The sequence below is a fragment of the Chelmon rostratus genome, chromosome 18, assembly GCF_017976325.1.
Source record: "Chelmon rostratus isolate fCheRos1 chromosome 18, fCheRos1.pri, whole genome shotgun sequence".
In the NCBI taxonomy this organism is placed as follows: domain Eukaryota; kingdom Metazoa; phylum Chordata; class Actinopteri; order Chaetodontiformes; family Chaetodontidae; genus Chelmon; species Chelmon rostratus.
The window spans coordinates 9,385,283-9,497,304 of NC_055675.1; the positions used below are offsets into that span (position 1 = coordinate 9,385,283).

At 42.5% G+C, this 112,022-nt stretch overlaps 5 protein-coding genes across 5 annotated transcripts; 2 read left to right on the forward strand and 3 right to left on the reverse strand.

Moving 5' to 3' along the window:
* Window positions 1–22,819: 22,819 nt before the first annotated feature.
* Window positions 22,820–47,407, forward strand: syndig1l (synapse differentiation inducing 1-like). Its single transcript, XM_041959231.1, has 3 exons — window positions 22,820–23,329; window positions 38,901–39,038; window positions 47,249–47,407. Exons 1-3 carry the CDS (start codon window positions 22,820–22,822, stop codon window positions 47,405–47,407), a joined length of 807 nt encoding a protein of 268 aa, XP_041815165.1.
* Window positions 47,408–85,301: 37,894 nt separating this feature from the next.
* vrtn (vertebrae development associated) lies at window positions 85,302–88,384 on the reverse strand. The gene is made up of 3 exons (XM_041959289.1): window positions 88,274–88,384; window positions 87,173–87,516; window positions 85,302–87,065 (listed from the first exon to the last, which is right to left on the reverse strand). Exons 2-3 carry the CDS (start codon window positions 87,482–87,484, stop codon window positions 85,302–85,304), a joined length of 2,076 nt encoding a protein of 691 aa, XP_041815223.1. The 5' UTR covers window positions 87,485–87,516; window positions 88,274–88,384.
* Window positions 88,385–91,139: 2,755 nt separating this feature from the next.
* On the reverse strand, window positions 91,140–93,774 carry LOC121622408. The gene is made up of 7 exons (XM_041959368.1): window positions 93,717–93,774; window positions 93,368–93,637; window positions 92,948–93,250; window positions 92,811–92,864; window positions 92,051–92,149; window positions 91,633–91,679; window positions 91,140–91,534 (listed from the first exon to the last, which is right to left on the reverse strand). The coding sequence occupies exons 1-7, from the start codon at window positions 93,772–93,774 to the stop codon at window positions 91,427–91,429; spliced, it is 939 nt and encodes a 312-aa protein (XP_041815302.1). The 3' UTR covers window positions 91,140–91,426.
* A 1,323-nt stretch (window positions 93,775–95,097) lies between these two features.
* Window positions 95,098–102,710, reverse strand: slc25a29 (solute carrier family 25 member 29). Its single transcript, XM_041958538.1, has 4 exons — window positions 102,426–102,710; window positions 99,898–99,941; window positions 99,509–99,592; window positions 95,098–98,284 (listed from the first exon to the last, which is right to left on the reverse strand). Exons 1-4 carry the CDS (start codon window positions 102,451–102,453, stop codon window positions 97,520–97,522), a joined length of 921 nt encoding a protein of 306 aa, XP_041814472.1. The 5' UTR covers window positions 102,454–102,710; the 3' UTR covers window positions 95,098–97,519.
* A 773-nt stretch (window positions 102,711–103,483) lies between these two features.
* slc25a47a (solute carrier family 25 member 47a) lies at window positions 103,484–107,225 on the forward strand. Its single transcript, XM_041958883.1, has 6 exons — window positions 103,484–103,609; window positions 104,053–104,096; window positions 104,190–104,261; window positions 104,552–104,731; window positions 104,839–105,103; window positions 105,575–107,225. Exons 1-6 carry the CDS (start codon window positions 103,573–103,575, stop codon window positions 105,886–105,888), a joined length of 912 nt encoding a protein of 303 aa, XP_041814817.1. The 5' UTR covers window positions 103,484–103,572; the 3' UTR covers window positions 105,889–107,225.
* The last annotated feature ends 4,797 nt before the right edge of the window (window positions 107,226–112,022 follow it).

A 112,022-nucleotide genomic window follows, 5' to 3' on the forward strand; every position in this document is an offset into this window, starting at 1 on the left:
AGATCTCAGCCAGAATGTGTGATGTGATGAACAACATTAGGTCCTGCAGAGCAGAACGTTCAAACTTTTTATAGTCTCACATTCCTGTTCCTTCCCTCATCTGACAGATTTAAGCCTGTTTCACATCTGCTCTCCTTCGCCTCGCTCTGATGGAGAAATAATGAAGGCATTACTCCTGCGGAGCCCTTCAAACTGAGCCGCACGCAAAAAAGAGCACCAGAGCTGGATAGTACATTCACTCAACGACTTCTGCTTTACTTTTCTGAAAACCTACGATGAGCATAGAAATCAATGCAGAATTTAAACCAGCCAATGGTATACAAACTGAGTGAAAGTTGCTCTGCTGCAGCCATCTGGAACATTAAAATGCAGCATCAATAATGCTAATCCACACAGGAGAGTGTGGTAAGTAAGATTTTGGATGCAGGACATACTTGTAACAGACTATTTTTAAATTGATGAATAACAAGTAGAAGATCTTAATATTTTCACCACTGAACAGCACCAAAAAGTCCTCACGTCGATCTTCAGCGCAGTTTTTCTGTGTGCCAACCTCGATCAACACTTACAACCTGCAGCTGCTTCCACTGCTGTGTTTGCTGCCTTTCTTTTGATTTCCAGCGTTGTGAGAAATGGCCGCCTCCTTAATGATTGCTCAACGCTGAAGAAAATTAATGAATGAAAATGAAAGGCTAGTTCGTCTCGGAGTCCAAACATGCTCTCAGATGGCGGACATTTCTCTGCTGTCATCTCTGTTACAGCTACAAAGAGTATTGATCAGATGCTGCATCATTAGTTTGTGCACTGTAAAAAACAATGTTGACAAAACTCATTTCAGAGTAAAATTTTTGAGTTTTGAGCTTTTTTATAAAAGTGTTACCAACCTGTAATCTTTTCCTGAATTAATTTCTTCTCAAGATTTTTGGGTGCTTGAAAATTAAATGGTTGCAGCTGAAAATTATTATTAGTTGGATTTCTCAACAATTTTAGAAACACAGAATTTTTTTATTCTAGAACTCAAAGTTTTTCTAAAGAAGAAAAGTGAATTATTACCGCATAAGATTACAGGTTGGCCAAACTTTACTACTTTATTTCAAAACCAAAAAAAAGGAAAGAAATCTAGTTAATGTGAAAAACGTTAAGAATTTAATATTTTCAAATGCGACCATGTAAACCCAAAAATTTTTCATTTTTCTTTTTTGAAAGTTGATTTTTTTGTTTCTACAACTCAAAGATTCAAGTTCAAAGTTCAACAGCATATTACAGGCTGGCAAAACTTTTTGTAATTTGTTTCAAAACTTAAAAATTTGACTTTGACTTGAAACTCAAAAATTTGGTGGAGTTTTCTCAACCTTTTTTAGTACGATGTCAGAATCATCCATTAGAATAAGAAATATATTCAAACCAACATGAGAGACCAAGAAATACAAAGTGCATAGCCAATACCTGCGCTAAATGGTGTTTCTCTTCTTTCCTGTGAACAGGCCTCACAGCCTGAATAATAATGAACCAGAAATAAAACAAGAGAAAACAAAACGTTAACAAAGCACGAGTGAGCATGCCACGAGGAGCAGATAAGTTCTGAACAGTCACACTGACCCTGGATCGATGAAGTGCTTCTTGCACTGCATCTAAAAACCAATCCTACTTACAGTAAGTAACAAGCCTGATATCGCTCCCTCTCTAAAACATCACTCCAGAGCAAAAATATACCGTCCACTCATGTGGCTGATGATAATGTACTGGTGCTTAACAGTTTTATGTCAGAGTGCATGTCTATCCAAACCTATTAGTGGAGCAGCATACAGACATGAGGTGAAGACAGTTCAGATCCCTCACCTGGAGCGCTCCAATGACCGTAGGAGTGGATGGCCGGTCTCTCTGCGACTATAAAAAGATTTTCAGCGAGGCTACACTTGTTTGGCTGAGATAGTAGCAGGAGGGGAGTCGCAGCTGTGAGCCCTGACTCTGCATGCTCCGCCAAGGAGGTCAGGCAGCAGCCGCAGAGCCCATTAGCACATTACACGGCCCTCTCAGCCAGGAAACGAGAAAAAGCCATTGAACATCCCATTCCGCCCCGCCATACAGATTAGAGTGGTCCTAATGCAGCCACAGTAAGGTATGCTGCTCATGAGAGGGAGAGGAGAAAGCGACAGAGAGCGAGGGGGAGAGGGAGGCAAAGAGAATATAAGAAAGAGAAATGAGGAAGCAAATGAGGTGTGCACTGCTGATGATCATTCTCTTTGATGGTGTATCGGTGTAGCATCCAATAGAGCGCGCGCTCATTAGAGGCAGAGAACAGAGCAGCTTCCCTCCACATGCCTGGTGAAAGCAGGCCAAAAGTTAAGAAAGCAAAACCAAAGCACATCACCTGCTTTATCAGCACAATAACGCAATTCTAGTGGTGCCGATCTTTTATTTATGGTCCTCCTGGTAGCAAGTCTGCGCAACACAAAGCATGTTCCGCATTCCCACGGGAAGACCGTGTGGAGCGCGTCCTGCGTGTGCTCGAGTTGACTGGTGGGCACATACGCTCTCCTTTGGATACTTTTTGTCTGTGGGTTTCTGGGCCACTGCAAGCGCGCCGAGCATGTGTCAATGCATTTGTTGTGTATGATGAATCGTCCAACTCCCCTGGTTGTAGGAGTGTGGAGTGAGGATGAAAAAAAAAAAACCTGCTAAAGGGGAGCCTTCGAAATGACTCTAAAGTGCTTTTTTCACTTGTTGTGTAGCACATATCACTGCGACCACTTATTCTCCTCTTCCTCTTTCATTCTCAGGGTTTAGTCCGTCCTTTGATCTGTTTTCCTTTCACACGCTGTGATGAACATTTGTGAGAATACATAAAAGGGTGGCTGCGTACTTTTATCTCCAAGGCAGTCTAATATCAGCCAGAGGCTTGGTATTATCATGCCAGCGATAATGCAAACTGCCTCAGAGGCAAATGAAACCAATCTATTTAATAAAGTTTTTCAGAGTTTCAGAGCGTGTGCCGCCTTTATAATTTGCTTGAAATCATTAAACAAATATCACACTTGTTCGTCTTGCCTCTCATATCAGACGGTGCTGACGGAGGCGGTGGTTGGGGCAGACTTAAACGGTAATGAAAGCACGCAGACGTCTCTCTCGCGTTTGTTTTTGAAAAGCATTAGAAGAGGAGGAGAGTGAAAAATCTGAAAGCGGCAGAAAGGAGGGGTCTGGGTGCACAGCGATTCATTAAAGCTGATTTGTAAGCTTGGTCGAATTTCTTCCTATCTGGGCTTGCAGACATGAAATGCCCTCGGGTGTATTACAGACACAGTGGGGGCATGCGATGTATTGGATTGCCTGTCCAATGGACCCACAGATGGACAAGCAGATAGAAGGGGAGCACCAACAATCTATAATCACTTTTAATATACCCCTGCCTGTCCATGATATGAAAGCCTGGAGTATATGGAGAGAATCTATGAAACTGGCCATTCTTGGGAGATGTGCCGACGACCGTCAGAGGGGGCTGTATTCCTTGACCTTTCGCCCTGCCGCTCATAAAGAATTCTTTCTGTGATATGCTGGACTTCACCGTTTAATAACCCAGGACAACATATTTGACCACCGTGTCACGCCATTAAATCCATCGAGGGACGCTGCCACTGTCTATATGCTAATATTCCATTAAACTAATCAGTGCTGTATTATATGCAAGCGGACTGTTGGTTTGAAAATACCTCCTGTCACAATATGTTGCTATGGTGACTAGCTTGTCTCACCTAATTTGTGGCCAGTATAAATATTTTTTTAATATGTTAAATGTAATTCTTGTCCTATGACAATCAGCTAATTGATTAATTAGCTAATTAATATCTCTCATCATTTAGATTTAATTAAGCCTATTAGTGGTCACTGCACAGTGCAGGAAAATACCTTTGCACTGCAAGTAGCTTGAGAGTTTGTTTGCAAATGTACAATTCTGCGCAAACAATTAAAACAACAGGCCACATCTCTTAAAAAATGATTACAGAATGCATAAGATTCAGATTTAAATGTGCAAAAAATGGGTTGTTTCTTGGGTGGGTTTGCGTGTGTGCATGCTAAACCAAAACATGCAGCACCAGCCTCACCTTCACATCTCCAGTGCATCAAATCTAGCACACAACAGAAGTTGACATTTTCTCTCCTAAATTTATCTCTCTGCACAGAGACTCCCGCCTCTTGTTCCAGACGCAGAACACTGAAGGCTCATTCGGTTCTGCAGAAGTCTGTCAGTTCCCATAACATGCCCCCTATGACTTAACTGAAATGCCAAAGGTGCCGCAGAAACGCCGCCTTTGTTTTAATCACAGACTTGTCAGATGGAAATGAAAGCGAAACTTTAAGGCTCTCTCAGTTATCGTACGTGCAGCTGGACCTTACTGGGACTTTAAAGGAAAATTTTTGCCTTGGAGAGCAAAAATATGTTGGCAGCTTTAGCGTACGAGGCTCATGCAAATGAATCTGCTGTGAAAGATGCTTCCCTGAGTCGCACTCAAATTAAACAGAACATATGTTTAATAGGAAAATACATGTGCAAACATAAGATGACACCCAGCATCAAATTTGAATCTTTGGACAACTGTAAAGCACCTGCAGTGAAATAGAGGTTTTATTCCTGTAACAATCTTTTGATTTATTGCTAGAATTACATCATGAAATGTCCCCGATTGCTCTGCATTCAGCTGAACACTCGTGTCATGCTAGCAAGTCTGTAATGTCTAATATTTAATCAGTGTTGGAATATTCTGAATCGACAGGAACACAAAACATGAGAACAGCTCGTCGGTTGATTCATTGATTCCACTGTTCATTTACTTGCGTTGCATCATAAAAATGCGTACGCACGACGTGCATCGAGCAGCAGAGATGATTGTGAAGAACACGGCAGAGACAAAGAGGACATGTGACACCGCTGTCAGGTGAATGACTGTGAATAGCTTGCATCAGTCACAGTTCCTCTGAGAAATGTCTGTTTGTAATGAAAAAGCGTCTCTTGGAAAAAAAAAAAGAAAAAAGGCAGGCTCTGTAAAGACACAAAGACCCAGACGGGAGAGATAGACAAGAAAACAAAACATGTCAAACCCTGATGCCAAGAATGCCGCCTCTCATAACATCCTATTCTAACCGGATTCTAACAGACGCTGTCAATCTCTATCTGTCACTCAGAGCAGCCTGCATTTATGTGCCCTTTGCTGGCTGTTATTTATCATTGTTTTGGGGAGGGAGCGTGAGAAAGCGCAGCGTTCGAGGCGGAGGCACGGTGTGCTTATGCCCTCGTGTATTTCTGTAGCCTACATAAACACCGGTGAAATACAGCGTGACAGGACAACAAGCCGATTTAAACAGCCAATTTGGTCAACAATGTTGCGCTGCTTTAAAAATAGCCTTACATGTGAAGCCATTTAAATGGCTTGGCTTGTTTCTGAGCTTGTTCATTTAGCCCGTTCAGCTTTTCACAGCATAATGGAGCGAAAATTGCCTCTGCCTGCTCAGGGACGAGGATTTTGGAAGGCAGGAGCAGAGCGAGACGGTGTTGACATAAGCAAACCCACATCATACTATTTTTGGCCAGATTTCTCAATATCCATATTGCTATTGTATTGTATGTGTATGTATACCTGCTGTACATATACCTGCTGTCCTCTGTGAGTGACACAAACCAGTGCTATTTCAATACCTTCATGCTGAATACAGACTTTTGATTAGTGAAAATGTTGTCACTGAATTACAACAAAAAAAAAAATCACACAAAACTACAAAGCCATGTTATTGATTAAGAGTTGTTAATGTTATTAATTTATGTTATTGACCATTTCTCCACAGGGATCATTCCCCTTACCTTCCCTCCCATCTTTGTTGAGTGTTGCACATGTACAAACAGAGTGCATACCATCATATCGTCCTAGTTCATGGTCCCCAGATGACGTGTCTCAGTTACCCATGACTCCCACCACTCATAATGTGTCTAATTATCCTGTAAGTCGCTTTGAATCGCTAACGTGATGTCACGTACACTACGACAGTCTACCTGAGGCCACCCTGAGGTCAAAACGTCTGCTGTGCACGCTTGATGATGTACCGTGCTGACTTGTTTAGCACCTTCATGTCCCCAGGATGATAAACCACACTAATTTAAATGACCCCAAGCTTTTCTCTAGCGTCGCACACAGGAGAAATTTGACTCGTCATCCTCAGTACGCTCAGAAAACCATCAATATTCTGTTTGTAACAAAACATAACACGGTGGAGATTTGGATTTCTTGTATGTATGCACATCCTGCTCTCTTGCGCAGTAAATTAGCCAGTGAGTCACTCCCTGTATGTGTTGTCAGGCATAATGTTGGAGCACTCAGCATCATTTCAGTGATTATCTACGACAAACCTGGAGCAGGGTGGTGCAGGAATACTTAAAACCTCTGACTAACAAAAAAACAAAAAACAAAACAAAGACCAACTAGGATGAATAAGTCTCCCCTGTGACAGGACTAATGGTTTGGCAGCTGTATTAATCAATCCTCATCTGTAAGAAATGGCAGATTTACAACACTCACAAAGAGCTGCGCTTTGTCTCTGTCTGTCTGCTGAACCAAAGATGATATGGAAGAAATTGCAATTGATTTGGTTTTGTGCACAGCACACAGGCTTCCTTATTATTTTTCTATTTAATTAATTACGTTGACCTACCAAGAGGCAATGTGAAAAGAACTAAAGCAAGCAGGTATGTAAACATGTTGTAAGAGAGCAGCTATTTGTCTGTCTGGATGCTTTTATGTGCCATTTCTCGTATAGTGGAGTTTTGTAAATGACAAATTAAAAAAAAAAATGGAATAACCTAAGAAATAATAACTCATTAGCTCAAAGTGCTCACACTACTTTACTCCAAATACATGTTAATCAAATTAGGTTCTTTTTTGAGTACACTTCACCACAGAAATTCTCTATGGAAACAGTCCAGCATGATGTGAGAACTCAAGCAAATGTTTGCTCAGCGTCCTCGCTGCTATTCCATATTACCCAGGACCTTATTACAAGCTGCTGTATAGAAAAACTAATTCACTTACAAGGCAGCCACTTGAATCTCCAACCTCCCCACCCGCCCGCTCTGTCTCCGAAAATATATAATACACCCCAGCGTTATGCATGGGGCAACACAAAGTCTGACATTTTAATTGAATTTACAGAGAAAAGGCCTTGACAGCCAGATTCTCTGAGCATGGTATAGTAACTCCAAGTTAAGTTTTATTTCCAATACCCTCCTCCGACTGAGTCATTCAGTCATAATCTGAGGAGCTGGAGGGTGTCATCACTTTCTGCAAAGTGAGAGGGAATTTATTGCTCCACGCATATCCCCCCTTTTAGTTGTCAGTATCTTTTGTGAAGAGATTAGGCTGTATGAGACATGCTAAATGAGGCTTTAATTGGGGCATTAACAAGAAGCATATGTCCACAAACCTATCCGCTCCTATCAACCCCGTATTTGGTTTCACTCAGCAGCGAGTACGTGCTGTTATAATTGTGCCCATTCCGTGGACCACAAAATCACAGTGCAGTGAAGGGACGTAAATGTGCCACTATATCAATAAATAGGTCCACATATTTGAGTGAAAATTAGGCTGATAATTTTGCAGTACTTTACAAATTCGTTTCCACCAGAGCAATTCATTATTAACAAGCCATTTTTTATTAAGGAAAACAGAGAGGGAAAATTAATTACTGTAATATGTTATGATCTGCTTTATGTCAGCACAACATCACTGTAATCATAGCAGTTTGTACTCACATGAGTTAATAATTGCAGACATGCCTTTAAAATTAAACTATAATGGAAATATATGTGGGACTGTTTGTGCCAAATACATGTTTATAAAGACGTATGTTTCTACATGTGGACTTATAGATCTGACTTGGCCTGTGGTGGCTGAAATAAATGGATAGTTTATAGCGCAAAGTAAAGCTCACGTACGTTTTGTATTAATGTCAAAATGAGCTGAGTGCCAGAGCCAGTCTGAGCTCGAGACCAGTGAAGCGTGGTCCTGATTCTGCGCCTTGTTTTGTAGTAATTCTGGTCTCTCCAGGTGTGTGTGTGTGTGTGTGTGTGCGTGCGTGTGTGCTTGTGTGTGTGCGTGTGCGTTTCTGAACTCAGTCTTGGCTGCTGATTAGATTCCTTTGCCTCCTTTAGCACTCAGCTGTGAATATTCCTCCTGCAGCCCCTCATTGCGCATTCTGACTCATCTAGAGGTTTCTTCAGATGTCTGCCCACAATGAAGGTGACTCCATCAACCACCTCTCTGCACAAATAAGGCTGGTTTACACTGGTTGTCAGAGAGCTCTCATTCTTCTCTGACAATGCGAAAAATATGCAGGCGTGTTTCAGTCCCCTTCAATCTGACATTTGTGTTGATCTCAGCTAAATAATTAAGTCTTGTTACTGTTCATCTCAATATCATGAACAATTCAGAGTCATCGCTCCCTAGAATATACTCTAATGTCATTTTATGCCTTCCTGTTTTTGTTTCTTACTGCAAGAGGAGTCTTTACACTATAGTTTTCAGCAATCAAATGCTGACAGCCCAAGAATGCCTGTGTGAAAGACAGGGGAGAGAACAATGGGGAAAGACATGCAAATGAGTCAGTGGTTGTGCAGAGTGCCGCGAAGTAAATAAACGAATTCAAGGACAAATAGTAATGCTGGTTAACCTACAGGGTGTCTGCGCTGCAAAGGGCGTTAAGATCTGGAAAATCAAAACGTGAGCTCGGAAGCGCAAGAAAGAAGCAGAGAAGTTACGACCCCTGTGAGGAGGAAACCGGCAGATCACACAGCTCTGAGCGCTAATTAGGACCAATGGCGACATACAGTCTCAGCGTCATCTGCACATGAGAGGAAATTTATGCCAACAATGTAAATGCAATTTCCTTGAATTTAGATGAGCATTGAGGGAAAGTGAATTCAACAACCCAGGTCAAACTGTAGTGGACTTTAGTGTATTAGAAATATAATTTAAGTATAGAAAAGCCATTGCAAGCACACTTTTACTTTGTGTGCTTAGTTTAAAGTATGTTTGACACACATTTTTAAAAAGTGCGCTTCTAGCTAGATGTCATTAGATTCTACTTAAATCTATTAAAAATGAATATACCAATTCTGTAATACTTAAAGTGGTACTTTATTGTAAGTGCATTATAAAGTGTACAAAATTACAAATACTTTCAATAGTAGAAAAGTGTACTCATTTTCAAGTCCTTTATGAAACACTGTTAGAGTGCTGAATTTAAAGTGTACTTTAATTTCACCTCATCTTAAGTATATTTAAATATACAGTATATTTCCAACACACTGGTGAAATAATGCAGTTGTACTGTATTTAAGTGTATTTTGAATGCTCATGAATCATGACCTTCACTGGTATACTCAAGTATTACTCAAGTGGTACTCAAGGACTGCTCGAGTTCACTTCAGTGAACTTGAAGGCGACAGAAATATCACAATATCTAATATTTTTTTTCACCTGTGAGTATGAAGAGACCAACATACCTTTAGTCGGTAATTAATATCTTTTTTTAGGCACTGAAAAAAGTTGCTGACACTTAATTTCAAGTTGATCGAGTAAACTATCGTGACTGTTGGTATGAAAAATGCTTAGTTCACTTCACAAACTGCAGTTTCAGGGGAGTAGTGGTTCAGTCTATTTCAGGTAGTTTCAGACTATTTTAGAGCCTAATCTGCCTGAAAATGCTCAAAAAGCAGCAGCTCATCAGTTACTAATCATTACAGCACGTGTAGGAATGGTGAAAGATCATTCAGTCTGATGTTATTTGTCTGGAGTTGGATCTTTAAAAGAAAGGTTTAATAACAGTTTCAGAGGCAGAGAGCGCTCCAAATTGAATAATACTCGCTAAACTCCAGAAGATTAATGAGCATTACTGTGATTTTGACAAACAGATATCCAGACTACTCAGACTACTGTCCCTCATGACTCCTAGTTTGGAAACGATGCCCCAATTTCTGCCAGAGCCGCAGTTTTCCTACCTGAAAATACCTCTGTATGTCAGTCCTGATCAAACAAAAGAAGAGAAAAGAAAAGAAAAAAACAAAGTCAGCAAGGTTTTTTCTGTGCAAGTGTGCGCTAAATACTGGAATACAAATATACTATCACAGTTGGAGCCACTTCCAAAGAACAGATATCATCAACCCAGAGAAATAATATCTGAAAGTTTGAACTGATGATTAAAAATTTCCACAGGGAGCTGCATGAAATATCAATTGTGCCCTTTGACTGACATTTGGACACGGTGCTCTACTGATTACCCAGGGTAGCCAGGACTGTATTCTCCACTAATAGGGCAAAACTGACATGCTGTTCATTAGTGAGGCTGGGTAATCAAAGGTACACAAGTCCTCATTAAACAGTTGCCAATCATGTATCCTGGATCAAGTCAGAGACAGCCACAGAGGGCTTGGCTGAGCTCTAAGGGACGGTGAAATTAGGTCTGGTAGTCCGACAGGCCCATATTTCATGATACCGTCCCAGCTGAAGGATGCAAATGTAGCTGAGTTTGAGCTGATTTCTGCTTCCATTATTGATTGTTAACCCACAAAGCAGCAGGTTTTCCTTCCCTTGAAAGAAATTGATAGTTAATCTATCACTTATCTCCTCTAGATGACAGGGAAATAAAAAATGGCAGACTTTTAAAAATAATAAGACACATTCTACGCAGCTGCACAACTGTTTCAGCAATGTATTCCCATTCAGTCTAATCCACACCGGAGCATTTGTTGGTGATATTGTTTTTCAAACATCAGCGGCTCCGTTTGTTGTCCGGCGCTCACCGGTGGCCAGGTTGTGTGATTGCAAAGCAGTCTTCAGGGGTTAGCCGCGGTCGCACAAGCAGTGTGACTGGTTGGTGGCTGAAACGGTCGTGGGCGCAGGCAGGTGGTGGAATCAAAGAACCAGAGAGAGATGCTTGATAGGACACCCAAAGGCTGGCAGTGATGCAGCAGCGATGGAGAGGGTCCTGAGCCAAGAGGAGGAGGGGCTGAGAGCAGAGCCGCCGTGGCGTGTTGTACTCTGTCTGGCACATGGCTTAATATTAATGCAAATGCAGGCAAAATACCATTCAGATTGATTTGTACAGTGTGTTGGCCTTTTCAGCACTCTGGAAGAGACTATGGGCTTAATGCTCAGCGAATTGCATTCACAGACATTCAGACCCACATCAGGGGAAACCTTGAACCGCGCCGGGAGCTTCATAAGTTCACCTTCAGGCCAACCCTGCCCTAATTTTCCTCTTTTCCTATTAAAGGAATGTTCCGCCATGCAGACACTTTATTGTATGTTCACAAGCAGCATAGAAGCTGTAATTTTAAATGACTTACCCTCATCAGTCAAAACACCCGTCAAAGCGAGTTACACACTGGAAATGTTTATTTATAATATGACTGAGCAAATCAAAGAAATTACTTATCTTGAAAAGTATTCATTAAAACAAATGGCAGTGAAAAACGATCAGCTGAACCGACTGATTCATGCTGCCTTTGCTCTGACAGGTGACTTAGTGGGAGAGGATTAATCTGAGTGTAAGCGGGTCTGCATGCCTGGATTAACTCCCCGCTTTTTATGTCTGCTCCCACTTTTATGCACCAGACTTACTTATGTGCTCTATGTGCGGCTATATGGAGGGAGATATTTCCTCCACATGGGACAATTTTAGAGGTGAAATTAATGCACAATATGAAAACTGTGTCATGATTAGCAATTAAAAACTCAACTCTTTAATGCACAAGTGAGTCTTTGTGCTTCTTTTATGAGACTGAACGGTGAGGGTTTTTCTTTTTTTTTGCCATATTATAGAGAAAGAACAAATGGATCTCTGGTGGAAAATGAAACATCGCTGCATGATTTTTAAAGGCAAAAATGTCAATCTCATCAAGGGAACGAGAGACTATTAAAATGAAAGGCTTGATAGATTTCAAGTGAGGCTTATTAGCAAAAGGCCAGTTACCATAAACAGAAGGGTGCTTACAAGCGTAAAAACAATTAATGTTTGACACGAGGGGTGGGCAGGAAAGAAGGCGTTATTGTAGCCAAGCCTCTGAATCATGGCTGTGAATGTACATTAAAGACATACAGTAGCTGGAGTGGAGAGATATGTCTCGACAGCGCCTGTTTTGACAGTCTCAGTGCTTCCCCCAGTAATCTCCTCTGACTGCTCTCTTCATATTCAAACGAGAACAAAATTCATGAAAGACCTTCAAAGCCCTTTTTCGGCGGTGTGTGTTCAGCGCCGCGGATGGGTCCACTCCTCGCTTGATTATTTTCAGACCCCTTTTTGTTCTCTATTCCGTTTGGCGCAGGGAACACAAAGCTTTGTTTGAAAAACAACTGTGATCTGCTCTCGCTCTGGTTGTGAAGTCCCGTGAATGTGTAAACAAAGTTAGAGCAACCTCTAAAAATGAATGGGATTTCATTTAAGTCGCTGAGGCAAGTGCCTCGCCTGTGAACGGACTTGAAGTCAAAGGATGATACAACAATTAAGAACCTTTGAGTTTTCCTTGTGTGCTGAGTTCAGAGGGATGGCGGTGGCGTGTTGATAGCATGCAGCTATCAGAAGCTGCAGCACTGGGGGGTTGCGCTCTATGCTATAGGTTAGTGTACGTGACTGACAGTGGTGGAGGAAATATTCACATTCTCCACTTAATACCACTCTGAAAATACTCCACCACAAGTAAAAGTCTGTTCAAAACCTTAATTAAGTAGAAGTACGTAAATATTATAAACAAGATGTACTTAAAGTTTTGAAGGCAAAAGGTCTCATTGTGCAGTAAAATGCTGCCTGTCAGTGTTTTACTATTATATCTGATGTTTTAGATTAATATTACTGCTGCGTTCATGTGTTAGTTGCCTGTTTTCAGCCTTGTGATGGTGCGTTTTACAGCTAGTCTGAAAGGGGTTTTAAATGGCTTATTTAGCTTATCTTACTGCAGAATTACCTCAGCGAATAAAGGAACTCTTAATCCTTCAGTTTACATTCACATTTAAAATCGACACATTTGGAGGTACATGGTTTTCACTGGACAGGAGGGGTATGAAAACGTGAAAAGTAAGTAGTAACTGAAGATGTCAGACAAACGTAGTGGAGCAGAAAATACAGTATTTTCCTCTGAGGTGCAGTGGAGCAGAAGGATAACGTTGCATAAAATTGCATCAAATTTGCTCTTACGTACCTCTTCCTCTAAAGCTAGCAGAGCTAACAGAGCAACAGCCCTACAACAGTTTTCAGCACAAGCACATTATGCTAAGAACCATAATCAATGTTTAGGTTGGAGAACAGATGGCGGGCCTCACCAGTATTGCCAGCAGCACATTTCTCCAGTTGTCACAATAGAGGAAATTAACTAAATTATGACATCTATGATTAAATGAGATTTATGTAGTCTGTGTTAACACAAATGTTTCACACCGAGGAAATGAGGAAAACACACACCGCACACGTTAAACACTTCATACATACATTATAAACCCTGCATAATCTATGATGATATAAACCAATGATTACAAACCAACCTCTGGCTCTGAGAACTTTATTCCCACATTATTGCTCATTTGCATTCCCTCCCGCTCCTCCCTGTGAGTGTCTGCTGAGAGGTAAGAGTGACTGCAGATGTTGTAACTCTGAGCACGACGCTGTGGATGAGCCCTCCGCCCTCTAAACTCTTTCGGGAGAAGGTCTCTAAAGGTGACAGACGAAGCCATGAGGGAAAAGCAGGAGGAGAGGCGGGAGGGGAGGGCAAGGATTTTTTAAAGAAAAGGGAGCTCGGGTACTGAAGAATTCTCTCCGTGTGTCTGCCATTATCCTAGCACGCCTGTCTCCGGCCTCGAGGCGGACCTGTGAGCCGCTGAGCCCAGGGATATTAATTTGCAGCCCTAATGTTCTGTGGCAAAGGAATTGGAGTCATCTCAACACAAACAAATTGGATCTCGCAGCCCATCTGTAATGCGAGGCATGCCCGCAGGTGCGGCGGCGAGCCGAGTGACCCTCTCCAACCAAGTGGAGGAGGACGCGGCCAAGCTGTCTGTTCAGCGGTCAAGTTGCGTTAAAAAGGAGCGCAGGAAGGGAGAAAAGCTGCGCGTGATGTCTGTGATTGACGGGGCTCTGACGAGGTCCTGAGTGCAGCCGGCCGCAGGATCTGGATGGGTCTGTCAGACGTGATTGCGGCGGTACAGAGTGAGGGAGGGGAAGGAAAAGACAGTGTATGAAAACAGAGCGAGAAGGAGAAATAACAGGAAACACTGCAGGGGGAGGACAGACAGTGGTTTGGGGAAAATGTTGAAATGGAGGTGTGACCAGTGTTTCAGAACACTCAGGCTATTACACAGCCTGTCACAGACGCCTCCCTTTGTGCTTGCCCTCTTTTCCGCCCCTCCCCTGGTCATCCTCAGCAAACATCAGCCCAGCTACAACACTATTTTTGATCCTCTCACTTTCTGGCTATTTGTTGACCCCCCCCTCCTGTGTTGCTCCCATGTTCAAATGCCAAACGCACAATATATTGTAGATGAAAGGAAGGAAGTGTCAATACTACAGATCCCTCGCTGGAAACGCAGGAGCTTTTTCTTGAGAGATCAAACTGACAAGACCGTGGTCCGGACTCCACTTGCGTGCTGCTGAAGAAGATTTAGATCCCAGATAATGATATGGGATTTCAGACCTGGTGCCTGGCTACCTTTGAAGTTCATTCCCTTAAATGAGCTACTTAAACTATGCATTAACCCCATGGAGGCTGTCTTGAACTTTAAATAATGACCTTCATTTAACAGCAGGAGCATAAACCACACCTGTTTAACAGTTATAGCCTATAAATCAGAACGTATTTGGATTCCTTCATATATATTAACACTCAACGTTGGCTCGATGTGATTCGTCGACTGTAAATCAGAACACTGCAGCGATGCCCGGCCCAGCTTTTTATAATCACAAAGTGCTTCTAAATATAAAAACACCAGTAAGGTTGCACCAGTTACAATGACGCTACATTTACGGAGCACAGTCCTTCAGCACGACAGTAGGAGACTTTCAGTTTTCATTTCCACACAGCGTTAATAGAATTCCCTATCTGTCTAAATTCTTCTGGAGATATCGGTGGAATTTTATTCCCTTCACTCGCACTCTTGAGCAGTGCTGCTTTGCCTTATTTGAACTCCAAAACCTGGTATAGATATGTGCACACAGAGCGTGGCTTCAGCAGAATAATAAGCAGTCCTTTTCTTCACATCCTATAGTGTGTGTTAATGTGTGCCCAAGCTCAGCAACAGGAACACAACTAGCCATGCACAGAGATTATGCATGTGCGAGTGCGTGTGTGCATGAAATCTGCAGCACGGAGGCTCAAACACAATAATCTTACGATATCTGTTTGAAAGGGGTAGGAGGAGATTTATAGTGAATGATCAGGCATCGGTGCCACCTACAGGGAGGTTGCATGGCTCCAGAGTCCAGAGTCTTGCACGCTGTGTGGTGTTGATTAGTCTTCATCGATCTTTCCAACAGAAAATGATCAAATAATAGCGAAGTCATGGTGCAACACAGATCGCTGTGTCGTTTTTTTCACTGTCCAGTCACTGACATGATTGATTGACTAGTTTTACTAGTTTGTAAAATTGGTTTACTAGCATGTGTATTGCTCTGAATGATTTTGAGTTGTGTTTGTCGATACTGGTGGTAGACATTTCATCATCATCATCGTCTTCATCATCATTCTGATATATTTGGTTTCATATCTTTTATCTCATTCATCAATGCACATTCATCACTCACTGTCAGTGTCAGCATCAATACCTGCACATTGTAAATTTCATTGTATATTATGTTTATTGCCTCATCGTTCTTTGTTTACGTTGTTTATTGTTGATTTTATGTTTTTGCAAAACTTCACTTATAATTCAGCTTTTTTGTCTTGTCGTCCATGTCGAGCTGTGCACCGATGTTTAAACCGGAGTCACATTCCTTGTATGTGCACACGTGCTTGGCCAATGCAGCCGATTCTGGTTCTGATATGAATTTTCTTCACAACAATAATGTATACAAGACTAAATGAGAAACAATCAAAGTTAATGCTTCTAAAATAAAACATTCTTAGTTAATATTTAATCAGAATTTTACTCTCACAACTCCGCTAATCTGCATCATGAGGTGTGTGTGTGTGTTGGTGTGGTCTGATTGACTCACTCTGAGGCGGCTCACTTCAGACCAGTGACAGCACACACACACAAACACAGAGCCCTGCTCTGACTGTGGAAGGGGGCTGCTGTGATCACGCAGGAGCCCATCGCTCCTCATAAGCGGCTGATTGAGAGCACGGTGGCGGGGTCCGCCACTCATTAGTGTGTGGCTCTCCGGCTCTATTTTAAAACGGAGGAAAACGACTAATTTGAGTCAGCCGGTGCTTTCCCTGACATTACTGTCGTCCACTTGAACTAATGAAATCAGCGGGCAGCCACAGGTCCTCTCAGAGTAATTGCAGTGGCTGTTAAAGAAAAGGCACTTTAGATGCTGCTATCTGCCCTCAGAGAAACTCATGACACATGACGGTCCACCCCTCCCGGCCATGATCCTCCTCGCTTCGCCAGCTATGTGGTGTTTGTTCGCGCTTCACTGGCACGCGCTTCATTAGCTGACAGGTGCCATCCAAACAGTGCCGCCCCCCGCTGAAGCCGTTCACTCATCAGTGTCTTGATTTTGTCCAGCTATTCCCCTCTTTGGATGCTGCTGCCTGGCGATGAAATGCAGGGGGAAACATCCGGTCTAAGAGAAGATTAACCTCGTTTATTGGAGGGAGTAGTCAGTGGAAGTGAACGCGTGCGTGCGGGGAGGGTGGACGCTGTTTTCTCCCTTTGCGCGCATTGCGAAGCGCATCGGACTGCTCTCCTCCTCCTCCTCTCTCCGTCCGCACCTCTCTCTCTCTCTCTCTCTCTCACTGAAGGTGTTTTAACTTTCCGAAGGCGACAACATCTCAGTGCATCTCAAGGTAAACGCTTTATGGGGAGGGGAGACCTTCGCGTTTATAGAGGAGAGAGATTACGAGAGTGTGACGGCGGTGTTTTTGTCGAGCGGCGAACTGTTCGCCCGAAATGATTGGCTCTTTCTTCACGTGAGAAAGTCTAAAGAAATGTCTTTTCCCCCCTCTGGCCGACACCTTCAGCATAACAGCCACAATGTTCAGGCGGAAACAAGCGAGTGTCCGCGTCTTCCAAACAGTATTTGGATTGCCAAAGGTAGGCGATGAATCCATCCATTAAAGCTAAAACAGCATCTTTCCTGCTTTTCCTTTTGTTTAGTGCACTTTGCTTTCCATAGCGCGCGCGTTTGAAAGCTGTGAAGCGTGTTCGGAATGGTTTAATGATGGGTCCGGATTGCCTTTACGCAAAAATGTGTTTTTACGTTTACGCACGCGTTCGTGTGTCGGTGTTTAATGGAAAGAAGTGAAGTGTCGCAATGCTATGGGGCTGTTGTCGCGGAGGATGTTGTTGGTGAAGAACTCCACGCGCAGTTCCCACCTGCGGCCGCCCGAGCATCCATCCCGTCCTCTCGCCTTTGTGTGTGTGTTGTGACTGAGATGTGCTGCTGGCATGAAGTCATCAAGTCACTCTGTGGGCTCTGCTGCGCCTCTGCCTTTTCTCTGTGTGCAGAATATTATTCACCCTGTAAACAAAGAAAGCCAAGAAAAAAAAAAAAAAAAAAAAACAGAGCAGGAAAAGGAGTGGTTCAGGGTCTGCATCCAGGCTACTTCATCAGAGTGTCTTTATTTCTGTGCATGCAGGAAGTCGTTGTAAGGTGATGGCAGGGATAATTGTTGCAGCTTTGGGCAAAATTAGGAGGCATGCAGCAAGGAGGTGAATTCCTCTCTTTCTAACACACACACACACACACACACACACACACACACACACTCAGACAGAGCAAGCTATCAATCCCCACCTCTTCCCTCTGATCTACCTCTGGTGCCTGCAACAATTGGGAAGGCACAAGTGATGTCAGGTCTGATCGCTGCTTGAACTGCAGTGCTAATAGATTGAAAAACCTTGGGCAGAAAGTGGCTGGTTTTCAACTCACAGCTTCAGCAGAGTCACTGTGCCGTCACTGTGGAACTCTATCTATCTATCTATCTATCTATCTATCTATCTATCTATCTATCTATCTATCTATCTATCTATCTAAATTATGGTGCCTTGCCATCCATCACCTACTGGAGACCATGATCAATAGGCAAGAGCCTGACTCTCACCAACAACAAACCACTGTAGCAACAGTGTACATGGCGGCTATTGACAGCAGCGTCCCGTTGAATTATTCAAACACATGTGGCTGAGATTTTCAATGGAGGATTTAATCAAGCAACGCCTTGAATCATCTGACGGAGGTGTGGACGACACTAAGCCAAGTGATAAGAGTGTCGCGGTGCGGCGGGGAAGACAAGGGTCCGGAGGAGGAGGGGGGGGGTCCTCTGTGGAAGGCTCCTTGCTGAGGGTTTAATGTTTTATCAGCTCCGCAGATAGACATGCAGACGGAGGGGACAGACTATCAGCGCTGGCTGCTGACACAGGAGTAGGATTCAGATTAACTTCAAGTGGATTATGACATTCTACACAGTCTCCTTTGATGATAATAGTTCATAAAAGGATCAGTCAACAGGGTTTTAAGCCCATTACTCTCTTCATCCTTTTCTGTTGCTTAATCTGTCAGCGGACTTTCATGTGCTGGTGCCAGGGGGTAAGGTTCACCCACAAATGTGGTTTTTGGACTAGTTTGCATTTTTCTGCAGCGAGCTCTCATGCATTATCCTGATCTGTACTCATCAATAACTACCTGGCGTTACCTTATTATGCATATGGCACGCCGGCGCCTGCCTCCAAAATGAAATTACAGGAAGCTGTCGAGCGCTGTTAGCAGCTCTCCACATGAGGTATCCAGGAAAAGCTGCGACACAGGCTGGATGAAATGGGAGGGTAAACATGGCCGACAGATAAGGCACATTGGTATTCAGCAGCATCTCGCCGCGGCGGCCTCCAGGCCCGGCTAATAATACCCGCTCTCGGCTTCAGGGTCAGAGGTCTGGGGTTGATTGGCAACGGGCTGACACAGGGAAATAGAGTGTGCTGACTGGAGTCTAATGGGGTTGAGGAACACAGACGTATCAGTGTGGCTGGCGTGTTAGCCGCCTCGCTCTTAGTCGCGCGCACCTGGACGCTTACAGGTTGTTCGCTAATCTATTAGCCCCTCGTCAGACACCCCGGGGCCCTCCCACACAGCAGCACTGCAGCCTGCGCTTGTGCCGTCTCTGTCATGCTGGATTGTTTTCCTCGCAACGGCGTCCGCTCTGCCTCATTCGCTTTCAGCTGTACCTCCCAGCTCCTCATGCCCCCGAGGCGCTTCTGTCTACCAACACGCTGAACGCGCTCAACCAGAGAATCGCATATAAGTGCGATCTCTCTTTCTTTCCCCTCCCCTCTGTCTCTCCTTTGCTTTTTCACAAACACATCCACCCACTCGCACACACAAACGGATATTTACTCACAGCACGTGCACGAAACATAAACGCCCACAAACACGCGTGCACACGCATGAACATGCAGGACGGTGGTTGTTTCTTCGCCGTTTCTTCATCCTCACTGATTCCGAGGTGTCCCACATTGCTCAGTTTGCACAGAAACGGCTTTTTCACACTTTAATTCCCATTAAGTGGGGGAAAAAGAGCTCGTCTCTGCACCAACAACACAGCAGCAACGTATCTGGAAGCATGACAACACCAAAAAGATTTCTCCGAGCATCCCTAAGTAATGACACGAAAAGTAATCCGCTGTCAGCTTGTAGCGTTTGTGCAGAGTCGGAGTGTTACAGTGGCAGTAACAGGGAAGTACTCAGACGAATACTTGTTATGGCTCTATGCATGACAGCCACTGTACCTGCTTTAATGTCAGCAGGGCTCAGTTCATTGGCATTGGTCTGTTTGGGAAACCATACTGAAGGCGTTTTTGGCCTTCTGCCACCGTGGAAAACTCTCTTTGGAGGAGCGACATCCTGTTTTCTGTCGTCAAGGCCGCGTCTCTCAGAGCTGCAAGATCTGACCGTTAAATCTAAAACTGGGGTTCAGAAACCAGCAGATGCAGCTTGTCCTCCTGCAAACTGTCTCATGTGGTTATGCTAATCACAGCTGCGTTTCAGTATTAATGCAGCAATGATTTATTGATGTTAAAATGCTATTTGGAGCTCCTCTAACTTAAGTGGCTATCCTTTGATTTGAAAAAAAAAGAAGCTTTCTGGCATTTTGGAAGCTCTGGGACACGAGGGTCTGTTACGTAAAAGCCGTCTTTGACGCCCAGTTGGAACCGATGAATAGATGCAGCTCATGTCCAAAAAAAAATCAGTTTAGATTATTCATCAGCGACGCCCAGGAGGTCGCAACTGATTATCGGCAACAAATCTCCCCTGGAGTTGGCACTGGTGCAGTATTTTAAGGACACTTCAGCAAGGCAGATGCCAGAGACCATCGTGCCCCAGAAAAGCAGCAGTGCAATGCAGCAGTAGCATCCAAAGTAGACTGCAACCTCAGCACCTGCTCATCTTTAGTTTTTTATGAGAATTTGTAAGTGCTCAAACTTCCAGTCTACTGACTCAAGAACTGCATGAGCGTGCGACCCCCCCCCACCCCCCGGCCCCCTCGAGCCACACGTAGACCATAGGGCGCGCTGGTGTGGAACAACAATGTCAGCACATTCAGACGCAGGAGGTCCAGCGGGGAGGAACCACAAAAACTTTGTTGGCTGTCCGGTGCTTTCTGAGCTTCAGGAAGCCTGGGAGCGTGGGGCTTGTATTTTATTCATGGGGCAGAAAACATGAAAAGTAAAGCAAACAAAAACCTACGTTGGGGGGAAAAATGAGAGAATCAAAGAACTGCAGCTTAAAAGGAGAAAGGGAATGTAAGACACATGTGGTGATAGCGCTGTAAATGAAGAGTAGAGGATGAAGAATGGCAGCAGACAGCAGGTTATGGGCCAGTCAGTCTCTTCCTCAGGACACTGATGTAGTGGGACCCTGTCCAGTCCGATGGGGGACCATTCTACAGTAGAGCTCCATAACATCCTATAGTATGGAGTCTATGAAGCTGTAATGTTGAGATCTTTATATTTTCTGCTGAACCTGTTTTGATGAATGAACATATGACTCAGAATGTGAAAGTAAAGCAAAATAAAGATACAACTGCGGCTGCGACTGAATATGAATCAGAGGATCTTTCTGACTATGATTAACCCGAAGGATCAAGAAAATACACAAATCATCTATGAAACGATTAGTGTACACGTTATTAAACTGTGTACCAACAAGCCATTATCCGTATCCCATCACCACAATGCTATTTTGTATTACGTGTAATCTTGTTGTCTTCAATTGGAAATACCTTTAAGCATTTGGAAATAGAGCAGTAAGCCAGCCATACACGATTGGGATCAGGACCCCATGAAATAATCTGCTTTTGGCATTTCTATTTTAAACGCAGATTAATCAGACAAAGGTTAAGGGTGGAGATGAGAATCAGAGAACTCCGGGTTGTTTTTTGCAGCGTTCAAATAGTTGGGAGGGAAAGAAGTTTATCATTTGGTTTTGATACTTTTGAGAGTTAAGCGTATTTAGAAATATTTTGTTTTGAAAGCAGTTTATCTGAACTCGTGGTCTGAATTTCCTCTTTGAATATTTCAATAGTCAATTTCAAGTTCAATGACTGAGCCTTCATACTGTTTTTGGAGCGTTCCACAACTTTCTCAGTCTTTAGTTGCTCCTGTCCCGACTTGTTTGAAACGTGTTACTGCATTAAATTCATAATAAGCAGTCACACACAGTAGTAATTCAATTTCACAATTATCTTTAAAACAATCTTTGCTTTGTACAGACCCTTGGTTCAGTCTTTCTGGCCTTTAGTGATGCCATAGACATGTGGCAGACTTCAACATCTTAAATAACTCGATCAAAATAATTACAATATAGTTACAGGTTATTGGCAAAGAATGTTTTTTTTTATGCTCAGCCAACTTTGTTTTTAATGCTTGTCTTTAACCTGCCTTTTAATTTCCATCATATTCTCACATCGTAAAGACAATTTGCAACCAGCGTCAAACTACTTTCAGCATAAGTGTCAGATATAAATTTACACAGAGGTGGCAGATTCCAGCCGGCTGAGCTTTATAGGTGGAAGAGGGATTGAATGAGCCTGATCAGGAAGTGAGCCTGATGACCCGAGAAGAGCCAAACAAAGGAGCAATAACTATGAAGTTATAGCAGATGGCAATGCTTTGACGTATTGCTGTCACTGCTCTGGTGTGTGTGTGTGTGTGTGTGTGTGTGTTACTTGAAGTGTCAAGACTGAGGAAGCAAATGAAACTTAATTGAATCATCTGCAGGTGCAGCTCTTGACAAGCGGGATGCTGTAAAAAGTTGTTGCTGCTGAGGGAACGACAGCTGAACTTTGATCTGACACGAGCAAGTGTTCGGTAAACTGTTCCCTGCTGGAAGACGTCAGATAAAATGTTCCTTCCAGATTTCATGTTGAGTCTAAAAACTCTCCCTCTCTCTGTGTCTGTTCGTTTCCTCTCTAGATCTCTGAGCGCCGAATGCTGAATGCCACTAACACCTTTACTCACATCAGCGCACGCCATTGAGGGGCACATCCTGCCTTATTTCACGCGTCATTTTCCCATCTCTTTGCAAGAGCTAACAACACTGAGAAGCTCCACCCACTCACCTTTCCCCCCCTGTTGCCATGGAGAATCTCAGTGAGCTTCAGAACCCATTGTTGGACAAAAACAGTAAGCACATGGTCAATGGTTACGGGGGCGACTTCCCTAATAACCAGTACCAGGAGAACATTATTAATTACTTTGCTGGAGGAGGAGGTGGAGGTGAGGGAGGAGGAGGAGGAAAGGTGAATAACGGCAACGTAGTGAGCGGAGGTAGTTACAACGCCAACGGGAAGATGAAATCTCAGCAGCTTTTGGACGCCACCTCGCTGCATCTGGCGGTGGAGGCCTTCTACAGGCCCAACTTCATCCTGTACAAGGAGGACAGCGGCAGCATCAAGGCAAAGGAATACAAAAGCGAGTGCTGTGAGACCACCTTCACGGAGAAGAAGGCGAAGGAGGCGTCCAACGCGGCGGGGGCGGACACGCCTGGCACGGAGGATCCCCAGGCGAAGCTGCTGGAAGACGGCGAGCACATCAAGATCCAGACTGTGTCCTATGAGGTTGAGGAGGAGGAGTACGTGGAGTATGAGGTAAGAGAGAGAATGGATTTTTCAGGCTGATAATATCAGCTGAGAATATTTGTGATATTCAGAGTCAGATTTGATGCTTTCATTTGATGCTTGAACCCTCCGAAGAGACAGATGCACATGAAAGATTTTAAGGCAGCTGAGGTCCATTTCTTTGGGGGTAGGGGAGAAACTTGTGCAACCGTTGTATTTCCAATGAAAGGCCCACATCAGGTCGACAGGCTCAGATACCTGCACTGTGTTTGTGTTGCGCGAGGGAAAGAGCGAGGACGCCTGCATCCCTTTTGGGTTTGTACACTTGCGTCATCACGTGCTCCACGTCTGGATCAGACTGGCAATTTACTAACCACAAATCCCATTTGATCCACTGACCTTGGCCTCAATTCCCAACTCAAAAAATCATCATGAGATAATAATAAATCACCCATGCCTGCCTCACCCAGGGATATTAGGTGCTACAGTAGTCCAGCATTAGCCACAGTATTTTCACCCTCAACTGGCACGGCCAATAGGAAAAAGCACTCCAGAGGATTTAGGGGATTGGACAGCCCGAACGGGGTGTTGAGTTTGACCAGTGTCTTGCAAGAGCTAATGGACTGACTGCCACATGCCCCAGAGTCCGCTCGAATTAACCTGGATTGCTGTGATAAACATGTAGCTGCTGAAATGCAACATGACATGGGTGCATATGTGTAGCTTGGGGGCTAGGAAGACCGTGCATTTCTCATTATGAATAAAGAATTAGGCAAAAAATAAATAAATAAATATACTAGAGAGAGAGATAAGAAAAACAGGAATCTACAGATGCCAAAGAGCAAATAACCTGCAAATCCTCCTTTTATTTCCTCTGTGCTGTTTCACGGTAAACTCAGGTGGATGCTCGCAAGAAGAGAGCAGACGAATTCGACGCATGCACCGAGGTTCCTCTTAGCCGTTCAAAGGTTAAGTGAACCCATTACCGTATTGTTCATATTTTTCCACTTGTTTCCTGCTCGCAAATGAACAAGCGCATGAAAAAGGCATCACCAGGCCCCACAGCCGTGCCGTGAGATGTAAAGAGAAATAGGCACAGTGGGACTTATTATGCAGCCTCCCAGCAGCAGACCATTGACACCACAAAGTGCAGGGCGTCTCCACTGCCCTGCCCACAGCCTGACACAATGTGAAGACTGACACCAAAGCCCTCCCGCTGAGATGCAATAAACTAGTTGGCATTCTTAGTGTTCGCTTAATGAGGTGCCATTGTACAAGATGTATTTATTATGTAACCTGAGTCTGAGTTGCAACAGTTAAACTCCCAACTATTTTTATTATTCATTATTTATTTCCATTTTTGGAGTTTCTCTTCTAAGGGTGTGTATCTACAAGTTCAGGGCAAAATCCATTTTTGTGGGTTGGTTTGGAAATAATGTTAATTAGCCCAAAGGTGCCCTGTGGGGTTTTCTTGTAAACAAACAAAGTTTATGTTTACAAATGCATCCTGTGTATCCTGCTCTAATAGTCCTCTTCGATGAATTTTCTTCTTCACTAAACCATTAGAAAGCTGGCTTTCTGAATGTTTTAGTTTGTGCAACATTTCCACACGTTTGCAGCGCTACGCTTCTTTGCACATTACTGCCACCCTCTGTTGATGAGTGGAATAGCGTCATAGCGGCTGGAGTGTGTTGAGTTGCCCACATGCTCGCGCTTTTGATATAAAGACATTAGGTGACAGCTAAATGTGAGATTTACATTCATTGTAAAGCTGTTTTTGAGGCAAGATTTTCTTAAGGTGCTCTCCTTACTTTGCCTGCAGTCATATAAGTCCTATAAAATAAAATTCTAAACTATACACAGTATAGTTTAATGGTGTAGTTTCACGCTACACTATACTCTATAACTGTATAAAAATATTATTATTTTTTTCAGGACAACATGACAACCCATTGATATTGCACTACCACAATGTGGCAAGAGCATTCCTGTAATCCGTACAGCGGCCATAATCCTTGCATGACATTTGTACACAAAACACACATTTGTAGTAAACATCAATAGATGTTGATTAAAAATTGCCGACAGACCATAAATCAGAGGTCTCAGCAATATCCTCGAGGCACACACACATTAATCACACACAGGCTCACGAGCAATGCAGTACAAAAGCAGCACAAAATGAATAAACATGTGTGACACACACACACACACACACACACACACACACACACACACACACACACAGAAACACAGTATTTTGTGTGACTGGATGTAATAACCACACTAAAATGGAAGCAGGGTCAGTACAGGGTCAGAGTAGAGTACAGTAACTGCAATGTACTCCTTTGTTACCAGGGGAGAAAGTACCAGACTCCCTTGAAAACTAGCTTTGTGAAATACTATAATATAATATAATATAATATAATATAATATAATATAAAATAATATTATATAATACAATATAATGTAATATAGTGTAGTGTAGTAGTGTAATGAGAAGGTTCAGTTCTATGTGCTTTATGTGTTTAATTCCATTATTATAACTGTTAACACATACCGCACTGTCACCATAGTAGTTCACCTGCAGTGTTTCAAATTAATCAATGCAGAATTCTCCATTTATCGCCTAAAAACCTTCACTTGAAACCTCCGGATTCTGTTTCAGTTCAGCTGTACTTGAGTCTCTCTTCCTTATTCTGAGGCAGGAACAAAGAAGAAGAAAGGTGGAGGTAGTGGAGGGTTGCTCTGAGGAGGCAGGGATTGGGAGTGTGACAAAAGGATGGAACATGACAGCTTTATATCCAGGCAATTTTCTGCTTCTGTCTAAACTGCTCAGGTCCTGCAGGCTCGTTACACGGCGGTCGTGTGTTGTCTGTATAGCTGGATGGAGGAATTTTAGGATGCGATTTCTCGTGGTTTTATTTTGATGGCGGGTAAAGAATGACAATGATGTGTCTTAACATTAAAGGCAGCGTCAGCAGTGATCCATGGGACGGCAAAGTTTGCAACTGATGGCGACGTATCACAAAATAAGCAGAATAAGAGCATCTTCAAAGGTGTTGCTGATCATAATATCCTTCGACAGTGCACGTACTTTGAGCTCTGCACACGCTTTAGGCTTTGCACGTGTGCTGCTTAAAAACACAAAATATTCAGGCCTGTGCACACCAGCATTTAAAACAGCAAAATCATTTCATAAAATCTGAATCATGAGAGTATTCTGCAAACATTTTTCATGTCAAGTTCAGTTTTGGTGAACTTTGGCCTGTGATTTTGCACCATCGACTGGGAGCTTTCTAGGGAGCAGAGGACGCCAGTGCAGCTTATTAGCTGTGTTGCCCCTCAGCTGAAGCATGAACTGCTCCACGAAAATGGCACAAAGTTATGAGACAAGAGTCAGCGGTAGAAATACCTGCCACCTTTTCAACTAACTGTGTGAACTTATTGTCCCAATAGCAGCCAAAGCTAATTGCTCGGTAACTGACATTTAGCCGCAGCACTTTTTGGAGTGACCGGGCCTTTAGGGACATCTTTTAGGCATCGAACAGCTCAACTGCATCTTTGATTTTTTCCAAATCGTGTCTGTTTCCCCTTGCATGCAGCTCCTACTTGGAAAGCTGTATTGATTTCATAAAGGAACCACTAAGATGTAATGGCTTTTGCCTGATTCAGCAAAATAATGCTTCTCACCGAACACGGTGCTTAACTGAATCTTGTATGGCGTCGAATCCATAATCGTTACAATCCTGAGATGTGGAATGATTACAAATGCTTGTTATACATGTCATCTGAAAAGTTCAACAAGATATGACAAAAATAGTGACAGTAGTGACAACAGTTCCTGTGAACCAGAGCATGTCCCTCACAGGTTTATACAGCAGCAAATATGTCAGTACAGTGCAAAATATATTCTGCAATACTAGGATGGTTACTGTGATCAATTATTGTTGTGAACTTCACTAAGATGTGGCTTGAGGAAGGATTTTAGAGGTGCAGACTAGCATGGAAGAATGCCACTGCTCACCTGGTGTTGCATCCAGCACAGGAAACAGTGTAAAATAATAAGCTTTAAATCCTCACCAATTTATAAAAGGTCATTAACTCCAGGCGGTACAGGATGTACTCGTTTTTCTTTCCCTTTAACTTGCAGATATTAAAACCCTGGTGTTTTCAGAACTCATTGCCAAAAATTCAAGAAGGGGAAGTGCTGGAGTGGAATAAAGAGTTCTGTATTCAGTGTTTTTAAAAGGATTTCTTAAGCACCACACTCATTCTCCAGATATCAAAGTGCATAAGTGAATTACAGATAGCCTCGGAGGAGGATCAGTCAAGTAGAGGAGACATTTCCTCAAGGAGATTTAAATGACGCGTCTTTTTGTTGTAACGTCCCTACCTGTCAGACTTGAAATGCATTGGCAGCTGTTGATGGTATTAATTGAGAAATTTGCGATCCTCGTGTGAATTCAGCCTCTTCCTTTCGCTAGAGTTCGGTAATAGCTGCAGACGACAAATCTTTTTGTTCAAGCATCAAAGACGTCCAATTTTGGTGAGATTCATTAAAAGTGTTTGCGCAAAACTCTCCTTGTCAAGAGCCTTTTCATGCCTTCCATCTCCACATAACAATTCCCTTTATTAGCTGCTTGCTCTATTACTTTTAAATCATACAGGACTTATCTGTTTGTATATCCTGACAAGAAACACCACTTTCTCTCTAATTTTTCATCAACTTCTTGTTATTTTTGAGCAGAGTATTGGAACAGAAAGTGGAGTTTCTTAGCAGAACTTCTATTAAATAGAGGGTCCATGATAATAAGCCCAACCCTTTGCCTTCAGAGAATGACAAGCTTAACACAGAGCTCAAGTCTTCCCATGTTAGAGGCTTCTGTGCCAGACAGCCAAGAAAATCTTATCTGTCTCCCCTCACCAGCTCCAGCACTTAACAAGTATACAGCAAGCACTGGAGGTCTGCCAAGTGATCCCCCCTCTGTCTCTGCCTACCTCCCAGTCTGACTGCTCACTGGCAGGTGAGATCATGACCACACTCAGCAAGCTCCATCTGAAAAAGTTCCCCATACCCCAAAAACTACCTTGAACGGACTCCATGCAGTACGTCTGCTCACATCCCGGCCCGAACACTCATTTTGAAAACCGACACGCGAGATAGAGCAAGCAAACCTGTATTTGTACGCATGCCGTGCAGAGATTCCTCCAGCATGAAACAGCGCTTTGTTGTGAGCGCTGCAATGCCCAAATTACTGATGGTTAACAGGTAGCATTTTTTGAGGCCGAGGACAAATTACTGCTTTACTCTACACTCATTCAGTTGTCTCACAACAGAATCAGAAAAATGTCAACAAGGATAACTTAATTATGTGCATTGCTTTGCAGCGAGAGTGATCACAGAGAGCAGGAGGTTATGCAACTGAGGTTTTCTTTCTCAATACAGGAAGGAAGAAAAATGAATTTTGTGTGTCAGTGCTGAAGAGAACTTCCAGTAAATGACCTGTTTTCTGATGTACTGTGTCTGCCTTAGATGGACATTGATAGATACAGTAACATAGTCCTGGCTGAGTGGAGACTCTGCTGCTCCCTTCTAAACCATAATAAGCTGGGAGGTTCTTCACTGTGGACCTGTGGGTCTGTGACAGGAGCTGTGTCAGGCAGGTCTTCTCTTTTCTATATGTGGACACATCTGGCAAAGTTAATGTGTCTCCCAACAGAGTATAGTTCCAGGAAGAATAAAGTGGTTGAGCAAGACAGGCCAGGGTCTAGGCATTAGTTTAAAGGCCTCATTGCTGTGAATAGTGGCGGTAGCCTCAGATTGAGGAGTTAAATGGAGTTAATGAACCAGCAGGATTCATTTACCTTGATTTTAACAAGATTCTATCGGTGCACTCCTTCCTCACTGATGCCTGGGTTTGCAGACCACAGATACTGAGAAAGTTTTGTTGGTAACTTTGTAAAGTTATAATCCTCAAGACTTCAGTTCTGGTTGATTTGGCAACACCTGTGATTGATGGTGACGGATATCTTAAGTCCCAGGATTCCATTTGAAATGACACATCTATCAACCGCTCGGGCTGCTACTTCATCCAAAACAGAACCGAAGAAGATGAGAAACTCATGCAACCTGTGTTATTTATACTGGAAGTCTCTGTAGCTCCCATGCACTTAGCAGCCGAGTGTGAAGCTGCCGGCAGAGTCAAATCTGCAGCCATGGTTCCCTGGTGGAAAAGGATGTGTGGCTCCCCCCGGGTTGGGAGTGAGTTGCTGTCCCACGCGAAGCATCTGAAGCATCTTGTTGTTTCTGTTTAAGGAGTGACTCTGTTGCCTGGCAACTTTCAGCCAAAAGCATCTGTGGTTGTAGTGGTTACAGCATCTGTTGAAAACGCGGATTAGTGGCTCTTTGTTTCATTTTCAACATCCTATCTGATTGGCTCTTTAAACTACGCCACCTGAGCGTCTAGTGTTGCCGTGGATGACTTTACTCAGAGTCAGGGGAAAGCCTGGAGCATCTCATACAGACACGTCGGGCAATCGGGAATGAGAACGGTCTGAATGGCAGATTCACTGACAATGCAAGCTACTAGTGCAACTAACAAGTGGAAGTTCGTTTAATGGCTTTAAGGATCCAGTGTTCCTGGCTATCTTTGATCTCAGGGCCGTGCATTGGGTCCAATAAAATTTTCCTCTATTTTCACCTGCAAAAAAAATAGTACTTGAACTAGGGATTAGACCCACCGCTTCTATTTGTCTGCCATCTGTTACACCATCTCCAGTGCATGAAATTTGCATTTATCAGTACATTTCATATTCACATAATAATTTGAACATGTGGTAGTCCTGCCCCCGTGCCACATTTCAATAAAAATGGCCTCTTCTCAGCTTTTCTGATTGAACCTTTCTTTCTTTTCTTTTCTTTTTTTTTTATGCGCAGGCATTGGAGCGCTAAAATCATGGCTGTGGGTGTGATGATGAGATGACTTTTAAAATAAGTATATCTCCAACTGCCCTCTGCAGCATTTTAGATCAGACCAGGTTTGATTAGTCAGCTTGTTCATTCTCATTGAGTCTGAGGGGACATGGGCACTTATGTCTTCATTTAATCTAAAACATAGTCACGTTGCAGCTCAGCGCACACATATTGTTCCTCTCCTGATGGGCCAACACCCTATATGAGAAATCTTTCAGAGATATCCCTTTTCTCATTCAGCATTAATTGACAAACCGATCTCTTCAAATCACTTAAATTCAGCAGAAGCGGGTCTCCTCTCTGCTAACTGGAGATATTTATCCCGTGGTTTGCTGCGTCTTTCTGAGCTATAGAAGTCATAAGCTGCACTCCGTGGCTCCAGAACAGTAATGGAAATTGTGACATGTCAAAGAATGTAACTTTATTCCTGAATAACCTCTTTAAACAGACCAGGAAGTAAAACATTGTAATAACTTTCTTCAGGTCGTCATTGTACCCAGAGTATAAGACAAAGGTGGAAAGCCACCTTACTCTGGTAAGCATTACTCTATCACATAACACAAGAAGCCATATAAGGCCTGTAGTATACTTGATCAGAACTGAGTCATATGACGTGTTGTCCCACCTCGTTTGGAATCAAAAGTGTTTATAATTATTCCCGACGGCTGGATAGAGGTGGAGTGAAAAGCTGGTTGTCATAGGGAGAGGGAAGATGCAATACTGTGTAAACACGGGGATACCGGCGTACATTTTCAGACGGCCTCTCCTGGAAGACATTCTTAGTGTTGCACTCGGCTGTACGTATAAAAAGTGCCAGAAATCATTGTGTCAAGAATGAAAAAAGGCAGGCTGAGAGAGGACTTCAAACCCTGGCTCCTCTCTCGACTCATGAAGTGGGTGTGAATGTCGGACTGTCGGTTTTCAGACAGTTACAAAAATGGTCAGATGAGGCCCCCTCTAGTCCGATGACGGGGAGCTGTGGGGGGGGGGTTGTGCTTGGTTTGGTTTAAAACTGAAGATACAGGATCGGAATGACTCTCCAAGTGAGTGACCGGTGTTAATACAGGGAGTCATGTTCAATGATGACTCAGTCTAAGTCATTAAACTGTTCTCGTGCTGCTAAAGGTTTATTTGCATCAGTAAAACATTGTTCTTTACAAGCATCTTAAAAGTGGAGGATATTAATTTGTACAAGAGGAGAGGCTCTTGTATTGTTTTAGATGCAAGAAATGATCTGTCAAATGTATTCAGCCAGTAGTATGTTTTCACTGATGTTACGTACAATGTAAAATTTCAAATTGCAGATAAAAACAAGCTTTTAATTAGAGTGTTTTTGAGCGGCCGTGCCATGCTGGGGCCCCGCGGGGTACTTGGCTCTGCTATTCCCTTCGCCAAGCATGGAAAAATGCCCCCATTTACACCATTGTTTATACTGTCTGTTTATATTGGTCACTGGGGGTACATAATTGTACTTTTAAATATACAAATAGGAGGGGTATGAAAATAGATTTGCACTGTAATATCCCATAAAGTTTTTCTGTGCTCCATGATGTACAGCTCTTCGGTTGGTTGTCTCAGCTTCTCAAGTGGGACACAGCTTATATGTTGCGCTTCATAAAGAAATGCTGCCCCACGTACAATATTGCACAGTTTTAGCATATCCTAAAATTCAGTTCTGAAAAAGATGACGCTAAAATAGTCTGGGACTGGTCTAACAGTTTCAGCAAAGAAAATGATATGTGAGACATGTGGTGGCATCAGTCAAATAGAAAATTAGAAATAAAAGATTCCCCTCATTCTTGGTTTTGAAAGAAGTTCCTGAAAAAGAAATAAAGAAGCACAGTAGTGTCTCTCTGCCAATCTTCACTGGTGCTTCCTTAATCCTCGCCTGAATGGCAGCTCAGAGTATTAAAAAGTGAATAATGAGAGAGATGCCACCGTCATGCAATGAGTTTTGAGTAATATCAGCCCTTCGGGGATGATTATATGTTACAAATCTGAGCAGTTTTTTTTTTCGGGGACAGTCATGTCATGATTGTCTATCCAGTCCATCCAATCCATCCAAATCCAGACTGGATTTAGATGGATTTAGATTTTCTTTATTCAAAAACAAACTAAAGGGAGATAAGGGTCTTTTTGCCATGTACGTGTAATCAGTGGGCAGTTACCCAGGGACTTGTCAGCCTTATATCCACTCTGTTGCTCTCCATTAGTCTGGCAGGTCACCTTCTCCCTGGGTGTGAATATGTAACACAGCCTTGTCATATCCCATATTAAATGGCTATAGGCGCAGGCTAATCGATTATCTGCTAAATTATAGATGCTAGCTGCTTCGCTCCGATGCAGCTGCAGTCTCAGTCGGAGTGGCTCTTATCTCAGCGTGTAGGAAGATGTTGGTTTTTGATTAAACTGTGGCTGAAATCTTCAGAGTTTGGATCTTTGGATCTGGTTTTTGTTGTGTGGAAAGATGATTGCATGAGTACGTGCATACAGGCCTAAAGATGTTATTTAGACGTAGTCCCACGTGCAGCTTTCGGTTCATGAGTCAGGTTTCTTTCATTTGTTTAATGCAGGAACATATTGTACCCCTTCTTGTTCCTGTGTACCATCATAGTGTTCATGTAGGATTTATATGCATTTGCCTTCTGGTACCAGTTGTTTAAGGATATTATTCATACTATATTACTATATTATATTACTATATTATTACTATACACCTGACACAATGTTATGCTTTTATAGGAGACAAACAGTAGATTTATGATAGGAAATTAGGTAAGACAGAGGTGGGGAGTGACATGCAGGGAAGGCCCTAGGCCAGACTCAAACCAGGCACGTTGCAGCACCTTAATCTGCAAGCAACAAAGGGCCTCCAAACATCTGTTTTTCTAGAGGTAGAGCTAGTCATAGGACATGAGTGTATTATTATTTTTGTCGGTTTTAATCGCTGATTTCTTTTGCTTGTGCATTTCAACCTGTTTACAGAGCGTGATGTGAATACTAAACAGGATGTGTAGTGTTGTTGCCTCATTACACCATCCTAAATTGCACACCTGTCAACCAGAGGCCACTGGGGCAATGGAAAGAAAAAACAACGAATATTATGTTCATTAATTCCCCGCAGGCAGTACATCCCCCCAACGACTGCAATACACATTTGAGAGGACTGCATCATGACAAGGCTCTTATCATTTCGATCACAGGCTCTGTGACTGAACACCCCTCTGAGGGTGCTTAGGGTAGTGGACCTCATAGGGCTGCTGACCTCAGGCACTTTGTAAATCACAAGGTCTTATTAGCCATGTGGTAAAGCTTGTGTTTCTCTCCCCCCTTTGGTAGCACTCTATCACACTGCTTGATAAATTGCAAACCCTTAAGATAACACCCTGGTCACATCTGGGGCCACGGGCTCCTAACCCGGAATAACTTAACATGACCATCTGGATACAGCACGGATACAGAGCGAGTGCAACCGAATGTTGTCATGGCTCCAAGGGCCTCGCGACAGACAGGGAGGCCAGATGACCTGCAGATGACTCTCATGCAAAGAGAATATTTGCTGTAGTTTGTAGAAATATAATTAAATGAGAGGGGACTATGAAGAGGGCACAGATCCTGATGGCTTCTGCCCGCTCCCTTTCCATTGGCACGTTTTCTCGAGGCTGTGGGACACTGTTTGGAAAGCAATCATGAGATAACATCATACATAGTTTTTCCCATGAATACCTGCTGCAGTTTAGATCTCATGTATGTATCTGCAATGTAAATGTGCTGAAAATGTATTATTATATGTATTGCATCTTTAATGGCATCTGCCCATTAACTTTTCTTATGCATTCAGCCAAATAATTGAATTCCCTTTGGTCTTTTCCTGCATCCAGACCTCCATCTATACATCACCTTCATGCATGTGCACAGTAAAGCTATTAATTTATGTAATCACAACCGCTGGCTTTTGCTTTATAAAATTGAAAAGGCAACATTCATCCCAGTGGGTGCTTGAATTTTATTCAGGCATGGCTTTTAATTTTTGATGTGTTTGTAGTGTGTAGTCTCCTCTCTTATACATTCAGGCAAGCAGCTGCTGTTGCTCAGATCCTAAAGCTAAAGCTCCCTGCTCCACCATACAAAACCTGCAGTTGTTATGGATTCACACTGCTTATGTTGGATGCACTGTATAGCATGGCAATGGGAGATAATATATTCATTTTTCCCTATAGAGGCTTGAGACATCCAAATGAAGAAGTCAGCTCTCATAACATGAATCTGCATTCATAAGCATATCAAAGAAATGTATGTAAAGAAAAGTGTGACTGACATCATCAAGGACATCAAGCATCAGACACATTTTCAGGATTTTTTTATTAAAAGGGGAGGAGAAAAATTATGATGACAGAATAGGCAGCATTATTTTAGTAAAATATCCAAAATATACATTGAAAATGTAACAAATGCGCTGTAACAGGGCTTTTAAAGTGCTCGAGCCAGATTCACGGTGTCTTTTTGCAGTCACAACATGTGGCCTGAGAGTTCTGAGCACAAAGCCTGTGTTTGATTATTTATTTTACTGTCTTCAACAAATCATGAACAGGGCTCCTCTCTGCAGGTCTCAGTTTGAATGAACAGGCATGTTAGTGCGTCACAAACAAAAACAACATCGAATAAACGTGACAACCTGCGAGACACTTCGTACGCAGCGGAGCAGCTCAATTCAAAGACACATTACAATTCGTGCCAACCCTCATGCCATCTTCATATGATCTGCCTTCCAGGTACACCCAGGAGTTATGGTACAAGATATTCACTGAAATCAGGACAAAAATAAAAATAAAGGCACAAAGATAAATCTCCAGGGGGAGGAGGATGGAGAGCAGGGGGTAAAAAAAAAAAAAAAAAAGTGGACAGGGGCACACTTCCTGCATGTTGTGGAGGCAATTTGGCAGCAAATAAATTACACAAGCCCTCCTCTTGGTTATGCTGTCATGGCAGAGTGGTGAAACCATCCATTAGCTCTTCATTACCTGTCAGCCTGTTGCCACATGTTGACAGGAATTACGCCCCACAAGACATATCTGAGCATAGCTAGCAGCAGCAGCATGCATAGTCATTAGGAGCAGGGGAGGTGGTGAAAGAATGACAGACTCACACGCACACACACACACTCGTTAAAAATCAGGTAGAAAATTGGTAAACAAAATTCTGTTTACTTTAAACCAAATACAGCCTCTTAAATCCAAAGCCGGTTCTTCAGGGCGTGATTTGAATTCATGGATGACACGGACTCGAGGAAGAAGAAAAGATAATGGTGTGATCACGCTCTAATTATTGCTCCGTGAGACAGCTTTGCAGAGGAATCAGTGGTCTGTTGTCATCTGCTTTGGATCTCCTGCAGCCATTTGAAAGGTTTATGATTAATGACCTTCCTGTACATCCAGGCAGGTCGGCGTGCACAGGAAGCTACATGCAGGCCCGTCTGGATGTCCAACTCCGGCCGACCCCATTGTTGCCGTGTTTGAATGACTTCCTCTGCTTCTTTAACTTCTCTCTCCGTCTTCCCTGGTAACCTAAGCCAGCCAAGCAGCCATGATCCCTGGATGATGTGTGTTTTCATTCTCCAAACAGCCAGAAGGCTGTGCAGATATTGTCAGTGAGCTCTAAGGCACAGAGCAGAGCAGGGCTGGCTCTGCAGAGATTGCACCGTAGCGCTTGCTTAAGGCCATGAAGACAGAATGACATTATGCAGAATGTAGGCTGCATTGTGCTCGTGTTATGACCTTTTTTCCCTTCAGCATTGCATTCTGAAGAGAATGAAAATATATCGATCATCTCGGCAGGGTCCTGTGCTCACAGCTTGTAACATATTCATAAGCAGAGTCTGACAACAGAGTGGCGTTTTGTCGTGACTTTAATATACTTGTTTTGTCTTGTAGAGGTCTATTTTTGGATTAAAATAATCCAGTGTTGCCCCTGCCATTAGTGGGCACACCCCCCACACATTTCAACCTCCCACCCACTAATCCCCACCATCAATCAGGGAACATGACTACAAGGGCTGCACGTTATTAAAACTAATTGAAAACTGTTTCACCCCTCAAAGCAAATGCAAGCCCAACACTCTCACCCAGTTCCAGTAATTTAACTTTTAATACAAAGCAAACACCACAGTACTGCACTCTTGCTTATTGAAATAAAACACTGTACACAATAAAATTACATGCTTTTGAAAGAGTACTGTGTAGTACCCTTATTTATTCAAATCATGCATCCACTAAAATGTACCTTTCTGTGAAACTAACCTTAATATAATTTTTGGAGTGTTTTTTTAATGTATCTTTAGATTTAGCAAGATAAAGGCATCACTTAAAATCCTGCAACATCCGGATGCCGTGGTGGCCGACTGTGAGCTGCAGCATCTCCACTTCTTTTACTGTCATCTCTTTACACCCACTGTGTAGTAAAGGAATAAAATGCCCCCAAAAGTACAAATTAAAACGGTAAAAACAATTCCTGTGTCCTGCGCCGCTGGGATTTTACAGCACACAGCTGACCCAGAGAAGTCAGGACTAAAGGGAGTCTGATGTAAGTCAGGCAAAAATGTTTCTGGAGCAGCAACGCTCGCCCTAGAAAAACCATCAACCCTATGTAACATTGACACAGGCAACCCCAATCCAGGTCTACTACTGCAAGGAGTGTCTCTGTATCCACCTTGGTAAGGTATGAATTTGTGGGCGAGGAGGAAACACTGTAATCGTAGCGTTAGAAATAAAAGTCCACATTCACAAAACCACATGCAGGGATTAAGAAAATCCTCAGAAAACGCATACAAAAATAAGGATTATATAATGACAAGATGTCCGATTGGTCCATGAACATGAAGGAAAAGCATTTCTTTTGTCAGATTACCATCTCAAGTGTGATGATGAGAGCAGCTCTCGACACATAGTTCCCATGTCTTGCCCAATTTCTCCCATCTCTGATTGAAACATTCAGCTCAATATTAAACCAAATTCCTTCGAAACAACAGTATATTGTTAGCCTTGATTTCTCTCATTTATTTTTCATCCTCCACCCTCGTGCTGGATCATCCTTCAAACAGGATGATGTGTGAAGGATGCAGCTTAATGGCTCATATAGAAACCGTGGCCTCAATCTGCAATTTCTTTTCATTCCAGGCACAGTGGAAAATAAACCTCTGTTCTTAGGCCTGCCTTTGTTGTGGTATATCTGCATATCTGATATACGCATGTGTGTTAAAGGTTGTTTGGCCAAATGTGGTCATGACAACTTGACGCACACTGATATTTTCTGCTGTGGATCAGGACTAAGAATCTGTTATCTCCCTAACAGTATGCAGATGTATGAACGGTTATTCTCTTTTGCTGAAAGGCGTTTCAGTTCTGTGTGAGGAATGTTGCGTGGAGCGTGAAATAGTTTCATAAAGCTTGAGGGAAGAGGTGTGTTTGATTCATAACTATTTCACGTCTGAAATGAAGTGTACTTTCAACCGTAGCTTCTTTTTTTTTTATTCCATCTGTTGTTTAGATGCCAAAATGTAGGAATCTGCATATCTCAAAACTAATGAGAAACTAATGGGCCATCACAAAAAGTCTGTGAATGCGAGCTGTGATATTACGTAGAAGTAAACGATGGTGCGTGCAGTGAGTCGTCTATGTTTTGTTTTCCATTACGAAAATGCCTTTTTTTTTTCATTGAATGCAGATTCGTTCTCCACCCAGTCGGCTAAAAATCACCTCTACCTGTACACAGATTGTTGCACTGTGCAAAGAAAATTTCCTTTTTTCATCTTTTACTGCGAAATCTGCCTCAATCCATCTGTCTGTCTTCCTCGCTAATAATTACAGCTTTCCAAACGTTTCAGGAAATAGATGCACTGGACAGTCAAAAGACGACACTACAACTTTTCATTACTTAATATGACGGGTCCAAAGGGGTGCTGCAAATATTTATATTAGGGATGCAGCGAAGAATAAAGCTGCCAAGCTGTGTAGGCAAGAGTAGGATGAGAGTATTTGTTATGCAAGACTCTTTTCTGAAGTTGCAATTTACTGTATATTGTATAAACACTTTGACATTTGAGAAAACATGCCTATACACTTTCTCACCAAGAGCTGCTTCAGCCAGTTAGCTTAGCTTAGCATAAAGTCCAGAAACAGGGAGCTAGCTTGACTAACACAATATAAGAAATATAAAAAAACGTGCTAGGCTATTTCTTGGCTGTGAGGTTGCACATAACCCTGCTGTTGTCACTGTCACACTTTTGTTCAGACTAAACAAACAAGAACTTTACAGGTGCTGATAGGTGGATGTTGTTACCTTTGGAGACAGCTTGGCTAGCCATTTCCCCCTGTTTCCAGTCTTTATGCTAAGCTAAGATAACCGGCTGATAGGCAGCTTCAACTTATATAGCCATGAGAGAGATATTGATCTTCTCATCTACCTTGCAAGAAAGCGAATAAGCATGTTTCCCAAACACCCTAGCTAAATATTTAACACAGTTGCTTGAATTAATCTTCTAGTTACCTGCACACCACCTGTTTGCATGCTGCTACATCACCACTCATTAACTGTACACATGCGTGCCTTGATGTGCTGTTCTCTGTGCAGACGGACTGCTCCAGCGACAGTGAGAGCGAGGACAACTTCATAGTCGTCCCTCCACGAGACCACCTGGGCCTGGCCATCTTCTCCATGCTCTGCTGTTTCTGGCCTCTGGGGATTGCAGCATTTTACTTCTCACAGGGGGTGAGGACACACACACACACAAACACGTGCGCACCTCCAGAGTTGTGGTCCGTCGCATATGCTGCTGAATGATGCTGCATCTGTTGTGTGCACAAACACACATTTTTCATGAAATTTGGACATGCAAGCATAAAGAAACCCACATGCGGATACGCAGCTCTATGTATGACTCATCGCCAAAATGTTAAGGGCTATCACGCATAAAAAGGACTGACAGCTGACTCTCTTACTGCCAACGCAAGGCCACTTTTTACTGAGCTCCCCATCAATAACTCAAGGCCAATCTGTAATGGCTTCTTGATGCTCTGTAAACAGGTTGAAAGCCGCTTTTAGGAAGAGTACATAAATCACTCTCAAGGCACCATCTATAAACTCTAAGAAAGGAGGTGTTCAAAATACTAAGATGAGAGAGGGCCCTTTGAACTAGTGGCAGTTTCAAGAGGATTGAAGATGAACCCAATTACAGGTGTGCTGACATATTAAAGGTGATTATCCCTCAGACACATGTTTGAGCTGCGGTTTGGAAAGCACAATTTGTTGGAAGACATGCATGAAAACACTAAACACACTGTTAAGTCCTCCTTTCTGGATTTGTTTATCTTTCTGGCTTCATGCACAGATATACTGTCTTTAAATTTGGCCGACTTGAACCGAAGGAGTGTCTTTTTGGTTAAAGCACGCTATCAGATCTTATATACAGAGCCTGACTGTGCAATCCCTTAATCGTCCCATTCAACATTACACATTTACAAAGTCAAGGCTTTTGAAAACGATATTGCCTTGCCAGAGATATAGATGAAGCCACATTAATATGAACTGCAGAGACAGCAGTTACTTTCAAAGCCTGTGTGATTTTAGACTGCGATCTGTCAAGGTAGGACGAGGCAACTCTGTTTATTTTGAAGCTTTGCCAATATGTCCTTAGCTGAAGACATTGGCAGCCTGCACATAATGGCCGACTAATTGATTCCAACTGCACTCGCTCCCTCTTTTCAATTCCGTAGGAAACAGCTCCGATGATGGCGTGTCAGTCAAACAAAGAGCAAAGGGATCGCTACTTGTCTTGCCACTAATCAATTCTGTCTCTCTTGCTGCACCGTCAATCTGAAAAGCCAAACATGTTAAAAGGCCATCAGTAGCACACACACACAAATATGCACTGTATGCTTAAACATCTAAACAAAGACATGCTGGAGACAGACAGGTTTCTCAGTAAATTGTTCTGCCGTTGACTATAAATCCTTATCAAACACTCGAGCATTTAGCTGTCTTATCTGTGGCCGAGAGTAGTCCGAGGCAGATTAAGGCAGTCAGTGAATTATCTTGTCAGGAGCTAATTTGATTCTTCCTGGGTAATTATGGGGAAGTGATGGCTGTGTTTAGGGATGGATGGCTCTTCTGCCAGTCTCCCTCCTTGAGAAGGTGCCGTCCAGAAGAGCTGCCAGGAAAAGATACGGCAGGAGTCTCGCTTCGTTTTATAGCTCAATAACCCACTTCACTGGGCTTCGTTTTATTCAATCGTTCAGGGAGCCCCATACCTAAATGAATTAATTTTGTAGGGGTTAGTGTGAGGATATTGTAAGTTTTTAGCTGAACACCATCTGGAATTTGATTACCTATGTGAACCTCCATGCTTTATACTGAGAGAAGAGTGCAGCCATCTGTGCTGACCTACACAGCCCAAATAAACTCAAAAACCCAAATAAAGCCAACATGGAAGAAAGATAAGTACCTTTCACTTGTTTCACAGCGTAAAATGATTATTAGAGCCTACTTTCGGAATGTTTACATTCTGAAAAACTGCATTTAAAAGTTGCAGGAACTGCTGTTAAAGCAAGAGAGTTCTGTTAAGCTAAAGGTAGCATGTAAGCTAGCCACAGATAAACAACAGCTAAATTTACCAACCTTTGCTCTGTAAACAACCGACTTTTTATCTGATATGGTACTAATTCAGTTTGTCACCCAACATAACAAAAGGCAGCAGGCAAATCCTGTCATGTTGGAAGACCAGTTAAAGTAGCTCTGCTGTGCTAACATTTCTAGCTTAGCAGAGTAGCAGTCACTGTCACTTTAGCGTGCATTCACGATCAGGAGATCATTATTCTGATTTGATTTGTTCCAAAATGGTTGCCCTAACTGCTAACCTTGTAGCCACACCACATAAATAGCCTAAAGTGGATAGCTTCTTTGTCGTGTGCTTAATCATGGAGGCTTGTGAAAGCCGATACAAACAGGCAAGTGTATAGCTTCTTATCGCATCACCTGAATTGATTCTTTTAGCGTTGATATTGGCTATTATTTAGATGTAACTGTCAGCAGCCGTGGCTCCGAATTATAACTCAGAGCCTCAGTGGTATAAACCATATGATCAAATGCAGTACGTACATTTTTCAAGGTCATATGCAAGGTCTGTGACAGTGGTTTTTGCATAGAAGTCTGCCTAAAACACATAATTAATGTAATAATAGTTATACAGTTCAGCTAGCCTCAAAACTTCAGTTTTGTTTGTTTTGTTTTGTTTGTTTTTTTGGTCACTGCCTTCGTGGGGCAGATGCATTATGGGATTAGACAAGGGCAGCAAAATGAGCCAAGGAGAAAAGTTTAGAAATGATAGCGCATCAGCTTCGTCACTTACTCCGAGGACATACACAAACAAACAGGTTAGCGACTGTAATGGAGTCTGTGGACGGCAGATCAATAGTGTTTTTGTCCCGCTGGAAGGTCAGGCCTAGTCAGACAGAGCGAGCCACTGCATGGCTTCACAAACAGAGGAGCTGAGCGCCGCCATCAATAAACACTCACACAGAAACAGACACATGCATTCATCTGCTGCTTTAAATTGCTCATATCTTATTTGCAGAAGACTGCGTCGTTAATTCTGTGTAAGGTCTTTATGGTAAATAGTGCTTTACAGTTTTAGGATTCGGCGTTAACCGCCCACACACAGAACTGATAATGACTAAAATACCATGAATATCTGTGGGAAATTAACTTGGAGCATTTGATTGGGAAGCGGAATTGAGTTTCAATTATTGCCACTAATAGGGTGAGTGTTTTGTTTGCAGATGCTGATAAATGTTTCTCTCAGCTCGGAGACATCTGCGCCGCAAAGTGCAGAGTTGAGGAGCCGCAGCGATTCCTTTCACGATTATGCAAATAAGACTCCCCTGAAGTTATCTTACGGCGTACAAGTCATCATAATGGATGAAAATGAATGAGCTAATTATTGTGGAACGGTTTCTGTATTTGCATTTGTATCTGTGTGGGGGAGGTCGGGAGACAGACACAGACAGTGGGAGAGATTTGAAGCTTTGTGTTTTGTTTATTTGGAAGAAAAACCTGTTAAGGGCGCTGAATTGACTTCCTAGAGCACACTGCAACATAAGTCTCCATGCAGCTACGTCTGAGATGTTATCTTTTTTTCTATGACACCACATTTCAATCATTTTGTCAAGGTTGTGGAGATAAACCCTTAATGCTTTTAACCATTTTCCTCTCAAGGGGGTTCAAGGAAAAATCCTCACATTGACATATATACGGTATGGCATGTACAGAGAGAAGAGAGCACAAGCTCTTTATGTTTTTTTGTTAATGCTATGTCATTATATTCAGTCTTTCAATGTCATGTTCCTCAGGGAGACACACAACGTGCTTTGATTCAATTATTTGTTGTGAAGTGGAGAAAAAGACTGATAAATCAATTACGGTGTTTAACGAACGCTTTCACGCGAGAAATGAAATAACAGCCACGTGCCCTTCAACTGTTCTCGCCGCCAGTGATGGAAAAAACGAAAACCGTCCGCTGTCACATTATGACTGTCTTCAGCATTTCTCTCTTCTCGAAGGTCTCGCTGGGGGGGATCGGGGGGGGGGGCGTAATACATCCTCAAAAAGACAAGCTCTGTCTCGTTTTGTAGGCAAACTCAAGCTTGATTTCCCACAAGGCCTTCATAACAATCCTTTTGTTTCAGTAATTACGGTATTGACATGGAAGCTGCCTTGAATACATGTCCTTTGTCTTGATTTGCCTCTTGACCTTTCCAGGCATTTGTCTGAGGAGTCTTTCTCTCTGGCTTTCATCTGACTCTCTTTGCCTTGGACTATCAGGCATTGTGCTCTGAAACAGTCTTGGCACTAATGAAACACATGGTGCGCAGTGGAAAGTGTGTTTTTTTCCGCGGTAACAACCACCACTGACAAATGGGAGTCTTTTCTATTTATTATTTATTTAGCGTTCGGTAGATAAAGGTGCTGTGAGATGGAGAGCTGGCTGCTTTGTGAGGAGAAACAATTCAACGGCGGAGATCATTGTGTCCATAACGCAGTGCAAGATGTACATGCGCTGGGGACGGCCTCATCTCACAACCCTAACGTGCAACGTTAGAATCAGGAACTTGCATCTTATTCCACGACAATAACATAACAAACCACTTGGAATGAGTAAGTAGCCACTGTGCAGTTCTGCTTCTTGAACAAAAGCAGGAAGGTATCTATCCTGTCTGTGTTTGCCTTGCTTTGCAGTATTTTTGCAGTGATATATATATATGAGACATCTCTGTCTTATTATTCTAATATTACAGGCAAAAACGAGGCTTAACACAGCACACCGTGTCAAGTGCAATTTGCATCTGTCTTATCCTGAATTGACTTAATGAGAAACTGCAGACGGAACGATGCAGAAAGTCGAGCCGGGCAGGGAATAGTCGAGTCTAGATGGGAGTTCTCTGTCTTGGGCGGCTGCTCTGGCTCTGTTTGCATGACTGTAGTGCAAATGGGGACAGGCTATGAATAATACAGTATTTTCCATAATTCTAGGTAGATTGATGAAAAGACGGCAGTTAATATTAAACATTCATAAAAAACATCTGTTTAGACAATGGCACATCAGTTAATGTGTGAGCTGTTTGTGATTATCATTCTACTAGCTGTGTTATTTATGTTAGAATTTAATTGTCATTTGATTTGTTTAAGTTCCAAACTTGACACTGAAAGATTCACTCACTGTTAAACTCCTGCGTGATTATTGTGTTGATTTTGTTGTGACTTCCGAATACATTTAAAAACAATCCATCAGTCTTTTAGCTGCTTATCGGATCGGGATCATCCCTTGGCTTCTCCGGGGGAATGTCGATGTGCTCCAGAAAGGAGTTTTAGACTCTCCGCTGTGTGCTACATTTAGATACCTCAGGCCCTCGCCACAGTACAGTGAGCTATGCAGAGCACACCTAAAAAGAAAGGAGCCCCGGGGCCAGGTACCTGAACCAGCTGGCTGCTCTCAAGGAGGAAAAGCAGTGGCTGGATTCCAAAGAGCCCCTTATTCTGCTGTGATGAGTAAGGTTAGGCATCCTGAAAAGAAACTTTATTAGAGCCACTTTTATCCACGGTGTGAGAGCTTGTGGGCAAAGTTGAAGGTCAAAACTAGGATTTGTGTAGAGCCTTGTTTTGGTGTTTAGTTTTCTTTTCATCACCACGGTCAGATACAAAATCAGCGCAGACGCCATCTCTATAGCAGCCACAGTCAGTCTCAGCCTTCGTCGTGAATAAGAAACGTAACCTCGTCTGCGTGGAGCTACGGCTCACTTCCAAAATGACTGGGTTTTGTAAGAGATGACCGTGGCCTCCCATCGGCAATAGAGACCCAGCGAAACCAGCTTCATCACATTCACACGCGTCACACATCAGGTCCATTATCATTAGAATAATGACAGAAGGTCATTTCACACACCACATTTCTAACTGCGCTGGCATACATTCAGCACATCAGCGTACACGATGTATTGTGGTTTAATAAATTATGGTTGTGAACATGCTGGACTAATTGCACCAGTGAATCTCATTAACTGGAATACAAATTAATAGATTAAGATGTGACGGCATTTGGAATGAAAGTGAAGAGAAAATTAGTTTAGGGGAAGCTTATTGCTTATTCTGAATTTGATGCAGCAACATGTTTCAAACAAGTTGGGACAGGAGCAACAAAAGACTGAAAGTTGTGGAACGCTCCAAAAACACCTGTTTGGATCATTCCACAGGTAAACAGGTTGATTGGTAACAGGTGATAGTATCATGATTGAGCCACAGGTTCATCACTTTATGAACATGTGATTGGATAAAGGATGTTACTACATGGGCTCATGAGCACTTCGTAAAACCTTGTTTGCGAATGACTGCTTTCCATTTTTATTTAGGTTTATTTTCCAACTTTTTTGGAATCAGGGTTGTAATAGAGAAATTATTGAATTACTTCTCCTGGCTGTATTTTTAAGAAAAGTGTTTATATCTATGATCCAGATAGTATAGAGTGACTCAGGTAGCAAGAAGCCCTTTTAGCATGAGTTTCATAGCTGATGTTACCTGGTGGCTGATTAATAAATGTTGGTCCAGCAGTGGTCCAGTTTACTTCCTCTCCATTATAAACAAGGACTCCTGGTGATGCTGTTTAGTTCTGATAGTATTGACTTTTCAATATGGACCAAGCGTCTCTTATTTCTGTTTGAACTCATTAGTTATTAAGAAATATAAACATCAAGTCCAACTTGATAATTAGTATTTAAAAAATGTATATTCGTGAATATTTAAACACACGCATACAGCACATGTTGGTGGTAAACGCTGAATTTAATCATAACTTTTGTTTGTTTACAAGAAAAACTTCACAGGGCACCTTTAAATTTTTACCTTGAACAAATTATTTAAAGCTGCTGTAATTAATATTTTTTTAAATTAGCAATGGATCAAAATACTGCATGTAATGTGAAGCAGTAAGCGAAGAGAGAATTAACGCCCTGCTACAGAGCAGTTTTCAGTTGATTGTTTAGGTTTTATGACCCACGTCTTTAGTGTTTTGGTTAACTGTCAGTGCCCTCATCAGTGTACACGCTACTTGCCGAGCATCAAACAGCTAGCAACTAGCTGGTGGACATAGAGGAGCATTTAGCTACCAGAGCCAGGTTTCCCTCAGTTGGTGGTGAGCAAAACCAGAGCAAAAAGGAGATTGAGTATTGGACTCTCGGATGAGTAAACAGTAGTTTGCTATCATAAAAGCCACATCAGGTTTACAGATCCATTATGACAGACGAGTTATTCTTATGCCAAAAATATGTTTATTATTCACGAATACTTATTAACAAAACTAGTTTTATTATTTCAAAATCACACTATATGCAAAGTTGAAGACTAATAAAGTTGTCATTAAATAAACCATCTAAACGCTGTACATTTTATTGATCGTATCAAACAAGGATATTAACAATTCATTCATTAACTATAAATGAACGCTGAAATTATACCATAAAGTACTAGATGAGTACCTAATCATTTAGTAGTGGCTGTTATCCAGCATGCTGATTGATTCTTCTGTTGTGAGTGTGTGAACCAGAGGAGGGAGACAGTCAGGCAAAGGGCCTCTAACATAATGAGCTGAGAAAGAAAGTGCACTATTGTTGACGAGCATGATTTTATTGTCATGGTTTTTGGTTCAGATAGCCGAGACGATTATAAAAACAGCGAGTTTTGTTTTTGTAGGTTTTTATAGAGCCAAAAGCGATTGTAACATAAGTGCATTTCATGCATAGATGTGTAATAATCCGTAATATTTACTGCCTTCGGCTGCAGCAGCATTCAAAGGCGACTATTATTTAAGCAGGCTGGTTAACACAACACCACACAGAGGATCCATATGTGCCTATAGTGGGTTGTTAAAATGCACTATAGCCTTAAATCCAACGCAACTGGGTCATGCTGATGGGGGTTGTTGTCCGGGATAAATAAGAAGAAGCAGCTCTTTAATGAATATAGATGATCCTTTTGTTTTCTTAACAGTTCTAACACTGTCAAATTTTACCCTTCACTTCTTGGGTTTGCCTGAGTCTTGAAACAGTAGTAATGAATATTTTGATAAATCTGTGTTTCCTATGTGTCATTTATCATTCAGTGCTTGCTGCTGATTTGACCATAACCTCTGGTTCTTGACATTTTCACACTAATTGCCTTTTTTAGTCCTGCCATGCATGATGAGCTCTCCTGGGTTACGCTCGGTCAATGGCTCCCACGTCCAACTGCATTCCTATTTTTATTTTATTTTATTTTTTTCACCACCACTAGACAGCTTCTGTAATTATGGTTCTTTAGAAAAATGGGTCAGTCTTTCTCTTAAAGTCCCTCCAAAGTGTACCTGACTTTCTTCTTCTCTTGTATTTTCTCCGTTCCAGACCACCAAGGCAGTGAACAAAGGTGACTTCCCACTGGCCAACATCGCCTCCCGACGGGCTTTGTTCCTCGCCGCCCTCTCCATCACTATAGGCACCGGTGTGTACGTGGGGGTGGTGGTAGCTCTCATTGCCTACCTTTCTAAACCAGGACACATATAGCAACCGCACCCTCCCTCCCTCCCTCCACACACCTCCGGGGAGCCCAGGAGGAGAACAACCCCCCCTCTTGGGAACGGCATTGCTCCTGCAGACTTCGAGGAAAGTTTTTTGGGGATGTACAGTTTTTCCCTCCTCCTTCCTTTCTTCCCAGCTTTCTCTCCCCACAGGCCCTCTGTCAGCCAAGATTAGCCACAGTGACTGGAGAGAGGTCAAGCTGGAGGGTGAGAACAGAGGGATTTGGGGATTGAGAAAGGTTTTTTGGTGAGACAAGGAGAGGGTTTGAGTAATGGAACTATTCCACGTTGGAGTCCCGTTTGCATCGCATTGACTTAAACCCGTGTTGGCTTCATCCTCTTTTGGCTGGATTTTTAACTTCCAAGGCCCCAACAGAAACACGAAGGAGACGAGACTGAGACGATAACTCCTGAATTTAAGCAACTATAGCAGAGGTTGAGGAGGATTAGACGTCAACACAAAATCACTCTTAAACCCACTCCATGTTGTTGCCATTTGAGCTGCATTGAAAGTGTAGCCTCTGCGTGGAGTCCTGTCTCCTATCATTGCAGTTTGCCACCCAGGACTGTCTTTAATAGGCCATGAGCATCCCTCATCCACTCCAAATACCAAGGCTGCGTTTGTCTCCGGGCTGCCTGCCTCACAGTAGATGACACACACACATCACCACAAAGGACGGCTTCCATTCCCAGAGAAAAAAAAAAACAGGACTGTTGATAGCAATTTTGATCAATGAAGAACAAAGCTCTGAGAAAAAAAGAAGATTAAAACAATCTTTCTCATTGAACAATATGCACTGGCATGAATCGAAAGCATCTGAATGGAGCCTCGGGCCTGTATTTTACCTGTGTGAAGGTGTCCATCCATCAAACACCTGCCCTGAAATCCAACAAAAACCTGTTCATGCCAGATATAGTTTGCCCACATACACGCAAACGTGCTTTGTTTTCATGTTCGTCTTTTCTTGCGTTCCCTGCTGTCTAAAGGCACCTTGATTAATCTGGCTTTAAGGAATGTTCATTTATAGCCTTTGAAGTAAAGCACAGAAGTGAGGTGGCCAGATGGTCAGAAATTCAGGGGGAAGCGGCGTCCCAAAAACGCTGCACCTGGCAACATGATGCGAAATGAAACATCAGCCGCTCACAGCGGGCAAGGAAGTTTTGAATCAGGTAGATAGTGTCATTAAAAGGCAGGCCTTACATGTCCTCTGGGCTGCACGTATAAACAAAGCGTTGCAGTCTGACAGCTTTGAATTTAGCTGTGATCAATTATTCTTTGCATGACTGTTGCTATGCCAGCGGTATACAGCTACGCATGATTGATTGGATTTAGAACTTGTTTCTGTCAGATCATAAAAAAGCTCAAATTAAAATTGATCAGGCTGTGAAGGGGCTCATATTTTGTGCAACACTTTAACCCACATTCCCCAGTTCAGCTATTAAAACAGAAGGCATTTTGGAGGAATAAAGCAGTGAGATATTTCAATTCGCTCCTTCTCAGTTTCAAGAACTCTTACTCAAGCCGAAAAGCGGACAGAGGAATTCACTGATTGTTTTTGTATGAAGGGCTTATTAATTACTCAGATTTTACTTTCCAATATATAGTATACAGGTAGATGCTAGTTCAAGCAGTGAAGCCTCAAGAGGTGACATTATACACTTAGTTTCCCTGCACAGGTGCTGCATTAGTCATACCTGACATTTATGGTGCGCAATTAGCTCCCTGTAATGGCTTTTTCTGAAGGAATGTCTACTCTCTGGAGCATAGCACTAAAATAGCACAACCACATTAATTTCACTAATAAGCCACTTTTGCTGTCGCTGGTTGCTGTCGGAGCCGGCAAGTAAACAATCCATTCACACATCCCCGGCTCTCTGAACATTTTAAAATAAACATGTAAGTCAGCTCCGTTGCGCTGATGAAGAATGAGGATGGCCCATATTCTCCAGTGTGCTTTTGCTGAAGCATAACTGCGGCTGAGCTTTTTTCTGGATTTATTTTGGGCTGCTGTTATGATTAAACACCCACTTGTGTTTTGATTAAAGGCTGGACGCTGATTGATTTCTAGGTATTCGTTTATGGCGCTAAGATTTGCTTCATCGGGTTTCTGGCCGTCTGACTAGCTGGTCTTTAAACTGTATATGTTTGGCCTTATAACCTCTGACCCCTCCTTAACACACGTTCCAGTGATAACTCATGAGCTACTGATTCCAGGTCAGTGTCCGCACACATCATGACCATCACTGTAACTATACTGAAAGACTGTACGTTTGCTTTCACCTCTCGGAGAAAGATTTATTGCTGATAATGATGAACATGCTTTGTGTTATGTCAAATGATGTGTTTCTATCTGGCTTCTTTGGCAACCCGGTACTGTGCAGTGTGTTCCAACAGTATGCGGGTTGCAGTGCTGTTGTTGTTTTTTTTTTTCTCTTTGTGATGAGCTGATGTACACGTCCAAGCAACAAAGACGTTTGCTGAATGCGTTCCTCAACGCCGGGGTGATAGTGCTCTCTGTGTGTCGTGCTCTTAAGCCGAATTAAAGAAGATTACTCTTTTTTTAATCACATTTTATGTTTTGGGATCTTGTGTGAAGGCAATATGTACATAGTGCAAATAAAAAAATGTTCAAATGTAATGACAAATAAATTAGAAAGGAAGAATGGCCTTTCTCAAAAGCTAAAAAAAAAAGGCTTTCCTCTGTGGTTTATGTAACGTGAAGCTCCACAGTCCGATTCATATCGGAAAAACCTTCCACAACCCGAGAGAACTGGCTGAGTAATTGAGATGCTCGAGTTGTCCTTAAAGCAAAAGCAAACACACACTGAGTCATGGAGTGTAGGTGGTTATTCCAGAGAGAGATGGAGGAGCAGCTCTGAAATTTGTAGCGGCAGTGTTCTCATGGCGGCGTTCGGGAGAGAACACCTTTCTTCGGCTGTCACCGTCATGGTTATTGAGCATAAATGCACAGCTGCACTCAGCTCAATGCGTCACACACTAAACAACACATGTGCAGGACAACCTGACATTTAACAGCTGTATATTATTCTGTGAGGTCCATGTCGCCTATGCAGAGCAGCGATCACGTTTCAGTGGTTTGGATTGTCAGGTAGGCTGTAGGTAGGTAGGTTATTATCTACGACAGTCCATTATTACTTCTAGCTAACAAATTCAAATGCTTATTTATTACTTTTAGTTAACAATGTCAAGTGCGAATCCGTTACTTTTATCTGTTTTAACCCATTAACTATTTCAACCATTACTTTTAGTAGACTATTCAAACTGTTTCATTACTTTTAGGTCATTTCAACTGTTTCACTTATGGTAGCTATTTAAACTGTTTATTTAGGCTATTCCTTTATATTATAGCTTACTATTTCAACTACTTATCCATTAGTTTAATTATGTCACAGATGAACTTTTAACAACTTATGTAACATATTATTATGTTTAGCTAGCCAATTCTAAACAGTTTATCCATTAATTTAGCTATTTCAACCCGCTTTTATCTATGTATTTCAAATATTAATCCATTAGGTACTTTTAGCTGACTGTTTTAACTGTTTAAAATGTATTAAAAGTGTTCATTACTTTTAACTATTTCAGCTGTTTATTCATTAGGCTACTGTTAGCTTTCTAATTCAACTCTTTGTTTTTCCACCATTTATTACTTTTAGCAAACTAGTTCAACACTTAGGCTACTTCATTACTTTTAACATTTCAACAGTTTATCACTTGTAGCTAACTATTTCAACTCTTTATCGCTTTTAGCTAATTAACGCAACTGTTTATCACTTTCAGCTAATTATCTCAAATGTTTATTATTTCTAGCTAATTATTTCAATTGTTAATTGCTTTTAGCTAATTATTTCAACTGTCTGTCACTTCTTAGCTAACAATTTCAACTGTTTGTTGCTTTTAGCTAACTTTTCTGTTTATCACTTTTAGCTAAGTATTTGAACTGTTTGTCGCTTCTAGCTAACTTTTCCAACTGTTTATCACTTCTTAGCTAACTATTTCAACTGTTTATCACTTCTTAGCTAACTAGAACAACTGTTTATCGCGTCTAGCTAACTTTTCCAACCGTTTATCACTTTTAGCTAAGTATTTCAACTGTTTATCGCTTCTAGCTAAATATTTCAATTGTGTATTGTTTTTTGTTCTCTATCTCAACAGTTAGATCTGCATCATTACTTTTAGCTATTTCATTTCTGTATTTATGTTTCATCCATTGCTTTAAATATTTCAACTCTTCCACTACTTTTAAATATTTGAGCCATTTTTTCCATTACGTCCATTAATGAGCAGTTAACTGCTTATGGCAAATCTACTTGAGATCAGGATTAAATCAATTTGTTTTCCCATTTAGCAGCTTTATTTCCCCCCTTAACCCAAATATATATATATATTAATCAAATCCCAAATTCAGTTGTTTTTAGTTGAGTTAGTAGAGTTTCAGTTAAATAAAAACAAAATCATCCCATTTAAGTATGTACTAAACCATACATGCATCAGTGTCAGAGCTGATTGTGAGGCATGATAGGTTTAACATGGCTGTGTTGTGGCGGTGTACATGCAACAACAGTGGGTGTGACTGCAGCACCAGCTGGGGAAGAGCTCTCATTACAGGAGTGAGAGCGGAGTGAGTCACAAGCTGATGTCTTTGTCAGCGAACATGCTGCACCACATCAGACAGTGTTGAGATGCTTGCCTAGTCATCAGGGGTAGAAAATGCTCGAATAAAACAAAACAAAGAGCACGCTCCATTATTTCTTTTTCACCAGAATATGCTAAGCAGGCCATGCTCAACACTAGACACACGGGCAGATTGAATTAATAAGCACTATAGATCAAAAGAAGACTGCTGTGTTTCTCAGCATTCAGTGAGCTGGCCTGAGCAAACAAGACAGCGAACAGGAAAATATTTTGCTCATCCTCTTGCGTTCTGTGTGATTTGTGCAAGAGGGATTTCATGCGCTCCCTCGAAAAATAATTTGCGAAGTTGCAGGTTCTGGAGGGAATGGGGTTACTGTTATTATAATGTTACAAATAGAAAATGATCACAAGATTTCAGTCATTACAGAAGAGTTTTTTTTCAGATTTGACTCAAAAAAAAGCTGTGCCTGACTCCTCCAGTTCCTCTCAAACGAGGATGAGTCAGTTTTCATCATTCCAACAACCATTTCTTGCCTGCGTTAGAGGATCGTGCCAAAGATTATCGTGGGAGAGCAGCGCGCCTGGTTTCATTCTCCTCCTGTTTCTCACTGGAAGCTGCTAAAATACAGCCTTTTTCTGCAAGTGCAGTTCTTGAGATTGGTTATTGTATTTCACTCAAGGATAGTGCAATATCCTGGAAACCTCCACCTCATGAGCTCTCACTCTTGCCCACACATGACAAAAACTGCAAGTTAGTGGAGTTACACAGCTTAAGTTATATTGTTCACAGGTGGATTAGGCAAAGAAGAGCTGTGGTGCAGCTTCAGCACACGTACAATTTGTGGTTTAATTATAGCTTGCATGGCACATGTCCCTCACTGATTGTTTTCTCAATCTGATTCTTTTTTAGCTTCTGTTGCTTTCACTGCAATAAACATTCACTCAGTTTTTTTTTTCCAACAGAGTTGGAGACAGCTTTTTTTAATCAGAAGACAGAGACAGGAATGGAAAGAGAGTGAATATTATTGCAGAATTTACATTTTTTGCTGGCAATCATATTGTTTTCCCAACCTGCCAGAAGACTGGATGTTGTACTTGTACTCCAGTGGTTCCAAACACCTCTTAAATCTTTCTGAGGTTTGTTTGGGGAGATACAGTGCCTTTGAGGCACCCTATAGAGGAATTTCATACCAGGGAGGAAGCTTAGAATAACAGAAAATGAAAAGCAGGCGGGTAGCCTCCTCCCACTGAGGTCATCCCCCTACAGCTGTTAAAAAAAATGCAAATTATTTTTCAAATATCCATACTTAGCTAACCTATTGGATGTGGGCTGGTTTGTGGTGCTGCTTTACTTTTCCATTGATTTGTTACAAAGAAAGAAAATCGAAAAGATATGCTAATTTTTAATTTAATGGAACTGCTTGGGGCATGAAAAAGGTTTTTGGACAGATTGCAACCTCAGATAAAGAGGCTCATTTAGCTTATGTGACTCAGGCACTTTGTAAAAATAGCTCTATGAACAGTTGCTGGTTTTGAACAGACCTTGCGAGTCTGTGATGCAAGACTGCTCAGAAAAATGGAGCCTTTTCCACTGCGAGGCACCTGGATGTCTCAAAAGCTCCAAACCGTAAAAAACAAGAAGGCACACAGATGTTACGTTCTCTAAATGTTCTCATCTTGGATGACAGCACTAGCCGGGCCCCAGGCTGTTTCGGCTCCATTTCCATAGCGGTCCCTAAGGCCACGGTTATAGATCACAAAAGCGTTCTGGTCGTGAAATAACCCTTTGGTACAAACTTATTCCCATCTCCAAACTGAACGCTGCAGTAGAGCTGTACCTATCCCTCCACATCCACTCTCTATATTTAGACTGGATATTCGCTGTGGGGGTAGCTGCTTGTACTCATCTCTGTCAATAAGGAAATCTCAGTGGACAAAAGAAAATTGTGTCCCTGCTGAATAACACTGATTAGAAATTCTGTGCTGTATTTTGTCTGCTGAGATGGAAATATCCACACTCGATGGAGAGACGTGCATCAGAATGCTCACTATTTCGTTTGGCAGCCGGTAACAGTGATGTTTTTAGTTTTCTTTTCATTTCAACTACAGTACACACACAAATATGAATCTAATCATCATTTCAGGCGTCATAATAAATGATGCGAAAGCTGGTCCATCGTAGGACTGTACCTTTCTGTTATATCATGCCTGCACAGTAATGAACTTGTGATGCACGGGGAGATGTATGAAAGAGCTGTTGAATGAAAGTGTGCAATCTCTTGCACGTGTACTGTACTTCTCTTGATGCGGCGTCAGGATCGTTTACCTCGCAGCAGCAGCCGTTTCTTTATGCAGGCGGATATCCAGGCTGCTACAGCTGCTGAAAAGCCAGTGAATAATGCAGGTCTAGTTAAGAACCTCTCATACCGGGAAAAAAACTCTCATCCGTGACTGCACACCCCTCGGAGAGTATAGGCGGCGCGTTTCCAGGAAAGCCCGTTCAGACGCGGCAAAAGTGTTTTCACATGATAATGTTTTCACGTAACTCCGGCTTTTATCTTGCTTCTGCACTTGTCGGTTTGTCTGTAAGCACGGGGAAACGGGAGGGAGGGGGCAGATGGAACTAATTTTATGGATTTTGAAGCCCTCAGGAGAGAGCCAGATAAATCTGTAAAGATTATTTATCAACTCAACAGCAAGGGAGAGCGGAGTCAGAGAGGGGGAAACATGAGATCGTACAGAGGAATCTGTGTACAGCGACTGAAAGTTGGTCAGAGGCAGCAGCTGGGTGGCTGAGGGGAACATATCCTTTTTGGAAGATAAGACCAAGTGAAAAGCAGACAAAGCAGATATCAGTGCGGATAACAGATTCATGCTACAAGTTCAATTATTCATCTTTACAGGCGTGTACACTGCTAACATGGAGTATCAGAGAAGCCTTTATAGGAATGGTTGAACATTCTGGGAAATGCAGTATACATATCTCACTGAAGCTGCTGCCAGCAGCCGGTTATCTTATTCACGTTTTATTCGCAGAGAGTTAGATGAGTGTTGTCATTTTCATGCCAACTGTACTACTACAGCCAGCAGCTGGTTAGCTTAGCTTAGCATAGAAACTGAAAACAAGGGGAAATGGCCTCTCTCTGTCCAGGTAACAAAATCCACCTACTAGCACCCCACACCATTAGGGACTGACTGACAAGCCCGGAGGCACGAGGTTTCTGGACTCAAATGCAGAACTCAGACACCACAGCAAGGTTTCAAAATCAATGAGGAATTTATTTAACAAAAGGCGCTCAGGATAACAACAGCTCATACAAAGTATGGCAGAAAAGTTCAACAAAAGACGCCTAAGGAATAATTTGGAAGAATAATCTTAACTCAAAAAGGGCTCAATCGGCTAGAATAAAGTATCAAATGAAAATCAAGAACAAAGCTAGAAAAATACTATGAATAAACTAGAACTTACTTTCAAAAACAGACTAAGCACAACAAGGAGACAGGATCAAGGAATGCTGGATAAATCACGGCTTGGCACAAGGACATGGCACGAGACAATCTGGCACAGGACAAAGGGAGACGCGGACTATAAATACACGAGGCAACAATGAACAGGTGGAGACAATTAGGGCGAGGAAGACAATCAGACAGGCGGGAAACACACCGGGAAGTCAAGGGCCTGAAACGAGAGGAGAGTTAGGTTTCACAATAAAACAGGAAGTGTAAGACAAGACATGACGCTCGTGAACAAAAACACTTAACAGATCTGACTAGACATGACACTGACAGTCAATTTCTTTACGTGAGCAAAAGTGAGGAAATGAGGAAAAAGTTCCTTCCCTGTGCCGACCTGCCAGATTTAAAGCTTAACATTTTTAGTAAGCTAAAAGGTTCTTGTGATACTTCTTAATACTTACTGGCTTATGTTGTCTGTGAAATATGAATGTATACAGCCAGTAGCTGGTTAGCTCAGCTTAGACTGAAGAGTGGAAGGAGGCAAACAGCAGCACCTTTGAAGCTTGCTAATTAGCACGTTATAGCTTGTTTATTTTAAAGTCTCCGCTGTGGCTTTCGGAGAAAAAAAAAAAAAACAATGTCTAGCATGTTAATTAGTCATTTTTAAAAGGCTACTGGTTTCCCCTGTTTCCAGTCTTTGTACCAAGCTAGGCTAGTACAAAGCTAGGCTAACCTAGCTAGGCTAAACCTGAGAGTGGTATTGATGTTCTTATCTAACTCTCCATGTTGAATATGCATATTTCCCAAAATGGCAAACTAGTCCTTCACAAAGGACTGATTCAGCCATTAACTGAACGACGTCCTCAGTCAACAAAACACACAGAATCAGTAAGAAACACGTTGCATGAATTTGCGCCCTTGTGTAGACTTTGCCTTCCTTGACAACAGTAAGTCTAAAGATGCTATAAGACATGAGAACAGACTTAAACATCTTTAGATAATTCACATCTCAAATACAACTGATTAACATTCTGTCACTGCTCTGCACACAAAACCAAGAATAACACGCACGGCCATTTAAATCTGTTGCCTGTGGCAAAAGCACATCAGTCCATGTTTCATCTTTTTTTCCTCCATACTGGCTTTTGTGTGTTTTCAGGGCCGTCTGCCTAATAAACATTTCCAAGCAGCCACGTCTGTCTATGAAATTCAAAAGCTATCTTCGCCAGGACAAAGCGGAGCCGGATGTGAATGAAACGTAATAAAATGAACAGCTCAAAGCGACCTGCTCAGAGTAGTGCTGTGGGGGTCTGGTGACAGATGCCGATCCTGAGGAACCACCTTCAAAAGCAACTATTTTTCTTCCACACTGGTGATAAAAAGGACCGAATTTAGACTCTTTCTTCCATCCACAAAATGAATGCTTTTCATGCATGGGCGACAGACGCACCTGTCTCGGTGTGTCACACGTTGAATTCAAATGCTATTTCATTAACTGAGACATTAAAAAGGAGTCGGCGCAGCAGTTAAAGGGGCTTAGACCTTTCACACCGGCAGAGGTATGGCAGAGCTGCTGCTAATCAAAACCAACGTGTAATACCGTACAGTGATACACTGCAGGGGAAATACGGGCATCTATTGCTTTTACGACCATATAGCGGGAATTTGCACATGTTAATTGAGAGCAATTGAATGTCTACAAGGCAAATCTGACTTTCGAATGTCAAGGTTGCAAGAATATGACTCCCAACTGAGTGAAGACAAGTCCATTACTCCTTTTCTCACGACTTTCACAGGTCTGCACATATATGCGGTCATTAAATGCCACCGTGGTGTGTGAGCCAATTAGATTAGAGATCATGCTAGATAGTCTCATCTGTCCAATAAAACAAGTCACTAAATGGTAATAATGACGACATGCAAAGCTGTTAAGTGATAATCTGTCCTTCCCTTTAACTCCTTTAACAGCCAGACAACTGTCACATTAATGATTCCTGAAAGATTACAGCATTTCACATGAACAACATCCGGACTTCAGCGCGCCAGTGCTTGATTGAGTCAACAGCATCACGGCCTTTCACGACAGTCTGCAGGCTGGATGAGTTTTACAGTGGTGTGCAGCGATAGGCAACATGAAATTGAAATAACACCCACACACACACTGGCCACTGTCATTATCTTTAACAATAAGCGCGGCTCTGCAGGAACGTCGCCTGCAGCTGCCACTCACGACTCCTCCTGCTCCTCGTGGTCTCGTCTTTCATACATGAGTCTCCCTGCAGCGTTGGTGAGTTTCAGATGTCCACTGAGATAAGTTTCAGGTGAGATTTGTTCCTTTGATTAGCGTGGATCATTCTCCCAGCTTATAATTCAAAAACCAAGAGATTGTGTGCAGGAGGCTGCACTTACAAATCTCAATTTTTCCAGCTGGCATCAACAGTCTGGCTAATTGCTTTAGTGCTAGATCCTCTTTGATTAGCAGCAGTGCTCCATCCTAAACGAATGAGGACTCCAGCACCACACAAAACTGAGGTATCTGCTGCCGTGTACGCAAAAGCAAACTGAATTTGTGGCAGCCTTGATTTCTGGGAGACACACTGGACTGTGGGTTTGTTGCAGCTGAAGCCCGTGGACTGGTCCATTTGAATAGCTCTTAAATGTATTGACTGCCTCACAGCATTGTGTTTGTGCTTGTAAGCACAGACAAAAGCCGGCAACTCAATAGAGCTTACCAGGATAAATGCCGCTTCAGCGCCATGAGCGCACTCGGATCTCACAATGACGAGATAAAAGGTGTACACGAGTCAACGTGTGTAACCTGGGGAATGTTACTGAGACGATCTGGCCTTCAAGCAAAGCAAGAAATGAGTGGCAACAATCAGCTGGTGGCAGGGGGAGACCTTTAAAACGGGGACCACTCACTCGGATGTCTTGACGCGGTGAATGGAGCGATCGCTCTTCGGAAAGGTCGCGAGGGGAAGCAAAATGCTGGCGTACGTACAGTAAATACCATCAGGGCAGCATGAGACAGGACGGGAGAAAGTGAGAGAGCAGGATACTTCAGAGTGAACCATGTACAGGAGAAAAATAGAGATAGAGAGTGAAGGGAATGAAGACCGGGTGTAGCCAAGGCCGTTTGACCGACAGGTAGTGATTTACTGCCTTCCTGCTGACTCTCACGTTGTTGTCTCTGTCCCTAATTGACAGTCAATTATCTCCCGGTGACAGCCCCATCCAATGGCGAGCCAGCCCGCGTGAAGGCTTTGTCGACATCCGCGGGGCACGGCCAAGTTTACGAGGCTGGACTCCGGTGACAAATCAATCCCGCCTGTCGACGCTCTTCCCTTCCCCTCGAAGATCAGGGAAAAGGCCCATTGTCGTCGTCTGTGACGGATGTCCGGGAGACCATGCACACCTACACCACAGGAAGAAGAGGAGACGGCGCTTTTCAATGAGTAAAAAGAGGCTGATTACAGGGTGGATGATTGTGCTTGATTGCTATGTTTTACAAGAACGGATAGTGATGACAATGAGGCAGAGAGTGTGCTCTTTAAAAACTGTTCGGTCACGATGGTTCCACTCCGGGTTGGTAATAAGGGACGCTAACATAGGCGCAGAGTCTCCAGATAAAAATGTATCCACTTTCAGACACTGCAGGCTCAGAGAGAGGCAGATGGAGATCCGCTGAACGCTCCAGACCCCTCTGGTTTTGAGCGTGATGCATTAGCAGAGCAGTCGGCTTCTAATCAATCCTTTAATTATGCTGTGGGCAGAGGAATCCAGCTGTTAGGGTCATTGTAGAAAAACTCCTGGGTCAAAGGCTGCGTGGTGAAGCACGGAGGCAGCAGAATCAATCTATTGATGATGTTGCAGCAGCAGGATCACAGCAGTATAAAACAAGAAAAAGTGCTCTTACACAACCAGATATTAGAGAAAAACGTTGCTATGCTGTGTGTGTGTGTGTGTGCATGTGTGCGTGTGTGTGTGTTTTTATGCGCGCCGCATCTTTTGGAGGTCCTTGAGAAACAGCTCAGGTCCCAAGGTTCCCTTCAATCACAGCTGTTGTTGTGGATGGCTTTTTTATGTGAGGTCTCATCTCCCATCATCGATGAAAACAGCTTGATACGGGTGTGTGCTCGGTTTGGTAATGAAACGACGCGTCGTGTGCTGCCAGGCAAAGAGAGCGGTTGCAAACAACCTCCAACACCTGTCCAGTCAGCCCGCAAGCCTTAAATGTTTTTCATCAGTGCTGCTGGTGTTCAGGAGCTCTGGGCTCACAGGGAAACGCTAGTAATTGGCTTCTGTTTGTTCCTGGCCTTATCAGTGTATTACTTTCATGGATAACGTGGAACTAATTAATCAGGGTATAGAGGGAAGGATGGGATTTGCCTTTCTGTCTCACTCGCTTTCATTTTCTTTCAAACGCCAACTCTTCTCGCAGTGCGAGTCGTTTTGGAACAGCCAGACGAGGACCCGGATAGAGGAAAAAAAAAAAAAAAAAAACGCTTTGACTATTTCACAACTTAAGAGGCTTTGTTTCTACATGCCTAATCCCATGTTTTTGTCTCACGGTGCCGCCGCTGTTTTGTTTTAATGTTTATAATATGTGTCTGCCGGCCGCCCCGCAGCCTCTCCCACTAATTTGAATGCAAAATAACTCAGTTTCATTTTTTGAAAACATCACACTGTGTTCAAATAATTGCTTTGATACAATCTAGGAATTTCATCTATTAAAGCCCCAGGAAGTTCTTTTAATGGGAAGTGACTGAGTGTTGCTGAACAATGATGCTGGAATCGGCTCACATTGGTGCACGTAGCTAATAAAGAGCGAAATTATGACATGAGAAATATACATAGTTAGCATGGATACAATGAACTATGGCACATTATTATAATTCTACAAATATCAACAAGCAGATGGGACTCTCATTACTCGTTTATTTACTGTGATGACTTAATAAATCAAGGGAATGTTCTTTTTTTCAGCCATCCAGCCCTTAGAAATTACATTTATATACATCGAATTAGTAACAGTAAATATGCTTTGAAGGAAGCGTAATGTCGACTGAATTACGTTTGTATTAACATAATGAGGAAATGCTGTTAATTTACATACCTGGCATGTAGCAAAAATGCTAATACTGAATGTATGTTTACTGACAAAGTTTTCCATTTGTTTTCTGCTGGTTGGACGTGAACCCTGAAATCTGGTCTCGCAGGCCTGCACTTTGTACCAACCACCCCAATCACCTCTGGCTGACTCCAGCGAGATACATAAAATCAATCTAGCAAAATGGGTAAAACTTAATTCTATAGTAAACAGGCGCTCCCTATATGCACAGCTCTTGAAATCAATATGGATCCAATGTGACCTCATCTCCTCTCAGGGATAAACCACCGCGTCTGACTCTCTACCCGCAGCTAATTGCAGTAACGCTGGGCAATCTGGCTGCTTAGACATATCCTCTTAATGTCTGCAGCGCCGCAACTTATCATGGACCTCAGAAGGATTCATTAAATTTCAGCAGATAGCAAGAGATTACAGAGCAAGACAAAGACCAAGACACGACCACACAGATGTCTACTATCTGCCGCTGTGGCTGCTGCATTGAACAGAGCCCCTAAAGTTGCCAAACTCTTGGCAGAAAGCCCTCCCTGCCGGCTGAAGCCTTCGCGTAGCCAACGTGTTGTTTGTATAGATGAACAGCTGCTGCGAGCTTCCCAGGGATGCTGTGTGTTCTACTTAACATGCCAAAGTACACACAACACAAAAATGATGCATTTCTTCCAGCTCGGGTTGGAGAGAAAAAGGTGCAGCGGGGCACAATCCTATCGCCAGACAACAACGTCGATATTGGACAATTCTGCACAACCCTGAATTATATTGAATGCCAAGGTTTTTTAAAACTCCAATGCCAAACTTTTGCCAGTTTTCACAGCATGGCCACTGAGGTATACTGAAGGTTAGAGGACTGATAAACTATGAAATGGTTAAGGTCAGGAAAAGAGTGAAGTTACGGGTAATACAAATGCAAAGTTTCATTTAAGATCCGTGATAGAGTGAAAACTCTGCTCTCCTGCATTAAAGTTGGACCTCCACCCTTCATCCATTAAGGATACATAACTTTTTACTTTGCACTGAGCAATGCTGGACGTAAAACTGCAGAATCAACCAATAAAAAACATCTGAAGCTCTTATTTGACCCGTTTGTTTGTCTACTCTATTAACAAGCAACTTGGGAAAAGCAACAAGGCTCATATATTGTGAGCCAGTTTCCCTGAGGTCAGAATGAACTTCTACCTGTGAGAGGGCCACTGGTAACTTGAATGGGAAACATACGTCAGCTGGGTCAGCCCTCATCGGCAGGCTGATGACCTCAGATGCTGGTATATGTGTGGAGTGGAGGGGTTCTGGCAAAAGGGCTCTGACAGCCTGCTTCTTATTGCAGCTGCAGAAAGCACAAAGCACACACAAGCAGGTTTACTGCTCAAGTGGCGAACCTGTTACTGCCCGGCAGGGAAGCTTGCAGATGACCCATTAACTGGAGGGAACAGAGGGAAAATGCACCATTAAGCACGAAAAACATGTGAGCGGACTTTCAATATTTCAGCACTTGGAAATTCAGCTAACAGGCACATCATTTGCATTTGGCTTCATGCTGGTCTTTGTGGTGCGGTTTGTCGCACCGTGCCATTCTGAGCTTCGAGGAAAAAAAAATGTTTTCCAAAGGAAGCCGTCTCTCCTCTCCATTTGGCGAGCCATTTTCGTCTTGTGCTGCCATGCTCGACACCTCAAGCGGCTCTTTTGGGCATAGCCTGCTGCAGCAGAGAAAGGAGGCAGCTTGCAGGCGGTGTGACAAGACTAATTCATTTTTACCTGCGCTTTGGGCTGGCAGGTGGTCATTTCAAACATGCAGTATATGGAAAGGTACATTTTACATGAAGCAGTATAGGCCAAATAATGTAAATGCTAAATACAACGGTGCTGGATGGTAATGGGGATAAAAAAAAAAGTTTAAAAAGCTATTTTTCTGGTTCCAGTCGCTGTGGATCTAATGCCATTTCCAAATAATTGCATTTGAGTATTCTTTCATGCTTCATTATCAAGAGGGAATTCAAACCTTACGGAGGTCTTCTATTATTTAAGAAACAGCAGGGATCATATTTTGGGGTATAAAGCACTTTGACACATTTCTTTGGTGATGAAATGTATCCTTATGCTTCTGCCTGGCATGAAGCGCTTTCTCTACAAATCTATCATTTGAGTAGCAGCCCATGGGAGTTCTGCCTTGTCATTTTTTTCCCCTTCTCTCCCGTCAGCCTCAGAGTGTGGGAGGAGTGCAGAGGGGGCCTCGCTTTAATGCCTCCTGCTTTCAAACGGAAGCCCATCGACTGGGGATGTGTGTTCATTTCATTTGCTTGATATCTAACTCGGAAGGAGGGATGGGAAGTGTGAGGATTAGCGGGCGGACAGACACACGGCATAGAGGTCTGTCTGGCTCTGTTGACTCTGTGGGATCCCAATAGACTCTGTGCACACATGCAGGGGCCAGAGGGTAGCGGCCAGGCGGCTGTTGGTGTTTGAAAGCATACACGTGCTGATATGTGGACACGATGGGCCTACGGGCTCGCACACAGACAAATGTTAATATGAACTTGTATATAGTAACGCCTGTATGCACACACACACACACATAATAAGCTTTTTTCGAAGAAGCACAATGTCACATTTTTCACGGCCTTCCTGAAAAACACATTGACTCCCACCGACATGAAGCTCAGCGAAAACTGTCAGAATTAAACACACTATATCAGCACTTGTACGTGTGCTTTCAATCACATTTGCTTATGCTGATGTGTGCATTTCTTTTTTTCATCAGTCAGCTCTTGGTGTGCTTGCCTTTATTCAAAATATTCTATAGTTTGAGCTCCTCGTTTGTGAGGACATCTCATGAAAGAGGACACTGATGATCTCTGGGTTTTAGACTGTTGATCAGACAAAGACCCCAACAGATTTTTGATACCTGGATTTTTATTATAATCCAGTGTATCAATGATAGCACCTAATGGAGCGCCCTCTGCACTGTTACCATGTTGGCAGGTCCCTTTTATCTGTAGCTTTATCATCTATGCTCTCTAAATTAATTTGCATTGAGTCTTTTTATGGGAATTGTGCCCCTTAAAATTCTGGGGCGAAACAGAGAAGATTTAGCTCTTTGTGAAGAAAAGTGGCGGCAGTGGAAGCTGGCATAGAAGTGAATGAAGTGTCATTTTCAGCACAAATAATTGACATGAAAATCTCTCAATAAATACATTTGACCTAATGTAATCTCCCTAAAGTGGGAGATTACTGAGCTACAAAAAGTGATTTAGTGAAATCTTAAACTAATTCCCTCAAAATCTTGGAACATATTGCAGGAATTTGCATCATTATTTATTTTTTTCCTGGGGAAGGACCCCCATGTCCTCCGTTCTGATTGTGCGCCCCAGAATGCACGATGCCCCTGCTGACCTCCGCAGCCTTTCAGCATAAACACGCACCGTGTTTTTAAGCTCCTGAGTTCCTCGTTCAACAGTCACGCTGTGAATCAAATCCAGAGAAAGTAGAGGATGGAATGCAATTTCACCGCTGATTTCAAAGTCCACCTTAATTTACATAAACGCCTGTGTTTGTGTGCGAGCGCAGCCACGTGTCAACTGTGCACGTGCGGGCTTGTGCGTGTGAAGGGTGCAGCTGTGATGTTGTGTGGTCCGTGATGCGGGTGCAGGTGGCACATATTGGCGAGAGTTTGGGTGGGTGTGTGTGTGTGTGTGTGTGTGTGTGTTCCCCAGCACAGCTGCGATATGGCTGTATACTCAGCACCAAGTTCAGCTCGGGCTGTTCATACATCATCCCCACAGTTGGAGGATCCTGCAGTCATTTGTGAGGACGTGCTTTGGTAACCAGCTCATCCTCGCAGCCGCTTGTCATCTGTGCACTCCACAACACTGAAACGACGCCTCTGGGGCCCTTTAGAGAAGCGTGACAACTCTCTCCAACACCTTAAGAAAAAAGTCATACATTTTTAATCTCTTCGTGGATGTGTAGTTAGGTTTACTTGTCCACTCGCCATCTTTTCTTCAGTATACTGCAATTTTTTAAAAGTTCAATCGATATCTCTCTTTTGAGCAGTGTGTACACGTGCGACTGCAGGTGTGTCTGCGTGGTGCTTGTTTCCGCGTGTGTGTGTGTGTCGCTGCAGCTGTGTGATTGTGTGGGTGTTTTTCAGGGCTGAGATGAAAAGCTTTGAGATGAGAGGAACAAGCCCTTTATTATTTTCTCACAGAGATTTATGTGCAATCTTCCACTGAGGGCTCAGCATGGCCTGATATCGGAAGCCAGTAATCTCGGCCATGGATTTAGTGCCAGAGTCGAAGGGTCAACAACCTCTCCATCCACACAGAACTCTCAACATGTGATGGATAACCTGGACCTCAGCAGGACACCAGCCATGTTGTTCATGTCCGTCATAGTGACAGGCGCCGTTTGAGCACCTGAAATGTCAACTTATTATATCCATTTCCTCTGCGATGAAGACATACTGCGGCGTCACAGCTGCTAACCGCTTTCTCTGAGGAGCTTGGATGCTCTTACCTTCGGAGTCAGCTGGACTCACAGAAGATTACACGATGAGAGAATCCGTCTCGCCAGGCTTCAAGTCATGCACCTGTGGCTGAGCCAGTCATTTGGACCAATCGGCAATCAATGAGAACAACTTTGTGAGAAGCAGCTCTTCCTGCAGATGTTAGCGTAGATGCTGCTAAAGCATCAACACTGGAGGTTATTTCCTCATTGAAAGAAGAGCAAAGAGTGGCGCTGAAGGCTTTTCTTGCTGGAAAAGATGTTTTACTCTTCTTCAAGCTGCTACTCCTGCTACGTCACATGGTTCGTTCATCTGACTGGTTGAAGTCAGCTGTGATAAACGGCAACGGACAGATGGTTCATCCAATCATCCGCCAAGGATTTTTTTGGAAGCGCCCGCCCTTTTCCAAACAATTTCCATCGACGACTTCCCGGACGGTTCAGTGTAACAAACCATCTGGCGCGTCAGGTTATGCATGTTCCTCACTTTCCGCCCACTTTCCAAAAGACATACAGTATTTGTTGACCCAAATGGACGAGTTTTACAAAAAGCTTTCAGACTGACTTTAAAAAGTATAATATGATTGTCTGCAATCGACAAAGATTATTTCAGAATGGAAGCACGTCTCGCATAATTAGTGGTGAACAAATACTAACTTCAGGTACACACTTTAATAGAGCCAAGATGCAGATTTCCTCAGATAATCCCCGTACACAAACAACAGATTGTTCGTAGAAGGAAATTTAATTGTTTGCCACCTATTCAAACTTTGCGAGAGCTCCTCTTCAGCTGATAAAAACAAAAAGAGTCTTTTTTTTAATTTTAGTTTAAATGAAGGTTACCAGCAGTAAATAACTTTCTGTATTCAATTTCTCTACTCACTCACTCTAATCCTGATTATTCAGTGCGTCTCTCTATTCGTCTCTCTGAATGCTCTTTCAGCCATATAGTTTGAAAGCCACAGGGACAATTACTGAGACACATTGACACGGAAATGTAATTATAATGTCATTAAATGATAATCAAAAATGCAGCCATCATAATCCCAGCAGAGCTGTTACCTCCACATTCGCCATGAGCATAGCCGGCTCAGCGGTGTTCAGAGCCTGTAAGACACATGCAGGCTTGGAGAACTGTAGGCAGCTCTGGCATCATTTCTAAGGAAGTAAATTCGTTCACAGGACACAGATACACACATGCAAACCCGTACATTCAACATGGCATTTAACCCTTCACTGCTGGAACAACTGTTCCCATGCACAGCCCATTCTATACACATATCTCTGCTAAATGACAGCATTATGCTTTAAATGCATGTATGAAGTCACCATGATTTACTTCATTACAAGTGCCCAAAGCATTACTCAAATTTACAGTACTTCATTTGCTTGAAAGTCACGTACATAAATACATCGGAATAAATATCTGCACCACAAATCTAACATGTGATCCAGGCAAAGTGTACAGAGACACATTAAAGGCCCAGAAAGCCTATTAGCATAGTGCTATGAGACATGGCTTCTAGCATGTATACAGATTATTCTGACAAAGTTTTGGTAATTACAGATAAGTGTATTCATGTGTGCTCTTCTCACTGGTTTGAGGTGGGCAGCTGGAAGACATGTGACCTCACACGCAGCTTCCAACGACAGTTCAAAACATCACACACTGATGCCGATTCACCAGGTTTAAAAGGTTTAATAGCAGCGTGGTTATGTACAGTGCAGCTGGCCAAGACGGGAAAATAAGGTAAACGTTACACCTGCCAGACAACAGCATGCTAGCATTTAGCTCAAAGCTGTGCCACTACCATGGCTGCAGACTCTCTGTAGAATGTAAAACTTTCAATAAAAAATATTTAATGATTTTTTTCAGATTTTGGCTTTATTTTACAATCTTTCTTGATACAAATGTTATCAAAAATTTTTTAGATCTAACACTTCAGGTGCACACTTTAACACTCTCATGTTCCAAGAAAATGTTGATGGATTTCAGCAATTGAATACAATCCAATTTATGCTTGTCAGGACTGAGAATTGGTGCCAATTTCCACTACAGGGTTGTCGCAGTCCCGGAATCAGCCTGTCATGAGCAGAAAATAATCTTTATTAAAGAAAGCCATTTCTATCAAGGGACAGAATAAGCAGAGCTGCAGAGCTAGACTGGATATTGTTTGTTGACCCAACAAACAGTTGGTGGCAATGAAATTCTTAGATCTCAGGCTTCTCCAACAGTGCTCTTACAGATATGCAGATATACAGAAATGATTATGCGTACTTAGATGTAAACAGGTTGTGAACAGTAAATAAAGTGAAAGTAAGCAAGTGGAACCAGTGCAGTGGAATACAGACAGGATCAGTAAGTATAGTATGAATATGGCAGTAACATAAAGTAGCGTGAAGTTTTAAGTGGCATCAGCATCAGTCGCTACAAAAGTGACAAAGTGGCGAGCCCGAGATCTCAAGAGTTCAACAGTCTTATGGCCTGCAGGATGAAGCTGTCCCTGAGCCTGGTGCAGGTCTGCTGGATGGCAGCATGGCAGAACAGTTTGCAGCTATGGTGGTGGAGGTCTCTGATGATCTTGTTTACCTTCTTCCTGCATGGGCTGCTGGATGTAGAGGTCCTCCATGGATGGTTGGTCGGTTGATCCGTCCTGCTGATGTGCTGAGCAGTTTTCACCACCCTCTGTAGAGCCTCATGGTTGAGAGCGATGCAACTGCCATACTCTCAGTGGGGCACCTGTAGGAGGAGCAGCGTACTCTGGTTTTTATTTCAATGTTTATTATCAAGCAATCTTTTTTTTTTTTTTTTGGTTACTGAAGCAAATTTAGTTAAATTCCTGTAATTTATAAATATGGCATGGCTTTAGAAGCAGCTTCACACCTTTTCTGTCTCTTCTGGAGGTGGGGTCTGAACCTCCAGCCAAGCAGCCAACAGAAGTATAGCACACTGTCCATGCACTGCAGCAGACGGTGACCCTGCTCTAAAGCCCAAACCCTTTCTCCAAACACTGTGCTAGCAGGCATTTTTATGTGCGGAGGGTCCATTTGGATTGCTGCACCTTACATATAACCTTAGATGTGCTTCTCCTTTGATGAAGATGAGAGAAAACCAATTCAGCCAAGGAGTGGGTTATTCTCTCTCAATGCTCCTCTCACACTGACTCTCCAGCAGCAGTCTGAAAGCTCGCCTAACAACAGGGTTGGTGGAGGTGTGGAAGCACAGAGCAGTGGAGGTTTTTCCTGAGTGAAAGTATATGAAACACTTGGTTTGCATGACTCACACCTCAGACAGATCAACCCAGACAGTGGCTGATAACATTATAAAGTCTGCGCTTATGGGACGAAGGCAGCAGGTGCCTGTGACTGCCCCAGCTGCGAGAGGAATATGAATTAGACTTTTTCATTCCATCATAGAAAAGCTGTAGTATTAAAATCCTTCCTTGTTGTCTGTCTTCCTCTCTGACCACCTACAGTCCTTCATCTCTCCAAAGACAGGTCTATTAACGAACAAATCCCAAGTGTTCTATTTAGCCAGAAGCCACCAGCAACATATCTCATTAATGCATTATGTTTTACAGTATAATAAAAGTGTTACGGACGGACAATTTCTTCTCCATGGCTCAATTATGGACTTTTCTTTGACTCTGCAGGTTGATGTCTGAAGCCAAACCTTGAGTTACTGTAGAAAGTAATCCTTTCAACTCAGTTGTGAGCACATTTTTTATCTGGGTAATTGCCATAAGAGTGTGCCACACATGTGGGCCCAAGCTCAGCGAAAAGAGAAGTGTGTGGAGGACATTGGCCGTTGTATAGCTCAGCTGGGATTGTGAGTAGCTCGTGCCACAACATCAAGTCACTGCCACTTACCTGCTCTATTGACTGTTAAACAACACACTGCAATGATGGTGGACCTTGGAGTGGGGAACAGCTCCTGGTCTGCCCACTTTGGTAAACAGTATCTGGCTCATTTCACACCCTTCACATCATCCTCCTGGCTCCTATAGCTGCTAGAGACAGGAGACACCATTTAAAACAACACAAAAACAACATTGTTGTGAATCAATCTGTCGATTTTTTCTTAAAAACAATTAATATATTGTTAAATCTATGAAAAAATTGTGAATTATAATGTCTCACAACTTACTGTGATGTCTTTATACTGTTTGTTTTATTGGACCAACATTTCAAATGACCAAATATGTTTAATTTACTGTGACACAAGAGAAAAGCACCAAATCTTCAGTTTTGAGAAGCAGCGAATGTTTGCCGTTCTGCTTGATAAATGACTGAAATGATTGAGAGGTTGTGAAAATTGTTGCCAGTTATTGTGTGAAGGACAGCTAATTGATATTTGCCACTCTGAAAACAAGCTGGAAAATAAAAACTGACAGAACGACTGTGTCCGATGGTCAATTCCAATATTCGCTCTCCTTTTAGTTCTGTTTTTGGTCTCCACCAGCTTCTGAAGGAAACTTTTAGCTCTTCAGCTGCAGAATGTTCTGCTATGTTCAAGGACAGATTTCTTTTCAAATTGGAAGTTGATTCATCCAGGCATTGTATACACCCAATGTGGAAGCATACAGTAAACAATAGGCAAACATGCACCCAAGCTTCTCAAATATGACATTGGAAGCAACTTCACCACACCTGTTAGACTGTGCAACTGTTAGCAAGGAAGCTAAATGTAACTTTGCACACATCTCCAAAAGTTTGGTGTGTTACACAAACTATTTGACACAATGGCCCCTGAAAAACCCACTTGAGGCCACTCTTCTGATGGAGGTTTAGAAAACACAGTTCATCAACCTCTTGGAGAAGACGAGGCTCCAAATTCAAGACACACTTGAATATTTCACCCTCTCAATTTGTCCAGTCAGTAGAAATTGACTGACATTGGGTAGTTGCAGCACCTTTTCCCTAAACTGTTTGAACTCCAGCTGTGGAGCACTTAAAGATATGATGAAGCCATTTGTTTAATGTAGATTGCCAACAGCTGGAAACACTTTGAGTGGAGGAAATAGCAGTAATGTTGGTCCAGGCTTTCACTGCAGAGGAGCAACGATGCAATTTGGAATATAAAAATACTTGGAAAATGTAAATGCTGCAAGTTTCTAATTAACTGATCACTTAACAGACCACTAGAAACTGTCGTTTGCATCCATTTGTCAGTTATATCACTTGCTTGATTAACATTTCAAGACAGAAAAGATGGTTGGACCTACATCATCATACATTATATGTATAATCCGTACATTGTCGGCAGTTGATTTGATGTGAACACACTGCAAACTTCCCACAGCTTATCGAAATGGATGTTTGTATATTCATTAACTTGAGATATCTCTGTATTTACAGGACTGTTTTTATTTGGACATATCTATATTTCCTTTTGCAATGTACATGGATGATGGTTTAATAGGGGATCCTACAGAAAGAGATCTCAGCGTCTTCATACATTCTAAATAGACCATCTCTGGCCTTTACAGGACTGAACAAAAGTAAACATTTGAAAAGTCTGGATCCTGATCTGAAATTAGGTCTGTGTTTTCACTTTCAGGTGGTGGAACCTGGGTGGGGCACTGAGGTAAATTGATCCCAGATTTGATGGAAAAGTCCTCTGTTGCTCAAGGGGATCAATCCAATGTCGCCTTTTGAAGATATAGCAACACTGTTTAGCATTCAAAAAGCAGCTCCCTCTGAGAGAACAGAGGAGTGCAAATAAGAAAACGGTTCATTTCTATGCCCCCATGGTAACACAAATGCACCCTATCAAAAAAAAAAAAAAAAAAAAAAACCCAGACAAAGGCACAGCAAGAGGGCCTGGGGCATCAATACCTGTCCCAAAACCTGAACCAAGAGAGTGCTGTCTGCCTGTCTAATTGGCAATCAATCTACACACACAGAAATCTTGAAAATCGAAGACCTTCCTTTGCTTCGTTCCTCACTCCTCCATGTAATTGTATTTGGATGGCAGTGGAAAATCGAGGCACAGCGTAAGCAATGACGGCATCATTAAATGTGACTCGTGCTAAATAATTAGCATATCATTGCTTTGACTTAAACAAGCCAATATCACAAGCAATAGCAATGCACTCACCCCAAAAGAATGGCACAGACTGTAAAACGCTGTTGCAAATGCTTATGTGACATTTGGCCTTCATCTGAAACCACGATGCTATGCCAGAATTCAAGCTCAGGGTTGAGGACAGGCTGCTGAAAGCTCAGTTGGCCCCAAATTTCAAGATACTTTACAAGCGTCAACAGTGTGTATTACCCTGCAGGGACACATGATGAAAAGGGAGATAAACACACAACTTCACTTTCACCATCTTGGTGCCGCACAAACAACCCCCCATTTCCAGCATTAAAAAGTGGGGTGCTAAGCCTCAATCACCCCTCGCTGGAGGTAGGCGAGCTTAGCGGAGGCAAACACCTGGAGTGGAGTGAGGGGCCCCAGAAGCGGGGCTTAGCAGCCACATGTCGCCTCTGCTCCAAAGCCAGGACGGTATTGATGCTAATAGGGCTGGGGCAGCCCCGCAGCCTGCCACCTGTATAATCTGCTCTAATACCCTCACCACCCGCGGCTGTTTACTTTTCCATTTTCCTGAGGTATGCCTCCGCACATTCATCATGTTTGTGAGATGATGCTCTCTGCAGCCACTTGTAGAGTCTAGAAATTCCAGCTACTGACACAAGAAGTGATTACATTTCATGAGAGAGAAAGAGAGAGGGAGGTTAAGCTTAGAGTCATCCATGAATGATTATGCTTTTCTATGAACGTGTGCCTATCAGTGTGGCCATGTGTCAAAAACCAAATAATCGTACAAAGACTCGTACTGCTTTTGAAGCTGAGCTATTTTGCTTTCAAATCCAGTCGTGGTGCAGCCAGAACTGAATACCTTAATAGTCTGAGCTACAAGCTGTGCCGCTGTTCACAACACATCCTCAAGTTCACCAAGTTGACTACAATGGGCTTTAACAAGAGACCAGGGTTTTTAAGGCAGGCTACAGGACACACTATTCATCCTGATGTCAGGTGGAGCAGTTTTGTAAAACTTGAGGAGAACAATTTACAAAATAAAACGGTTTTAACCAAAGAAATAGTCTGGAACACAGTCAGAAAAGGTTCAATGGAGCTTGTGACTGGATGCGACATCTCAGCAATACGACTGCATCATTTCCAGCAGTTCTGGGTTCAGTTTTTCAGTGGATCGCCCACTGATACTGATGAACCCACAGAGAAACATCCCCTGACTTTAGAGACAGCCTCAGCTCTTCAGAGCTTTAAATATGATCTGTATACACATGAATTTTGCGGGCCAGCATATTTGGCTATTCTGGCTCTGCACATCGTGATCATCACATAGATCATTCCTTATGCGACCCACGTATTTTATTTTCGCACCACATCTAGCACTTGGTCAGCCATGAGGAATGTAGGGAAATTTATTTCTGATCCTCCTTGATTTTAGCAATCATGGCAACACTCTTCCTAAAGTTTAATGTCATACTGGATGTTGTATCATGATGTATTGTATCATAACGTGTCATATTTTATCACAATGTATCGTATTGTATTGCATTGTAATGTATCGTCTCATGTTTTATATTGTGTTGTGTTATGTTCAGCCCAACTCGTCATCCTGGAATAGCAGAAAGCATCACTTTTACTGAGGGAAGATGGGAAAATTTCCAAACTCTTCCCTTTTTCGACTCTTCCTCATTTTTAATGAGGCGGATGAAGCAAGGCTTTGTGGGATGGATTCTCCTGCTTATCTTTCACACATTCTTCTATTCCTTTTGGTTGTTTGGTTTACTCATGAGGAGACATCGTGACAGCCTGTATTGTGGCTCAGATTGTAACAATAGACTCCTTTACCATTCAAGTGCTCTCTTCTGATGCTCTCTGCAGCTTTGTACTGTATGCATGTGTCTCCCCACCCTCCTCAGTGACACATGGAGGATGCTATTCACAGTGACTTCGCATCTTGTAGTGCAGAGACGCCGGAATCTGGTAATTCTTTGAAGTTCAGACTTTGAGATGCTAAAGAAATATTTTAAGACTCATGTGACAGCCAAAGTAATTACTGTTTTCCCCCTTTTTTATTTGTGTGTCTCGCAAGCCATTTCTTTGTTCTTCCTCGCTGTTGTTTAGAAGACGATGATGCCTTGGTGGATACGCAGCACAAATAAATCGTACTTTCTCAGTGTAAACAAAGTCACTAGATAGACGTAGACATAAATGGATGAAAGAAAACTTTACCCTGTTTCTGTGTTTGTGAAAACCCTGAGAGCGCTTCATGGCAAGCTTCCCAGACGTTGAGTGTTTATTTAGTTCAACAGGTAAAAAGATGAGACAAGACAAGGTAAATGTTCCATGATTTCTGTGGGGAAATCAGGTTATAAATACAGGCAACAGATGTATTACATCCCATTAAGGTTCTGATTCTAAATTTGTTGTGTCTTTATTAAAAGCTGAGCAAAGGGATTTCAGGAAAGACTTTTGAAAGGCAGAGAAAAGTTTACAACACCGGCCTGAGTTTAAAGGTATTCTGACTAACATCCCAGGCACGCTGGGAAGACAGTCAACCCCACCAAATAGAATAAAAAAGGACAGCATAGCAGCCAGTTAGCTTAGCTTCGCACAAAGACTGGAAATCGAAAGAAAAAGCTAACTTGGCTCTGTCCACCTACATGCCGTGTATGAAAATGCTACATCTCTCTCTGGGCAGAGCCACACCTAAGCTAAGCTAACCTGCTGCTAGCTGTAGCATTAAAGTTAACATATATACAAGAGTGGAATCAATCATCTCATCAAACTGAATCAAATAAGCATGTTTCCCAAAATGTCAGTCTATTCCTTTAAGGTTGTCTTTGCTCAAAGCATAGTTTTATTGAGTGCGGCCTATTAGCTCCTGACATGTCAATACTAAGTCATTTCTTCCTTACATATAAAAACTTGCCTCGAGCGTGTATTATTTCTCTTCCTTATAGTTACCTTTATTGGAATGGAGTGGTAACTTGGTTTCTGAAGGCTGTGCCGTTGATGTGCTCATCTTGTTTCCTCTCACCTTCAGCGGTGGGAAGAGTTGATTAAAAAGCTATAAAGCCACAGATGGAGAGACAGACAGAGAGCGACAGAGACAGATTAGTTAAGACAGGCGAAGAGAGACAGAGAGAGATGTATGATTGCGCTGGGATCATCTCCTTGTGGCCAGACATCCTCTTGAGTATCGCTTTTGATGGCTGACTTCATTGAGTGTGAGTTTGCTAGCAGAGACACTCTTGGCTGATAATGAGTAATGCAGTCAATATTCTCCTGACAGATAAGACCCGTTTGGATTGGGCACATAGCGGCGCTGCTACAGCTGCTTGCTTCAAATGAAGGACCTGGCCCAGGGGGTCCCTTGGTCATCTGTTGCATGGCTCCTAGAGTTTGTTTGCAGAACTAATAAATCAGGACAGATTGAAGATCCAACCTGCAGGGGAAATGCCATTTAATTTACAATTAATGAAAACAAAGCAGCGCTCTCCTCCTCAATGTTCTCTCCTCTTCACCTGGAGCTGTAGCGACTGTATTTATGCAGGAAACTTGATTGATTTTAAGCCCAAAGGAAGGCCGACATGATTGCTTTTGATATAGCTGTGAATGCTGGTATGCTGTAGATCATTAAACTACAACTGTGGCGCAAATTCAACAGGTTCAACTGAATGAATTATTGGTCCTTCTGACAAAGAGCTAAGCAACCATCAGATAAAACTCTCAATTGAAAGGAATTCGTCCACATTGTGGTTTTCTCCATAATAATTCACTTGATTTATGTTTGGCCTCAATTATCAAGCGCCCATTTTTGTGCACAAAAGCAGAAAGATGGACTGAAAAACAGAGGAGTCCTTGGCTGTGACTTCACTGGTTGGTTCAGGTTGTTTCAGATCTGTTTCACGATCAATTCAATAAGTCTATTTGCCCATCCCGCCCTTTGAGCTGCCTGCTATCATTCTGCATCCTGCATTAAATCCACCTCACTGTGTATGTTTGTACACGAGCCTACAATCTGTGCAGCATTTGGGATGGAAAATTACAATTTCCTTGTTTACTGTTTATAACAAGGCCAAATTTCTCATCAAGAATACCAGACCTCACTAACAGGTGGCACATTATCACAGAAACCTGCTGAATGCATCCTGAACGACCTGCACACAGACCGGGTTAGTTTTAGCTGTCGCACACTGCACTAGCCACAGTGTTTTTGGGTGGCGCTGAGCTGAAAGTGAACGATTCATGAAATAAAAGTTAACAGCTTGCACACTGCAGGGCTCCAGGGTCCACTTATTTATCCCACCAAGGTGACGTTTCGAGCACAACTGTTCTTCATCAGGCTGAAGTGACAACACATCCATCCTCAAGATAAGCTAGTGTTCCGCATTATCATCACCTTGGTGCGACAGATAAACGAACACTGGAGCCCTGCAGTGTGTGAGTTGTTTAATGTTTATTTCATTAAAAAAAATGCACCACCCTCCTGCTTTTCTTACATATCCACTTCGATGAGGCAAAGCAGTAAATGGGTCCTCATTCCACAGCATCCTTGGGCAGACGTGTAGCATGAGGCAAAGTGGTTTGCTGAGGAAAAGGAGAATAACAACAGTTGTGAGTTGAGTGACCATGAGTTTTAATCGCTGTGTGTGGCGTGTAGTACAGGAATTTAATGGAACTCTGCACAGATGCTGATGCAGCAAACCCAGGGCAGCCCCACTGTCTTTATCAGCGACACGCACCATCTTTCCTCTCTCTTATTCACTCTCTTTGCACCCATTACAGACCACGATGAATTCACATTACCTTGATCTCTGTGTAGACAAGAACTTCACGTCCTAACCAACAGGAATCCTGACTTTTATCTTTTAATATTTTGAGTTGTCAGCCCACCTTCCAGCACCTACTTATTCTGCCCAAACCTGCTCGGAGTGAGTTCAACATCCCAAAGCACATTTCTAATACATCAGAAGCATCAGAGGCTCTCCTAGGGGTGGAATTATATCCATATCTACCTTTACTACATAAAAAAAAAAAAGTTTAAGTCTTTTTTCCTCCTTAGTGATTTTAAGAAACAATATGTTCCAATTCTCCAGGCACAATCAAGAGATCTGCTTTTAAAACGGGCGGATGAACAAATGCACTCAGACAGAGGGATTTGGGACTCCTCTGCCTTTGTGTGAAATATTACAGACCTGATTGGGAGTGACACAGCTATAATTCAGCATGGTGAGAGGGACCAGCCTTTGCTCCAGGACACTCATGCTCACTCACACACAGACCATATGGGCACTTGCAAGGTACAACTAATTTTCTCACATTTTCATCAGTATATCTCAATGCTAATTAGAGCTGCAAAATCATATCATTTATAATCTTACAGCCTGCTGGCATGGTGACAGTGCATGAAAATAGCAACTGACCTAGAGCTAATGTTTTAGACAAGCAAAAGCACAAGGTGATGTTTCTAAAGATGCTTAGACAAAGCTCAGCGCTGAATTAAAATGAGAACATGAGTTGGATGGGAGTAGACTTGCAGTGGATGAGTCTATGTTTTAGTCTTTTAGCTTCATTTGTCTTTGCTGGTCCTATAAAAAGGTCTATTGCAAAATGCATCACGCCATCTAATATTTTGTGGTGCACAAATTCTACATTACCTAATGTCAATGCTGAGTTTTACTTGATTTAGCAAATGCATCCATTAAAAAGTAATGTTTTTAGATTAAATGAGGATGTCTTAATTGAAAAAAACCTAATTACATGCACTTAATGAGGCATAGATTCTCTTTTTGCTCTGTTTGAGAGCAAAATGTGCTGACCTTTATGGTGAGATCAGCGCAATAAATGTGCTTTGCAGAAGAATATATCCGTTTATTTTCATTAGTTGCAATGCAGAAAAAGACTCAGACTTCATGTTAATGTTCTTCTAATGGACTGGTTACTGCTTTGTTATGAATTATGTTCTAAGGAATCATCATTTTTAGTGAATATAAATAATCCATAACCATGTATGTGTGCAAGCCATAGTAGAGACCCCCTGTTCACGCAGCCTCAAACACCTCACTTTAGGAATAATGCTCGCACAAGGCCAGCTGTTTCGAATGCTTGGCTTGTAGGCAAAGTGCATTTCCCCAAGCACACGTCTAAGATCTTCTTAGTTCTCTAAATTTCTTTAATTATTACAATCCCGAAGCGGCCTGACTGAAGCTTGAACGGTGGTGCGATTAAAACAGCTGCAATGATTCAGCCTAATATACACGGCGAGGAACTTAACTTGACACAAGGGATGATTTAATTCATCTGACTCAACTCAGATATACAAAAAGTTGCTGCAGAATTTCAGCACTGTCATTGTTGAAGCTTTTAATTTTACTGCAGTCTGGTGAAATAGGCCACACAACAGTCTTTGTACTCTCCAAGAACATTGTGCTGGGTCATGTGAGGACAGTAGGAGGTACAGCAAGGGCAGACTCACCTGACATGTCATCTCCTGTCGCAGACTAAAGGAATCTGTATTATTTCACATTTTCTACTTTCCATTAAAAGGACACAGCGGAGGTAATATTAAGTATGAAGCTGTGTAGACACTGGCAATCAAAAGCTCTCATTTAGAGTGTTTGCCAGGAGTTACTAATGCAGACAGTCACTTATTACCCAAAGTCTAATTTCCAGCCCTTACTTCAGAGCTATTCCCCCGTATGTCGCTCCTCTTTTCTTGTGCTGAAACAAAATCTAGCAATTAGCTCTTATCTTCTCGTTCTGCAGACAATAGCTGTAGCTGAAATGAGTTCATGGTTCATGGTCACAGCGCTTTTAATCACAACCCCGGACATTAGCCATTAGGGGAACCAACAGCTGTGCTTATACCCACCCAGCTCACAATAGAGCCCACAGGGCCATTATAGGAGGTTCATTTGGCGAGGTTGAGGTTACTAATAAGGCTGTCTTATTAACATGGGGAATCAAAAGAGGGCATTAGCAGAGGATATGGGGGCATAGTTTTCCCAGCATTTTGACAAGCCGGGTTATTCAGCCTTCAGAATTTAGGACGTTGTAACATAGAGCCCTGCAGGGAGGGTAAGTGCATGTCACGTCGTGGGCATGCTTGTATCTGCTCTGCAGGATGTTTAACCATGAAAGCTAGTTCAGGTATGAGTAAAAAGCTGGAATTCAGTTCAAATTTAAGGAACTTGACATTTTGACAAATCTGCTTATTCGCTGTCTTGGCAAGAGTTAATACTAAATAATAAATATGAAGCTACACCCAGGAGATTGTTAGCTTAGCTTAGCATTAAATACTGGAAACAAGGCGAAGCAGCTAGCCTGGCCCGGACTCTCAGTGCCAAGCTGAGCTAAAAGGCTGCCGGCTGTAGCTTCTCATTATATTTGTTGTCTGCCCCTGCAGCCTGGAACCACTTGTGGATGGCTCTGCAGCTACACAGGCTGATCCCAAGTAGACCTTTTACAGATGAAGTCAAGGGTTTGGTGACAAATTCAGCTGGAAATTGTAATTGCTTCCTCAGCTGGAGCCTCCTCCTCCTGTCTCTTACACACTTGTTTGTATGTGTTTAATGTTGGCGTGATTGTGGGTCGAAACACTCTATTGCAGCGATCTTGGCCAGGGCCGCCTGGAAGAAGACATTTGGTTATCTCAATGGGGCTTACCTGGTTAAATAAAGGTTTAATAATAAGAACAAATAATGAACCGACAGATAGGGAAGTGGCATCAATCTTCTTATCTAACTCTTGTCACACAAGCAAATGTCAGACCATTCCTTGAAGACTGAACATACATACATTCACACACACACACACACACAGAGAGGCACGGTTGATGTAAAACCATGTCACGTTTCAGTGAAAACACATATAGTCGGAATGAAAACTGTAGCAATTAATTTTTTCAACAAAATGCTGTTGGACAAATACAAAATTGTCTCTGTCTCGTCTTAACTTCACTCAAAACTGTGAATTCCCAAGAGTTCCTGTGGGTAAGACTTGAGATGGACGGATGGATGGACGGATGCATCCATCAGCAGGTTTTTCATTCTTCTTCAGATCCAATATTGAACTTCAGTCTGGCTGTTCTGCTCTCTGACTCGCCGTTTGGGTGTCCAATTGAGGGATCAAGCTTTTGGTTTTGACTGTCTCGTGTTGAATCAAAACTTAACAAGTGGTGCCATGTACTGCACAAGACCGCAAAACGAACACACGCAAAGGATTATGTTACCGCAAACATGGATTACCAATCAGGTCCTTTAGTTACCTGACCTTTAGCCCTGATTATCATCTGTTGACATGTGGTCTGGTGCTCAGGCAGCAGCTGGGATCCCAGTTGCAATAACTGCTCTTGTTAATACACTAACAATCCCTCATGTTTCTCTCTCACACACACACACACACACACTTTCATCAGCGAAAAGGCATCACAGGATTATTGATTCTGCGCAAACAAATTTGAAACAATTGATGCAGGAAAGTCAGGGGCTGTCACTCATTGATTTACTTGTCAGTGCAGGCCTCTGATCAGCAGCTGTTGTACATGTGCGTTTGTGTGTGTTTGTTTACTTGCTGAGAGATGAAATGGGAGGCGCTGGACACAACAACAGCGGCAAACCTACAGTAAATCGCTTCAGAATAAATGTGAGAGGAAATTGATCGGAGCAGTGCGAGGCAGCAGTAAGTAACAGTTTCTTATTGAATTAACTAACACTTTCTTCCCCACTTTTTTCAGCGCGTGTTAAAAAAAACTCCCCCTTGCCATGCGTTCAAGGTGCATGCCCGCGGGCACAACATTATGCATAATTAAACATACAAATTGCACATTACTCATGGAAAATTTATAAAAAGCGTCTCGTCTCCTCCACTGACATGAACAATTCAGAACCCCATTTCACAAGCGGAGACACACCTTGAGAGAAAAGAACTCACAACAACCTCGGTTTTAAGTCAAAGTTAAAGTCATATTGTCCCTCTGTTACTGTCCTGGCCTTTGCTTTTTTTTATTTCACCATAAAATCCTGAAAGAATCTGCATCTGATTATGCTCACTAAACCCTAGATGCACTGCGTTCTGTTTTTGCCAGCTAATGTGACATGATGCTGAATCACATTAAGCTGTGGCAGCTGGCAGTGACGAAAATATGGATATTATTTGTGATAATTGAAACTCGAGTGTGTTTTTAGGAATTGGGGGCCGTGAGCAATCCGAATTCAGCAGGTTAAGAGAAAAATGAAAATGTGCCATTACATGAAAGGCCTTGCCCCTCGAACATCCTCTGCCCTGCATAGATTTATATGGTTATGAATCATTTTACATGCTTGTTACTTGTAGGTGGAATAGTACTGTGTTTATACATTGCTGCTGAATTAGCAAAAGTAAAGATAATAACTATGACAGCGTAGAAAGTGAGTTTGCTCTGTGTGTGAAACATGCAGTTTGTTTCTCAACCCTATGAGACAGGTGAGTCCTCCTGGTGGCTTGATGGGCTGGTGCACAAGGCATGAAAAGCTTTGTTTCTAAAGCCTTACGTCGAGCTTTCTGTGAAATCCTGGCATGTCTTGGAAATATGCTACTAAAAATATTAAGTTTTGGAGTTATTTGCATGTAATAACCATGAAAATAACAACAGCTAGGAGTGTTCTGTCACAAAATACTCTGTAAGTAGAGCTCATATATGATCTCATCTCTTCTTTTTTAGCCTTTTTTCTGCGCTGTTTAATCTGTCATTAAGCAATTTGTCTCCCAGACGTTATCTGGTTCATGCATTACTGGCTGCAGTGTTGGATTATGTTTATTAATGGAGTTATCACCAGAGAATATCTGCACTACACACCCTCAGCTATGCAGTAACACATTGATTTTCTGTCCAAACCAAAGCGTGCGTGCCTGAAGTGAGCCTCTTTATAAAGGCAACCAAAGCCATGGAAACTGTCTTCTGAAGCAAACCACTGCCACCTAGTGGACAAACTGCTACATGCCTGGATATACTGTGTGCTTGTATGTGTTACTGGGTGTCTCATATGAGATATGCTTAAACTATTGTTCTGAAATATATGCACGATTGGTGCATGTCTGGTAAATGCATGAAACATATTCCTCTTGGAGTGAGGAGCTGCAGTCATTATGAGTGCATGTATCGATTTGAAAACATCACCTGATTTCAACCTTTTCAGTCAGAACCTGCTTTGCTTTTTCACTTCTCTTCTTCATCAGTTTACTCACACTAAGGTCAGATTTCAGGGTTGTTCTGGGTTCATACGGCTGCCCCTATCAGAGGGTAATTGGCAGCAAACCATCAGCCTAAAGGGTCCCACAGGTCTGTTTTGTTTACTGAGGAAATTTGGCATCCTTGAGACGCCTCTCTGCTTTATCACTCTGTCTTTCTGAACCAACTGCAGTATGCTAATCCTTGAAGATTTCCGCTCCCACCTGCCAGCCCTCATTATTTTCATGCTATTTTTGAGATAAACAATGTAAAGTAGCTCTGTGCCGGTGAGATTTCCTCCTATCATACAGTAATGAAGATGGAGATGGCAAGGCAACACACAGGTAAGGAAGCAGACTCCATCAAATATTTGCTTATGCCAGGGTCAGTTATCTCTGTGAATCTTAGACGTTTATTTACTCTTTAAAATTAAACTTAACTTTTTTAAAGTCTGAATTGTTGTTTACTGGCTGCCAAATGTTCATGTTCAGTCAAGTGGAATAACAGACATACCTGCAGCAAACATAAGGCTATTAAATATTCCACTGTAATGACAGTGTGGGGCAGGTCTCTCTCCATATGTTAGCTCCAAATTTCACATCATTTAAAGGATAGGTTCACAACACTCACATGCCCACATGTACATTAAAAGAGTCACTGACGGCTGGAATTATCCATCCTCTCCATGCTGGCTGTGAGGTCCAAACATGACCACGCTGTATTGACACCTTCAGGCCGACTTTAGCCCCGTATGAAACAACACAGCCATCTCATTCATTTGAATGGAGCCGGTCTGATGACGCAGCAAGAGTCCAACACAAATAGTTGAACAAGGCTCAACTTTTGTAGCAATACATCATCCAGCAAGCTGCATGGGCCAATTAAATACGTGCAAGAAGACATTCCTGGTGGATTACTTTGTACTGTGAACGCTGTGTTTCTACTGTTCACCTCGTTGCAGTGCAGGATACAGTGCACTCCGAAGTTCAGCTGAAGCTAATGTGAGGCTTCAGCAGACAGAGTCACACAAATTGTGTGGGAATCTTCCAAATCTTCCAGTCTTTTTAGTGCAAAAATGCTCATTGGTGCAAATGAGAAAATTTCACATTAATAAGACTTTGGACTAACTTGGACTGCTGAAGGGCTGCGCTTTGTACAGAACAATGACTGGAATCACTTAAGAAAGGGATCTCTTCATGGCCAGTATGAACAGGAGGAATGATTGCGACCAGTAACTCTTTCAATGCACATTTGGCCACTTGAGTGCTGTTTTAAGACTAACATGAAAAATGGCTTCATATGTCTTAAATCAGCTCAGGACAAAACACCCAAATTTTGATTTGATCAGAATGAGAGAAAACGGTGTTAATCTACTTATTTGCTCATTCTCATCACATAAATTCCCTTTTATTGATTTGCGGTCAGAGTTCCATTAAAAAATCAGAGCATTAAACTGTGATTGCGGCTAATGTGAGGCTAAAATATCAGTTGAGTTCAGTGCAGGCTGAACTTCGCTGCATGATGTAAAATGCACTGCGGTATAGACTGGTGTTGGGATTTTGCACATGCTCCACAACTTTCACCTTAAAAACATCCACTCACACTGAAAAATGCACTGCTTTGGTGGATCCTTAAACCTGATGCACCGGGAAAACGTTTGAGAATCCTCAGTTATTCACAATCATTGCTGCTGTCTGTTAAATACATCGATAATCACACATATTTCTGTTGTCCCTAGACATAGCCAGCTGCAGCACAATAGATACAGAACAAATGAAAGAAGACTGAAAGAAAAGTTACCGGAATATCCTGGTCACAATACAAAACAGTCACTTGTTTCACCTGATGGAAACAACTGTTTCAGTCCTGATTTTTAAGACACTAAAGTCCATATCACAGATCCCCCCTCTTCCTTCCACACCACCAGCCCTCCCCCAAACTCTTGGATGTTCTTCACCTTATCTCAAACACCTCTATCCCCATGCATACAATTAACCCCTTCCCCCTCTCTCTGTACTTCATTCCACCCTCTTGACCATTACCCAAATTAGCATAAGCACAATAGTTACATAGAGAAAAGGCAGTGAACAAAAAACACAAAAACAGTCTCACAGCTCATTTCTATTCTTTAGCCACTGGCTTGGTTTGACCTGCTCGTTTGCACGTGTGGACATGGTTAGACCAGGTGATTTTGCTCCTTTTTTCTTTTGCGCTAGCGTTTGTACAGCACACTGGTTGTCAGTGTGAATTAACTTAGCTAGGCCCAGCATGTCTTGGCTCATAACGTACTGCGGACCTCTGCCACTAATATGTGATGTGTGTTCATCTGTCCAGTTTATCCCACCAGAGAATCAAATCAAGATGCAGCTGATTGGGCGGAACATTAGAAGTGCTTAAAAAGGGGTTATTGGTATCACTTCAGCCAGAACAATGGCTCACTGACGTGGATAGAAGACCAGTTGATTCAGATTACAAAGGTTTTACAGTTGCCTTACTTATTGCAATGACTGCTTGTAGGTATTGTGGTACATCTATGTGGCTCAATCCTACGGTCAAGTACAATATCTAACATTAAAATGGCTACAGCCCATGATATGAAAACTTTTCAAGCAAGAATGAAGCAAAGGGTTGATGCTGGTCGATAGTTTATTGATGCACAGCCTAATGGCACAGATTCCCTCACCTACTGAATGGCTGTAATGCAGGCTGCCAGTATCTACAGTACCAATTTCAGACATTTCAGTCATGTAATGAATAAGGAAAATAAATACACTACGTACAAATGTAAACTGATATATATTATTCAGTGTTATAACAGCGGCAGTTCTGCAAAACACGTTCTTGTTTGCCTGTGTGGAAAAAATGAACTGCAATTTTTTTTAATGAAAAATAACCAAGATTTAATGAAAAAAAAATAACAGCAGACAAACGTAGCTTATAAAGGCAAAATTCCCCAATATAACAAGGAAATAGGTAGTTTTGAAATGAAAGATCGTGTGGAAAATAAAATATCTTCATTTATATTCAGTTTTCAAGTAAAGAAACCAGGTAAACATTTTTCAAAAATAGAATTGCTGCAAAATCCAGACTCCCACAGGTGCACGATGGTTCAGACAATACATTCAACAGTGTGATGGGAACTATTTTAGTGCAAATAACAAAAGCTCACGTTTTATATACCTTTCACAGAAAATTAGGCATTTAAAAGTTGGTAATTTAAATGGAGAAAACTTCAGACAACCGCATAAAACTTGGGTGCACAAAGTGAATCCCTGAAGTGTTTACATTCAATGATCGAAAGTGGAACTATGAGAAAGGACTGACAGAGCACGTCTGATCAAGAAGGCGTAAACTCATCTCTGAAAACAAATACTGGCTGCTCTTTACTTTCAAAGAATCAAAAAAACAACAAACCACCAGGAATCTCCCAGATCAATATACATGCATCAACAAAAAAAACATACATTTACGCATTAACAATCTTACTACAATGAAAAGTGAAAAAATAAAAAGGACCCCAAGTACAGCGCCTAGCGAGGATTTAAAGGGAATGGAGGAGAAATGGCTTCAAGCAAAATGCCACTTAACAACAGCTTTGAACTGCCTGATGCCTGGAGGGCAACATGCAGGGTTTAAACAGCCCAACGACTCAGTTTCTTTTCACACACGTGCAAATGTCCAGGAGGGAGGAATGAGCTGTGGTGGTGGGGCAGAGGAAAGACACATTGCATTTAGATGCTAAGCCAGTGTACTTTCAGAACATGAAGTCAACACGGTGAAGGTAGCATGTTTACAAAAAAAAAAGGCAAATGCAGGGAAATGAGTGTGAAGTTTTTGGGTTTAAGAAGTTCTTCAACAGAGCTTTCATTTGCTCCTGAAAGATAGAAGCTTTGCACAGTTACCCATGCACCAGTGACACCCCATGATGCAAAGCTCGCTTCCACATGTAGTACGTTGAGCGTGGGGTGAATGGGAAGTAAGACCTGAACTCTTTAAATGTGGGGAAGGATTTCTCCTCAAAACGTTTCTGCAGGAACAGCTTGGCCTTGGCCTTGAAGTTAGCCAGAGCAATAACATCCATCGCAAACATCTGCTCATCTATCGGTGCCTTGCCGTGAAGGGTGAGCTTTGAATTTGGGGCATCAAAGGGGGGCATGGGGGAACTCTGTAGATATTTAGGACTCTCAACAAACGGGAGGGCATGCTGACTCTCCACCATCCTCTCCAAAACCTTGCTTTCTGCGGCAGTGTTGTCAAGACTTTCAGGAAGGTGGGCGCCTGCACTCTGTGTGACCGCCTTCTTCTTGCGGTTCTGACTGCTGCGCCAAAGCCAGTAGAAACAAGGGGACATGGACGGGAACTTGAGCTTGAACTTTGTCAGGGACCATTTGGACTTCTGGACATGCAGTTTTGCAGCATCTCGGAGCTGCTTTTTACTCATGTACGCCAGCCTGAAGCTTTTGTGTCTTCGCCTGCAGATCCTCGTTCTGGGAAAGACGGGATGGTTGGTGTTAGGCATGACTGGCGACAGACTTTTTGGACTTTGGCTCTTGTCAGCATCCGAGCTGTCCTCGCTGCTGCCAGCGCTGCCTTTGTAACCTCTGTTGAACCGCATGGCTTCTCTCCTCCAATTGTAGTAGGTTGATCTGGAGATCCCTGGGAAATTTCTTTTGAAGACCCTGAAGGGGAGGGAGGTGTTCATGGCGATGCAATTCTGCAGACATCGCTTAGCTTCCTGCATATGAGCGACATTATGGGCCCGCTCCAGGTCCAACTTGCCGAGGCTGAGCCCAAACATGGTGGCCACACTGTCATGGTGGTCCGGCTCGTCCTGCTTTGCTTCAGGTGAAGACCAGGCCTCCTGTTCCGTGCTCTCTCCAGGACTGATCTCTCCGGTCGACGATCCGGTGGAGAAGATTCCTCCAGTCTTCAGGAGCTCTTGCTTCCAGTTATAGTAGGACGACCTTGATATTTCTGGGAAAAACTCTTTAAACTGGTGTAGAGGGATGAGCTTGCCCGCCAAGTAGCATGCTTGCAGGAAATACTTTGCCTCGTACCTCGCTGCTGACTTTTTGCAGTGCTCCTGTGTCTGCCTCTTCCAGCGGTAGAAAGTCCTCTTAGTGATGTTGTACTTGTCCTTCAGGCTCGGGTATGAAAGCTGCGAGTCCTGGCTCAGCATCTCCTCGCTCTGGGTCGGCGACTCCCTCTGCTCGCTATCAGGGCTTCCAGCTGTTAGGTCACTCATCTGGACTAGTGCCACAAAATGATCTGGCCTGAACAACGCCTCGGACTGCAGCTGGCCAGACCACATGACGTGAAGGGTCAGTGGCTCGGCATCACTAGGCCGGGTCCTTGGACGTATGACACGGTTGAAATAGGGTCGGATCTTGAGGTTGAACATGGGGTAGATGGAGTAGATGTTAAACTGCAGGACTGAAGACAGAGCGTACACATGCCACATGTTGGCATAGGAGCCAGGGAAGCAGGACGCTTTGACGTCCGCATCGAAGATGGCCTCCAAGACTGTCACAGGCAGGTTGAGCATGTCCTCGGACTCTTCTGCACAGAGGCTGAAGCGAACAGCCTGAAGCATCATTTTTGAATCAATCATCCCAGACAGGTAGTATCTCTTCCACAGCACCATTTCCACCACTGTCCGTACCTGTGGGGGACAGAATTAATGCAGTTATTCATTGAGTTCACATTTAAACTGGTAGGGAAGGTCTGTAAGTTGTATAAATTAAGATCATAGAGACCATCACTGCTTACCTGTAGCTCCAAGCTAAGTTCAGTGTTGCCCACTAACAGCATGCTAACTGCATCAAACAGTAGGTTGCCCTCTCCCTTGCAGTTTAGAGGCAGGAGGCCCAGGGGTGCATCGGTTGGGTACAGGCCATGAGCAGCGTCATCCACGCCTGCCCACTCAGGGAAATCCTGACAGGGGGTCGTGGGGAGCTGGAAAGGAGCCAGGACCTGGTCCACCTCCAGGGCCACTCGGGTCAGAGCGTCCAGGCCGGAGCTCTCCGTGGCCTCCTGGAGCTCCCCCAGAACAGACAGCACAACCTCCTTCCTTTGAATCATACCTGAGGATCTGATGAGACCTGGGGGCAAGACTGGGGAGGAAGAGATGGTGAGAAAAGGTTAATGAAGGAGGAGAGGGAAGCTCCAGATAATCAGTGAAAACAGATGACTCCCTGAAGTTTGGTAAGACCGAACTCTCCATCCACTTAGGACATGTGTTTGTGCCTTTGTAGGCAGTAAACTAGATTATGTAGATTAGATGGCTGTGGTCTAGCCACTGGCAAACAACAGCTGCATCTTAATTAAATACTGCTGGTGCAGTTTTGACTCAGAACAACATAAACACATCTCAGCCACTTATCGCACTGGATTCATTTCCTGCATAATGGAGAATTAACTGATCTATGCAAGTTTTAGTTTAGAACAAATCCAACACCACAGCTGAGTTTAAGGTCAGGGTTTACACAAATTCTACTTCTAAAAGTTAGTAAAATCCGATGCTTTCAAGTGATTTTTTTCTTGTTGTAGTTTCAAACCAGCTGCAAAAAGTGACAAATTGAGCCAATACGGCGTGTTGTTTTAATGAAAATTAAAACTCATTCAGATCAGCTTCAAAGTCATTAGCTCTAGTAGGAAGGCCTCCACTTTCTGCTGCGCTTGAGCTCTCTGTGATTTATTCGCCCGTTTCTGTGACTTCAAACACTTAATTGGAAGTTTAAACCACTTTCAGTGAAGTTACTCTCAGTTCGCTCGTGCACGTAAACGCAACACAAGACGCGTATCAGGTGAAAACGCAACAAATGACTCCTTGTTAGCGCAAAGCAGCGCTGGGAAGCACAGTTTTCCTACCTGGACGTCCAGAGGCTAGCAGAAAGGATGATTGGAGGGTCGCTCGGTAGTAGCTGAGGGTTTCACAGCTGATCGTGTTGATGTCTCTCTGGGAGTTTCAGTCCATTGTGTGCGTCCGGCTCCGGAGCGTCCTCTCCTCCGCTGAGCGCAGCAGATTTGGGGAGTGATAACCAGCACCTCCCTTCAGGAAATTGTTAATCGTCGATTCGCTTTTTCTCTGCGTCAGGGAACACCTCCTCCCCCTCCTCCCTCCTCCCTCCCCCTCCGTTAGACTACAACCAGGGTCAATTTCAATGTGAAGTGTTAACAAAAGCCAACGTGTCACTGCCTGTAAGAACACAGAGGCAGCCTTGTGGGCTAACAGGTATCGGTGCATTTAGGTTTTTTTTTATCATCTTTGTTATCTATCTGTGGGCTTTTCCTTTTCCTCCCAACTCCAGATGTCAACAGTTCACTTTCAAGGTTATTTGCCACATGCTCTTGGCCTCAATGAACTCTAGGAGCTATTTTTCCTCATAAATAAATTTCCCCTCTCTCATGTGGTTGCACAAAAAGATATTTTGCCTAAATTGTCGTTTTAGTGCTTGTTGAACTTCATCAAATCATCCCTCAATGCAAAACGTGTACAAAATCAGAACTTTTGCAGCATTGAACTTGCTTCTTTCACATGACCATGAGTTGGTTTTGTGTTTGTGCTTCAGCGCCTGCTCCAGATTCAGTGCAAACGCGAGTTTGTGGATTAGGCGTGCAGACTGGGTGTGGACACGGGCCGCATGAGAGGAGAGGAGGGCTGCTGAGCTCCAGGTCGGCCCGCTTCTCCACTGTATCGCTTTTAACACCTCCTCTCCTGCCTTTTGCAGGATTTCAGTAATCAAGGCCTTTTGTTCCACACACGCACAACAATCCCAGCCACCATCCCCCAACCCCCGCCTCCCCTACTGTAGACCCCGATGGCTTTTTACCCACACGTCACACACCAGGGGACAGCGGCATTTGGCCCCCACTGATCTGTCCACTCCAAGCACTTGGCAGACAAACTGGTGCCTGAGTTCACTGGGGTTCAAGACTTTGACCTAAAGCTTATCAGCTATTTGGACAATGTGTGAGTGTGTGGGGGTTTGCAAAGGAATGGGCACATTTTTAGCACGTTGGTTTGTGTTTCTGACATTGCGAGCTGAGATAATGTAGACACCCACTTGTTAAAAGGGATGGTGATATGCGTGCGATAAAGAGCTTCCTTCACTTGCCGCCTTTGACCTAAAATCTCTTAGAAGCCACAGTCAGTTGATTTTTTTCTTTCTCTCTTACAAGCAGTCAGATTACAGCCACCTTAAATTTGCTGTTTAATTCAAAATGATGATGATGGCACGTTTTGTGGGGAAGGTCAAAGAAAGTGTGTGGAAAAAAAGGAGCGGAGTGTAAGAGAGGTCACTCTGAAACCATCGGTGCACCTTTTCATTTTAAAAGCCACTTTTTAAACAGTCCATTATTCCATTAAGGAGGCTCAACGACAGCCTGGAGCAGAGCCTTTTGTACAATTTATTATCAGTCCAGAGATGATTCAGTACAACTTCATGACATTGACCTTGTAGAAGGGCCTCATTGCTGAAATATGCAGTAGTGTCCCTGTTGTACAAATATGCTGAATCCCCACATCCTCTGATTAGAGTGTGAGTTCAGGGACATTTTATGTACTTTGATATCCTTTATAGCGTTTTAAATCTTACTCTTGGCTGTTTCTCTCTTACATTGCCTCTCTGGCTTCGTCTTCTGTTCACTGGAATGCCTCAAACAAATTGCTGACGAACATGATCTACTTTCATCCTGTTTTTGAAAGATGAAATCAGGAATGGGAACATATTCAGAGTGGGATTAGCATATCTGTTTCCATTTCATGTGATATGTAACGAGGACCTCTAACTTATCCAAGTACGGCCTCTTGACTTTATTCATTCTCCCCCTTTCTTGTCAATGTTTGTATCTTCACCATCTCTTCAACCCCCTCAGACTCTTGGCTGTAGCCAATCACACACCTTAGGTGTGTAGATTAGCTGTGCTGCGCTGCACTGTGAACACAGTAGTGGGCTGGCTGCAAGCATTTAAAATGCAAATGGGGCAACACTGGGACCGGCTCCGGCAGTCTCTCACCTGCTGTGGAGTGTATCTGTGTGTGTGTGTGTGTGTGTGTGTGCAGGTGAGACCATGTGTCTGCAGGCAGGAGGAAGACTGAAAGGACTGAAGCCAGCTCCAAACAAAGTTTAACTCGTGTTTGCACAGGCGAAATAGCAGGTTTGCATCCAAAACGAAGAGCCGTGACCTGCAGTTTCTGCACTGAACGGCAAACCGCCATTACCTGCAAAAATACCACACCACCAAACAGTGCCATTCAAAAAAGCTCTGCGGCTGCTTGAGGATTTACACGACAAACGTGTTCTTTGGTGTTTAAGCCATGTTGCCTGCTGCCACATCCTGTAAATTCCTCTAGTTACAGTCAGAATAATATCATTTGCTGCTTTCAGCCTTTTCAAATAGCCCAAATTGGATTCTCTTTGCAGAGTTACTGCTGGCCTGAATTTAGTGAGAGGGAAATGTTCTTGACCTTGATATTCTCCAGTCAAATGATTCACACAGTCTGTGATAGAGATGTGACTCCAAAGGGAACACAAATTATCTTTAAATGTAACACAAGGTTATACTAAATTCAGCTTATTGGAATATCTTTCTCACTACCCCTGCTGTTAAGGTTTGTTTTATAAGATTACTGCAGACAAGCAGCCAAGTGTGTCATCTTTTGATTTATTACAGACCTGAACACAGTTCTGCAAAGAAAGAATTAGAAACACCATGAATCACAATGAATGCCGATTTCAATGAATTCACCCTCTGTATGATTCTACATCTGATAGAAATACGTTAAGTCAAATGTATTGAGGTAGACTGTTCAAACTCATGGCACATTTGTCTAAATTTAAAATGCAAAATGGCCGAGTCAAAGAGCAAAAGGTTCCCGATGACTTCAAGTGCCAACTACAGTTACAGTACAGGTATTTGGTGTGGAGCAATTCACAGTATTACCATGCATGATAGTATCACAGTTGCAGCTCAAACAAACAAACAAAGAACAGATATACAGCCATTTATATTTTGCACAGACTAGTATCGGACACAGGCGTATTCAGTGGACTCATGCTCGTGGACCCGCAGGTCAGAGCCGACAGGTAGAACAACCTCAGCGTAGATCACATCGTCTGCATTTGTGACCTAAACACACACACACAACAAACTCTCTCATTAACTTCCCAAGTAGAAAAAGCACAAAAGATTTTGCTGTGTACGTTCTCGAATGAGATTTGACTTACGTTGTTGATGCCGGTCACAGAACAAGACTCATCCTGCTGCTGGTTTCCTATAGTAAAGATACAAATGCACAAATTCATATTTTACTACACAATGGTTTTTACATAACCACTACGTATAATGACGTGTTCAGAGCTGTGCAGATGGGTGTAGATTTCTCAAACTTTTACTTTAAGTTATGTGATGAGATGTATCTGAGACTGATGAGTATCTGATGAGTATCGTGTTGGGAACAGTCAAAACAGAACTTGTGGGACATTAGCACATCAGTAGGTGATTTCCTCAAAGACCACACAGTACAGTTGCGCAAGGTGACCTGTGTACATGTGGACATGCGTTTGCATGTATGGGCTAGTCTTTTCCATTGTGGTGATTTCAACAGACCCTTTTTATATGCTCAGGAAGCTCAGAGGAACTTACTTGTTCTTCTTCTGTTCACAGCAAACGCCGCAACCAGCGCTGTCAAAACCACACATGCCAGCACCCCCACAGCCACGCTAACAGCGTCGCGGTTGCCGCCTGAAAATGAGGATTATTGTCACTTGCATGTAAAATTAGGATTTGTATGGTGAAAACAGTTCAAATGCATGTCCGACCTGTAAGGAATAGTCTGAGAGTTAGATGACACCACTGTTAAGTCTGTATGCTAAATATGAATCTACAGCCAGCAGCCATTTTAGCTTAGTTTAGCTAACCCTGTAAACAAGGGCGCAAGCTAGGTTCTGTCAAAAGCTAATGAAGCCACCTAGCAACAGATTTACATGGAATATTCAATCATTTGTTTAATCTGCACTGACAGCAGAGTGTAAAATCAGCAGGGTGTAGTTTTATGGTTGGTTGTAAGGTTATGGGTTATGTTCAGGAGTATTGGAGTAGTGAAATCCCTGAGTTCAGGCTAGTTTATGCTAAGCTAAGTTAACCATCTCCTGGCCCCAGCTTCATCTTTAGCAGACAGATGTGAGAGTGGTAGCGGTCTTCTCATAATTCTTTTAATATTTAAATAGAAATAAACTGAACTAAGCTCAGCTCCAGAAACTATTCAGTGCCCCTCAGTATCTTGACATCACAATACACAAAAGTGCTTTCTACATTTTTCTGCAAAAAAAGGAACAAAAAAGTCAACAATTTGTGTATGAGCAACAATACTAGCTGCTTCCTAAGAGTAGTACTGAAGGCCTACCTTTATTTTCAGGTTCCAGCTCTATGACGAACCCTCGTCCCCTCCCTTTGAGAGCTACAGAAAAAATAGCATTCGTTATTATTACATCTTTGCATTCATCACCTGGGGGTGTACTGGTAAGAATCAGTCCTACAGACCTGAAGCTCTGACCCACAGCTCCACTGACATCCACACTTGTTCGTCCACAGTCGCCTGGCATCTAAACTTCCTGTTTTCAGGCCTTTGAAAAGTGATAGTCAGAGTTACATCACAAGACGACTCTTGTTTTATCTGATGTTGTGCATCCTCTTGAATCTCGGTGCCGGCTTCATCCACCCACGTCAGGCTGACCTGTTGTAGCTGCGTGTTGCAGTGTCCCCGCTCTACGTAGGTGAGGAGAATACACTGCAGTGACACCGTTTTGCCTGGCATGAGGTTTAACTCTGGGGCGGCAGAAGGGGCTGACAGATGAAAAAAAAGATGTTTCATTTATCCCTGTGTTTATAGCACATGTTTCTTCTTCTGTGATCAGGTGTCAACCCACGCAGCAATGGAACTAAAATCCTGTCAGTACTCACCACTGCGAGGAGAGAAGACATCTGGCCTTTGTTGGCAGCGATGATGTCCGACATCCTCCGCTGTGAGACCTTTGATTGTCAGAGTGCATTTTGAGTCGTCATCCTCTGATTGGACTGTCTGGATTTCTCCATTACTGACTATGGCTACATAATCACTTGTTTCACTTGTGCTGAAGTGCCATATATGAAAGCAGACTGAATCTTCTTCACATGGAAATGTAATATCATAGCCCCCTTCAGCAAATATCAGACCATCTTCTCCTTTTACACCTGAAGAAAGAAGACATATGTTAAAGATGAGACTATAAAACTAAGATCTCGGGATGAGATGTGTCGGTGTTTCCCTTACCTGCTCTGATCACAGACAACAACAGCAGCCTCATCACACCGTGAGCGCTTCCAGCCATCCTGTCTGCAAATCTGAAAAGGTACACTGCTGTTACCCTTAACGTTAGTCAACAGAAATGTCATTTCCTGCATTTGCCAACATCCTCAGCCTCCTCTGGAAAACCTGAACAGCTGCTGGTCTGACTGTGACTCTAAGTGCAAGAACAGTTCACTACAAACACCACAGCTGTTGAAAAGCCAGGGTTTAGTGTTAGACATCAGAAACTACATTTTTCCACATGATAATGATGAGAAGAAGAAGCACAAGATAAATAGGTATTTGGGCTCTGCAAAATGAAATTTTATATTAGAATTGTTCTCTCACCCATTATACCCCACAGATGATGTGCAGTCTTGTGTGAGAGTGTAATTGTTGATTTTGTTGAGGGCTGTATTTATATTACAAATTGCTTTTATTGGGAACAATTTTTGTAAATGCTGAGAACAATTTTTGTAAATGCTGAAAACTATCTACTAGAAGAGTACAGGAAGTCTTTCTGTCTCTCTTTCTATTTGGATGAACTGGATGACCCTTAAAGACGTTGCATTTACCACTGCCCACCAGCAGATGTCGCTTTTATTCACTTAAGAAAAACTACAGCGTCTCCTCCTTTTGCGAGAAGCTACACTGAAGGTTGCTTTCAATTTTTCCACTCCACTGTATTTGGACTTTAAAATTTACATTAAATCTTGTGCAGAGTTCATAAAGACTAAAAAGAGACCAGCTTTAGATGCCACATTTGGCAGCATAAGGGCTGTCTGGTGTCCTGAGGTGCCGGCTGATTCAGCCCTGATGATCAACACTTTAGTCAAACGAATAGTTTATGATACAATGATTTCATCTCTCTGTTTCACTCAACAGATCTGCACTGAGAGCAGTGCTGTGTTTCCTCTTCAGCACCTCCGAATGCTTTGTAAGGCACCCATTGGGTGTAAACAGACGGAAAACACAGCGCCCGCTTGTGTCAAGTAATCAGGTTTATTCATAAATCTGTGTGGGACACCTGAGCCTCACACTCCCTGTAATATGAATGTGAGGGCTTGCTGACCTGAAATACACAAGAGACCAAATGCATTATTGTGCTTTATAATGAACAAATATGTGATAAACAAAAAAAGTTTTTTTTTCCGCTTAATGGTGCATTGGTCCCATGTGTAGCAGTAAACAATAAAACCTCATTAGGCCTTATTAGCTGATGATTGGTATCTCTTTTTTTCCACAGGGAGCGGCCTGTGAATGTCATCATTTGTTAATTATAGCAACTATTGTCATAATCCACAAGAACAATTCATTCTGCGTTTCACAAAGAATCAGTGCAAGTGTAAAAGACAAAACAAACAGCTGCTGAATTTATTTTTATTTACCCATTTGTACAGATCCTCAGTGACAAATCTAGACAAATAGGTTATGTATGACTATGTTACAAAAATATCATGTCTCAGTTTTTCAGTTAATATCTCTTCAGTGTAACAGCGAACTCAAACTGGTCAAATAGAGACTTTAAAAACTGCTCAAACTCAGACATTCATGGAACCACACAACAACTTCAGACTGAAAAATATATGTTATATATGTATATATATACACACACATTAACGCTTCAAAACAATTTCACATTAATGCAGTTGCATCCTGTACATATTGCATCTTTCACGTCAGCTGGACTAAATATTAGTAGTCAAATGGCAATGAACACGTTTCAGACGAAATCTACAGAGATAACAGTCACTGTTAAAGAGGTGGAATTATTGATTAAACACATGCAGCGTCCACAGACGTACCAAATATCCCTTTGCACTCTTTCCACTTTTTTCATTTCTCATCGTCACTCACGACCAAACCAGAATACAAAACCGTTCAAGTTTCTCTCAGCAGCTTTGAACAATTCAAACGAGTGACATTTAAATTTCAATAAGACCCCAAGACATCACTTTGTCTTTCAACTCTGCCTGAACACCTGTGAGTGAACACAGGTGTGATACATTCAAGACACCGAAGGCTTTAGTGCATCTGTGACTTGCTGCTCTCAAAAAAACCTTTCACAGATATTCTTCTTACACAAATGAAAACAGTAGTTTGATGTGTTGCTAGCTTTTACAACTTCAGAAAGAGCTCAGGAAAGCATTCAAAGGAACAGATTATCATTTGTGCTGACGATTTACTGCTTCGACGGGTACTGACACGTTAGCATTTGTACGGGAGAATCTTTGCTTGCTTTACAGCAGGAAATTCAACATTCAGGCATAAAATAGTCAATGGTCATATCATCTGATACTGACCAGACACATGCAGAAAGCACACAAATCCCACTCGTTAACAATACCTGTACATTATCAATATAATATAGTAACTTGAAAAATAAATATAGTCTAATTAAAGCCCCAATCCAGATTAGGTACAGTATATGGTGCACATAAATACACATTTGTCAAGTTAATACCTTAAGAACCCTCCACAGGAACACAGTAACCAAAAGTAAGAAATCATTTTTTCTGCTCCCTTTAAGGGGCATTTTAGATCCTCTCTAGGAGACTCTATTCTCATCAAATACTAGTTTTAAAACATTGCTTTTGTTGGTGAAGCAGTAGCTGGCATTTTCTCATACTGCTGGCTGTCCAAATACCAAAAAGCTCTAGTGCTTCTGGGTACAAATGTGGTTATTGTTGAATCTATTTGATTCAATTTTCCCCAACCAAATGAGACAATCTCAGAGTGCCACAATCAACCGCAATGAGCCCTGGGGAAACATTATGGGTTACACATTTAGATTTGAAGAGACATGTGTACAAAATTAAATCAATGAGGGCCATCCTAAATATTGCCCCCCAAAATGTACAAAAAAAACAAAACAAACAAACAAGTACAGTGTCACATGTAGTGCCACGTTCCACCTCTGGATCAGGCCTTTAATACAGCATTAAAAGTGACGATGATAAAACCTCACATTACTTGGTAAAACACAACAAACAAGACATAAAACATAATACCAACGACACTGACACTTTGCATTCGGTCCCTGAAGAGCCTCTCAGAGCAGAGTGTTTTACGTGCTGCCATGTGCTGTGTGGACTAACAGTACCTTAGTGATGCCTAAATTATAGCTGCAATGTGGGGTGTTTTTTGGTTTGAAAGCATACGCAAGTGATAAGTCCTGGACAGTTATCAGATGCTACATTCCTTCTCTCATGTTTGCTTGGCTCTTCAGGGGATACAGTCCAGGTACAAACAGATGCTTCTTTTCCTTACACAAATATCATATCATATCATAAGGCAGGAAAGGTCGTTCCAACATACATAAAAAAGAAATGAATCAAAATAATTGATATATACAGGTACAGTTAAACACTGCACATTTCAAGATATACAGTATGTAATCAAGAGAGAATTTCCAGTGTCTACAGTGTACACCCTGCCTAGCCGCACCACATGTTTTGTAACAAGATCAGTGTGATACAAGAGGTTTCTCACAGATAATAGCTGCTGCTTAAATCTTTCATGAATCTCATAGCTCCAATTTTCCACTATTATTATTAGAGGTAACACCATCCCCCTTTACACGTCTGCATCGTCAGAGGCAAACCTGAAACTTAAATTATTGCTAAAAAAAAAATATAGGTCTTTACATGAAAGTTTATACAAACCAGGCATTGTCTGACTCAAAAGTGGGAATGACTGGTCTGACAGTAACAAAAGGTTTGTATGTATATTTTGTCTCCCCATGCTCTTGTAAAGTGCCCAGGTTGAGGGTAAGACCCTCTGTGCTGTCACAGGCTGGAGGGCTGGGCCTGTATCTGTGCATGGTGACTTGGCTGAGCTGGCTCACAGTCCTTAGGTCCTTCCTCCACCCCCCGTGCGTACATGAGGACAAGGGTGACAGTGGCAAAGGTAGCTGCATTCACAGGGAAGGCTCGTAGCAGCGTGGAGGTGAGGCCTCGCGTGAACACCATGTAGCCCTCCCTCCTGACGCTCTGTCGCACGCAGTCAGCAATGCTGCTGTACTGGTTGACCCCACCCACCCCGTCTGCCTGCAGCCGCGATTTGATCACGTCCACAGGATAGGTGGAAAGCCAGGAAGCGATACCGGCCATGCCCCCGGCAAACAGCAGTTTGGGGATCATGTAGCGGTCGTCTGGCTCACAGCCGAGGCTGCGCGTCAGCACATCGTAGGCCAAGAAGTACACTCCAAAGCCAGGCGTCTCGCGGATCAGTGTGGTCACCATGCCTCTGTTTACACCCCACACACCCTCCCGTTTGTAGATGCGTGCCAAGCAGTCCAGGGAATTCTTGTACAGCTTCCTGGAAGACTTCTTCTCTCCGGTACCCTGCATTTGCATGCGGGTTTTCGCCAGCTCCATAGGGCAGCAGATGACACACTGGATGGCACCTGCTGCCGCACCAGCAAGGAACTGGTTCATGGGAGTGTCATGTCCCAGCAGCCGCATGGTGTTTCCCTGAACGCCAAACACTATAGCATTGATGAATGTAAGGCCCATCATGGGGGATCCAATGCCTTTATACAAACCCATTACCTGTGTACAGGGTCAGAGACATCGCATTAGACAAGGTGTGTTAACACATCACTATAAATAGAAATCACCAGCACCTCAGGGCTCATTTTTCTTTTCAATAAACAAAACACAGAGGGTCTTACTCGGAAACTTCAGATTAAATTTACTGTCTGTTTAAACCACTTCATCTTTTTACCTCAAACACATAAACTTGTGCTAAAATAACATACGGTAATTATATCAAAGAATTTGAAAAATTACACATAGAACTTAAGTACAACTCTTGCATGTCCCCAACTCTCACATCATGGTTCACTTATGTTCCCATCGACTTCACATCACATAAGAAACTCCTTTCCCATCATGACCTCCATTTTATTTCTGTTGCTGTTCCATCTTTTCAGGACAGCCATTTAAGTCCTCTTGGCACTCTCTATAACACGTCCTGTAATAAAGCCTGCACAATTCAAACTAGTTATATAGTGTGCAGTATGAGTGAAAAAAATGTGTACACCCTGAGGCTACTTAAATAATGATCCTGGAAACCAGTGCTCCTTCAGTTTGCTTCTGTACAAAAATGATGTGCTGCAGGGAATCAATCAGGAGCTTTAAATAACAAATCCTATGACGTAAATGAGATTTTTAAAAACATTTCTCTGGCTGGAAATAGTTTTCCAAGTCACTTGGGAGAAAATATGATAATAAAGGAAAAACAAATCACAATGATTACACCAAGTAAAAACCAAAAACAATATCAATCTTGTCAGCAGGGGAAAACAAAACTCTACGGAGCTTGAACACAACCAAGGAACTATAGTCATCCCCCTGTGTTGCCCAGTTTGGCCTCACAACTGAAGGTTCCCCATTCAGTCATAAGACCCGTGAGGGACATAACTCTGCTATCAGGTCACCCTGACCTTGCAGACGATAACAGCTGTCCAGTTGCGGCTACGATTGCTGGACCTCACTAAAGATAGATTCTGTCCAACAGAACAAGTACTGAATAGGTGTCCTCGTGAGTAGCCACCTTGCAGCTTTACAGCCCATAAAAATAGATATCACGCAGAAACAAACTATGTAAACACTTCTTTTATTCAACTCAACAACTGGAAAACCTTCATGTGTGTCAGAGCCAGGCTTATCAAGCACATATACAGTACTTCACTTCACCATAATCATGTATCAGTAATGTTGTTGGCTGCATATATTAGCATTAGATGTGTATGGGAGATAAAAGACACGTACCGACTCTTGCCGTATGATTGACTGGAAACAGTGAAAGGTCCCACGGTACAGAGGCTTATCAACGCTCTGGACCTGCAGTCTGACCTGGAAAAGAGGACACTCTTCAGTGATCAGTTAAACCCTCGACAACAAGTCTGTTTCCCCACTGACATTCAATCCATTGTAACAGTGGTTATAGGAGCAGAAAATTCGCAATGTTTAAGTCAGTTAGCTGTATACAATGTACAGTGATGATTAGGCAACTCATGAAAAAACATTTAGCATGAAGCGTTAAATTAATTTGCTGGAAACATACTGATGATAAAATACATGTTTTTAAAAAGAGAATTACCGAAAAAGGCTTATAAAGTAAACTCTGTAATTATGTTGTTCCTAAAACCATTGCCCACCTTAACTGTGTCAAATGGGTGTCCAACCAAGACTCCAGCAGCACCTGGTGACAAAGGAAAGAACAGTGAGCAAAATACAACAGACAGTGATAATCTCAGCCTTGATGAACAGTTGCAAATGCAAAAGCTGGGCCAGCACTTGTCTTTGTTCTGTATAATTACGACCAATAAAGTCAGTATCCTGAAGGCACTGAACACATGCCACCTTTTCTAGTTATTTTAAGAAATCTTGACCCTCTGACATATCAGGCCTATTTAACCAGCACTTGGCCAATTTGACCAGTCTTTGAAGGACAAAGTACTTGCTGCTAGCACTGTTGTGTAATTTTAGAGAATGCTGCCATCTCCTCCAGGGTAACACTGCCTTACTGAGCCAGGGCCAACTCACTGGGCATCATCACCCTCTAAAACTTTCTTTAGCGCACCTCTGAAAGTTACGTAACCTCGGCTTGTGCAGCACATGCCCATGTTCTAAAATCAGTTTGGGTCTTTGCTGAAACTTACTAATAGTTCCCAGCCTGATCATAACATTTTAAGTTAACACAGAAAGGAAGGGAAAACCTATACAATCCAATGAATGGCTGCAAATGTGTTGTAAATTAGTCTATTAGCACACATTTTGACATACCGTTTATACTGTAATAGCTATGTCCAGGTACCTGTGAGTGTGATAGATCATTGTGGGCAGTTGCTTATCAGTGAGTAACACTGCTTGATGACAGGTTTGTATTTTATATTACTTATGCCTCAATGTAATGTAATCTTCATTTGTCAGATATTAATTTTCCACAAACTGAAAAACAGACGTTTCTGCTCGGTTATGTATTCGATAAACAGTTTAAATAAAACTAGCAATTAACTTGCAACTATTTTCATTAAGTCAAATATAAATGCCCATCACAAGTTGGCAAACATCGTTATTATTTTCCTGTTTTGAATTGATCTTGACTGTTGTTGTTTTTTTAGCAAAAAATATTCCAAATGTCAATTAAAGAATTACACTGTTTTGATGTTGTAAACATACTGATAATAGCCCTAACAAAAATAAGAAAAAATACCAAATAACATAGACTCGAATGTACTGGCCCACCACTGTAAACAAACCACAGCGAGCTAATCCTACATAAGTACCTGCTTTGTCACCTGACCCATTTGTAAAAAGAGCCAATCAGGAATGAGTTCCAGCTGTAAGCCAGGAAAAGAACACACGCAGGCATGTGTTTGATACAATGACAAGCCAGGTCATTGACCTCAATGCCCTCGATGAAAAACAAGCAGAGGGGAGTGTTGCATCACAGTCGGAGAAATATTTCTCATCAGTGTGACACCACCCATCTTTTAACGTCTGAAGATGCAGGCTTAAAGGTAAACTTCACCGGTTTCAAAAATGATGACACAGCTAAGCACAAACTAGGCCGCACGTAAACAGCAGTGACCAGCTTCCCATTTCACTGTACATGGTTCCCTGAACTCAACCACACCGAGAGAGGGTGGGAAGTGGGCGTCTCTCACTGTCAAGTAAAGAACGCATGGGATTGGTCTGTGAAGGGGTGTGTAGTGATTCGTAACAACCGCTTCTGGTGTGTGTGGAGACTTAAAAAAAGTCAAGCCGTCCTAGCTTGAATGGTCAGGCTGCGCTTGTTTAGTATTTGCATGCTTTAAATTCTCAGCAGGGTCAAAAAGTGACACAAAGGAGAAATGCCGAAGGTGCCCCGGCCATCGACATTTCTCCATTTCTTCCTGTGTGGAAGCACTTCTCTGACACAGACACTAACATTTTTTACCATGTAAACCTTGTAACATGCTGTACTATTGACATATTAGAGACCTGGTGGATTCAATCAAACTCTTCAAACTCTGTCTTTGAAGGTCAACATATTAAACCTAACCTTCTGTTATGACATTTTTTTTTTAGGAAAAAATGTAACTGTCTTATATTTTCATTCTGGTATTTTTTAATTGCATTCATGAATATTTTTATTGCATGTTGGTTTATTTTATTCTAGTTATCTTACTTTTATTCTTTCTAATCTTTCTTATCTTTCTTATTTTCTTGTTTCTAACATGGGGGTTGCAATGCAAATTTCATTGACATGTGAATGTCATGCTCAATGACAATAAAGAATCTTGAATCTTTTGAATCTTATACATATCTTATCTTATAATTTTGCTGGTGACCCTGCACCTTAAAGGCAGAATAGGCCACTCAAAACTTAACACTCTGTCAACCTCAAAATCTACAACTTGGTGAACTGCAATCAGTGGTATTCAGATCATTTCCAGTATGGGCTTTATTTAGTGTGCCCACGTGTGGCGGAATTTCGAAAATACACTTGCAATCTTGTGATAGAGTTGCATCACATCAGTAAGGGTGATGCTGGGCAGGTTTGTGGTTCATAATTACTGTTGAAAGAGCAACACAGGGCGCATATCACCCCAGCTAAACAATGTCTCAAATCAACGTGGCTCTTTGGCAACTATACCTTATTTATCTCACAAATGTGCAAGTGCAGCTGCCACTGACTTACCTCCGACGCATCCAGCAATGAAGTCCATCACCGCTCCGGCACGTCACCTAGCTGAAGGACTTAATATTACCAAACACTAGCTGGAGAGGCTCACAACAATTCAATGAAACGTTGTCTTGTCCAAAAAACCGTTTACTCCTTTGTACACCTGTCACTGTCCCTCGCTGTTTAATCTAGCTAATGGTCTAACTGACACTTTTGGTTAGCGTTAATGTTAGCTAGCACAGGGTTGCTGAGTCCGCCTCACAGACCTGACAATGCACAAATGCTGACAGTTTCTCTGACCGGCTATTTATCTTTCTCTCTGTTAATATAACAAAACGCTCCTGCTGACCTACACGACCTCCATAAACCAGTGTGGCGTTTACAGTCAATGTGGACACCCTGCCCGTAACCTGTATAAAGGAGGTTTATTTCTGTAGCGAGCAAGCTAGCGTCGCAGGAAGTAACTAATAGGGGGCGGGAAATACCGGCGTCGGCTAGAGTTTCTATCCAATCCCAACGAAGAGACGACGCCTACAACCCCCCCTCCCTCAGACGTAACTCTTGTCCTTCATTGGCTGCATACCGTAGGGGTGCCCAGTGTTGAAATACGTCATTTGTGCCGTGTGATGTTTTGCTTTTGCCCGGGACCAGACCACTGAATCCCTCGCCGTTTAACGAGTTGTCAATTCAGTTTGACATAAAGCAGATATTGTTTATGAGTGGACTATCCACGAAGCCTCTGTCAACGTATGGACTATGGAGGCAGTTTCATTATCAACCAACTTTGTGTTTGATAAGTTCACTAACAGCAATTGTTATTAGTAATTAATTCGCAACTTCTTGAAATGATATTATATGACATGTGGGATTAAGTGTACGTTCCCTTAAAATATTTCTTTAACTGATGTTTTTTTTATTTGTAGCGCATACTATAAAGCATTTCAAAATTCTAACCTGTTTATAAATAGTAAATCTTTCGGCTCTCTTCGGGTAAAGTCGGGGCCACCGCTTTCCGCCGACGCTGTTTGGCTAGCAGTGAGACACGCCTCTGCTAGGTGATGTAACACCAACACGCTGAAGGTTATGGCTCATGCAGCGTATGCGAGAGGGAGAATGGACTCGCATCTGACGAGTGTCTGCCGGTCAGTCACCGTTTGACAGGATGCATATCGCTGATTTTGTGTCTGGATCCATCGCAGGTAACAGCTAACTCTCGTCTAGCTACTCTGCCATTTAACGTTAGCATGAGTTGGCAGCAATGTTAGCTACATAGCTCGCGAATGTATGTGCGATAACAACATGACAGCATAGCTACAACATATGGCAAGATAGAGTTGTGTGTGTGTTGCCAAACTGTTTTTGCTTGTCCTGTTTTATATCTGTAACCTCAAGTAAAGTAAGTTTTAGTTAGCAGTCAGCTAAACTGAATCTGCACACATAACAGCCTTCAAGACTCAAAATACTTACAGTTGCACCTCACATAACTCACCTCACACACCTCAAGTGTGTTCATTTTAAAGGTGTGAAGCAGATCCTGTTAGCTGCACACTAATAGAAAAAGTTGCAGTTAAAGCTCATAACCTTGAGCATTGTTGTGTGTCAGTTGTGTCCTTGATGCTCTCTTTTCTCTGGAAACACACAGGGGCTTGTGGAGTGGCGGTGGGCTACCCTCTGGACACCGTGAAGGTACAGTTAGTGTGGCAGGTGTAGCTGAAGCAGTCAAGGTGACTATATAACAAATGGACACCCTTTTTATACATGTTTTTTTTATCTTTCTAGGTCCGGATCCAAACCCAGAAACAGTTTACTGGAATATGGCAGTGTGCAGCGGCCACGTTTTCAAAAGAAGGGGTGAGAGGAACTGGTGTGGTGTGTTTAGATCACCAGCTACAGTCCAGACTGTGGCCTGGTCCCCCACACTCAACAAGTGGAGCTAGAATAATGTTGGAAACGTAGCCTACATGTGGTAAATGTGTCACTTTTGGTTAGTTAATAATGTCTGAGGTGTAAACTTTCTTGGATAAAAATTAATTAGGGAAGGCATCATTTGGATGCGAATTACATCAGAATATAAAGACAATTTAATTGCTGCATAAAGTGATAGACGTTTATCCCCTGGTTTCTCCCCCTTGTGTCATCAGGTGCATGGCTTCTTCAAAGGCATGTCCTTACCCGTGACCACAATCTCCATGACTTCCTCAGTGGTGTTTGGCACATACAGGAACTGCCTGCAATGTTTGAGCCAGGCACGAGGCGCTGGTTGCGGCCCAAACACCAAACTAGAAATCCTCCTGTCTGGTTTGGCGGGGGGTATAGCTCAGGTAACAGATGCAATTTTACAAACCCTCTGAAAGCTGTTGAGTCCTGTGCTTCAATCATTTGCTTCATTTCACGTGCAACTGAACTTGTCCCCGTCTGCCGCCAACAGGTATCAGTGATGTCTCCAGGTGACATAGTGAAAGTACGTCTGCAGTGTCAGACAGAGTCCAAGCGAGGAGGAACAAGCATGCCCAAACCCAGGTACCGTGGCCCAGTTCACTGTCTGCTGAGCATTATTAAAGAGGAGGGGATCATGGGGCTCTACAGAGGGATGCTCCCGCTCATGCTAAGAGACGGGCCATCATATGCCATATACTTCTTGACTTACACAACTATCTGTGAGTGGCTGACAGACAGCGGCAAGAAAAGACCAGGTGAGTGAAGCCAACAGCGCACTTTCCTTAAAGAAAAGGCTTCTGTTTTGTGTGTGTGTGCGTGCGTGCGTGCGTGCGTGTGCGTGTGTGTGTGAGACTCATCTTGTATGTGTGAGCAGTGCAAATGTATCTTTGTGCGTGTTTTCATATTTTCAATTACAGCTCATGTGATGTTTTTTGCTGTTAAATTAAATCAACATCACATTTGTAGTTATAAAATATTGGATAAATGTGTGACATTATCCCCTTTAATTGAATTATTCAATCACTGCGCCTCTTATCAGCCTCAGACTATATTTTGTATTCCAGGAAGTCCGAATTTAAAGTCTTGCATAAGGTGTAAATTAGCTTGTATCCTTGAGGTTAGCATAACCGTTGCCGCCAATGAGTAACACTACCAAGGCCAACAAGCCCTTCATAGGGATTTTAAAATTTTAAATGTCAGTGCATCCCTCGTTTCCGATTCCCCAGATTGGAGTGGCGTGATGCTTGCGGGGGGAATAGCAGGAATGGCAGGTTGGACATTAGGAACACCCATGGACGTGATCAAAGCCCGTCTGCAGATGGACGGAGCTCAGGAGACGAAGCGGTACAAGGGATTCTACCACTGCATCGCTGAGACAGTGAGGGTGGAGGGAGCGGGAGTGTTCTTCAGGAGCTTAGGCATCAACTGTTTGCGTGCATTCCCCGTCAACATGGTGGTTTTTGTTACATACGAGATCTTCACCGGTTTCCTCCGAGCCAGACCTGACGGTGTTGACCCGCCTCGTTTAGGGTTTGAATAGTTAGTCTTGACTACCTCAAGTGTCAATGCCTCATGGTCTGTTGGGGTTTGTTTGTCTGTGTTTAGTGCAGTTGTTTGTTTTTACATACATATTAGCAAAGACAAGAAAATGCATTGCAGTATTTTTAAGGAATGATTGTTTCCATCATTATTTGAGCTGTCTGTTACAAGTATAATGTTCACTTATGTAGGGTAATTTATCCTAATACGCTTAGGAGTAATTTGTAAGTGACGGGCAGTTATCACAGACTGAACCAGCAACCCTCTGACCACTAGATGGAGTCCCTGGTCAGCATTTTTTGTCTTCTTTTGCTCTATGTTTATGACAGGGAGAACAGTGTACCGGAGGCAAAGTTACGCCATCGTTGATGCCATTCAAGAGCTTTTAAGACCTTGAATTTAGAATTTATGAATGAGCTGCAGCACGCACAATGTACAGTAACAAGCATGACAGCCACCCATGCCCACACAGCATGTATGCATATTATAAGCTCCATGGCAACTCATTTCCAGCGCATTAGCAAAATGGCACAGCTGGGCAATCTAGATAAAACATTTTGGTATGTAAAAACGTTGATGAACTGGATTTCTGAAAGGATCATTCTGTGAATAGAATTGGAAACAGTGGACTGTGGGTAATCAGGTTCTGGCTAAATGTCTGTATCATGTCAATGTCAGTGTAGCAGACTACAAAAGTAGCTGCTGTTATGGCCCGTGTTGAAATCCTCAAAGCAAACTGTCTGTAATGTATGAACTCATTTTTTATTCCATCCTCCTCTTGAACATTCATAGAATTTTTCATTCTCAAAATACAAATGCACATTATAAGACAACCTCGATTCCAAAGTTGGGAACGATGTGTAAAATGTTAATAAAAACAGAATGCAGTCACTTGCAAACAAAATGTGTTTACTGAGGACAGTTTAATGAAGTGTTCCTGAGCCCGTGTAGTAACATCCTTTATGCAATCGTTAGTTCTCAAAGTGTTGAGCCTCGTTCCGTCCTCGCTTGTGAACGACTGAGCTTTTCCAGGATGCTCCTTTCATACCCAATCATGATACTATCACCTGTTACCAATCAACCTGTTTACCTGTGGAATGTTCCACTTGTTCCATTTATGTTTTACAGTGTTGCAGCTTTTTTGGAATCAGGGTTGTCCTGTTGGTGATGGGACATATTAAGGGCAGATGTTTGGTTTCAGAGCAGGAGAGAGTGAAATTCTTCTTCCGAGATCTTAAATCAGGGGAAAAAATATGGATATTTCTTATAATTTATTTGTATCATTATGATGAACATGCTTATTGTGCCTTCCATAATAAAGGTAGTTGTACAATATTATTAAATTCTGTATTAGTCTCTGTTTTATGACTCACGACTGCACGAATGACACTATACAAACACCAATGGAGAAAAAAGCTAGACAATAAGCAGACTCTGGGATATTTACTCACCAAAAACAAAGTATTGTATCTCCTTTACGGCCTTTGCTTTGGTTAACATTAAATTCAAGCATTTTTGTATGAGTATATTGTAAGTACACATGGTTACCTGTAAATGCAAATGTATGCATGAGAAAAGGAATATAAGCAACTGACTACAAGTGGCGGTTTTCTTAGCACGGCGCCCTCACATAACGCCATAGATTCACTGAAGCTGAATGAATGTACATACCAATATGAAATGTGTGCTACTGTTAATGGAACATGATGTTAGTCATAATGATAAAGTGCCCATTGAGGGTACATGACAGGCACGGATATGCACGCATACTCATTAGTATTCAAATGAATAAAGTAGCTGCACAGTGCTACCGAAGTGCCAGAGCATCACATTATAAATTTGAATGAACGTGGGTGAGGATCTGAATGAAGCATTGAGTTGCATTCAAGAACTCTTCTGAGTTGCTATGTAGTAAAACATGTAGATGGCGTTTCAGCTGCAAATTGGATCCTAGTTTATCATGACTCTTAATGTCACATGAAAACAATCACAAATAGATACAAATAAACAACAGAAATATTTCAACACATAAGAAACAACTTCCTCTCAACAAGGCCCCCTGAGCACCCTGTTTCCAGGTAAAACAGGCACGGTTGTGTCCTGTTTGATTTTTCTGCGGGCTTGTGCCACCATCTAGTGTATGAGGAGGACACCATCTTGGTAACGACATCCACATCGGTGTCTGCAAACAGTTTAAAATACAGAAAAATTCTATTTTTATATTTGCTTTGGTTATTGCTGCAAAATGCAAGTGTGAAAATGTGCGTCTTATGTCAGCCATTATTTTCTATGAAAAACATGGAGAGTTTAACCTTTGACACCTCATTAGATAGCTTAATTACTGTAAAGATTTAGAGGTGAGTAGTTCATCAATAGACTGGATCTGGATCCCCAGTGCATTAGATAAAAGCAGAAATGAATCCTTCCATTGGTCGAGTGTGTAAAAGCATAGCTTTAAGTTTGAAACAAGGTTATGCTGACATTTACACAGCTGCAAACTACACTTCTTCCCTTGTAGCCGAAAACATGACTCGCTCTCCCCCAACAGATTTCCAACAAGCGACTCCTGGTGAAGCTTACTGTAACTGATTTGATGCTTTTCATACAGCCCCTAACCCCATTGTTAAAGACTGGTACAGTAACTGCACAGCAAATGAATGTAGACATGAAGGTGTGCTTGAGTTTTTGTTGAAAGTGGTGTGTGGAGAGGAATCACCGTCTGGCCAAAACTCCCAAAAATGCCTCTGGGTTACTTCTTGAATGTAGCAGCCACCACTTCTATTCCCTTCCAAATTCTAAGTAAGAAGCACAAACAAGCCTATTGTTTAATGAAATAATTAACTGAATCAGATTATCCCGCAAGCAATATCAAGTGGAATCCAGGAAACATTTTAAGAGCTGATTGAGTGAACCGCCTCCGCTCTGCCCAGCCCACAGACATTAACTCTCTCGCTGGCTTCTTGTGTGAACGGACAATTATAAGATCCACGTGAGATACGTGTGAGATTAATGTTTTCATCTGTTCTACATGTCTAATTGGCTCATGTTTATCCCACCACGGGTGCAATAAAGGCCTATTATAAAGTACTCAACTGTAATGATTTAATTGTTTTAGGAATAACAGATTTGCTCTGTGGATGAAGTAGGGTCATGCTGGGTGAGACCCCAGGAGAGTTGCTTTCACTCACTTTCACTGTGGCGGACCTTTGGATTACAAGCTGTAAACAAGAACAAACTCAACACAACATGAGTGTCCGTTAGCATATTTAGAGTTTGTTGTTGTGCATCTGAAAATCCACTTTTGCAGATCCACAACTTAGTCAGAGGCACTCTGCAAAGCAGCCTTTTTCAAACTTGAAGAGATATTAGTTGGTGTTAATTAGTTTATAGTGGCCTAACAGAGCAAAAATAAGAAATTCTGTGTAGTTCACGGCCTTTGATTCGCAAGGGTCAATGGTTTGGCCCTGCATAAAAGGGCGCAAGGGTTGCTGAATCTTTACGCCTTTATATCAGTTCCAAACCAGTGCCAAGCTTCATAAACCAGGCTTTTCCACAAAGGGAGACTTGCTGAAATTCTGTGAATTGTGGTCTGTACTGTGAAACGAGAAAACCCCTGAATGTTGCCTTTGTTAGCTGTTTTTAATTAAACCCTGCATGTCTTTTCCCCTTATGCAACAACAGACCACAATTATGCAAGACTCTAAAGATCTCATTGAATAAAGTCACAGGCTGGTTGGTTGTGAAATTTCTAGAGCTGAGTGACACCTTTTTCACAGTTATTTCTAATTAATTTCCAACATGTTTGCAGTGCTGTTTCAGAGCTGCAGGATTTGTTCCTGGGGATAAAATAACAGCTACACAGCGATCAGAAAAGATGTTTGTGACCTGGATTATCAGATTTCTGGATGATCTTCAGACAATTTAAATAACAAGATAGTATCACTTCTGTTACACAAAGGAGATCATGCAACAGATTAGTATCCCAGTTGTGAATATTGTGTTGGTGGCACTTTAATAAGCAAATCAGTGGGATGAGTTCTGGCACATGACTCACATCAGAAGAGCCTTTCATGTCTTTCTGCTGTGTTGCAGTATTTGTTTCTGTGTTGCTCTATGTTGTATATCCAGGGATCTGGATCTGGATAAACCCAGGCGAAGCCTGGGTTTCCCTCATCACGAGGCCCCAGTTATTGGCTGTGGACAGTTGTGTAAAAGACTAAAATTCATTCAAAATTATTATTCCAAATTAAAATCTTAGGAACTTTCGATGGCTGTCCAAAGCAGTGCTGAAACACAGGATTAATCAGCCAGCCGGGTTTGTGTGGGTGACTCATTAAATGATGGGTGTTCGCATGATGTTTGAAAAGCTTCATTTTGTTGTCAGAATTGGTCCTCAGTAACTACCACTTGGGCCCCCTTTCACCAATTGCTGTTTGGGCTATTTTGGGAGCTCTGCGCTCCCCTGTTAGTGACGTGTGCTGCTGGGTAAATTTGCAGCTCCGGCGGCCTGGGCCTGCAACCTCAGATGGCATCAATCGGGAGAACGTAGAGGGGTGGGAGGGAAGAGAAGGAAGGGCAATAGCGAAGATGCTAGAAGCAGAGGAACAGAGGGGGAGGAACTGGACTGAAAACATTAAAAATACAACTATAGCAAGATGACAGAAGGACATGAATGGGCTTGGAATGAGAGGAGATATTCAAAATGCCAAAAATAGAAACTATATAACAACAAACTCGTGTGAATCTGAAGAGGAAAATGTGCTTGCATCGGATGAGAGAGACACTCATGAGAAAAAATGAACTCTTATCGTGACTGATGACTAACAAGTGTAGGGAAGAGTGATGATGATTGAGGTGGAGGAGTGGGGGCGCTATTGTACTTCATACTTAAAAGCAACTAACTGTGGCAAAGGGAAGAAGGAAAGAACAAACTGAACAAATCTTTTTGATGCTCCGTGCACATTCTGCCTTAAATGATGTGCTTGGTAAATGTGTTACCTACCTACCTGATAGATTGCAAAAAAAAAAAGCAAAAAACAAATCACAAATAATTCATCATTGTTCATCACTGATACCCAAATCATTTTTTAAATATTAGCAATTAAATCTTTCTTCATTGGAATGAGTTTCAAGGTCCAGCAGCCTGGTGAATTACGTCTGGAAAAACCAGTTGAGTGTCTGTTTGTTGTGATCTGATTTGATTGCCAATGTGGGGTGGCTGCAGAGCATCATCGCTGTGTAGGAGGTCAAAAGTGGGAACATTAATGGCGAGCCAATTTCAGAGTAGTTTTTAGGAGTGCAAAACATTCACAGTATCTTTCCAACCTTTTGCCAGATGTGATAATTGCAGACCACAGTAAATCTAACCACCCGGGCTGTCAGTGACAGTGAAAACTGGATTTAATTTAACTGAGCCACAGCAGCAACAGAAGCGGCACTAGAGAGTGGCGGCTTAGTCTAAAGAGTGGCGGCTTAGTCTAAAGAGTGAATGCCATGAGACCCAGTATGGAGCCTTGTGGAACACATTTCTCAACATTCAATGTATAATTTATATAAACTTGCAAGCTACAAGAAAGTGCTGTGGAAATTATGATACAGTACTTAAGGCGAAGTCTAAATCCCAGCTACTGTGACCAGTCCACATAACAAATGTAACATGCATAATTGCAAAGCAGTTATCGGTCATTTAGGCCTCTGGAGTCTACTTTTACCCAATCGAACCACCTGAGCATTTGTCCATATGGAGGGATTTCCTATTAAAAATGTGTGAAAGTGATATGATGAATAAGCTCTACACATAGAAGGCTCAGCTCAAATTTGTTTTATGTTTTTTTTTTATCTTTCTGTTTTTGTGCTATCAGACCATTTAATGAGGTAGAGTGAATATTTGGTATTGTGGTTAGGAGATAAATCAAAGTTTTGATGATGAAGTGTTTTATCAGCTTTAGTCGTTGGTCCATATTCATACGTGATCAATGCTGGGAGTGTGGCTTTTCATTTTTCTTGTTTTACTGCCGGGCGGTTGTACACAGGATGAAAGCAGCAGAAGCAGGGGGTGTTTCGTTTCTCAGAATAAAATCCATTAAGCAAGATTCTTCATTTTATCGTTCAGCTCGGTTTGGATATCAGCTGAGA

Bases quoted from the DNA above. Each gene is read 5' to 3' on its own strand.
- syndig1l (XM_041959231.1), top strand. From the start codon at position 22,820: ATGGAGAATCTCAGTGAGCTTCAGAACCCATTGTTGGACAAAAACAGT. The intron at 23,330-38,900 runs GTAAGAGAGAGA...TTCTCTGTGCAG, and splicing joins AGGAGTACGTGGAGTATGAG to ACGGACTGCTCCAGCGACAG. The intron at 39,039-47,248 runs GTGAGGACACAC...TCTCCGTTCCAG, and splicing joins CATTTTACTTCTCACAGGGG to ACCACCAAGGCAGTGAACAA.
- vrtn (XM_041959289.1), bottom strand. From the start codon at position 87,484: ATGATTCAAAGGAAGGAGGTTGTGCTGTCTGTTCTGGGGGAGCTCCAG. The intron at 87,066-87,172 runs GTAAGCAGTGAT...TGTCCCCCACAG, and splicing joins AACTTAGCTTGGAGCTACAG to GTACGGACAGTGGTGGAAAT.
- LOC121622408 (XM_041959368.1), bottom strand. From the start codon at position 93,774: ATGGCTGGAAGCGCTCACGGTGTGATGAGGCTGCTGTTGTTGTCTGTG. The intron at 93,251-93,367 runs GTGAGTACTGAC...TTCATCTGTCAG, and splicing joins TGTCTTCTCTCCTCGCAGTG to CCCCTTCTGCCGCCCCAGAG. The intron at 92,150-92,810 runs GTAGGCCTTCAG...CCTCATTTTCAG, and splicing joins GCTGGAACCTGAAAATAAAG to GCGGCAACCGCGACGCTGTT.
- slc25a29 (XM_041958538.1), bottom strand. From the start codon at position 102,453: ATGGACTTCATTGCTGGATGCGTCGGAG. The intron at 99,942-102,425 runs GTAAGTCAGTGG...CTTTGTCACCAG, and splicing joins CATTGCTGGATGCGTCGGAG to GTGCTGCTGGAGTCTTGGTT. The intron at 99,593-99,897 runs GTGGGCAATGGT...CCTCTTTTCCAG, and splicing joins ACCCATTTGACACAGTTAAG to GTCAGACTGCAGGTCCAGAG.
- slc25a47a (XM_041958883.1), top strand. From the start codon at position 103,573: ATGCATATCGCTGATTTTGTGTCTGGATCCATCGCAG. The intron at 103,610-104,052 runs GTAACAGCTAAC...GGAAACACACAG, and splicing joins TGTGTCTGGATCCATCGCAG to GGGCTTGTGGAGTGGCGGTG. The intron at 105,104-105,574 runs GTGAGTGAAGCC...CCGATTCCCCAG, and splicing joins CAGCGGCAAGAAAAGACCAG to ATTGGAGTGGCGTGATGCTT.